Below are 144,179 nucleotides of genomic sequence, written 5' to 3'. Positions count from 1 at the left end.
AAAACTGGAACAGACTTAATAAGCTAAAACAGGACGAACTACCCATCCAAAATGGAGATATATGGGTAAACCATTTTTCTAGCCTCTTTGGCCCAATCGAGAAGAACAAAGAACAAAAACAAATAAAAGATAAACTACAAAACCTAGAGTCAGCCATAAAAGACTACCAGAATCCACTAGATAACCAAATCAACCTAAAAGAACTACAAGACAAAATAAAAACACTTAAAACAAAGAAGGCCTGTGGGGCAGACGGAATTCTAAATGAAATGATAAAATTCACCGACCTCAAATTCCAACTGGCCATATTAAAACTCCTAAATATCGTGCTCAGCTCTGGGATTTTCCCCAGCACATGGAATCAAGGGCTGATAACGCCACTCCACAAAAGTGGAGACAAATATGACCCAAATAACTACCGCGGGATTTGTGTAAACAGCAACCTCGGAAAGATACTCTGCATGATCCTCAACCACAGAATTCTAAATTTCCTGACAGAAAGCAATGTCCTGAGCAAATCACAAATTGGCTTTCTACCAAAATATCGCACAACAGACCACATTTACACTCTCAACACCCTAATTGACAACCAAATAAACAAAAACAAAAGCAAATTATTCTCCTGCTTTGTCGACTTCAAAAAAGCATTCGATTCAATTTGGCATGAGGGTCTGATGTACAAACTGTTGGAAAGTGGCATTGGGGGGAAAACCTATGACATCATAAAATCAATGTACACTAACAACAAATGCGCAGTCAAAATAGGCGAAAAGCACACAGACTTTTTCCCCCAAAGCCGTGGAGTTAGACAGGGATGCAGCCTGAGTCCAACACTCTTCAACATATATATCAACGAATTAGCAAAAACGCTAGAACAATCTACAGCTCCAGGCATCCTCTTGGCAAACACAGAAATCAAATGCTTACTTTACGCAGATGACCTGCTGCTGCTGTCCCCAACCAAGGAAGGACTACAGCAGCAACTCGATCTCCTAGACAAATTCTCCCAGACATGGGCCCTGACAGTGAACCTAACCAAGACTAAAATCATGATATTTCAAAAAAGGCCCAGCCGCCAAAACCACCAATTTTTCCTAAATACAATCCCACTAGAACAAACTAAAAACTATACCTACCTTGGCCTAAACATCAGCAGCACAGGGAACTACAACCAAGCTGTAAAGGACCTGAGAGACAAGGCAAGAAGGGCATTCTATGCCATCAAAAGAAACATCAAAATAGACATCCCAATTAAAACATGGCTTAAAATACTGGACTCTGTGATAGAACCAATTTCCCTCTATGGTTGCGAGATCTGGGGACCATTAGCAAACCATGACCTTGAAAAATGGGATAAACACCAAACCGAGACCCTACACACAGAATTCTGCAAATCCATTCTCCGTACCCAGCGAAAAACACCAAATAATGCATGCAGGGCAGAATTAGGACGATACCCACTCATAATCAAAATAAAAAAGAGAGCACTTAAGTTCTACAACCACCTAAAAGAAAGTGACCTAGATGCACTCCATAACAAGGCACTCACACACAGTGAAACTCTAGAGAGATGCCCCCTCAGCCAGCTGGCCCTGGAACTCCGGGCACAAACACAAACAGAGCCACGAGATAGAAAACCCATTGGACTAAACCAAATTATAAAACAGCAAAAGGAAAACTATCTGACACACTGGAAAGTGGCAACACAAAAGCAGAGTAAACTAGAATGCTATCTGGCCCTAAACAGAGAATACACAGTGGCAGAATACCTGAGCACTGTGACCGACCCAAAACAAAGAAAAATCTTAACTAGGTACAGACTCAGTGAGCACAGTCTCGCGATCGAGAAAGGCCGTCATAGGCAGACCTGTATCCCGAGAGAAGACAGACTATGCACCCACTGCACACTAAATGAAGTGGAAACCGAGCTACACTTCCTAACCATCTGTCCATTGTACCAAGACATCAGAGACACATACTTCCCACAGATTACAACCACACACGGAGATTTTGAAAACATGACCAATGACAAAAAACTCCCATATCTGCTGGGCGAAGTACAACAATGTGCAAACACAGCAGCAAGATTTGTGAGTTGCTGTGATAGGAGAAGGATATCAAATGGAACACAACCACCGTAAAGACTAATCATTGTGTATATGCCTGCACTATACCTGCATCGAGTGATCTTGAACATAGAAGTTGATCTATTGAAGAATCTGACAAAGTACATAATTTTTGTTTTTGTTTTGATTGTATTGCTGTATTGTTGTACTGTTCTTTCTGCTTTGGCAATGTAAACGTATGTTTTCTCATGCCAATAAAGCCCTTTGAATTGAATTGAATTGAATTGGTTGAAAACCCCTTGTATAGAGCCTTGAGGAATCCATTGACCAATCACCATCATGCACCTTTCACTTCCTGACAGGATGGAGTCTCAACTGCTGATTGGCCTGAAGAAGGAGAGGGCGGAGCTCAGACAGGAAGTGTCCCGCCTACAGGACGAGCTGGCTGAGAGCCAATCAGAGAGACAGGAGGCGGAGTCACGAGCCCAGGCTCTGTCTGATAGGGTGAGACGCCGGTCTGTCTGTCCCAGTGTAGTAAGTGTACCCAAATAGTAGTGTCAACAGGTGGCAAGATGCCGCTTTAAGAGCACAGGTCTCTTCCTGGTGGATGGAAATGACGCTCGCGCGTGGCTGCAACTTGACGTGTCTGCAAAGTGTTTCCTTTCGGCAACAAGGGCACTCCTCTAACCCTTACAGTACGTTTTAACAGCGGGCGACAGCCAGCCAGACGAATTTTCCGGAAGTGCATTATTTGTCAATGGGACCCGGTGACTACTGGCGATAGAGGCGATAGCAGGCGAACAGGTGTAAAGTGGGCGGATGGAACGTTGGCCGAAAAGATAAAAATAATTCATCTTTTGGGGGCGACGTCGCCCGGCTTTAGTGGGCGATTGGGTGAGAGCCAACGACGCTCGCCGTTGGTCTCTAAGGTCTCCAGCTGTTAAAACGTACTGTTACGCCATCGCTGCCCCTACAATACATCAGATGATGTGACCTTTGACCCTATAGCCTAGAGGAAGCCTTTATCCCCACATGGTCAATAAATACCAACCACTTCTACATCTACATCTCAGAGCTGGGCTAATAATATGTGACAGCCTCTAGGGCATTATACACACAGACCCACTTTCCACCAGTTGGTACCCAATGGGAACCAGTTCAGTTCTTTTTGGTTTATAGTCCATGAGCCAGAGCTCCAAAATTGGTGGGAAAAACTAGACCTATATTAAATTGTTTATAGGATCAATACAAGTAAATTAATACATGATAACCCTTTCACAGTAGTAGGTTTTTCATATTTTCGATTATTTTGCATATTTTCCTACATTATGCCTCATTTGCATATTAAAACATGTAACATTTGTAATACAATAAATCATTGTCTTCGTGTAAGTACTCAATTGGGGAAGTTTAATGGTGATAACAATCTAATATAGGTATGGTTTTGGAATTAACCTTCCAATTTTGGAGCTCTGGCTCATGGTTTAAGAACCAAAAAGAACTGAACCGGTTCCCATTGGGAACCAACCGGTGGAAAAGGGGCCACAGACTGGTTGTATAGGGTTCCAAGTTCCAACATCTTGGGATCCCCAGAAAGGAGGCAAAAAGGTGTGCGTGTGTGCATGCTTGCATATTATGACTTGGTAATTTACAGTCGTTAAAGTATTAACCTGCGTGTGTGTGCGTGTGCGTTTATCAGTTACAGCAGACTCTAGATCCAGTCTCTTCTCTTCGGGTAGAGAGTGAACAACATGCATGGAGGAGGAAGGTGAGAGAGGGGCGAGAGAGAGAGGCTCGACAAGCCCTGCTCGTCCACAAGCTGCAGAACAAGGTGTGTGTGTGTGTGTGTGTGTGTGTGTGTGTGTGTGTGTGTGTGTGTGTGTGTGTGTGTGTGTGTGTGTGTGTGTGTGTGTGTGTGTGTGTGACTGTGTGTGTGTGTGTGTGTGTGTCACTGATAGAATTGTAAAACGCAGCCGTTTCATTGATATAATTGTAAAACGCAGCCGTTTCATTAATATAATTGTAAAACGCAGCTGTTTACTTGATATAATTGTAAAACGCAGCTGTTTAATTGATATAATTGTAAAACGCAGCCGTTTAATTGATATAATTGTAAAACTAGGCCTTTCTACTGATAGAATTGTAAAACTAGGCCTTTCTACTGATAGAATTGTAAAACTAGGCCGTACGACTGATAGAATTGTAAACCGAAACCGTTTAACTATCTGTCACGCACATATTCTTTCCAGTGCATACGGCAGGCCTTGTTGACGGATTTATAAGAGATCTGGTTCCAAAAATGAACCAGTATTTAATGTGTAAAAATCCATGATATTTACATTGGAATGAATGAGCCCGGCTGGAAAGTGTCCAAGTGGGAGTGTCTAAGTGGGAGTACAGAGATCAGTGTCAGTCTGTTGTTAATATTAATATTATTTACACCCTGAGCGGCATAAACGGAGGTCTATCAAATAGTTACGCTCAGCGCTCAGGACGGAGATTAATCACAGGACGGAACATTAATGATATCATTACAGAGCACATCACTGAGTCCACAGGCTGGGAGCGCCTGTTGGGCAACATTCAATGTAATTTCCGGTTGGGACGTCATCCAAAATCCCCCCCCCCCTCCCATTTTAGCGGATGAAAACCTTGAAACGTGAATAATCTCAGTCCCGTCACTAGTCGCGTTAGAAGTCATCATAACTCCCGGTCTCCCGTTGTTGTCGATCGCCTCGGGGGTGTTTTGGCTACATCTACAACTAGCTACTTCAGCTACATCCGAGATGGCGCCTGGTGCAGCTTGAAATGTGCTCCGTAGTTGCAAATCGCTGGGCGTCCTGCTTTAATGGTCCTAAAAGCCCCCGGGCGTTTGCGGTGTTAATACTACTACTACTACTACTACTACTACTAGTACTAATAATATTATTATTCTTGTTGTGTTGTTGTCATCAGCTGTTGGAGTACAGAGATCAGTGTCAGGCTCTAGAGCGCCATCTTCAGGCCCAGGAGAGAGAGGTGAGTTTGATTGATTGAATACTTTATTATTCATAGTATGTAAAAACAGCAACAAAAACAGAGTACAGTGAGACACTTGGTCTAAAAGGATAGCACAGGAAAAAGTCCTTGTGGTCTTGTTTCCATGCGGTCCTGTCTGTGCATTCACTTCATAAACATGACATTTAAAATAACAACATTCAATATCATCAACTTTTATATACTGTTTTGAAAATGGTTCAATGGTTCAAATATCCAATCTACAAGCTCACAACGTGTCGATGTAGATCGGGACGATCGGCTAGTTGAACAATCTTAAAAAAAAGAAGAAAAAAGTCAAAAAAAAAAGAGAATCACAGTCGTGTGAAGTGAGGGGTGCTAACCACACCAAATGCAACTCCTTGGGTCCAAACGGTTGCAAGGAGTTAACGCTAAAACCGTATAGACCCTTTGGTGTGGTTTGGGCCATTGGATTCAATGCGTTGAATCACTAGGGTCAACGTGGGTCAACGTAGGTCAACGTGCAACAAGACATCCCTGCATCACACCGCAGGGACAACGCTAAAACCGCCTTGACCCTTTGGTGTGGTTATCTATATTAACAAGGGAGAAGTTGTACCCAACACATGGCAAGAAACCCAAAGCCACAACAGCTACGTCGCTATTGCAACACCCACAACACCATCTTACACACTACACTCACACACACTCACACGGGCAGTGACGTCACACAGTTACCCTTCGCAGTGTTGCAACGCTATCTCCTCCTATCGCGCCCATCGACCACACTCAACACCACCCGCCAAAAATTTTTCATTGCAGTGCCATGCCTCCCATCCACACTCACGGCGGCAATGCATTTGTTTACTACAAACATTATCGCCCCAAGCACCCACACCCCCGGAACACTGTTGCCCTTTCACCACGCTAAATTCGCCAGGTCTATGCAAGTGAGCACAAATTACATGTGAGAAAATTCATTCACAAGCCCACAAATGCCATTCAAATGCCATTCAACACACACTACGACTCGCTTACAATTCGCGAACCTGGCAACTACTAATCCGTCTTTTAATTGGCTACTAGCTCTCAGCCTGTGCTGCTCTGATCTCCGAGCCTATACACGGCGGCAGCGAGACAGGACGTTATAATCTTGAGTTTCATTAAATAACTGTCTTTCTCCGCACGAGCACGTGCGCACACAACATTATTCAAGTGAAATGCGTAACGCTAATATTGGGCTAATATAGGCTACCAATATGTGGGTAGCCTACAGGGATTTACCCACGGAATGAATATATATATATATATAATCATCTATACCAGGGCTGCCCACACTTTTTTTTACTTCAGAGCTACTTTCAAAACGACCAGCTCATATACCCAGCAAATAAAACTATCATCCCATTGCTGAAAATAGTTACAAAATGTAATTGAGGAGCCTTTCATAGGCTACATACAGTGGTGTCCCGTTCGTCTGTACCAGGCTGACTTCTATAGGTTTTGAAAGGTACCTTTCATTTTTTTATTCTTTATTTACCCAGGGAAGTAGCTGAGCACAAGTGCTCATTTTCAGCAACGCCCTGCACATCGAAACACACACACACACACACACACACGTGTTTCTTTCACCCACTGTGTAATACAATAAATGGACGGTAGGTCACAGGTGGCAGTAGTACAGAGGCCAGAGAACTATAAGACAAACGCACATGGAATGGGAAATAGAGGGGGGGAAATGGAAATGGTAGGGTTTTTATTTTTGGTATTTGACTTTGCTACTGATGATTGTACGGAACAACAAGTATTGCATTGTGTGATTGAGCTGACAGGCCCTTTTTGATGTCAATCAATCAAGTCATCTCAGGTCATCTCAAGCGGCAGATGCAAAAATCGTTTTTTATAATAAAATGATATACTGCAAAGCCTTTGTGATCTATACTGGTAGATCCTGATCTACCTTTTGGGCACCGCTTAACGTCAGATCAGCGGTTTTGTCGGCCAGCGCCAAAAATGCTCCCCGACAGCATAATCGGAGGAAATACCGGGCAGTGTGTATGAGCCATAACGTGTTGACTACACTACACTAATAAGGACACATAATAATAACTAATAACCCATCCGTTACTACATGTGGAGTCAACTCCTGCAATTTCCTTCTTCCCATAGTGCGCGGCAACGTAACTCTGGGATAAGCGGCCGCAAAATTCTAGTGGCTTTATAATCATACATCACATTTCATGCTCAGCCAATCAAATCATCACAAACGACATTCGGCCAATGACTTTTTGGTGTCTTCGCTTTTCTGCCCACACTTTTTTTTATCCTCAATATTTACTTTGCTCAGACAATCAAAGCATCGCTATGGGGTGATCAGCCAATCGCATAATAGCCTACACAAACATAACGTGCATGTTTTGACGTGTTGTTTTGCAGCGACTCATCAGAGATGAGCACAGCAACGCCCTGGAGAGCGCCCTCATCAGGCTGGAGGAGGAACAACAACGGTGAGTAGAAAAAAGGAGTTTTGTGTTGCCACAAATCTACGTCATAGTATCTCCCTTCATTGTCAGTGGTAAATATGAGACGTGTGGGGACAAGATTTACATCATATTTGGTGGACATTTGACCTATTTTCTCTCATTGTCAATGGCACATAATGAAGACGTTTGGGGACAATATTTACGTCATATTTTCATTGTCAGTGGGGTTGCCTATAGAGCGCCGAAGTCCTGACGTCACTTACACGTCCCCTCGACTTCCCCCGGAAGTAATTTCTCTATGGAGAACAACATGGGGTCATATTATCGTTTACGACAGTCATATATGTGACCAGTGCCAGTAGTTTGATATACAAGGGGGCCATGGTCATTTTTCAGTTCTTTACATATTATGAAACTGCACACTGTAACCTTTCATATGATGCATTGCTCATTGAAATTGGGGGGGAAATGAAGAAGATATGACCATTTGAAACTTGTTGAACCAGAAATGTCAAATTGGAGAATTCCCCCTTCAAAGATATCAGCAGTGATCTGTCACTTTAGGGGGCGCTGTTTTCCCTTCATTCCTCCATTAGCCAACCAGCAGTGTTGCCATGTCTGCTTATTATAATTAGTTGGCCATGTTTCTAAAGAAAAAGAATGCATAGGCCTACTGTACCAATAAGTCTTCACAATTAGAGAATGTTGTTATAATTGATAGTTTGCCTATTATCTCTCCTTTTTTAAATAGGCTACTGCATTTATTTGCCATTTTGTACTTCCACAAGTTAGGCAAAAATTAGGCTTATGTAAATGGTCCAGATGAGTACAAATAAGATAGCTATATTAGCCTGTTATTATTATTATTTGTCTGCAGAACCCCCATCTGAAAATAATGTATGCCAGGGACAAGATTGGTTTTGTTATATGCTTGTAGATCGGCTATTTTTGCTTATTTTGGGCTTGTTTTCATATACGGGTTGCTTGTTTCTCTCGCAGAACCTGGCAACCCTGCAAAAAATAGCCGTTAGCTACATTTAGCATTATATATTGATATCAATCGTCAATCCTGTAGCTAAAACAAGTACATTATCGCGTTATATTACATATCGATGTGATCTGCATTATTATGACCTTAATTTTCATGGCAGGTACATTCCAAAGTAACTAATAAGAACCACGTTATGGTGACATAATGTTACAATGTTTACAATACATGCTAGTCTTCTTCTTCTTCTTCTTCTCTGCTATTGGAAATAAGAAGCCATGTTCCATTGTTGTGATGACCAGTGCCCCTAGCTAAAACATTCGCATGAATTAGCTTTAGGAGGACCGAAAATAAGCACACTTTTTACAAAATACGACTGTTAATACTTCTTTCTCTGCTATTTCTGTTAGCCAGTTAGTGAAAGACTAGTATTATCTTCAAAAACGATTGTGTACAAAAAGCGGAATTTTAGCGGAATTTGCATACTTTGAAGGTAAAGCTGATTTTCTGATTAGCATTGGTTAGCATTGCTAACTCAATGGTTTAAACATTAAACATAGTGACTTGTTTACGCAATTACAATGACTTAATGACACTTAAATTACTTTCTGATGGAATAAAAACATTCTTTAACATCCCAACTGTTTTTATGTGGCTAAAAACGAAAACCACCAAAAAAAAATAAAGAATCTAATTTTAGATTCTATTGCTATATGCTATTGCCGAGTTGTGGTTTAAATCTCTGGCACTGGTCACATATGATACAGTCTGTTTCTAGCGAAAATGTAACTAATTCAGTAACGGTAACATTAGCGTTTTCTCACAGTCAGTTGATTCTTCATATCCACATGAGTGAAACGGCCGGGATGACATGTTTATTTTTCAAACACAGTTCTTATGAGGCGGTCTAAATTCCCCCTATGGGGATTACAATGCAAATAAAAAGTACATGAACCCGTGGATTTGCTCCCTCTACCGATATTGACGTCAGACTTCGGTGCTCTATAGCCCGGCTTTGTATTATTATTTTCTGTCTCTTCTCTCACAGGGCGAGCGAGTTGGCTGAGATGAACGCCCTCCTCCGAGAGCAGCTCAGCCAATCAGGGCAGGCCAACCAGGCCCTGGGGGAGGACCTACACAAATTGACAGATGATTGGACCAGAGCTGTGGAGGAGACGGTGCAGAAAGAGGCCGATTGGCAGAGAGAGAAGGAGGTGGTCCAAAACTGTTTCAGTTCATTCAAATAAAATAAATTGCCATTTGTAGCAGATTGTTCAGGATAACTCATGTAGGATAAACTATTCTTATTGTACCATTTAGTTTGGTGATGAATTGGATCTGCTTTTAGGTAATCTGATAAAGAGCATCTGCCAACCATAGGGACAGTAGTCACAGTAGAATATTCATCTCCACTATACGATCACACAGCAGATGGTTGGGTAATGAGAGTTCGCTGTGTGTTCTCCATGGTTGCAATCACACCATTTGCACTGCGCAAAAAGCATGGAATTCGGATGTGTATATTACAGGAAACTCCCGTTAAACTTTCCTACAAACTCCGGTAAACTCCCGAATTGTACAGTACCATCACACCTGTATATTACCGTATATTAACTGTATATGCCTGCTAAACTTGAGGTTTACAGGCAAAATACTGTGCCCATAATTGCCCGTCAACTCCTCTTTAAACGCTGTGTTGACCATCGTGTGTGTGTGTGTGTGTGTGTGTGTGTGTGTGTGTGTGTGTGTGTGTGTGTGTGTGTGTGTGTGTGTGTGTGTGTGTGTGTGTGTGTGTGTGTGTGTGTGTGTGTGTGTGTGTGTGTGTGTGTGTGTGTGTGTGTGTGTGTGTGTGTGTGTGTGTGTGTGTGTGTGTGTGTGTGCGTGCGTGCGTGCGTGCTTCCAGTGTCTGTCAGGTCATGTGACTCAGGAACAGAGCAGGTTGTTGGTGTTGTGGAGAAGTGTGGTGACTCTGAGACGAGACTGTCACTCTGTGAAGACTGCCACCGACAGGTCAGTGTGTGTATTACATCCATCCATCATCCATCCCATCCATCTGCAACTGCTTATCCGTAGCCGGGTTACGGGGCCAACAGCTCCACCAGAGAGCTCCAGACGTTAGTGACTTCCTCCTGGGGGATCCCTAGACGTTCCAAGGCTGCTGCTGCTGTCTAGGTTTTAAATAGCAGTGGTCAGTGGTCCCTCATTGCCCGGTGGAGTACACCGACATACACAGTCATATACCCAGCCGATACATAACCCCCTATTGACCTTTGAAACATACTTTAGTTACGTCATCGAGAACAGTGGTTTCTCATTGGCTGGTGGAATGTACCGACATACATACCCAGCCACTCGCTGTTCTTGGTCCCTGATTGGCCAAGCAACGCCACCAATACATACTTTGTCCCTGATTGGCCGAGCGACGCCACCGCCATACTCAGCCGATTACAGTACTCAATCACCACTGGTATAACCAGTCCATGGCATTTTTTGCTTATTTTAGCTGCAATACCACAATGTCCTGAGGTGGTGGGGGTGCTGATATGCAACTTATTTCATATTTGAGTCATTATAATTCTGATGCTGGATAAACACAGGCTTGTTTCCATTCCATGCCAGCTTGGAAAATCTAAAAACACCAACAACAAATTTAAAGTTGAATTTTATGTTGTTATGGTCCTTTAAAACATTAACACACATGCCATGTGTTCTATGCATTCCAGGGACCTGTGGGAGCTCAGAGCACACTTCTCCCGCCTGTCCAACTCTCTCCTCTCCACCTGCACCTCCTCCCTGCTGCTCCTCTGTCCTCCCCCTGTCTCCTTCTCCACCTCCTCCTCTACGCTGGCTCCCCCTTCCTCCATCCTGGGGCCCTCCTCCACACTGGGGCCCTCCTGCACTCTGGGGCCCTCCTCCACCCTGGGGTCCTCCTCCACCCTGGGGCCCTCCTGCACCCTGGGGACCTTCTGCCTGAGTGAGATGGAGGAGCAGGAGATGGAGGTCAAGGATGTTATTGGGTAGGCCTTACATTTATTTTGGATAATTCTGGTCCCGGCCTGATGACTACAACATGATGCAAGTTATTTCCACTCCCGACTGGATCAGGAACCCAAACATGGTATTGTTCCCAAGCTGTCTGTCTGTCTCTGTCTGTGTCTGTGTCTGTGTATGTGTCTGTGTCTCTCTCTCTCTCTCTCTCTCTCTCTCTCTCTCTCTCTCTCTCTCAGCATTGCACAGCTGTCGCTCTCTCTGCAGGCCCAGGAGAACGAGAGAGAGAGGCAAATGGAGGAGGAGAGAGAGCGACAGGGGGAGACGGACAGACGGATACAGGAGGAGAGAGACAGACAGGCAGAGAGAGATAGACGGGTACAGGAGGAGAGAGACAGACAGGCAGAGAGAGACAGAAGGGTGCAGGAGGAGAGAGAGAGACAGGTACAGGCGGAGAGACAGAGGGATGCAGACAGACGGCTGGAGGTGGTGAGACAGGCTGTGGTCAAACTGGTGAGTTGTATGTTTCAGTACCGCGGTGTGGCACGCACGCATGCATGCACGCATGCACACAAACACTCACGCACGCACGCACGCAGGGCCAGTAGGTAGTGACCAATCTGCGAAACAACTGTTTAGCCCAAGGAGTGGACACTTAAAGCATAATGACATTTTTAAAAGTCTGCCTTATATAGGTTGTTAACACTCCGATTGCCTGGCGTTATTTAATCCAGTAAATCAGAGCGCCCAAGCGATGGAGCACTTTTACCGACGGACCGGAAGTTATACCGGATGTGGCTGAAGCAGCTAAATGTAGCCAAAACACTCGAAACGGCAATCAACAACAATGGGAGGCATGATTAAATCTAACGCGACTAGCGTCTGGACAGCGGGAGGCCGTCTAACACATGATCTTTTCTTAGAATTGGACGGGATGATTTAGATCGCGAGTTATTAAAGTTTTAAGATTTTCGTTGTCGTCGGCTAAACAGGGGGGGAACATTTTCGATGACGTCTCACAACATCGAGGATTGCGCAACAGGAGCTGTAGTAGAGTGATGCGATTGGTTTTCTTTTTTTTCTTTTTTTTTTATCCCACGATTTTGTAACTCAGTTTTCTTTTCACCCAGTGCCAATTATCTAATGTAATCCTGGGCGCTACACTTCCTCTGCCAACCTGGGGGGGCAGCGGACTGACCTCATGCCTCCTTCTGTGCATGAGGAGTCCAAGCTGCTTCTTTTCACCTGACGGAGGGGAATTTCCCCGGCCGGACGTAGCGCGTGGAAGGGACACGTTATTCCGACCAGTTCCTTTCCCCTCCATCAGGCGCCCCGGCTGGCCAGGGGGAGGTAGTTTTAGAGACCAGGATTACGGCATGTTTTTGTGAGGGTATCTACCCTAGGGGACACGGGGAGAACATGCAAACTCCACACAGAAAGGCCCTATCGCCAACCCCCGCCTCGGGTATGGGCACTGATGACACGGAGGAGGGAACACGCCGCCAGTGCCCACAGCGTCCCCAGCGGGAATCGAACCCAGGACCTTCTAGCTGTGAGGCGACAGCACTACCAACTGTGCCACCGTGCCCCCGGCGATTGGTTTTCATATCAATAAACTTCGTCTTTTGGATAAAACTTCGTCCTGGGCGCTGGGTGTTACTAATTGAAAGGACGGTGAATAATAAGGGAGTGGTGCAACCACTCCTACAACCAGCCTACCTACAACCTCCTACAATGTCCGTGTACATACACCTATGTGGCAGTGGCAGTGGTCATGAGCACGAGTATATGACTTATTAGTACCAGTAGGGGGCGCCAGAAACAGAGAGGGATAGTGCTGTGCCTGCTGCCTGCTAATGAGAGAGAGAGAGAGGGGGGGGGGGGAGCTGCACCACTCAGTTCACACGGGTGTGATTTCTTTTTGCAGATTGGTCACACATTTGGCTAACTAGCCCTAACGCCAGGGCTCCACTGGGCGCGTCTGCGTCGCGTCTCCGTCGCGTCTCCGTCAGCGTCGGGAATGTGCCCTTTTAATCAATGGAGGGTGGCTCCACTGCCCGCGTTGCGTCGCGTCTCCGTCACCATAAAATTTAACCGGTTCGTTTTTTGACGCATGCACGGCTTGCACGCGTGACGCAACGCGCCCAAACGCGCCCAGTGGAGCCCTGGCGTTAGTAACTGTTGGTCTGTTTTCTGTTCCAGTCCATAATGGTGTCGTCCACCACTGCTTCTAGTCCCTCGTCCAGCACAAGGTTAGTAAAAAAACGTTTAGCATTTGTTTTTAGCATTAATGTTTTACTTTTCATTCACTTTTTGACTTGATGTCCATCAATGTCAGTTTAATTTCCATTAGTTTGTTGTGGCTACTTATTTATTTAGTGAAAAGGGCTTTCATTGTACTTTACTTTTAATTTAGGCTTATTATTATTATTTATTTTTTTATCATCTTGCAGAGCTGATCAATGTGAGCCCTACAGTACTACAGCGATGTAGTGGCGAAGTCTTCCTGATTGGCTGGCCTCTAAGCCAATGGGAGACTAGCCCCATAGGTCCAATGCTTAGACAGTATATATTAACATGGACTGGTCATATCAGAGTGGTGATTGAGGCTCAACCAATTAGAAATAGGTTTGAGGGACATAAACAATATGATAAATATTAAAAACAAATTTAAAATACATGTTATAGTAAGTAAGTAAGTAAAGTTTATTTATAGAGCACCTTTCACAGACAATTACACACAAAGTCACAAAGTGCTTTAACAACAATACAATTAAAACAAGTCAATAGTCAATAAAACAAGTCAAGAACTATAAATCACTAATAATGGCCATGGAGGGCTCGGTGTGTAATGACTAGAATCTTAACCCATTCTGACCTGAGATCAGATTATAACGCACAGAAGAATGGTGGTTCTTTAATGCATTTTGACCTGAGATCAGATTCTAACGCACAGAAGAATGGTGGTTCTTTAACGCATTTTGACCTGAGATCAGATTCTAACGCACAGAAGAATGGTGGTTCTTTAACGCATTTTGACCTGAGATCAGATTCTAACGCACAGAAGAATGGTGGTTCTTTAAAATGTATTCCGTAATTAACTGGGAGCCAGTGTAGGGAGGCAAGGACGGGTGTTATAGGACAGGATCTCCTGGACCTGCTCAGCAACCTACACTATAGCAGCTGTATTGTGAACCAGTTGCAGGCGATCTTATAAGTTTCTTTATCTATAAACTCATCTCCGTCTGTCCATCCGTCCAGTCTGTCTGTCCCACAGGAAGACGACGTGTCCTCCCTGCTTTCCGTCCTGTCCCAGGCTGAGAGCGCCCTCCAGTGGAGACAGCAGGAACTGCAGGTCGGCGTCATTCCAGTCGTCTAATCGCAATTCTATTGGAGATAATGGCAATTGTTTTTCCATGATCGTCAATTCTTTCCATGTTTCGGATTGTCCGTACAATTTGCCCTTCGCTAAACCCCACCCCAAATGCCATTGTCCAATGCCAATCCTTAGCAACCGTTGCTAAGGATGACAAGCTCATAGCTGTCGGTGTTATTTTGCATGTCTGTGCTGTTGAACACATACAGTACATAGCCCAACGTCGATAAAGTTACACAACTGACCCACCCAGGTGATGGCAATAATAATAATGACCGTAGTCTGACCGTGCAACATGAAAACTCCTGTCGGATGGTCGTTAAAAGTTGATTTCTCTCTCTGTCATTTCATCGTATTTCTAGTTTATTTAATTAATGTCATGCACATTTATCCAGTGCATAACCTATACTGCAGGCCTGGCTGACTAGATTTAGAAGACATTTTGAAGGTTTTGCTACCGAAATGATAGATTATTTATATGGAGAAAACCTGTCATTTAAAGGACCACTTCACTACTTTTCAACCTATCTTCATATAATAGGTCCTCACTAATAATCATTAAAGAATGGTGCAATTTTTTTCTACTCGGTCTGTGTCTCATATGGAGGGCTGTGGGCAGTTCAGAAACCGTCTTCCAGTGACATCATCGATGGGGAATACAAGTACTGCAGGCTTTCTAGTCCTGAAAAGTTGCAATGCGAAAATGGAAGCCATTGTTCTCACGATAATGAAAATCTAAACATTTTTGTAAAGATTAAAAAATAATCTGCCGCCCAGGCCGTAGCGTAACGGTCTGGGCACCAGACTGGTAATCCAGTCGCAGTGTGCCGCGGGTTCGACTCCCGGACCCGACACGGCCTTTACTGCATGTCATCCCCCCATCTCTCTCCCGTTTCCTGTCAGCCTACTGTCTGTCCCTTCAAAAAAATCAATAAAAGGCGTAAGCCGCAAAAAAATATCTTAAAAAAAAATAATAATAATAATAATCTGCCTAATGATGATGTCACTGGAAGACGGTTTCTAAACTGCCCACAGCCCAACTGCCCAGAGCCCTCCTATGAGACTGCTTTGGCAAGCCCTTTGAATGGAATTGAATTGAGACACAGACTGAGTAGAAAAAAATCGTGCCATTTTATCATGATTATTAGTGAGGACCTATTATATGAAGATAGGTTGAAAAGTGGTGAAGTGGTCCTTTAACATGCATCTCTATGGGAGAGAAGGACGCTGCTAACATGCCTATTGGACAAGGACAGGTTGGGGAGGGACTTAGCGAAGGGCTAATTTCAGGCATTTTCGTCGGCAATAGTTGATCAACTACATTTTTTACACGTATAGTATAGTATAAGTGTAAAATTATTAAATGTGTCAGTGATTTCTCTGTATATTTAAGTCATTTGTCATATCTGCAATGTGTGATCACGAAGCCTAGACAGGCAGCGACTGTCCCAATGACGTTTATTTTAGAAGTCGAGGGGCGATTATTTACGCAAGCGTATTTTCACGGGCGCGGTCCCGTGAACACAACTTAAACTTTAATCACAATTATTTGTGTGAAAATTAATCGTCAGCTAATTAATTAGGAGGTATTAATGGGTTAATGTGTAAATTAATTATGTTAATTAGGAGCTCCAGACATCGTTAAGGAGGATGGAACAGGAGAAGACGGACATGGAGGAACACACACAACAACTGCACACGCACAACATGCACACTCAGCGAGAGCTCACACGCACACAGGAGATACTGGCACAGTGAGTATACACGCACGTTCACACACACACACACACACACACACACACACACACACACACACACACAATTTAATTTACTGTGTGTGTGTGGTGTCTGTGTGTGAGCGTGCGTGCATACATGTGCGTGTGTGTGCGTGCATGCATGTGTGTGCGTACGTAATGTGTGTGTGTGTACTTGTCAGGGAGAGACAGACAGCTGTCTCTCTGCGCCTCCTCACTGAGGAGGTGCAGAGGAGAGAGGAGGAGGTGAGACAGGATGTGGTGAGACTGAGGAGAGAGAGAGAGACAGACGAGGAGAGCAGGAGACAGCTGGAGGCAGACAGACAGGCTCAGTGAGTACACACACACACACACACACACACACACACACACACACACACACACACTGCCAGACAACTATTCCACAATGTCTGAATGCTGTATATAGTCTGGAACTACACCTACCGAAATCTGAGTAAGGAAGCTGCCATTTCAGTTCACAAAAATATATTTTAGAATAGCTGTAGAGCTAATTTTATTTCCATTTCTGCTAAGCAGCAAGTTGTATATTATGATACAATTGTGCGACTGTAAAGATGAAACGGACGTGGGGATGAGGCTCCACTTCCGCTTTATATTTTACTCATGATCAGAGCGTCTGCCTGCCTGCCTGTCTGCCTGTCGGTTTAACGTCTCATCTTGTTGTTTCCAGTGTGCAGAGAGACCTCCTGGAGCGTGTCTCACTCTCAGAGAGAGAGACAGGCTGTCGCCTGGAGCTGCAACACCTGAAGGTAAACGCCTTGCTCTGATTGGACAACAAGGTTTAAACACCTTCCTCTGGTTGGTCAACAAGGTTTATTATTAGATTAAATAAAAAACACACAATGGAACATAACGCGTCTCTCAGAAACGTCAGAACCGGCACACGGAATGTATTGCCAGAAAGAAAGTAGCTCATAAAAAATGTTATGAAACCAACACTTTGTAGTTTGAAAGAGGATAATTCAAGCTTTCCGTGAAGTTGCAATGTTGATGAGTTTAACGTTGTTTAACCCTTTCCGGGCACAGGGCGAGATCGGACGAGATTATTTTTTGATTTTATGCCGCCTAGGACGAGGTTGGACGAGACTTGTTTTTATATTTGCAGCCGCTATAAGACACTCTCACCCACCCTGTGACAAAGTTTGGTAGCGCTGCGATAAAAGACAGGCCCTAAAGTATTCAATCACACCATGACAACACAGGCTGAGCCAAAAAATGTTCCCATGAGCCACAAAATCCTCCACTCCAGTCTGACCCAGAGTCGTCGGGACACACTGTCACTGACCCACAGCACATAGCAAGACAAAAGCAGATCAAAGACACCAGCGATCGATCAGGGCTAAAATGCCCCCCCCAAAAAAACCTGGCCGGACCCCCAAACGAGCCAGCGAGACGCTCATGCCAGGCTACGAGCGAGCCAGCGGGCAGCCTGTTGGTCGCCGCCGTGGAGCCGTGGAAGTCCCCGCTGAAGTGCGCGCTGGACCCAGCCGAGGACGAGGCAGAAACGGGCAGCGTGTCGGCCGTGGTCAAGCTCGTCCACAGTCCAACACGCAAGGAAAATAAAAAATAAAACGAAAACAGTACTGTGACTGTCCGATGATACACTGTCTGCATCGGAGGATGCAACAGTGTCCGCGCCGCGGTCACCGGATCAGCTGGGAGCGGGACATCCGGCGGGGGCGGGACATCCGGCGGGGGACGAAGGTGATTGGCTTCCCATGAGACCGAAACGAAAATGTGTTCAAAGGATAATGAGTAGGCTAGTAAGTGCAATTTTATTTAGTTTTATTTAGTTTCGGACGGGGGTGATCTCGTTGCGACCGGGCCGCCGGATGGAGTAAATGGAGTTACTGTTTGAGTCTCATTCATGGGGTGAAAATAAGATTTATTCAACAAAAACACTTTTTTATACTTTTTTTAACTTTAACTGCTTGAAGACAAATACTGTACATATATCAGATAAGTCACTATAGAAAAAGAAAAAAGTTCAAGTGAGTATTCTGCTTGAGAGAGTGTCTTTCACAAAAGTGCTGTTTTCTCAGAAATTATTTCAGAGGGCTGATTTTGATGAAACCATGACCTATTCAACTGCCTATAACTAAAGAACGGAACATGCTACAAACATAATTCTTTTTTTGGGGGAAAGATGAGACTTATCACTTTCATATGAGTTATTTCATGACATTGGGACATATTCACATAATATTATATATGGGCTTTGACAGATTGGTCAAATGTCCACATTGCCTGGAGGAGAAGGGGAATATAATGAAAACAAACATGGCCTGGAAAGAGTTAATACAAGCACAGGACTTTTCTGTTTGATGTACTGTATGGGCTGTCAATCAGATGGTACTTTTCTGTTTGGATGTATGGGGCTGTCAATCAGATATGACTTTTCTGTTTGGATGTATGGGCTGTCAATCAGATAGGACTTTTCTGTTTGGATGTATGGGCTGTCAATCAGATAGGACTTTTCTGTTTGGATGTATGGGGCTGTCAATCAGATAGGACTTTTCTGTTTGGATGTATGTGGCTGTCAATCAGATAGGACTTTTCTGTTTGGATGTATTGGGCTGTCAATCAGATAGGACTTTTCTGTTTGGATGTATGGGGCTGTCAATCAGATAGGACTTTTCTGTTTGGATGTATGTCAATCAAGGCCAGAAAGTAGTTTGTTGCCACTCAGTAGATGTTCCCATATAACGGGCTGCTAATTAATGACGGCTGCTAATAATGACGTCGATGAAACTTTCGGAGGCATCGTTATGTAATACTAGATAGTTTTGTATCAAAGTGCTAGATTGTTCACGCGCCAAAAAGGCGCGTGAACAATCTAGCACTAAAAAAACTCAGCTTCCCATCAGGCACCTGTCAACTTCTGCATACTCCCTTTAGGGGGAGCTAGAGAGAGAGCAGCTGGACCGACACAGACTGGAGGAAGAGGCTGCTGATTGTAGACACGCCCTGCACAAGGTACGTGCATGCACACGCATGCAGGCACACACACACACACACGCACACACATGCGCACGTAAAATAAGAAATCGTAAATGAGAAATGAGAAATAATGAGAAATGAGAAATGAGAAATAATAAGAAATGAGAAATAATAAGAAATGAGAAATGATGAGAAATGAGAAATAATAAGAAATGAGAAATAATAAGATAATAATATAGGGAAAAATAGGGGGAAAAAAGAAAAATAGGAGAAATAATAGAAATAGAAAAAAAAAAAAAGATTTGTTCGATTTGAGATTTGTTCGATTTGAGATTTTGTTCGATTTGAATTTGTGAGATTTGAGATTTGTTCGATTTGAATTTGTGAGATTTGAGATTTGTTCGATTTGAGATTTTGTTCGATTTGAGATTTGTTCGATTTGAGATTTTGTTAGATTCGAGATTTGTTCGATTTGAATTTGTGAGATTTGTGAGATTTGTCACACACGTTCGACGTTCGATTTGAGATTTGAAAAAACACAAAAACTTGCGCTAGAAAAATAGGAAGAAAAAAAAAAAAAAAAAAAAAACTTGTGCTAGAAAAATTGGAAAAAAATGAATGAGAAATCGTAAAATGAGAAATCGTAAATGAGAAATGAGAAATCGTAAAATGAGAAATCGTAAAATGAGAAATCGTAAAATGAGAAATCGTAAATGAGAAATGAGAAATGAGAAATCGTAAAATGAGAAATCGTAAAATGAGAAATCGTAAATGAGAAATCGTAAAATGAGAAATCGAAAAATGAGAAATCTAGCGAGAAAGCGAGAAAGCGATAAGCGAGAAAGCGATAAGGGAACCCCTTTTGGTGTAGGCAATTATGTTACACTTTAGTTATTGACAAATAGCAGATCTACAAGGCAAGCTCATAGCGCGGCAGCTTGTAGGTCTGCTATTTTTGAAAAATCTTGAAAATGTGGTGCAGATCTTTGAATGTATATTCTTTCAGAGCGAGCGTTTTTAACCCAATTCAAGAAACGACTGGTTACGTTTTAAGCACTATAACCCCCTGTGCCAGGACGTAATTTTGCGTCTTTTACAATAGAGACGCTGGCACCTGGTCTGAATTTCTATTGTGTTGTACTGGCATGGATTGTGTTAACTCAAATCTTTGCTTCTGGGTGGTCCCTGGAACTACATATTTTCAGATGGGGGTCGGCGGCCAATTATGTATAATCTTGGGGGTCCTTGAGATGAAAGGACTGACAGAAACAGGTTTTTCAGAAAACGGTCAGTTATTTAGAAGGCATTTGTAGAATCGTCCTCGGGTCTAAAAGGGTTAATCATGCGTTTCGTTTGGAATATTAACGCTAAAGAGACTCGGTAGTATTGGAACATTCTACCTCCCTGTTTTGAGGGGAAATGGACGGTGGGGCTTTTCAGAGTAAAATCTGCCTCATCTGCTGGGCACTCTAGCGCCTTTAATTTGTAAAATTCCGAGTTGTGCTCTCCTCCAATCACATCATTGTGTTGCGTGTGTGTGTGTGTGTGTGTGTGTGTGTGTGGATGTGTGTTTTAGGTCAGAGAGGCGGAGCTGCTGCTCTCCTCCAATCAGATCACGCTGAAGAGGGAAGTGTCGGAGAAGACGGACGCTCTGGACAAAATGGCCGCCATGAACGAGGCTCTGGCGGCGGACAAGAGAGAGCTGAACGAACAACTGCAGCAGGTAGAATATATATATATATATACTAGAATTTCGCGGCCGCTTTGCGGCCGCTCATCCCAGAGTTACGTTGCCGCACACTATGGGAAGAAGGAAATTGCGGGAGTTGACTCCACATGTAGTAACGGATGGGTTATTAGTTATTATTATGTGGCCTTATTAGTGTAGTGTAGTGTAGTCAACACGTTATGGCTCATACACACTGCCCGGTATTTGCTCCGATTATGCTGTCGGGGAGCATTTTTGGCGCTGGCCGACAAAACCCCTGATCTGACGTTAAGCGGTGCCCAAAATTTATAGATCACAAAGGCATTTGTGGGCTTGTGAATGAATTTTCTCACATGTAATTTGTGCTCACTTGCATAGACCTGGCGAATTTAGCGTGGTGAAAGGGCAACAGTGTTCCGGGGGTGTGGGTGCTTGGGGCGATAATGTTTGTAGTAAACAAATGCATTGCCGCCGTGAGTGTGGACGGGAGGCATCTTTGGTGGCACTGCAATGAACATTTTTTGGCGGGTGGTGTCGAGTGTTGGCGTTGGGCGCGATAGGAGGAGATAGGTCCCGGACACTGCGAAGGTAAGTGTGTGACGTCACTGCCGTGTGAGTGTGTGTGGGTGTAGTGTGTAAGATGGTGTTGCAATAGCGACGTAGCTGTTGTGGCTTTGGGTTTCTTGCCATGTGTTGGGTACCAGTGGTCCTTGAGGCGGTTCCAGGTGGTCCCCATGGAGAGTTGGTAACCAAATTGACCCTTATAGATATTTAACTCTTGAGAGTGTGTACAATGAAACCAAATGGACCCGTACGGGTCCATTTGGTTTCATTTTACGCTCTATATGAAACCAAACCATCATCAAACCCTGTACACTCAAGACCCACTCCATGTATGGCCAGTACAGAATCCATTCCATATGTTGATCTGACCCCCTGCCAGTGCTCGCCCAGCAGTCTGCCGTCACCAAGGCGGATGCGTGCACACAACCTCGCTTCGCGCCCTCAGGGCGTCTTACATTTTATAACGTATTTTAGGGATGCACCGAAAATTCGGCCACCGAAAATATTCGGCCGAAAATGGCTAAAAATGTATTTTCGGCCTATTCGGTTTCGGCTCAAATAGGCCGAAAATATATCACCGAATAGTCAAAACACCGGGTCGGTATAAACACAACACGCGATTGTCTTGAACGTAACCAGAGCTCTCCGCATCTACCTCTCTCTCTCTCCCAACTTCAGTCTCCCCCACACACACACACACACACACACACACACAGCGTCAAGTTGCTCTGTGCTGTGGCTGCGATGCGCTCCGCGAAATCTGCGAGCTTATCATCAGGTCCCAAAACATGGTATTTGTGAGCACCGCCACTGTCTATTCTTTTGTCGTATGACAAAAAATGCTCCCCAATGTCTGAATCTGTGAGTTTGCATGCAGGCTACGACGAACACTAGCAGTAGCTTGCTCGTTAGCTCCTCAAAATTTTCCACCTGTGTGTAATCTCAGCAGCGCATTGAAGTGGGCACAGGCAGGGCAAAAGCAGAAGCAGAACGTCCGTGAACGTTTTGCTTAACAATGATCAGTTGTTCAGTGCTGTTTAACTTTGGCAATATGTGATACTAGAGCCTAGAGAACATGCTAATATGGCTGCTAAATAAGAACGTTTTCCCCTATCAGCTAGCATGCTATTGTGTGTGTGTGTGTGTGTGTGTGTGTGTGTGTGTGTGTGTGTGTGTGTGTGTGTGTGTGTGTGTGTGTTTGTGCGTGCGTGTGCGTGCCCACACACTGTGTAGGACAGTGGTTCTCATAGTGGGAGTTCCAGCTAAATTATAGATAGTTAGGAAGTAAACCAAGTGGGGCCGGTCTGTAACAGAGTGCAAAAATGGAACCAAATACACTCTCAAAATTTACATTGATTTTTACAATAGAAATAAAAATAAATTGGGGTCCCAGAGATAGAAATGGGAAGAAAGACAGTCAGCTATACACAGTCAACATTACAGATTACAGTATCATTACAAGTACAAGGAATGGCAATGAAATCAAATTGTATTAAAAAGGGGGTAAAATATTAATTTTGAAGGAGTATTCATTTTTATTGTCTTTATTGTTAGTTACAACATGCCTACAATAACTTGAAGCTTTTTTTTTAAAGGTAATTGCAAAAAAGGTGCCATAATCCGATTAATCGTTTAAATAATCGCCCGATGAATCGATTATGAAAATCCATAATCATGTCTTTTGCCATAATCAGGTAGCTTTACAACAAAGCTGTATTCGGCTATTCGGTATTCGGTTTTCGGCCAACTGTTTCCTATATTCGGTATTCGGTTTCGGCCAAGAATTTCCCTTTCGGTGCATCCCTAACGTATTTACTACTTGTGTGTGTGTGTGTGTGTGTGTGTGTGTGTGTGTGTGTGTGTGTGTGTGTGCATGCATGCGTGCTTGCAGGTAGAGTTGGAGTTGTCCCAGTGTCAATACCAGCTCCAGACAGCAGAGGGTGATGTTTCATCTTTACGCAGAGAACTCAAAGCTCTCAACCTGGAGTACAGTCAACTCATGTCAGTATTATCTTTATTTATTGTCTCGTTTGGATATTATTAATTATTATACAGTATTATAATTGTATTATAATTATATATATATATATTTAGGCTTCGATTAGTGATTATGTCTCATTGCTGCACGGTCAAATCGCGGTGCATTGCAGAATGGATTATTTTTGACACCACTAGTATTAGAGTGGAGTAAGTGTTGTGTGCACATAGCACTTGTCCTAGCCTCGACGACCTTACAGGTGTATGCCAGTGTTGTTTTTTGCACCAAATTTTCATTTAGTTTTAGTCACATTTTTGTCACCTTGAATGTTTTAGTGTTAGTCTAGTTTTAGTCGACTAAATATCATACGATTTTAGTCCACTAAATCTACAGTGGATTTAGTCGACTAAAATGTATTTTGGCAGGCCTTGATGCCGTTGTAATGACTGATTTTACACTTGCTGAAAATAGCCGATCTACAAGCTCAACGCGTCGCGCTGTGACGCGTTGTGAGCTTGTAGATCGGCTATTTTTACAAACACTCTATGCATAGTTTCATTATATAGTATAGTATTGTATAACAATGGTGTGTTTTGTCATGGTGTGTCAGAGAGGGACAGACAGACAGACATTAAAGGACATGTTTAACATGTATAACATATTGTCTCCAGGTCTCAGAGACAGACAGAGGGACATTAACCCATTCTGACCGGGCACCCATTTTGGTGTCAGCTTCATGTTATGCTTTAGCTATTTAACACAAAAAATGCTGGAAACGTATCCATACGCTTTATTAATATCGAACGCCGTACGCGCGAAGCGTATGTATACGTTTTATACGTTTTTTTATTGCTTACTGTACATCAACGTCCTATGCTCCAGGACACCGAGGAAAATAACAGCGATCGTCTCCAGGAAGCTCCAATATGTGATCCGGGAGTAAAAAGCCCCTCCCTCCTGAAAAGAGGTCTGTCTGTGGCGAAGACGCTCCCTCCTCCAATGCCTCCATTACACGTATGGGTCTGCACGGCAACGGCATAGACCAACGCAGATGTCAGGGCATCTAAAATGGAGTTACCCATCTAGTAGTAGTCTAGTGTCTGTGAATACACTCGATTCCCCCTCCCCTCCTGTTTCTACATGGTTTCTCCCGAGGAATCTTTGTGGGGGGAGTCTGAGTCTCTTCTGCCCGGATCGCATTGCAGTTTGAGTTCCCTGGCCCCAGGCCACACTGCGCCTTGTAATCGCCTTGCACCGCGCTCTCATTCTCGGAAAAAGATATAACGCAGTCGTGTCGATTTGCCCTCTGCCAGTATATAAACCAAGAATAATCTTCAACGATCGCCATTTCATAACGTTTTCAACACGCACACGGCACACGCCATGATCAACTAACTGCCTGGCTACGTCTTCAGTCTTCACCAGCCATCGCTATCCGTTGTGTGGATCGCCATCGCGTCTTCACTTTGTTTGTTTGGGCAAGAAGCACGATCAGCGATGGAAAAGAGCTTTATATCCACGGCAGATAAGTAATGACGTATTATCGAAGGACCGCCATGATCAACTTACTGCCTACGTCTTCGTCAGCCAATGCAGCCATCATCGCTATCCGTTGTGTGATTGTGGATGTAGGCTATATCCACGGTATCGAGAGAGACGCCCGGCTGTGATATAGGTCTTATCACTGCAATTATAATGAATAAAAAGGCTACAATCACACAACGGATAGCGATGGCTGCATTGGCTGGTGACAACGTAGCCTCGGTCCCAGGCAGTTAGTTGATCATGGCGGTCCCTCGATAATACGTCATTACTTATCTGCCGTGGATAAAACTCTTTTCCATCGCTGATCTCTGCTTCTTTGCCCAAACAAAGTGAAGATAGCGTTGTCCAACAAAGCAGCCAGTTATTTGATCATCTCTCTCTCCTGTGCTTCTTTCCTCAAACATGTCCAGACATGTCAACCTCAACCACTAAACTCACCGATCCAGTAACGCATCTCACCGTTATACTATCGTTCTGAAGGCAGATATAAAAATAAACATAAATAAATTATTGTCATATACATACTACACACTGAATGAAAGCCCTAATTGTCTACTTTTAGGAGGAAAACAAATACATAATATTGATCCCATGTACAGTTTGTCAGTAGGATATTGAATGCAGTTGTTCAGGTCCAACTATTATTCACAAAATAAGGCCTATAGCGACATGTACATATTATATACCGTATGAAACAGAAGACCCTCTGCTTTCATAAGAAAAAAACTAATACTGTAATAATAATAAAAATCACACCCCTGTGAAGTGAGCATTTCCTCATGAAGTTATCATAGCGAGTTATAAAGGTTTAAAGTCACAGAGATTGACAGGCAGATATAAACATAAATAAATTATTATCATATACATACTACACACTGAATGAAAGCCCTGAATGTCTACTTTTAGGAGGAAAACAAATATACAAATATATACAAATATAGTTTGTCAGTAATTGGCTATTGAATGCAGCTTGCGCCCACCAGAGAGGATTTCAGAAAATGCATGGACCAGAAGAACTATTATTCACAAAATAAGGCCTATAGCGAAATGTACATACTATATACCGTATGAAACAGAAGACTCTCTGCTTTCATAAGAAAAATACTTCTAGTGCAATGTTGCGCAACATTGCACTGCTCACTTCACAGGGGTGTGATTTTCATTATTATTACAGTAGAAGTATTTTTCTTATGAAAGCAGAGAGTCTTCTGTTTCATACGGTATATAGTATGTACATTTCGCTATAGGCCTTATTTTGTGAATAATAGTTCTTCTGGTCCATGCATTTTCTGAAATCCTCTCTGGTGGGCGCAAGCTGCATTCAATAGCCAATTACTGACAAACTATACATGGGACCATGTGTATTTGTTTTCCTCCTAAAAGTAGACATTCAGGGCTTTCATTCAGTGTGTAGTATGTATATGATATTATTTGTGTTCATTTTTATATCTGTCTGTCAATGTCTGTCAACTTCAACCTTCCATATCTCTGCTGTTTTTTCAAGCGAGCAGCGTGCCTTCAAAAGCAGGTTTTAGAAAAAGGTCAATATCTCCAGAATGGAAGATGGTAGAATCATAATTTTTTTTTTTAATTGAAGTGGACATGTTTGGCCTACTTTTTATTTATGCGATGTGATTCTCGCTATAAGAGGCCCCTCGCTGTGGGCCCCTAAAAAGTTCAAAAGTCCAATGTTAATCGCTTAGCACCAGCAAGCCTGAGCAAATAGAAAACTCTAGCATACAATGTGTTAAAAATAGCAGATCTACAAGCTCATATCGCGCCACCGAGTGGCGCGATACGAGCTTGTAGGTCTGCTATTTTTGAAAAATCGAAGAGCGACTGACATTTCTAGAATCTGATCTCAGGTCAGAATGGGTTCATCAGACCAGTGTGTGTCCGGCGGAAACCTCGTATGAATCTGATCTCAGGTCAGAATGGGTTAAAGGACATGTTTAACATGTATAACATATTGTCTCCAGGTCTCAGAGACAGACAGAGGGACATTAGATAGGACATGTTTAACATGTATAACATATTGTCTCCAGGTCTCAGAGACAGACGGACAGAAGGACATTCGAGGACATGCGGGACAGAGCCACAGAGATGGAGAGAACGGCGGAGGAGAGCGAGAGACAGCTGGACACACTGACCGAGGAGAGAGAGAGGGGCGCGCGAGAGCTGGAGGAGGTGAGGCGTCTGGCTGATCAATCGGCTGGACATTTTCGATCACGTCTCACTGTTGCGCAACATCGAGTATTGTGCAACAGGCGCACCTAGGCTGTGGAGCCATGCGTCCGGTTTTGATATCATTAATGCGTTTTTTTATCATTCCGTCTCGGGCATCAGACCGTACTAAGTACCCGGACGGACATCTCTGTCCTGGGCCCTAATAATGTTACCAAGATTCTTTTTTTTTCTTCACTTTTGCACGAATCGGAGCCTATCTGTCATTGGGACAATGCAAAAACGCTGCTTTTCTTCATGCCTTTGAGCTGCGTTTCATGTCATGAAAGGTGCTATTCAAATACAAGTTGTGTTATTATTATATTTACATATTAAGAGAGATTTTTAACATTCCATATGTTGATCTGACCTCATCAAACCCTGTACACTCAAGACACGCTCTATACATACATGGTCAGTACAGAGTGCGTGTGTGTGTGTGTGTGTGTGGATATGTTGTGGAAATTATACTAACACAAGATCACTTAAACTAAAAGATAAGGTGAGGACAAGATGATATGAGGCATTCAGTTCAATTTAATAGAGATCTCGAGATTCTCTAGAGCACAACCATCTTCCAGCATGTCGGATGACTGAACTCCAGAACAATACATGTGTGTCAATTTTATACAGTCTTACTCAAAGGAGGAGGAGTAACTGTTGGTCACATGACCAGACAGGTAGCCTCCACATCAGACAATGGGACAAATCTAATTAGAATGACAAGTGGTCTAAATCTAGTAACCTTGGATGGGTATGAATAAACTGTGATGAATAAACATGACCATACAAAAACAGAGGCTGGGCTGGTGTTGCTAGACAGCTGGAGATCCAGGAACCGTCTCACCGATACTTTGGTCATAACAAAAGCCTATTGATGTGCGTAAATGGTTGATTAAGTCGAGAGAGGCCTAGTACTCAGTGTAGACCACACCCAGTTAGGCTAGACAATCAGGATATGCAGTTTTTACAATTAGTGGTGTGAATGCACAATTTCATATTTCCCATTACAGTGTGTGTGTGTGTGTGTGTGCGTGTGCGTGTGCGTGTGCGTGTGCGCGTACTGTGTAGCTGTGTGCGCAGCACAGTGCAGTGTGTGAGGAGCTGAGAGGAGTTCAGGAGGAGCAGAGGAGAGCAGAGCAGGAGAAACAGCGCCTCCTCTTGGACACACAGAGACTGCAGGTATAGAAGCTCTGTCACCATGACGACATAGTATAGTTTTCATTTGGTTTCCATTTAGTTTTCATCAGTGAAAAAAGTGACAACAACATCAACACTGTGCAATTAGGCGATGAAGCAACGATTGTGACAACTTCTGTCTGTCTGTCTGTCTGTCTGTCTGTCTGACTGCAGGAGGTGCACGACTCCCTGGAGAAGCACACAGTCACCCTGGAGGAGGACCTGAAGGAGACCAGGTACTCATACTGAAGGACACCCTTTTTTTAGGAGACCGGAAGCATTAATTTCAAGGGAAAGGCTCAGAAGATACGTAGAAAGAAAGATGAGATCATCTCTGTAGTAGTCTTAGGACGAAAAAAATCTGTACTGGAAATACCTGTGTTGCTCAACCTTTTTCATGTCAAGGACCCCCAGAATTATCTGTATTTGGCCCGTGGACCCCAATCTGAAAATATGTTGTTCCAGGGACCCCCCCAGAAGCAAATATTTGAGTTAAAAACGTTCGCTCTGAAAGAATATATATTCAAAGATTTGCGCCACATTTTCGCGATGTTTTTCAAAAATAGCAGACCTACAAGCTCGTAGCGCGGCACTCGGTGCCGCGCTACGTAGATCTGCTATTTTTCACTTGCCCAATATTTTTCAATAGCCCAGGATGTGTCCAGTGTCCACGCATCTTAGGGTCATTTTTAACGCTTCCAAAGAGAGATCAGACTTGTTAGCGCGAGGTGGTACTCAGTAACTTCTCTCCTCGTTCTCCAGGGCATTGTCGGTGTCTCTCGGCCAGCAGCTCTCTCTCTCTCAGCAGCGGGCGTCCGACCTTGATGTCCAGATATGTCACCTTCAGACACACACGCACACCCTGACGCAGGCTAAAGACACACTGCACGGTGAGCACGCACACACACACACACACACACATACACCCTGACGCAGGCTAAAGACACACTGCACGGTGAGCACGCACACACACACACACACACACATACACCCTGACGCAGGCTAAAGACACACTGCACGGTGAGCACACACACACACACACACACATTTCGAGTCCACATTTATAAAATACATTATCAAGGGCACAAATATTTTCAGTTGCTTCTGATATACTACGCACTTGAAACATCACGTGTCTCAGTGCTCGAGTCCAAACAAGCCCTAAATGTACAGAATATAGGCAACACATGAACTTATTCACAGCAAACATTGGTCATTTCAGTCTGTCATATTACCAACACCGAAAGTAAATCATGGGTACAAAAAGCACCTTCTCCTCCAAATAGACCGACTGCCTATAATGGAGGAGATTGAACAGTATGTTGCAAGCTGCTTCGCCTTACACTTGGACAACCCTATAATCCTCAAGCCTCTGACCACTAGCCTGTGGACATGGCCCAGGCTGCCAAATATAAAAACAATGAGCTGACACGTATAGCCCAGTTGTATAATGGCCTGTACTAATGGTTGATATTTTACTTGTTTAGTAAGGAAAGCTCCATCTAAACTTGAATCAAAAGCACAGCCAACTTCCAATAGAAAAACCTCTTTGCTGTTCTCGTCAATTATAATGCCGTCTGGTGTATTTGCAGTTATATTTGCAAACACGGTTGGGTCATTGCATTGAAACATTTCTGGTTTCACACAGGAATTTTTGTGAAACACAACGGAGGAATGAAACATAGGTGACACATCTTTGGCAATAATGCACACACACACACACACACACACACACACACACACACACACACACACACACACACACACACACACACACACACATTACATTTTACATTTTAGGCATTTAGCAGACGCTCTTAATCCAGAGCGATTTACATTAAGCAAGAACAAAAAGCATGGGAATACATCACAAAAAAGCATTTATCATGAAACATGCGTAAGCTAAGAAAGTAACAGGAATATCTATATTATGAGACTATACATATAAACTATATATATATACTACTATGCTATACATATGTACTATGGCATACTATGACTATATACAATGCAATTATAGTGCTGTCTACATAACATGCTATAAGTCTGTATCAAATGCTATCTAAGTCTACAGAAATGCTATCTAAGGGGGTAGGGTAAGTGCTATGGGCCATGATGGAGTCTGAAAAGGTGGGTTTTCAGACTACGGCGGAATATTGGGAGTGATGCTGCAGTTCTGACTGCAATGGGAAGTGCATTCCACAGTTTTGGAGCCAGAAGGGAGAAGAGTTTGGGACGTGTGGAGCGTTGTCCCGGCGTTTTTAGTGAGGGTACTTCCAGCTTCCCTGCGTTGGCTGATCTGAGTGCGCGGGAGGGTTTGTAGGGTTCAATCATACTTGCAAGATATGGGGGAGCCATACCTTTGGTTGCTTTGAATGCCAGCATCAGAGTTTTGTATTCTGTGCGGGCAGCGACCGGGAGCCAGTTGAGGGAGCGGAGCAGGGGGGAGACATGTGAGAATTTTGGCTGGTTGAAGACCAAGCGAGCTGTGGCATTTTGGATCAGCTGGAGAGGCTTAAGTGCACATGCTGGTAGGCTAGTAAGGAGGGAGTTACAATACACACACACACACACACACACACACACACACACACACACACCCTGACACAGGCTAAAGACACTTGACTGAGTCCATTTGGTTCCATCTCTGAGGTATGGACACATACGGCTCCACTTGGTGCCAAACTATCATTTAGCTGCAGGGGACCCCCTGGAACTCCCTCAAGGCCCCTGGGGGTCCGCAAAGTGTATATTTTATGGACAACCATAAGCAAGCAAGTAAACGTGTGTGTGTGTGTGTGTGTGTGTGTGTGTGTGTGTGTGTGTGTGTGTGTGTGTGTGTGTGTGTGTGTGTGTGTGTGTGTGTGTGTGTGTGTGTGTGTGTGTGTGTGTGTGTGTGTGTGTGTGTGTGTGTGTGTGTGTGTGTGTGTGTGTGTGTGTGTGTGTGTGTGTGTGTGTGTGTGTGTGTGTGTGTGTGTGTGTGCGTGCGTGCGTGTGCGCGTGTAGGAGAGATGCAGTGCGTCCGTGCCGAGCTGGTCAGGGAGAGCAGACTCCGCCAGGAGCAGAAGGAGAGAGAGGAGGAGGAGAGAGAGAGGAGAGGCGCGGAGAGGCGGAGCCTCCTGCAGGAGGCGCAGGCCCTGAGGAGCAACACTGAGACCCTGGAGGAGGAGGCGGAGGCGCTGCAGAGCAGGAGGCGCCAGGAGCAGGAGCAGGGGAGCCGGGAGAGAGAGGAGTGGCAGGGAGAGAGGGAGGCGCTGAGCACCCAGCTGGGGAGGAGCGACGGGGAGGTGGCCGCCCTGAGGAGCAAGGCGGAGGCCCTGGAGGAGGAGGTGCTGAGGCTGACGGAGCAGGAGGAGAGGTGGAGGGAGAGAGCAGAGGAGGCGCTGCAGCGGGAGAAGGAGAGGTCGTCGCTCAAGCTGGACGAGGAGGAGGCGCGAGGGAAGGCGCAACGTGCCGCCATGGAGGAGGAGACGCAGACTCTCTGCCTCCGGATAGAGGGACTTGAGGAGGAGAAAGAGGAGGCGCATAAAGTACGACGTCGCAAAGACCAGGAGGTGTTTGATCTGAAGGAGAACCTGACCTCCATGCAGGAGGAGACGCAGACACTGAGCCTCCGCATAGAGGGGCTGGAGAAGGAGAGAGAGGAGGGGCAGAGAGACATGGAGGCACAGCGCTGTCGCTCCTCTGCCCTGGAGAAGGAGAAAGAGGAGGCGCAGCGCCAACTGCGGAGCAGCGAAGAGAAAAGGAGAGACACCAAGGAGGAGTCGGAGAGATGGAGGGAGAGAACACAGGAGGTGCAGAGGGAGAAGGAGAGGTTGTCACTCAGGCTGGACGAGGAGGAGGCACGAGGGAAGGAGCAACGAGCCTCCAGGGAGGAGGAGACCCAGGCTCTCTGCGTCAGGATAGAGGGACTGCAGGAGGAGAAAGAGGAGGTGCAGAGAGACATGGAGGTGCAGCGCTGTCGCTCCTCAGCCCTGGAGGAGGAGAAAGAGGAGGCGCATGAAGTACGACGTCACAAAGAGCAGGAGGTGTTTGATCTGAAGGAGAACCTGACCTCCATGCAGGAGGAGACGCAGACACTGCGCCTCCGGATAGAGGGGCTGGAGAAGGACAGAGAGGAGGCGCAGCGTCAACTGAGGAGCAGCGAGCAGAGGAGGAGAGACACCAAGGAGGAGTCAGAGAGATGGAGGGAGAGAGCAGAGGAGGCGCACAGGCAGAAGGAGAGGACGGAGCAGCAGCTCCGAACGACACAATCCCAACTCCACAGGAGAGAAGAGGAGGCGCACACACTGAGCCAACAGATACACCTCCTGGAAGAGGAGTCAGTGAGGAGGGAGGAGGAGGCCCAGGAGTGGAAGGAGAGACTGTCTTCCCTGCTGGAGGAGACGCAGACTCTCTGCGTCAGGATAGAGGGACTGGAGAAGGAGAAAGAGGACGTGCAGAATGGCATGGAGGCGCAGCGCCGTCTCTTCTCAGCCCTGGAGAAGGAGAAAGAGGAGGTGCAGAAACGACTCAGGAGCAGCGAAGAGAAAAGGAGAGCCACCAAGGAGGAGTCAGAGAGATGGAGGGAGAGAGCAGAGGAGGCACAGAGGGAGAAGGAGAGGTTGTCACTCAGGCTGGACGAGGAGGAGGCACGAGGGAAGGAGCAACGAGCCTCCATGGAGGAGCAGGCGCAGGCTCTCTGCGTCAGGATAGAGGGACTGGAGGAGGAGAAAGAGGAGGCGCAGAGAGACATGGAGGTGCAGCGCTGTCGCTCCTCAGCCCTGGAGGAGGAGAAAGAGGAGGCGCATGAAGTACGACGTCACAAAGAGCAGGAGGTGTTTGATCTGAAGGAGAACCTGACCTCCATGCAGGAGGAGACGCAGACACTGCGCCTCCGGATAGAGGGGCTGGAGAAGGACAGAGAGGAGGCGCAGCGTCAACTGAGGAGCAGCGAGCAGAGGAGGAGAGACACCAAGGAGGAGTCAGAGAGATGGAGGGAGAGAGCAGAGGAGGCGCACAGGCAGAAGGAGAGGACGGAGCAGCAGCTCCGAACGACACAATCCCAACTCCACAGGAGAGAAGAGGAGGCGCACACACTGAGCCAACAGATACACCTCCTGGAAGAGGAGTCAGTGAGGAGGGAGGAGGAGGCCCAGGAGTGGAAGGAGAGACTGTCTTCCCTGCTGGAGGAGACGCAGACTCTCTGCGTCAGGATAGAGGGACTGGAGAAGGAGAAAGAGGACGTGCAGAATGGCATGGAGGCGCAGCGCCGTCTCTTCTCAGCCCTGGAGAAGGAGAAAGAGGAGGTGCAGAAACGACTCAGGAGCAGCGAAGAGAAAAGGAGAGCCACCAAGGAGGAGTCAGAGAGATGGAGGGAGAGAGCAGAGGAGGCACAGAGGGAGAAGGAGAGGTTGTCACTCAGGCTGGACGAGGAGGAGGCACGAGGGAAGGAGCAACGAGCCTCCATGGAGGAGCAGGCGCAGGCTCTCTGCGTCAGGATAGAGGGACTGGAGGAGGAGAAAGAGGAGGCGCAGAGAGACATGGAGGTGCAGCGCTGTCGCTCCTCAGCCCTGGAGGAGGAGAAAGAGGAGGCGCATGAAGTACGACGTCACAAAGAGCAGGAGGTGTTTGATCTGAAGGAGAACCTGACCTCCATGCAGGAGGAGACGCAGACACTGCGCCTCCGGATAGAGGGGCTGGAGAAGGACAGAGAGGAGGCGCAGAGTCAACTGAGGAGCAGCGAGCAGAGGAGGAGAGACACCAAGGAGGAGTCGGAGAGATGGAGGGAGAGAGCAGAGGAGGCGCACAGGCAGAAGGAGAGGACGGAGCAACAGCTCCGAACGACACAATCCCAACTCCACAGGAGAGAAGAGGAGGCGCGCACACTGAGCCAACAGATACACCTCCTGGAAGAGGAGTCAGTGAGGAGGGAGGAGGAGGCCCAGGAGCGGAAGGAGAGACTGTCTTCCATGCTGGAGGAGACGCAGGCTCTCTGCGTCAGGATAGATGAGCTGGAGAAGGAGAAAGAGGAGGCACAGAGAGACATGGAGACGCAGCGCTGTCGCTCCTCAGCCCTGGAGAAGGAGAAAGAGGAGGCGCAGCGCCAACTGCAGAGCAGCGAGCAAAGAAGCAGAGACACCAAGGAGGAGTCAGAGAGATGGAGGGAGAGAGGCGAGGAGGCGCAGTCACTCTGTCTTAGGATAGAGGGGATGGAGAAGGAGAAAGAGGAGGCACAGAGAGACATGGAGGCGCAGCGCCGTCGCTTCTCAGCCCTGGAGAGGGAGAAAGAGGAGGTGCAGAAACGACTGAGGAGTAGCGAGGAGAAAAGGAGAGCCACCAAGGAGGAGTCGGAGAGATGGAGGGAGAGAGCAGAGGAGGCAGAGAAGGAGAAGGAGAGGACGGAGGAGCAGCTCCGAACGACACAATCACAACTCCACAGGAGAGAAGAGGAGGCGCACACACTGAGCCAACAGATACACCTCCTGGAAGAGGAGTCAGTGAGGAGGGAGGAGGAGGCGCAAGGGGGGAAGGAGAGACTGTCTTCCATGCTGGAGGAGACGCAGGCTCTCTGCCTCCGGATAGAGGAGCTCGAGAAGGAGAAAGATGAGGTTCAGAGTGGCATGGAGGCGCAGCGCCGTCGCTCCTCAGCCCTGGAGGAGGAGAAAGAGGAGGCGCATAAAGTACGACGTCACAAAGAGCAGGAGGTGTTTGATCTGGAGGAGAACCTTACCTCCATGCAGGAGGAGACGCAGACTCTGCACCTCCGCATAGAGGGGCTGGAGAAGGAGAAAGAGGAGGCACAGAGAGACATGGAGGTGCAGTGCCGACGCTCCTCTGCCCTGGAGAAGGAGAGAGAGGAGGCGCAGCGCCAACTGCGGAGTAGCGAGCAAAGAAGCAGAGACACCAAGGAGGAGTCAGAGAGATGGAGGGAGAGAGCAGAGGAGGCGCACAGGCAGAAAGAGAGATGGAGGGAGAGAGGCAAGGAGGCGCAGGCACTCTGTCTCAGGATAGAGGGGCTGGAGAAGGAGAAAGAGATGGCACAGAGAGACATGGAGGCGCAGCGCCGTCGCTCCTCAGCCCTGGAGAAGGAGAAAGAGGAGGCCCTTAAAGTACGACGTCACAAAGAGCAGGAGATGTTTGATCTGAAGGAGAACCTGACCTCCATGCAGGAGGAGACGCAGACACTCTCCGTCAGGATAGAGGGGCTGGAGAAGGAGAGAGAGGAGGCGCAGAGAGACATGGAGGAGGCGCAGCGCCGACGCTCCTCTGCCCTGGAGAAAGAGGAGGCGCAGCGCCAACTGAGGAGCAGTGAGCAGAGGAGGAGAGACACCAGGGAGGAGTCGGAGAGATGGAGGGAGAGAGCAGAGGAGGCGCAGCGGGAGAAGGAGAGGTTGTCACTCAGGCTGGACGAGGAGGAGGCGCGAGGGAAGGAGCAACGAGCCTCCATGGAGGAGCAGGCGCAGGCTCTCTGCGTCAGGATAGAGGGACTGGAGAAGGAGAAAGAGGAGGCGCATAAAGTACGACGTCACAAAGACCAGGAGGTGTTTGATCTGAAGGAGAGACTCCAGCGGGCGGAGGGAGAGAGGGAGCTCCTGGAGGAGAACCTGACCTCCATGCAGGAGGAGACGCAGACACTGCGCCTCCGCATAGAGGGGCTGGAGAAGGAGAGAGAGGAGGCGCAGCGCCAACTGCAGAGCAGCGAAGATAAAAGGAGAGACACCAAGGAGGAGTCAGAGAGATGGAGGGAGAGAGCAGAGGAGGCGCACAGGCAGAAGGAGAGATGGCGGGAGAGAGGCGAGGAGGCGCAGGCACTCTGTCTCAGGATAGAGGGGCTGGAGAAAGAGAAAGAGGAGGCGCAAAGAGACATGGAGGTGCAGCGCCGTCGCTCCTTGGCCCTGGGGAAGGAGAATGCTCGGCTGAGAGTGCGGTGCTCGGAGGAGGAGAGGAGCGCGAGGAGCAGAGAGGAGGAGGTGCTGCGGGGGAGGCTGCAGGAGGCGAGCAGAGAGGAGGAGGTGCTGCGGGGGAGGCTGCAGGAGGCGAGCAGAGAGGAGGAGGTGCTGCGGGGGAGGCTGCAGGAGGCGCAGGGTCAGGTGGAGGAGCTGCGAGCCAGGGCTGCGGTCGCCGAGGAGCAGGAGCAGGAGGCCAGGTAATCCGGGAAAGTTAGCGAAAATGTTGTCATTACGTACTATGTTTTTTGTGGCAAGTATTTCATACAACTTAAGTAAAAAAAATCTGAACTATCCCTTTAACGTTCCCTAAACTAAGGAGGGAGGTGCTGAGGAGAGACGGCAGCCTGGAGAGACAGACGAGCTCCGCCCGGCAGAGCGAGGAGGAGGCGCAGGCACTGCGGCGCCTCCTGCTGGCGGCGGAGGAGGAGGCGCGGGCCGCGGCCCGGGCGGGGGAGGAGCGCGCCGACCTCCTCCGGGTGGCGCTGAAGGAGGCGCAGCGACAGGTGGCGCGGCTCTCCTCGCTGCTGAGGACGCGGGAGGCGCAGGAGGAGCGCTCGCGGGAGGCACAGCGGGAGCTGGACATCAGGTGATCAATGGTTGCCTTTCTAATTGTTTTTATTTTCTTTTCTGTTTTTTTTGTTTTGTTTTTCTAGTTTTTTTTCCTAAAATGTATCTAGAACCAACTAATGAACTCTTTATTAAATATAATGCACTGAAATGAGCTAGTTGCTCAGAAAACAGCTTTGATGGCCTTCAAAGTGCAACATGAATTGCTTCCAAGCTGCATTCAGAAACTGTTCCAAATGAAAGAAAACCATTATGAGCGTACACTGATTGAAATCGTAACAGCAAGAACCAACATTAAAAATATGTGTCCATTGGTAATTTACAATTTATAATTTAGGCATTTAGCAGACGCTCTTGATCCAGAGTGACACATTTGAGCAAAAACAAGAGCATGGCATACATCACATATATAAAAAGTAGTTATCGTGAATCATGTATAAACTAAGAACGTAACAGTGGACTTACGTTCTTGGGGCTAGGCTAGGGCAGCACAAATATGGAATAGTTGTGACAATGACCAAAATTCAATCAATGTTTACGAATAATACAGTTGATAAATATAAAACATTACTATAAACCTCATATTTCCGTATCTCCGCCATGTGATTTGCCCAAATGTTATTGTTTGTTTTGTTATTATTTGTATTAGTATAAAACAAGTTTAAAAGGATAGGCTACACCTTTTATATTATAATAGTAAAATGGTAGGCACTATAAGCTACGGCTTCAGGATACACCTTTTCGGTCCAAATATTCACTGTACTCTGTACATGATTTACGACTGAAATAAACCATTCATTCATTCATTCATACTATTGTATGTCATGTAGCACCCCCAATAGTAACAGAATCCATTGAGAAATATCTTCGGTCAATTATGTTATGTTTATTGTGACCGATTGATTGGATCACCTCTAATTAAAGTGTTGCACCTCCTCATACAGAGCCAGGGAGGTGCAGCAGGTTTTAAACCACTGTGTTAAAGTGTTGCACCTCCTCATACAGAGCCAGGGAGATGCAGGAGGTTTAAACCACTGTGTTAACGTGTTGCACCTCCTCATACAGAGCCAGGGAGGTGCAGCAGGTTTTAAACCACTGTGTTAACGTGTTGCACCTCCTCATACAGAGCCAGGGAGGTGCAGGAGGTTTAAACCACTGTGTTAACGTGTTGCACATCCTCATACAGAGCCAGGGAGATGCAGCAGGTTTTAAACCACTGTGTTAACGTGTTGCACCTCCTCATACAGAGCCAGGGAGGTGCAGGAGGTTTAAACCACTGTGTTAACGTGTTGCACCTCCTCATACAGAGCCAGGGAGGTGCAGCAGGTTTTAAACCACTGTGTTAACGTGTTGCACCTCCTCACACAGAGCCAGGGAGGTGCAGCAGGTTTTAAACCACTGTGTTAACGTGTTGCACCTCCTCATACAGAGCCAGGGAGGTGCAGGAGGCGCTCGCCCAGCGCCAGGCGGCCCTGCAGGAGGCGCTGCAGCAGCAGGAGGAGGCGGGCCGCGTGCTGTGCGAGGAGGCGCGGGAGTGCCGGGAGAGAGAGGAGCAGCGGGCGAACGAGGCCGCCGCACTCGCCTGGCACCTGAAGGAGAGAGAGGAGGAGGCGCAGGATCTGCGGCGCGCCCTGGAGGAGACGGAGGAGGAGGCGCAGGGGAGCCTGAGGAGAGCCGGGGAGGAGGTGAATGCTGTTACGAATTCCCCACCAAAACAAATGTAGCCTGAATCATCCTATAATCCTGTCTCAACATACATGTACCCTGAATCAACCTATAATCCTGTCCCAACAACATACATGTACCCTGAATCAACCTATAATCCTGTCCCAACAACATACATGTACCCTAAATCAACCTATAATCCTGTCCCAACAACATACATGTACCCTGAATCAACCTATAATCCTTTCCCAACAACATACATGTACCCTGAATCATCCTATAATGCTGTCCCAACAACATACATGTACCCTGAATGCGCCAGGAGGACTTTGGTGGCAACCAAAGTGTAGTGTCCTGGTAAATAGTAAATGGTGCATTTATATAGCTCCTTTATCCAAGTCGCTGGTACTCACACATGCACCATTTGTCACCCTCGAGCTGCTGTTCATACAGAACCCAGGCCCGTTGAGAACTCTTGAATACTTGGGGGACATTTGCATTGTCCTTTTGGCCACCAGGCGAGGAGACTAGGAGAGGAGCTGAGGACAGCCGAGGAGGAGAGGACGGCGCTGAGAGGAGCGCAGCAGGAAGCGCAGCAGGAAGCGCAGGGCAGACAGCGCCTCCTACAGGAGGAGAGAGATGTCCTCTCCGCTGAGCTGAGGAGGAAGGAGGAGGAGGTGACGGCTCTGAAGCAGGAGGTGACGTTTGTTAGGGGGAGTGTGATGTTGACATTGTGGACGATAATGCTATCTCAGTAGAGATTAAAAACTGATGCTATCTCAGTAGAGATTAAAAACTGATTCTATCCGAGTAGAAATTAAAAACTGATGCTATCTGAGTAGAGATTAAAAATCACACCCCCCCCCCCTCATCTCCTCTCTCTCTCTCTCTCTCTCTCTCTCTCTCTCTCTCTCTCATTAGCAGGCAACAGTGCAGCACTTATACTATCTCTCTCTCTCTCTCTCTCTCTCTCTCTCTCTCTCTCTCTGTGTTTCTGGCACAACAGCGCCCCTACTGGTAGTACTCATAGTCATATACTGGTGCTCATGGCCACATAGGTGAACACATACTGTAGGTGAACACGGACATTCAATTGCTGTTCCTTGGAGTGGTTGCACCACTCAAAAACTGATGGTATCTGAGTAGAGATTAAAAACTGATGGTATCTGAGTAGAGATTAAAAACTGATGCTATCTGAGTAGAGATTAAAAACTGATTCTGAGTAGAGATTAAAAACTGATGCTATCTGAGTAGAGATTAAAAACTGATTCTGAGTAGATTAAAAACTGATGGTATCTGAGTAGAGATTAAAAACTGATGCTATCTGAGTAGAGATTAAAAACTGATGCTATCTGTGTAGAGATTAAAAACTGATGCTATCTGAGTAGAGATTAAAAACTGATTCTGAGTAGAGATTAAAAACTGATGCTATCTGAGTAGAGATTAAAAACTGATTCTATCCAAGTACAGATTAAAAACGAATGCTATCTGAGTAGAGATAAAAAAACTGAGTGTGCCGCGTTTTCACGATTTTCAAAAATACCATCTGTTCCACCACTAGGGGTACCTCGAGGGTTACTTCACCCTCCTGGTCAGTGACCAGCCATGTGTGTCTGTGTACCAGCAGGTGTCAGCGTTGAGCAGCAGCAGGGAGCGCGCTGCTCAGGACGGCCAGCAGAGGGAGACCGAGAACATGAAGATGAGAGCAGGTCTCAGAGACGCCACGAAGGAGATGGACTCTCTGAAACGCCTCCTACAGGTAGAGTAGGGTACTGCACCTCTGAAACGCCTCCTACAGGTAGAGTAGGGTACTGCACCTCTACCGAACGGTAGAGTAGGGTACTGCACCTCTGAAACACCTCCTGCATGTAGAGTAGGGTACTGCACCTCTGAAACACCTCCTACACGTAGAGTAGGGTACTGCTCTACAAAATGTGCCTGAAATCTTTGAATATATATTGTTTTTAACTCAAATCTTAGCTTCTTGGGGGGTCCCTGGAAAAACATATTTTCACATGAAAATTCTTTCAAAAAAAAAAAGTATAATACTGGGGGTCCTTGACATGAAAACGTTTGAGAACCACTGACATAGAAACATAGGGTTTTTTCTGAAAAGTGTCAGGATTTAGAAGACATTTTGTAGAATCGTCCTCAGGTCTAAATGGGTTAACCCATTTTGGGCGGGAACCCCTTTTGGTGTTAGCATTATGTACAACTTTAGCTATTTAAAAATAGCAGATCTAGGTCTGCTATTTTTTTTTTTATTGAAGAACGACTGACTTTGAAACATAGCTTTTTCAGAAAACTGTCAGGATGTAGAAGACATTTATAGAATGGTTCCCATGTCAGAATGGGTTAAATGGAAGATGAAAACGCTGTGCGGTGCGGTGTGTGGTCCGACGATGTGTGAGTCACACCTCCTTGTGGAACCACCTGGCCCCGCAGGAGAGCCACTCAGAGGGGGAGCGGCTGAGCAGAACCCTGAGGGAGAGGAGGCAGGAGGTGCAGAGGAGAGGAGGAGACACCACGCAGGAGGGGCCGAGGAGAGGAGGAGACACCACAGAGGAGGTGCCGAGAGGGCCAAGGAGGAGCAACGCCCTGGAGAGCAGGACAAGAGAGCTCCTCCTGCAGGAGAAAGAGGAGGAGGTGCTGTTATTATATGGTTGATTAACTGAAATTAATTATATATACGAAAGTGAGATAAAAAAATCCAATTTTCTACCATTTTAGTTTATAAACACATTACATTTTTCTATGTAAAGGGTTATTTTCATTTGTATTTAAGATTGTATTTGTATTACAATTCTAGTTTGCTAATTAACGACTTGGTGATGTTTTTGATTATTGTGACAAAACACTCCAGGTGAGGAGGAGGAGGGAGGTGGAGAGGGAGAAACACACTCTGGAGGAGACGCTCAGGAAGGAGATCCACCAGCTCCAGGAGAGAGAGCAGGAGGCGCAGGAGATGTTGAAGGAGAAAGAGGAGAAGGAGAGAGAGATCTGCTCTCTGAGGGTGAGAGAGCAGGTGCTGCTCCAGGAGAGAGAGCAGGAGGCGCAGGAGATGTTGAAGGAGAAAGAGGAGAAGGAGAGAGAGATCTCCTCTCTGAGGGTGAGAGAGCAGCTGCTGCTCCAGGAGAGAGAGCAGGAGGCGCAAGAGACCTTGAAGGATAAAGAGGAGAAGGAGAGAGAGATCTCCTCTCTGAGGGTGAGAGAGCAGGTGCTGCTCCAGGAGAGAGAGGAGAGTGGGCTTGTCCTCAGCCAGAGAGAGATGGAGGTATGTTTTTTTTTATTCATCAAGTTAATTAATTATGCATTACAATAGTTGTAGTCTGTATTAGAAGTAGTTAATTATTGATTATAGTAGTTGTATCTGTATTTGTAGTAACAGTAGGAGGGAGTTTTGGTATGACTGAGGTATGGATGAGGAGCTGGGCTGACTCCTGGTTACCAAAAACATTTGGAAACAAGTGCCATGGCTTTTGGCCAAACGAGGCATGAGTTATGCCTGTTCAAAGGTTTCATTTTCAAAAGATTGCTATAGTGCCCCCTTTTGGCCAATTGGGGTAAGACTGGTTTCAGTGCTATTTTGCATGACCCTCTGTAAATACTTTAAAGTTTCATACACATGTGACGCTGCATGGATGTAGTAGGGGCCGTGTTGATTTTGACCGCAAATTCTGATTTTAGTTTTCTTGAATAGTTTTCATTTATTTTTAGTCACATTTTAGTCACCTGGAATGTTTTAGTGTTAGTCTAGTTTCGATATTTAGTCGATATTCGACTAAATATAAGATTGTAGTTTCCATTTAGTTTTCGTCAGTGAAAGCAGGTGGTTGACCAACATTTCTCGTCATAGTATTAGTCGACAAAATCAACAGGGATTGGGGGCATAAAACTGCAATTTCCATTGGCTCATAAAAGGACATGTGCATTTCCAGTCTCCAGCAGCGGATGGCGCTGTTCAGCAGCGCGTGGCCGGACTGCAGAGAGCTGTGGCTGAACTGGAGGTGGAGAAGAAGAGATGGGATACCCGGAACATCCGACTGAAAACCCAGAGGAACCAACTGAGGGAGACACTGGGCCAGGTACACTAAAATACTGCTTAAAATACTACTGAAAACACAGAGGAATGACTTGAGGGAGTCACTGGGACAGGTACTAATCCACCTTAAAATACTCCTTAAAATACACTTTAAAACACTCGTTAAAACCCAGAGAAACCGACTGAGAGAGACACTGTTACATGTACATTAATACTCCTTAACTCTTTATTTGCTACTACCTGGTAGCATAAATGTAGTTAACCTGTGCCACCGCCTGCGTCCACTTAATAGTCTCGGTTTCCTCCCACCTGTAGCCCCCTGCATACACTCACTGTAACCATTGGCTATCATTAGCATTAGCGCACACTGTTTACCTGTCGCCAGAAACGTTTACATGTCTGGAGCGTTGCAGTACAAAGTCACAAATGACATCCAAAACATTGGATAGCTGGTGATGGAGGTTTGAAAACCGAGGCAAATGGAGAGGAGTTATAATGAATTGCATTTTTATAGCGCTTTTCCAAGTGCTCAAAGCGCTTTACAATGGTTCATTCATTCATACATTGGGAGGTGAAGCGGCGAACAGTCGACGCCAGCGTCCTCACTTCCCACATTCACACACCAATGGTGGCAAGCTCACACCGACCGACTCATTGGAGGCAATGTAGGGTTCAGTGTCTTGCCCAAGGACACTTCGACATGTGTACAGGAGGAGCCGGGATTCGAACCGCCGACCCAGGGATCATTGGACGACCTGCTCTACCTCCTGAGCCACAGCCGCCCATAACGTCCCATAGCTGGTGGTGACGGAGGCGTTGCATAGCAACCGGATCAATGTATACGGGGGGTACATAAATATATACGTACCTAGCAAATAACGTCCCATAGCTGGGGGGTACGTATATAGGTAATTCTGCCCATCAATCTTGTTCTTTGGTTAAAGGTATATTCAGTGATTTCACTGCATTAAACAAACTGCCCCGCCGATAGGAGGGTTTCTGTACACAGTGGGGAACTCATGTTTTTGTATTTTTGTCTTAGTGTAATGTTTTTCTGTACTATGTGCTGCTTTTGTTGTTGGTGTTGAACAGACCTGTGAAGATGAATATCCTTCGGGACAATAAAGATTATTATTATTATTAGAGAGTCAAAAACGAAACCTAAGGTTTTTTGACCCCCAGGGGTTAACTGGGGACAGGGAGGAACTCCTTATATGGTCAGCACACTCTATAGTAGAGAGGATTATCACAACAAAACAAAAGAATAAGTGATATTTGAATTAAGTGAAATCACTGAATATACCTTAAACTTATTTGATTCCACGTGTTGCCATGCTTTCACCTGTCAGTTTGTTGTCAAGAATACGGCCCAGATAATCTCTTCTTTGCTGGAGATTAGATTACTATGTCGTCAACACGACACGACATGCCTTGACATCCAGCACCTAGTGGCCTAAATACAGGCAAGAGATGTGCACACAATCCTCTCTGTGGACAGTCTCTAGTTTGCACATACTGTAGGTTGGGTTTGCTCACTGCACTGTTGTAAACATTAAATACTTTATTCCCCTCCTGGATTAGAACGTGGATCGGTGACGTGATAGTCAATCTCTGATATGTGACTTAAGCCTTATCGGGGCCCGATGCCAATATAATATTGAATCGGATGCATCTCTACACTGTAGCAGTTGTCAGAGTAGTAGAAGGTCAGTCTATGACGTCAGTCATCTACGACACACCAACTTGGCCTACATGTACATGACATCATGTCTACGTCACATGTAGGCCCACTAACCTATATTAATGCTGACCCACAAAGTAGGACTGCATTCCTTCAAGTTATCCATTGAAGCTATCCAGGGCTCCATTCTTTCACAGGGAGAAACCTATAAATTGTGTGAAATGCTTCGTTGGACGGTGCACCTAAAAGGGCTTCCAGAGACACCGTAGGATGCTGCTGTAGCAGTGGACCACAACGTGTACTGCTTTAAAGCAGACTTTATCGAGTCCGAGCGTTGGACTGAAGTGCATCTCTTCAACACAATGTCTTTATGCTGGACCAAGTTGCCCCCCAGAGACACTTGGAAGAGGACAACGCCCCCTAGAGGTTCACCCCATGGACAGCAGCCGCACAGCTGTGCTGATCGACCCTTTCATCTACATCTGGGGGGGAGTTACTGACACAATGAACTACAACACGGTTCTTTATGCATTTGATGTTGATAACCACAGAATGCTCACACCCAAGGTTTCTGGAACTGTTCCAGGGCAGGTACGGCCACTCAGCCTGTGTCTTTGGGAAGGTAATGTTTATCTATGGAGGACACAACCATCTGACTGGATACTCTAATGAGATGTACAAGTTGGACACCACCACAATGGGCTGGACTTTAATTCAGTTCAGAGGAACCTCACCGTCTGCCTCAGTATGGCACTCTTCCACAATCATTGGTTTGATACAGAGACCAACACTTTTCGGAAGTCTCCATCTGCAGAGCTTCTTCCAGAAGGACGTTCTGGTCATTCAGCCTTTTCCTACAATGGAGAGCTGTACATATTTCGTGGCAGGAAAAAAAAAAAGCCTTAAATGATTTGTGGATATTCAGTCCAGCAACCTTCACCTGGAAGAAGGTTGAGTCCAAAGGGAATGTTCCATGTTTGCATGTTTCCATGCATACAAAAAATGGGTGCATGGTATGCTGTTGCATTGTGGGCGATCGTATCATCCTCTTTGGAAGAAAAGGATCATCACCCCGTCCTAGTCTGAAGACCTTATGCAAGCTGGCAGTTATTCAGTACGGTCTGGATCAGTCTGAACTCCCACACAACATCAGGTGGGATCTGGGGGCCATGACAGCCAATAATAAAAGTAAAAATAAAGCAGATAGCAGCAACACTGCTCTATAACAACGTTGTTAAAGTAATCTTTGGCAGTGACTGAGTTTTAACACATTGTCTGCTGCTGTTACTCCTCAGGTAGAGCTTATGAATTATTCATGTTTCTCCTCAGGTAGAGCTTATGAATTATTCATGTTTCTCCTCAGGTAGAGGAGGAGAGGAGGACACTGAAACATCACGTCTGTGTGTCTGCATCCGGCCGCTCATCTCTGGTCAGTACAGACAGTATGTCCTTATCAGCCCTACAGGGTGATAACTGTTATCAACCCTACAGGGCTGATATCTGTTATCAGTTATATCAACCCTGTAGGTGAGCTCCATCCTGATACAGCTCTACAGGGCATAGCAGTGGGTGTGGTTTCCTGGAAAAATCGGCCATTCATTTTTTTTCCCCACAGAGATTTACAAAAATCTATTATTATTGTAATGGTCTGACACTATTCTTTGTATTGCAAGCGCATGCGGCAGCGTTTTCCTGATGTGATACCTGACAGAAGCAGCTTTTGTTGTGTTCGCTTATGTGCTAAAAGAGTGACTTTGAGAGCTGTTTCCGTTACAATGAAAGTCAATGAGAGCCTATTTCTAAGATTTACTTTTAAACTGCACAACGGAGCGAAATAATTAATGGAATTGACTAGTTTTCTCATAACAAGGTAAGAAAACAAATAAACCCTCTTTCTGAGGTCCACACATGCTACAGCAAATATATTTATTGACACTGCTTAACCATTTTGACCCGCATTGAAAGCTTGACCAGGATCCTTACTTAGTAACCGTTGCTAAGAACAGGCCAAGAACGGGCTGGGGTGGGACTTAGCGAAGGGCTAATTGTAACCAAATAATGTCCCGGTGCAGGCCGGTGTAAAAGAATAATAATTAAAAGCCTACTGCAATAGTAGAAGCATTTTAAACGCCCAGGGTTCATAACGATGTAGCGTATGATTAAATGCCTTGACAGCTATTTGTAAATATACGGTAATAAAAGATCAGACAAGATTTGTTCTTGGTTTAACTTTTTATGTGTTGTTGTTGATGTGTGTCTGCAGGCTGTTGGTTCATCAGTAGAGATGCTTCCATGTGTTCATCGTGTGTGTGTGTGTGTGTGTGTGTGTGTGTGTGTGTGTGTGTGTGTGTGTGTGTGTGCGTGTGCGTGTGCGCACGCTTTTCTGCAGGCTGTTGGTTCAGAAGAACTGCAACGACTCACATCCAGAAACCAAGAACTGGAAGAACTGGTAGGAGGGGGGGATGGATGGAGGGAGGGAGGGAGGGAGGGGTGAGTGAATGAATGAGTGTGAAAACCCACCTTCAGACTGCATCTTAGCCCGTAGCACTTGCTCTAGCCTCGACGATCTTACAGGCCTATGCAAAGGCTCAACTAATGTAACTTAGATAACATTTTATGTAGACAGCACTCTATCCTGTATATACGCATAGTTTCTTTTTTTTCTCTTTTTTGCTTTCGCCTTTATTTTATATTTTTTATGGAGGGACAGACAGTTAGGATGACAGGAAATGGGGAGAGAGATGGTGGGTGACATGCAGTAAAGGCCGTAGGGATCGGGAGTCGAACCCGCGGCACACTGCCAGACTGGATTACCAGCCAAGGTGCCTGGACCGCTGAGCCACGGCACAGGCCACGTAGGCCTATATGATTCTTGATGACTATTTCTATGTATTTGATGTATCATCATGTGGTGTTCTTGCTTACTGTAAATCACTCTGGATTAAGAGCGTCTGCTAATGCCTACATTGTAAATTGTGACTCTTCTTCTTCGGTGGTTTTTCAGGTGGCTCGTCTGCGTCTCTCGAGATCTCTGGACGAGCGGGAGAAGGCGGAGTTCATCAGGCGCTCCTCCCATAACAGCCAATGGCTGCTCTCGCTGCGCAATGACCTCAACCAATCGCTGGCTCTGGTCTCCCAGCAGCCAATCATCCCCTCCATGCTGGAGTCCGAGACGCAGCGATTGGACAAGAGCCTGAGGGAGGAGGAGTTCAGGTTGTCTTTGAGCCAATGAAAAGCTCACAGATTGTACCTCCTGTGAGGGTAAAAATGGGTGACACACAATATTTTGATAATATTTGGAATTTACTATTGTCACTTATACAATTATATTATATCAGTTTAAATGGAAACCGGGTGGTTCTTTGCTAAGGACAAGTATACTCGTCCTATGGAATAAAACCACCTGATGCTTTGAACGAGTATACTATTACTCGTCTTAAGGTGTTTTATATCATTTTTAGAATCTGCCTGGTTGCTCGGGCCGGTTGCTAAGGCCCCGCCCGCCATGTTTGCTTCTTCAAGGACTTCATTGATGATACCAAAGACTTTATGGTCAGTTTTCCAAAGAGTTTTTATTGTTTATTTCATGTTATGTGTTTAATGTTACCCAGAGTGTTATGTTATGATATGTTGCACTTCCTTCTCAGGAGTAGAAATGTACTGTTACTAGGGATGGAGCTCGTTAAGTTCTATTGATTACGAGCACCTTATCGATCACGCTTATCCAGCCAGGTTCTTATCGTGCCCACTATCGACCAGTATAGTGAGCCTATAGGGCCTTCAAATACAGTACTTTTCTAACAGACGGAAGGCAATTGACCTGTTAAAGGAGAATTCCATACTAAAAGGCGTTCTTACCTTTCTTTGTAGTTATGTCCCCATCAAATTGTTATTTTGTGCAAAAGCTCCTTATTGGCTATTTCCCCTACCATAAGTCCTAAATTAATTGCATTGAATTGAAAGGGGCCATGGGGTGTTGTGCTAATTCGCTTATTTCCATCACTCAAAATTGTATTTTTTTAAAAATATATCCTCTCTTCATAATGTAAATATTAACCCAAGTGGCACACTTTACTACTTATTTCGATGGAAATAAGCGAATTAGCAAAACACCCCATAGCCCCATTCAATTCCCATTCCATTCAATTCAATGCAATTAATTGAGGGTTTATGGTAGGGGAAATAGCCAATAAGGAGTTTTTGCACAAAAAAACACCTGGACCTCTTTGGTGGGGACGTAACGACTACAAAGAAAGGTAAGAAAGCCTTCTAGCATGGAATTATCCTTTAACTGGTAAATATACCGTCACTTTAATGGCGTAATTTTGTTTACCCGGACAGCGCTGGTTGGCATGGTATCAATACACCTTTAGACAGCGTGGATGATTACATTTATTTCTTGATCCCCTCTTGTTTTGATTGTTTAAACATGACTTCATGGGCCGATATGCTCGTTAACAGGCTTGATAAGCCCAAAGCTTATTGATAACGAGTACTCGATAAGCCCAACGCTTATTGATAATGGGTACTCAATAAGACAACCGCTTATTGAGGTAAGCTTGTTATCGCGTTTTTCCGGGTATCTGTATCGAGCTCCATCCCTAATTGTTACATGCATGCAGTGTTGGAAACTAACTAAAGTAACTTATTACTTAAAGTAGGCTAATAGTATTACCTTTTTCCAGTAACTAGTAATATAATGAATTGCTTTACATTTTGAGAAATAATAATAGTAATATGTTACTATTTTTCCAAAAGTAACTAGTTGCTATTTTCAGCAGTATGGTGGTACTGTGGGGCTTGATTGTTTATTTATAATGGTAGACTGGGTTGGGATGGAGTTGCTTTGCAGGCTGCTGATACCGTCTAGATCTAGGGGCCGATTCACGATGCAGTTTACAAATAACAAATTATCCAAACTTCCCCACGTAACCACGTTAGTAGTCTGATTCAGTATTATTTTTGTCTGTGTATTTTCTCCAGTCTGCTCGGATGCAGACTTACATGATGGGAGAAAAGCTTGCTGTATGTCATTAGAATGCCTTGTTCTAGACTACTAAACCGCCCGGGGGGAAAAACTGAGTAGAGTTACACTTTTGGGGACAAAAGATGGAACTTACTAGTGGCGAAAAAGCAAAAATTAAGTAATACGTAGCCTAACTAGTTGGCAGGGAGAAATAGTATTACACATTTTTAACACATTCAGGCCTGACGTCGGAAAAAAAAAAAGCTTTCTAAATCGTGACAATTTTCGGAAAGATTTGAGGCACATTTTAACGATTTTTCAAAAATAGCAGACCTACAAGCTCATAGCGCGCCACTGAGTGGCGCGCTATGAGCTTGTAGATCTGCTATTTTTCAATAGCTAAATTATAACAATGTATGTAACCACCAAAAGGGGTTCCCGCTCAAAATGTGTTAACTAGTAAGTAACTACTAGTAATATGTAATATAGTTTTTGAGTAACTTTTCCAACACTGCATGATTCAAGTTAGTAACAACTAGTCGAATGCTCTTTGAAAGAGACATATTTATTATACACTTTTATTTTATTTATTATACACTATACATTATACACTTCATTGTATATGTTTATTAAGAGTTTTAAATGTTGTCGTTCCATCGTTTAAGGGGAGTGGCAGGTGGTGAACAGGTGTCTTTAATTAGAAGTTAGAAAGTTGTGAAAACTAGCACAGGGTTTGACACTATAGCGGTCAAAAGTAGCAGATTTACAAGCTCGAAACTTTGTGTCACGTTCGCGTCACTTTTCGAGCTTGTTGTAGATTTGATGCTTTTCAAATTGAATCGTGAAAAGTAACAGTTTTGGACGTTCAACAGAGATGTTTTTTTGTTTTTTTTAGGCCTAAGGTTTAATAAAACTAACGTTACATTTAGTTTTGTATTTATACTGTATAAAGTATCCTATGTTTCTAACCAAATGCTTGTTTTGAAAATCAGGTGTTTTTGTATAAAGTTGAATAAATGTTTTTTTACAGCTCCGCTTTAACGCACGTCGATGCAGGATGTCACCTCGGTGTCCATTTGTTTCTCTTCCAGCTGTCAATCTATTGTAGTACATCTATTTAAAAAGCTATAACGCCTTTTATGACATAAATGTACATATAGTATACTATACACTACAGTATAATCCAACAACGCTTATGACATTTTTATAATAATATTAATAATACATTTTATTTATAACGCACTTTACATTTGAAACAAATCTCAAAGTGCTACAGGCAGACAAATAAGAATAAAACGGTTAAAAACAGCACACAGGGCAGCTTAAAAGTCCGACTGGGCAAATGCCTTACTAAAGAGGAAGGTCTTTAGTCCCTTTTTAAAAGCGTCCACGGACTGTGGTGCTCTCAGGTGGTCGGGGAGGGCGTTCCACAGCCGAGGGGCAGCTGAGCAGAAGGCCCGGTCCCCCATGGTGCGGAGTTTGGTTCTTGTGCATTTGAGTGTGTTTGATGTACCGGAGCGGGTGGAGGCTGGGGGTTCAAGGAGTTCCTTTAAGTAGGGGGGGGGGGGGGGGGGGGCGTTGCTGTGGATGCATTGATGGGTGAGGAGGCAGACCTTGTATTCAATCCTGGAGGAGACGGGAAGCCAGTGAAGGGAGTGGAGTATGGGTGTGATGTGGTCGTATTTTCGCACTCTCACCAGGATCCTAGCAGCACTGTTCTGAATGTACTGGAGCCTCTGGATGCTCTTGCTAGGGATCCCGGTGAGAAGTGCGTTACAGTAGTCGAGCCTTGAGGAGACAAAGGCGTGGACGAGTTTTTCTGCATCAGGGAGGGTGAGTGTGGGGCGGAGTCTGGCTATGTTTCGGAGGTGGAAGGAGGATTTGCAGAGGTGTTTAATATGGGGGTCGAAGGTCAGGTGGGGGTCCATTTTTTTATATATAGTATATAATCTAATTTATGACATGTCATTTATATATAGTATTTTACAAAACGGACATGTACAGTAATGGGTATTTTATACCAGGGTGGGGAATGCATTCCCCATTTCCGTTACCAACTTACATCGTTCCCAAGTAGGCTGGTGATGATTTATGAAGACATCTAACTTACGTCGTTCCCAAGTAGGCCGGTGATGAAGACATCTAACTTACATCGTTCCCAAGTAGGCCGGTGATGAAGACATCTAACTTACATCGTTCCCAAGTAGGCCAGTGATGAAGACATCTAACTTACATCGTTCCCAAGTAGACCAGTGATGAAGACATCTAACTTACATCGTTCCCAAGTAGGTCGGTGATGAAGACTTCTAACTTACATCGTTCCCAAGTAGGCCGGTGATGAAGACATCTAACTTACATCGTTCCCAAGTAGGCCGGTGATGAAGACATCTAACTTACATCGTTCCCAAGTAGGCCGGTGATGAAGACATCTAACTTACATCGTTCCCAAGTAGGCCGGTGATGAAGACATCTAACTTACATCGTTCCCAAGTAGGCCGGTGATGAAGACTCCTAACTTACATCGTTCCCAAGTAGGCCGGTGATGAAGACATCTAACTTACATCGTTCCCAAGTAGGCCGGTGATGAAGACTCCTAACTTACATCGTTCCCAAGTAGGCCGATGATGAAGACATCTAACTTACAGATGCAAAGTTGCAAAGCTACAACTAGCTCACGGTTGATGACACCAACGACCATGTGAGTAACAGATATACAGTACAAAGTGACAAATATGCTGTCATCTTTGCATATCCCTTGTGTGAACTCAACATTAGGAATGTAGAATGTTTAGGGTCAGCCTCAGGTCTCAAATAATTGCCAATGAACAGCTATGTGTGTCGCTAAAGTTTATAGGAAACAACATTTCTGGGTTTAACATGGGCATAGATAGGACATAGGTCAATTCAGAAGTCGTTCCACGTCTAAAAACAAACTTCATGGCAGGCTATGTAGAAACACTGTAGAAAGTTTCATGCTTTAATCATAAAATGCACAATACCTTCCATAATATGAGCTTAACCGTCCCACTACTATTTTCAATTGGCCGGAATGTATAGGGCTGAAGTGGTTAACGTATGTTTTCTAATCAAATTAATTGTAAAGTAAAAAATAAAATGTTTTGCTCCTCTGAGATGTACAGTAGTGGAGTAGAAGTAAAAGTATTGGAAATTGTACAAAATACCTCAAGTGTACTTAACGGAAGGCTGGGACTACTTCTGTTACAATCATTTATAATTGCCTTTGTCACTGGATTTCTCAGTTGAGGTCAATTGCATGAAATAATTGGCAGCTCTGCGAGAGACCGAACGTAACGTTTACACAACAGTAAGAAACATTTAAAAACCATAAACATCACCTCACCTGAATTTATATATAACCCCCTATAGCTGCCAGATTCATATTTAGATATTTAGTTAAAAAACTGCAATGGCATATCATATCGTGTTGATGTTCCCCCATTGGGATGTAGAAAGCCCTGCAACAGGTTCAATGGAATGTCCACACACATGAATGTCCACGCATCGTCTTTATCTTGGTTCTATTTTTGCATGCGCCTTTCCAACTCCTCCAAACATACACAAAGACACTGTGAAAACTACACGAAGAAACAACATTTTCTTCAGTTGTTGAATATACTCATTGTGAAACAGTCCTGAAATTGGCAAGTCCACACCGGTGCATTCAAACATACAAAGAAGTCTCTCACACAAACGTTTCAGTTGCACATCGCAGCAATTCCTCACTTTTGTCATCAATGTTTGTGTTTACACTGGACTAATATGAACAAACACTTAAAACTAGTCATAGGAAGCTGTAGCAAAACAATGTTTGTGTTTACACATACCCTCAAAAGTTCTAAAGTTCTGCCCAAACCGGACCCTACACCCTTTCATTCTCAAACCCACTGGGCAAGTTTGTCCCTTGGTGTGAATATGCAGGTGCACTTTCAGGTCACGTAACTCAGAGCAACACTCTTTACAGATGAAAGATTAAAGACGATTCCTCCGGTGTGGACAAGCTGCATGGTGTCTGTGCAGGTGTTCCGACTGTCTAATACTCTTGCCAAAGTGATTATACTGGGAATGTTTTTCTCCAGTGTGGGCAAGCTGGTGTCTGTTCCGGTCACTTGACCGACTGAAACTCTTGTCACAGTGATTACGAAGGTTTTTCTCCAGTGTGGACAAGCTGGTGTCTGTTCAGGGAGCTTGCCAGACGAAAACTCTTGTCACATTGAGTACACTGGAAAGGTTTTTCTCCGGTGTGGATGCGCTGGTGTGAATTCAGATTTTGTGACTGATTGAAACTCTTGTCACAATGTTTACATCTAAAAGGTTTTTCTCCAGTGTGGATAAGCTGGTGTCGCTTCAGGTGACCTGACGAAATGAAACCCTGGTCACAGTGAGTACACTGTTTGGAGGTGTGGACAAGCTTGTGTTTGTTCAGGTCATTTAATAGACTAAATTTCTTGTCACAGTGACTACACTGGAATGTTTTTTCTCCAGTGTGGACAAGCTGGTGTCTTCTCAGGGAGTCTACCATTTTAAATCTCTTTCCACAGTAAGTACACTGGAAAGGTTGTTCTGCAGTGTGGACAATACGGTGTCTGTTCAGGCCGCCTAACAGACTAAATGTCTTGCCACAGTGAGTACACTTGAAAGGTTTTTCTCCAGTGTGGACAAGCTGGTGTGCCTCCAGGTGACTTGGCCGATCGAAACACTTGTCACAGTGACTACACTGGAAAAGTTTTTTTCCAGTGTGGACAAACTGGTGTTTCTTCAGGTTTTGTGACTGATTGAAACTCTGGTCACAGCGAGTACACTGGAAAGGTTTTTCTCCAGTGTGGACAAGCTGGTGTCTTTTCAGGGAGCTTGACAGATTAAATCTCTTTCCACAGTAAGTACACTGGAAAGGTTGTTCTGCAGTGTGGACAAGCCGGTGTCTGTTCAGGCCGCCTAACAGACTAAATGTCTTGTCACAGTGAGTACACTTGAAAGGTTTTTCTCCAGTGTGGACCAACTGGTGTTTCTTCAGGTTTTGTGACTGATTGAAACTCTGGTCACAGCGAGTACACTTGAAAGGTTTTTCTCCAGTGTGGACAAGCTGGTGTGCCTCCAGGTGACTTGGCCGATTGAAACACTTGTCACATTGACTACACTGGAAAGGTTTTTCTCCGGTGTGGGAGAATCGCTGGTGTTGTTTCAGGTACTGTGGCCGACTGAAACACTTGTCACATTCACTACACTGGAAAGGTTCTTCTCCAGTGGGGACAAGCTGGTGGTCTGTGCCTCCTGGTTTCTGCCTGGTTACAGAGCCATTGGTTGGCTGACAGGCTGCTGCTGAAGTGGTGTGGTCACTCCTCAGTGTTTGGCAATAGATGTCGTTGTGGCTCCTCTTGAAGTGTTTATTGAGGTAGCCCTGAGACGTGAAGGAATATGGACACGCGGAACAGGTGAAGAGCTCAGTCTGGGGAGAGCGGCGCAACACTCCTGTGAGAGAGAGAGAGAGAGAGAGGAGATAAAATCAGTCAAAACTAGGGCTGACCCAAATAAATCGATTAATCGACGTTCAATCGATACGCACGGGAATCGATTTTGAAATTTTGAATCGAATAGTCATTAAAACAAAAGCGGCCCCTTTTGGTCCGCGAGACGGCCCATTTTGGTCCGCGAGCCATGCTCGCGCCTCGCAGAGCCTCCTCCGTCCTCACGTCACGTGTTAACAAGGAAGTCAAGCAGCTACCAGCAGTTTCTTTTCGCAGATAAGTAAGCCTGGGACCGAGGCCAAGCAGCTACAGTCATGCCATCTAGCTTCTATCCATCCCTTATTCCCTGCCACTACACAACACACTACAACCCCTTCGGAGCGCATCTTCTCCAAAGCGGGATTTATTGTCTCTTCTCTGCACTAATATAAGTAGACTACGGTAACTAACTATAATATTGCACTCTCAGAGACAGAGCCGCTTTTTTGGTTGTGCGAACGTGCCTGCGAGACTTTGAAATGGAACGGCTTTTACGCCTCTCTCTCTCTCTCTCTCTCTAAGCAATAGCAATTGTCTCTCTCTCTCTCTCTCAACGCATTTCTTTCTCTCTCTCTCTCTCTCTCTCTCTCTCTCAACTACCGGTATTTAATTACATATTTTCATTTTGCACCAATATTATAGGCCTACTGCCATGTCTTAATACAGTGTTCCTTTTTACAAATAAAATATGCACATTAAGAAGGTTGATCACAAAGTTAGTGTGGTATAGGCTATAGGCTACTTTGATGGGAATGAGATTAAGAACACCTGCCTGCATGGGTGCTGTGCGAACAGTGAATAATTATATAGTTTCTTACCTTCTTAACACTATGTCATATTATTAAAGTAAGTAAAGAAGAGTCATTGTGCTGCAGAGTGAGAAGCTGCTCCGCTCTGATAATTGATCTGACCTATATATATATTTGCGCAACTGACTGGCATGAGGTAGCCTAGTAATTATACTTATTTGGCAGCACCTGCAATTCAGTAACATATACACATTTCAAAAGGCTTTCATATGCTATTAATATGTTTTCTAATAAGGTTTGTCCTTATAGAAAGAAATGTGATGATTTTTGTATAGTTTTGGATATTAACAAATTAATTATTAAAGCACAGGGCCTCGCATTTCTCCCAGGCAGCTATGATTGCGAGCCATGCGTGCGCCTCGCATGCAAGCACTCGTCTCGCTGCTGTCATGAAGCCTCGATTAAATGACGCTTTATTTCAGTTAATGTTACGGCAAGAGGAGAAGAAAAGAAAATCCGTTAGTTACTTCGTTTACACTTGACATCGTGTGTTGTTTTGAATGGTAGCCAAACCAAACTGTTACTTTTATTAAGTCTTTTTTTGTTTTTTGTTCCATAGAGAGCCTAGAGGGTTTGATTGATTTAAGAGTTATGATCGGGTGGTGTTTTTTTGGTGTTTTCACATCTTCAGTTTCAATCTGAAGAGAAGCAAAATGCCTTTCGTTTACAATGTCTGGATTATATATTTTTTTTATTTGAGAGGTAATGCCTGTGTCAGGCAGTTTTATTTAATGTTGACTTGTTACGGTCGGATGTTTTATTGTAAGCCTAATTATTTGTGCGTCACTGCTTTCATGAAGGCTGCTACAATTGGGCGAAAGCAACAGTTGTTGCTTATCGTTTAAAATAAATTAGACCAATCCAAGCATGCGTTTCTCTCTGCTATATCGTTGTTTAAGCCAAATTCATTGTGAGTCACTGCTGGCCTCACATCGCGCATCGCACCTCGCATCGCATAATATTCCATTATTACGTCACGCTGTCATAGCTGAAGTCTCTCTAGAAGCGTTAATATTCCAAACGAGATGCTTCCTCAAATCAGAAATGAAGACAGAACATTGCCCTTTTGGTCAAAGTTACACTTTAGTCGGCCCGTAAACAAGGAAGTGAATGGCTGTGTGCATGCGTGAAACACAAGGAGATCGCTGAAGGATTAAAAAAAATAAAGAATTACAGCGATCTCGTTTGATATCATTAAAGAAGACCTAAAGATGTGTATACACGTCCAAGGCCCCCCACGAGGGATTTAGAAAAGCAGAATTCGGTGCCGTGCTACGAGCTTGTAGATCTGCTATTTTTCACTAGCTAAAGTATAACATAATGCTTGAAAACACCAAAAGGGGTTCCCGCCCAGAATGGGTTTTTAACAGACAGATGGGACGGGTATAGCCCACCTTTAGCAGTGCTCTTGTTGTTCCACAGCTCGTCAAAGACTATTCCCAGTTCCTTGGCGTACTCGTCCCCGTACCAGACCAGCAGTTCCTCTCCCCTGGCCACGGGACGGAAGCAACAATACCAGACACCTCCTCCATGCTGGAACGCTATCAGGTTCTGTTCCTTTTCATGACGAGCACAGTTCACGTACCTGACACGCACGCGCACACGCACAACTTATAGTTAGTATAGATAGTATTCTAGGATATTACTGATATTTGACAAGTCTGTGTGCAGGAACTAGGGACGTTCCCGATTCGATCCCGATGCCACAATTTCTGTGTTACCCGATACCGATACAGAATACCGATACCAGAGAATAATATAAAAGAAAATTACTTATTTTATCTTGTGATGCTAATAGCAGACTCCTCACTCATATGTGCACTTGCAGTTAGGGCAACTCGAAAGCAAACTCCATATGCCCCAACATTTTATTCACCTGCCATAGTGTCAACCCCTTACCCCTGTGTCGGATCTGTGGTTAGACTGGCATATTTGCCGATACCGATATGACCCGATATGACCAAAAAGGGCCGATACCGTTACTTTTCAGATACCGATACAGTATCTGGACACCTCTAGCAGGAACCTGTTGTTCCTGAGTGGAGGCAGTAGGTCTGTCTTTCTGTGGCTGGTACAAGCTCTACAAATATGTGTAAAGTACAATCTAGAGGTCTGCACACTGCATTTACATAATTGTATAGATGTAAACAAATAGTTTGTGGGAGAGAGAGCAGTGATCTACAAGAGTTTGCAACCAGATATTTATGTCCTATACCTCATCCAGTTGGACCAAGTCTCGTCCTTGGCATCAATGTAGTCGTAGTGGTCTTTCTCCCTGCGGATCTAAAGAAAAAGAAACACAGGATTTATGTTTAAGTAGCCTATACTGACATACACATAGGCTCCTGACCTATGGCCACTTAAGTATACGTTATGCTGACCAGTACCACATGGCTCTAATACTAGCCATGTTTTGTATGGAGTATAGGTTGCTGCCTTAAGGAAGGAGATATGGTGTTCCAGCAGACAATAACGTCAGACTGAAGAAGTATTTTGTCCATCAGTCGACTTTGAGGCTTAATCAGGTTTTTGGCCAGGACTAGACTGAGCTGTGGACATTGCTCTGTGCCCTTATGTATGTGTACAGTATGTAACTGTATTTTTATTTCTGTTTCTGTGTTAACTGTTATGTCAAATGTGTGTATATGTGATGCATACAAGGCTGCTGGGCCGCAAGACAAATTTCAGTGCGAACTGACAATAAAGTACTACCGGTATATCATATATCATGTCTAACCAGTCCACCCCCTACCAACACCTCCATGATTATCGCTCCACTGCCTTGAAAACGGGCGGAGGTTTGCCAACCATGAATTGCATTGTTTGTTTAACTCCTGTTGGTGGTAGTGGCCGGTCCAATCGAGCAATAATCATGGAGGTGTTGGTGGTGAAAGAGTGCCTTTGAGAACACAGTCAAGAATAAAATGGAGATGGCTTGGGAAGTTGGGACCAATTGAAACACCACCCCAAAGTGTTTGCATTGGCACGCCTGTATGGCTAACTTTTGTGCGAGTAACAAATCCTCTCAAATCTCTGATTGGCAAACATGATATGATATGATATAGTACTTTATTGTCAGTTCACACTGAAATTTGTCTTGTGACCCAGCAGCCAAGTATGCAGAATATATATAAGTAACTGAAAGTAACTTGTAGTTACTTTTTAAATGGAGTAATCGGGATTACGTTACTGACTACATTTTTTAGCAAGTAACTTGTAACTGTAGGGGATTCCTTTTTAAAAGTAACCCTCCCAACCCTGCGCGCGCGCGCGCACACACACACACACACACACACACACACACACACACACACACACACACACACACACACACACACACACACACACACACACACACACACACACACACACACACACACACACACACACACACACACACACACACACACACACACACACACACACACACACACACACACACACACACACACACACACACACACACACACACTCACCACCCAGGAGTATCCACTTTTTTCAGCTTCCTCTTTGACAGTCTTCACTCCCTCATACGGACCAAAGTGAGTTCCGGCAGGAAGCTTAGATTGTCCACAGTAAAATACTCCTAGACCTGCACTGCGAATGCGTGACTTTCTTATCTGAAAACGTACACACACACACACACACACACACACACACACACACACACAGATTTTAAGATATTGTGCGTTAGACTGTATATAGTTCATTGTTTCTAGTGAATGTACACTATACAGTATACCTCAAATCCAGGAGGCAGAGTCTTCCTGGCTCGGTCAGCCTCTCCTTTTTCTACACCTGGGTGGTCGTCGATGAATATGGGAGCTCCGTGTACCTCACATTCCTCTAAAAAGTACTCCTCAGGCTCAGACTGGTCAGAGACTGGACACACACACACATGCACACAAGCACTATTTAGTAAGTAACATTTGTATGATTGAAAGCGTAATCGGTAGAAACTAGAAGCTAAAAGCTTTACTTTTTGAATTATATTACGGGATAACATGAACTTTTGCAGAATGTACTATTTGTTTTGAGAAGGAGCAGTATATCATTGTAATCTGTTGTGTCAAACAAACCATTCACCATATCACACTCCCTTTGCTGACGACACGTTGCCAGGCCAAATTAGCCCAGTGGAAAATACTTCAGCACTTGTGCAGGAGACAACAGGACAGTCACAGAGGAGCACCTGTTTAACTATATAGCTGTAAATAAAACGGTACATACCTATCCTGTACAACTTCACTACGGGTTGCAGCGTTGCATCAAACAGTCCATGTCCCTGGCCCATCCCCCGCTGTTCCTCTGACTGTGCTAAATATGTCATGGAGGCCATCTCTCCTGACGGCGTGAGATCATCTCCTCCTGTGGTGCTCTGTGGATATCACCAACAGAAAATAATGTTTCGTTATCGTTCAGCAACCTGGATGATAGCAGCTTTCTGACATGCTGTGATGTGTCCATCATCACCATCGGAAATAGATGCTTTACACACACACACACACACACACACACACACACACACTGTTCAGTGTTTCTAGTGAATGTACGCCATACATACAGTGTACCTCAAATCCAGGAGGCAGGGTCTCCTTGGCCCCGTCAGTCTCTCCTTTTTCTACAGCTGGGTGGTCGTCGATGAATGTAGGAGCACCGTGTACCTCACATTCCTCTAAAAAGTACTCCTCAGGCTCAGACTGATCAGAGACTGGACACACACACACACACACACACACAATACTATTTAGTAAGTCACATTTGTATGTTCAAAAGCTTATTTAATAGAAGTGAAATTAATGCTATACAGGAAAAGGAAATATTACTGTATGCAATACTGGACACTGAGCTGGTATAAATGCAGTGGTATAGCTTCAACATCAACATACATGGTCTACTCTACAGTGACCAAACCTCTGTTGTATCAAATAAGTCATTTGTCATATCACACGCCGCCACATCCCCTTTGCTGACGACACGTTGCCATGCAGGCCATATTATCTCCGTGGGAAAATACTTCAGCACTTGTGCAGGAGAACCGGGTTTGAATCCAAGGTACAACAGGACAGTTACAGAGGAGCACCTGTTTAACTATATAGCTGTAAATAAAACGGCACATATACCTATCCTGTACAACTTCACTACGGGTTGCAGCGTTGCATCAAACAGTCCAAGTCTCTGGTCCATCCCCCGCTGTTGTTCCTCTGACCGTGCTAAATATCTTTTGGAGGCCATCTCTCCTGACGGCGTGAGATCTCCTCCTGTGGTGCTCTGTGGAAATAGAAAAGATCATTTAGTTATTAAACACCATCCTGATTATGCTGTGATGTGTCAAAACTGTCCATCTGACATAGACATGACACATGCACGCGCGCACACACACACGCGCCCCGATTCATCAAGCAATTTACGCTTGCTACCGTATGCATGGAATTATTTCGGGGGAGGGGGTGGGGGTTTGTGACTTTGTGCGTATTTTACGACCATTCTCAAGTCAAGTGACAGGCTGACTTATCAGGGTCGGGATCAGAGCGTAAATGCATTTACGCACTTTATTTACACCTGGGTGTAAATGTCCTTTGTTAATCTGGCCCGTTGTGTGGTAGACTGCATATTATATAGGCCTACATTGTTTCTAGTGAATGTACGCCATAGGTATACCTTAAATACAGGAGGCAGGGTCTTCCGCGTTCGGTCAGTCTCTCCTTTTTCTACACCTGGGTGGTCAGTCTCTCCTTTATGTGTGTGTAGGCCATAGCTATACCTGAAATACAGGAGGCAGGGTCTTCCAGGCTCGGTCAGTCTCGGTCAGTCTCTCCTTTTCTACACCTGGGTGGTCCTCGATGAACTTAGAAGCTCCATGTACCCCACATTCCTCTAAAAAGTACAGCAGACTGGTCATAGACTGGACACACACACACACACACACACATCATACTATTTAGTAAGTCACATGTGTATGTTTGCAAGCTTATTTAATAGAACTTAAGTTAAAGGAAAAAGGAACTATTACTTTATGCAATACTGGACACTGAGAAGGTATAAATGCAGTGGTATAGCTTCGACAACAACATCATACATGGTCTGCAGTGACCAAACCTACTGCCCAATCACTGTATTATTGTAATCTGTTGTATCAAATATGCCATTTACCATATAACACGCCAAAGCCCCTACGTATCCTGTGCAACTTTACTACGGGTTGCAGCGTTGCATCAAACAGTCCGTGTCCCTGGTCCATCTCCCACTGTGCCCCTGACCGTGTGAAATATCTTTTGGAGGCCATCTCTCCTGATGGCGTGAGATCTGTGGAAATCACCAACAGAAGAGAATGTTTACTTATCATTCAGCAACCTGGATGATAGCAGCATCCTGACATGCTGTCTCCAACATCATGACCATCGGACATAGATGCTTCACGCACGCCACGCACACGGGCGGGGGTGTACAGTAAAGCCTGTGTAAAAAGCTCATCAATACCAGGTCCCGACCTACTGTTTCGTTTTAAAACTGTTTATTGTGCATCGAGGAGCGATGTGTGTATGTCGCCTCTGCTAAAAACAAAGTGAAGCCTGCCTGACTTATTATATGCTTTGTCACGGTGGGGCGGCGGTGGCTCAGGGGTAGAGTGGCTGGAAACCGCAAGGTTGCCAGTTCGAACCCGGGCTCCCCCAGAGTTAGCGTCGATGTGTCCTTGAGCAAGACACTGAACCCCTAATTGCTCCTGATGTGCCGGTTGGTGCCTTGCATGGTTTCCGCCGCCATCAGTGGATGAATGTGTGTGTGAATGGGTGAATGTAATGCACAATCCATGCGAAGCACCTTGGATAAAGGCGCTATATAAATGCACCATTTACCATTCATGGTCATATGACGTGTTGCATGCTGAAAATAGCTGATCGGCAAGATAGAAGCAAAGTGGAAAAAGATTACTAATTCGGTGGCATTTCACATTGCAAAAGGGTGCAGGAAGAGTGGGCACCTAAACATTGTGGGCACCTCAGTGTTAAATTAAAAAAATCACACCCGTGTGAAGTGAGTGGTGCAACTCCGTGTGGGGGTCTCCGGGGGGTCCCCGGAACATCCAGACCACAATGAACGTTCCCAGGGGGCTGGCCCGGTTCCGGCGAGCTGCCCCGCGTCCGAAACGGTCAATAAATGACAGAGTTACCGTGTGGGGTCCCCGGGGGTCCCTGGGGGGTCCCTGGAACATCCAGACCCCCAGGAATGTGCCGAGGGGGCCGGACCGGGCCCGGGCCGTTTCTAGCAAGCCGCCCCGCGTCCGAAACGGTTGAGAAATTGTGAAAACCAACCAATCTATTTTCTTGCTCGGACAGACAGACCCGCAGGGACAGACATAGCTGTGTAATGAGTGGTTTCACGGTTTTCACCACTCAAAATGGACTTAATTTGGATCATGTCAATGGTCATATTGTAAAAGTTTTCATCTATTTAATCCCAAAGGGGATTCATCTTTTTTCCCCAAATAGGAATTTTTTTTGATTTTTTTTAGATCCCCCCCCCCCCCCCCCCCCATTATTCCAATGCACATGTATGTTGAAATTAGTCACTAATTTGTGCAGGACGTCATGTTCATCTTATCTTAATGCTGCATATGCCTACAGTGTTTATTTTCTTCTTTCTAATAAAAACACATAGGCCTATACATTGAATCAATGTCATTGATTATACTTGTATGTTCTCTTCATTGACGTTTTTCAGTTTTGAAGTGTTGTTGGGTTCTTTGTGCACCCAGGGGTGGTCCGCGGACCCGCGAGGGTTTTTTTGACTGCCTATTGATGTAATTCCTGCATAAGCCACTGATTAGCCAATTCCTGCATACGCCACTGGTTAGCGTGTTATTAACGTGATGTTTTAGTCTACTATACATTAGTATACTTACTTTAGCAGAGAAACAGCAGCGATCGATGGACGTTGGACGTAGTTTAGCAGAGAGCTATCACAACGAACCAGTGTAATATGATCACCAATAGCAGCAGGGTGAGGGTTCTCTCTGCAGATGTGCTGGCCCTGTGCAGATAGATATCATTAGGGCAGTAGCTAGCAGATATACGACTTCCGGTTGACGATCTCTTCAAAATAAGAGTAACCTAAACTGAATCCATTGAAAAACTATTAATTTGCTAATTAAAACTATACATTATATTAAGCATGCTGCAAGAATACACTGTATGTTTCTTTGTAAAAACATAATAACAAAACTGATCATTTAGGTATCCATTTACATATAGTTGTAATATTATTATTATTATTATTATTCATTATTAACAAAGAAACATAGTGTGTGTTGTAGAGCATTGTTTAATTGCTTAATAGTTTTAATGTGCAAATGAATAAGGATTCAGGCTACTCTAGAGCTTTCTCTTATTTTGAAGTTGTCGTCCATCGGAAGTCTTGTAATTGCTAGCTTGTATTTGCTGACGGAACAGTGAACACTGTCATCCACCACCGTCCGTCGATCCGTCCGAGAGCCAAACAAACTCAGTGCAGAGAGTGAACTGAGATTGTCTTCGCACGACAGTCTGCGTAACAGGACTAGCAGACTGGCTCGTTGTGATAACGGGAGGACCGTGTACTAGCTCTAGCTGTACACAGAGTTCAAAGACGGGTTGTTTTGTATGCTACCGCTAATGCTAGGCTATTTTAAAGTAGGCCTACAGTCTGTCGAGACTATAGAATCCTTACCCACTTTGGAGGTATTAAAGTGTGTTTTCTACCAGAAGAAATGATCGGGGAAGGTATGTTTTTGTTTTGTTTATATACAATAAGAATGTAACTTGGACTGTTATCGTTATAAACATAATATGTTGGCCTGGAAGAAAAGGGGAATTCATATTGAACCTAGCCCCTTTCGGGACCCTACGTAAAACTTTTTTGATATTTTGTTTAGTTTTACGTTGGGTCCCTGCTCGCTAGTGTATTTTCGTATGGAAATTCCTAAATGCGGATGTGGAGATTCTCTCTAAAATAGGACCCGCGGCATGTGACGCCATTATTTTCCTTGAGTTATTCTGAATTCGGTAACTTTAAGTAGCTATACATCCCGGTGCGAATATCTCCTGTGGCGCGGAAGCCGTTAAGTATTTTTAATCTTTGTTTGACCGATTTGGTCGCTTTATTTCTTCTTGTTTGTTTACCGTTTATTGTACCGCCTCCCGGTGTGCGGTTGGCTTGTGAGGCTACGTCCCTGCCTCTGATCTGCTGTGTCATAGCTATAGCGCCACTAGCTAGCCAGATAGGCGGTACAATGAGGTGTCAATAAACAAGAAGAATCCAAGCTTCCAAATCGGGCAAACATATATTAAAAATACTTAACGGCTTCCGCGCCACAGGAGATATTCGCACCGGGATGTATAGCTACTTAAAGTTACCGAATTCAGAATAACTCAAGGAAAATAATGGCGTCACATGCCGCGGGGAGGCGTTTTAACATGTAAACATGAGCCAGTAAATGTTTTAATCAGGTGGCATGGACGACGAGGAACAGGACCCAATGCACTGGGTCGAACAAATGTCAGAAACTTCAGTAGCATTTGGGTTCTGCTTGGAGGGCTAATTGAACCTGAACAGAACATAATTTATCTTGTGCACAAATCATGACTAAATCATTTAAATGTATATTTTCTAAAAATAAATTATGCTTTAGGCCTACCTTTTAAAGATAATCTTCTATCACAGAGATAATTTAGTTAAGATAGCAATTATATTTCCCACATCATATTAAAAGACAAGATTGTGTGTGTGTGTGTGTGTGTGTGTGTGTGTGTGTGTGTGTGTGCAGAGCCGGAGTGTTTTCATCATCCTCATGGGGGCTCCCCGCAGCCCCCCCCCAGTCCCCCCCCCGCTGTTTTAGCTGGTACTTTTATTTACAGATTGGTAATAAACACAGCGGTACGATTTCAGAACACATGATTCACTCATCTTGTTTCAGCATGCAATGTTCAACAGTAAAGATTTTCAATGATCAATAGTAATTAGATATATTGGATATAATATTCGAAGAAACTATAGCATAGGAACCACTGGAAAGAATGCGCAACTTGGATCTCTCCAAAGGCCCAGAATTAATTGACAAAAAACAAAAAAGAAAGCAGCTTCTATAGGCCAATGTCCAAGGTGAGGACTAATACTATATTATTATTATTATTATTATGAGAGAGAGAGAGAGGGAGAGAGAGAGAGGGAGGGAGGGAGGGAGGGAGAGAGGGGGAGGGAGAGTAGCCTGGTTAATAAACCAGACTAATATCGCACGGATCCGCGGGATATTAGTCTGGGGAGGCTCAGCTTGGTTTTCATTTCCAGGGAAACATTTTCTCTTTGACGCAATTGGTCAGAGCTACTGTCAGTCAAATGTCTCAAGCATTGAACGTCACTGTACCAAAGCCCGCCCATATTGCATACCGTGTCCCTATTGGGCGCACACGTTTTCGTGTGTAGAAAATGGGCGTACAATTGAGCCTCTCCAGACCGAAATCCGCCGGTAGGCAATTTCTTTTTGCCAACGGCTGATTCGGTCTGGTTTATTAACCAGGCTAGAGGGAGAGGGGGAGAGAGAGATAGCCGGTCACTCAGGGGAGAGAGAGAAGCTGAATCACTTTTTGTGCACGCAAATCTGTGAGAAATGCCACAATTGCACTGTAGTGTAGTTGGAAACAGTAGTTGCTCTCAACGAGGCTGCTCTCACGGTCCAACGCGTGGGGCACAGCGGTTTTAAAGACGGGGCATTTTCATCCTGGTGCTCCTTGAACCAGGCGAGTCTCTTTGGTGAATTCTTGATCAGTGTTATGTCACGACTCAAGAACAACTACCATGAAATTCTGACACGCTTTGATGTTGTGGACATCTGGCTAGGTGAAAACAAAAGAAACCCGATTAGCATTTGAGTACTTGGGTGGCTGCACCCAACACTTTTAACACCTCTTGGACGCCGGACGGCCGGTGGAGTAGTCTCTCAAGACAGACTGTTGCCTCGCAACAGTTGAGAAACAACAGGGGAGGCGCTGTTTTCCCGAATATTTGACGATGGGATTCTCAGATTGCCGGCGGAGAGGTCCAAAATGTTCGGAAAATCTGTAATGTAAATGTAAAATGTCTTCATGGGGGCCTAAAGGGGCCTTGGGAGTCTTCATGGGGGCTGCAGCCCCGTGGCCCCCACAGACTCTACGTGGTTGTGTGTGTGTGTGTGTGTGTGTGTGTGTGTGTGTGTGTGTGTGTGTGTGTGTGTGTGTGTGTGTGTGTGTGTGTGTGTGTGTGTGTGTGTGTGTGATCCACTCGATGTTTGTGTGATGTGTGTGTAATCCACTTGAGAACCGTTCATCCCACTGATTTCAAATTTGACACAGGCGTTCCACACCCCCATAGGGAGTGCAGTGCCCAGTGTCGAGTCGGTTGGACCCACGGTTGTCCATAGCCTCAGGGCCCCTGCCCAGTGTCCATATATGGAGCTGTTCTGAGTCTCTGACATCACAACACTCATGGCATGCCTGACACAGAACTCCATATATAGGAATAAAGGGACAGAGAGACAAATCTCCATATAAAAGGGACACAGACATGGGTGGAACGGGTACAACAGGTAGGCCTATTGTATAGCTGGGTGGGGCAAGGATCTTATCTAGCGCCACCAGGAGGCCGACTTTTGTACCTTTTAAAAAAAAAATTATATTACTCCTCCATATTGTCCAAAGATCCCGCTAATCTTTTCACAGTATCACAACCTGACCTGCCCTGGTGGAGACCTGTGCCTCGAGGGGCACTTTTTCTAGTTAGGCCTAAAAAAAAAAAAACTTTGGTTTCCGATTGGCTGTCATTTTTGGGCTGAGTAGGTAGGGAATTTATTTTATTTTATTTTTTTATTTTATTTTTCGTGGGAAAGTTGGGTAGCAAGGAATTTATTTTATTTATTTATTTTTTTTCGTGGGAAGGATGGGTAGAGAGGATTTTTTTTAAACTTTTTTTTTTTCCTACGGCAATGATGGATAGGCTTCTTTTTTAATAACTTCAATATTTGCCTGAAATACCATATTTTAAATAATGAATGGTTCAAGTACACATAACACTACGTCTACATGCCTACAGCTAAACATTTGAAAACTTTGAATAGAATGTCCACACACTGGTTGAATACTTAATACGCATGTTTCATGATAAATTATTTTTATGTGATGTATTCCCATGCTTTTTGTTCTTGCTTAATGTAAATCGCTCTGGATTAAGAGCGTCTGATAAATGCCTAAATTGTAAATTGTACTGTCTTACAGTAACTAGAAGGCTCTGACAGTAATGAAATGCACAGTCACGTCAAACTGCTGCCCCTCCTCCTGCCTGCAACTCAGTTCATTTGAACTGTGGAATCATGGCAGGTCTAAGACTACATTTGCAAGCCCCCTATTTTATTTAGTTGCGCCTGTGTTTTGGGGTGGCATGAATCTTTCATGCTTGTAAACATTGTGAAATCACGTGTACTTCATTTATTGGCCATCCAGTTTTAGGTAACGGTGGTGTCAGCAACAACCCACCTAACGTAAAACAACCTCTGCTTTCCAGCTCATGTTTTGACATAAAAAGTTAGAACGTGTTGCTGGCATCAACATAGCTATAGTGCTAGTTATTAAAAGACAAAAACATAGCTAACGTTAGCCCCATATATGATATGTGCCCTCTCCTCTCCCTACGCCCATTCATGTTTTGACATAAAAAGTTAGAACGTGTTGCTGGCATCAACATAGCTATAGTGCTAGTTATTAAAAGACAAAAACATAGCTAACGTTAGCCCCATATGTGCCCTCTCCTCTCCCTACGCTCATTCTGTAGCTCCGAGCACATATATGGGGCTAAGCTAACGTTAGCTAACGTTCTGACGGGGTAGAAGCATGAGCCGAATGGGTTTCCTCCTCCTCGCATCTCAGGGCTATAGATACCGAAAGTCAAACATGCCCAGCACGCACCCAGCCTGGGCGCCTAGAGGCTCCAGGGTGGGGGGGGAGAGTATGTCGGCTGAGATGATAGTCCATTTATCCGCTCGGTCGTGTCTCCCTTCTGCGGACTTAAACCGACACCGGCACGGTTTCACCTCCTTAATTATGTCTTCAAATGTTTTTGTACTCAATCGTATGATCTGTGGCGGTGCTTTGCACGGGCAGTGGACAGTCACAGACACCGTGCACAGGTCCATGCTGTATGTTGTCACTGTTGTGTTGTGCGTCTCCTCGCGATGACGCATTCCAAAACATTTGCGCACGTGATATTTTAGACGAAAGAAAACTTTATTTTGACTTTGCGCGTCCCAATGGTCTCATCAAAGATAATTTTAATTTTAATAAAGACCTTTTGGGTCTTACTCGGTCGCATTCTGAGCTTCTTTTTTTTTTTTTTTTTTTTTCACCAAATGCCAATAAAATAATATGAGTCGCGCATATTTAATAGTCGGTCGGCAACCGGAAACCAAAGTTTTTTTTTATTAGGCCTTAGTTAGTCTGTTATTCTTGAAGTTAAGTGTCTCTTTTAAAGTCTTTATTAATCTTCAAATTTAACTTTGTTTCTTTCCAGACAGCAGGTGCAGATGAACTATCCAGACTCAGTCAGACCCGTTTCACTGAAACAGGAGGAACCTGAAGACCAGCCAGACCTCAGTAAGTCTCTCTCCTTTTCAGCTTCAAGGTGTTCACTGTCACATAGGGTTGTGGATAAATACATAAGTGTCTCTTTTAAAGTCTTTATTAATCTTCAAATTTAACTTTGTTTCTTTCCAGACAGCAGGTGCAGATGAACTATCCAGACTCAGTCAGACCCGTTTCACTGAAACAGGAGGAACCTGAAGACCAGCCAGACCTCAGTAAGTCTCTCTCCTTTTCAGCTTCAAGGTGTTCACTGTCACATAGGGTTGTGGATAAATACATTTGCGACCAGGTGTAAATGAGTGTATATTCCGTACACTTAAATCTCACGTATCATTCACCAAAGATGGCGTAATGGCTTAATTTGTGCATATCGCAGGTGTAACTCGTTTCACCTCTTTCCCAAGCGACTTCGCCTGGTGTCGCCAGGTGTAATAGAACATCCATGCTCATTTCACACCATATAAGACAACAGACAACAAGCTGGCTTAAAACGTAGACTTGCAAACACGCCGATGCCATTCATTGTATATAATGAACCCTAGTGACTGTCAGTCTCTCTGTCAGACCGTCATGTTAGTGAACCATAGCGATAATCTTAGTTTTAAGGGTAACTGTTTTATAGTTGTAATATTACACACGAGGGATGTTCTTTATCGTCATTAATTAATGTACGCCTGCGGTGCCACAGGTGCGAGTTCCAAAAGGCATCGCATAAAGACCACCCTCTTGTGTAATATTACTTAATTTAATCGCTTCATTTCAGACCAGTGTGTGGAGTCCAGACTGCAGGTGAAGATGAACTCTCCAGACTCGGTGAAGGACATCTCCATTAAACAGGAGGAACCTGAAGACATCTCCATTAAACAGGAGGAACCTGAAGACATCTCTATTGAACAGGAGGAACCTGAACTCATATCTATTAAAGAGGAGGAACCTGAACTCATATCTATTAAAGAGGAGGAACCTGAAGACATTTCTATTGAACAAGAGGAACCTGAAGACCTCTCTATTAACCAGGAGGAACCTGAAGACATCTCTATTGAAGAAGAGGTACCTGAAGACCCCTCTATTAACCAGGAGGAACCTGAAGACATCTCTATTGAAGAAGAGGTACCTGAAGACCCCTCTATTAACCAGGAGGAACCTGAAGACATCTCTATTGAAGAAGAGGTACCTGAAGACCACCCAGACCTTGGTATGTATTTTCACTATACGATAATTATTGGCAGAAATAGCATGACAATCTAACACAGTGGTTCCCAAAGGACCATGTCAAGGACCCCCAAATTGACACTAATGTGTCTGCCGACCCCCATTTGAAAAATATATGCCAGGGAGGGACCTCCATTATAGAATATTTTGACTGCTCTAGCAGTGATTCTCAGCCCGTTTAATTTGCATATTAGTCTACAGACCCCATTGAATTGCATTTCTATCTCTGGGACCCCCAATTTATATTGTTAAATCAATGTTGGGGTTAATTTGGTTCCATTTGTACACTCTCAGAGTTACAGACGCAGAAGGGTCCATTTGGTTCCTAACTATCATTTAGCTGGGTACCTCCTGGAACTCCCTCAAGGACCCCTGGGGGTCCCCGGACTCCACTTTGGAAACCACTGATCTAAGAAACAAGTCCCCAGGACTTTGTTGTGTAATCATATTGGCCTAAATGTTTTAGTGTACCTTACCCTAATCCCTTGATACTGAGTGCCAAGCGGGGAGACATTGGATCCTACTATTATAGTCTTTGGTAAGACCCGGCCGGGGGATTGAACCCAGACCTCCCGATATCGGGGCGGAAACTCCAAAATGTTAACATATTATATTAAGCACTTGTCAAGTAGTCTTTCAAACGGCTATGATTTATTAGCATTGTTGGGCAATAACAATTTACTAGTAATATATTACTGTAATATAATTACCCAGTAACAAGTAGTGAAAGGTATTACTCTGCCAAAACGTTAATACCAGTAAGACGCCCTAAGGGCGAGAAGCGACCTCCCCCTAAAGGGGGAGCTCGCGTGCACGCATCCGCCTGGGTGACGTCAGACTGCTGGGCTGGCGCTTTGTCATGGGGAATGAATTCTGTACTGGACATAGAATGTCAGAACAGGTCAGCGCCATATATGGAGATCTAAGGGTGGCAGCGGGGGCAGTGTCTTGTGTGTACAGGGTTTGATGAGAAAATGGCACAAATGACATATTACGCATTTTTGTTTGCCTACCGTTTGAAAGCATTTACTGTAGTTTAAAAGGTTATGATATATTTTTTCTTTATTTTGTAAACTTTTTGGCTGATTGGTGACTCTTATTATATTATTTAAAACAATTGAATTCAGTTCTAAAAGAAGCTGACTAAACATATTGTGTTATGGAGCGATATGCGGCCGTATCGCTCCGGTTGTCTGATTTGGATCGGAGTGCATCGTCTCTGCCCGAGATAGACCAGACTCCCTTCTGGCAGAATTAAAATGTTGGCCAGCAGGGGGAGTGGTTACACCACCAGGCTAAGAGGGCAGTGCTAGGGCCGATTCATACTCCTATTTTAGAGCTGAATAAAAGTCGGTTCGGCTCTGTAGAGCCTAAAATGTGACGTCATTTGAGGTTCGGGGGGGTGCCTACCGTCCTAAAGTCGTCTCTTCGGTGCTACTGAAAATTTCTGACGAGCTGAAATCATTTCGGCACTACAGCGGTAAAATAGGAGTATGAATCGCCCCCTACTCTGTTGAATCTAAACAAAGAGGATGGCTGAATGTCGCATTAATTATTTTATCAAAAAGTACATAAAATGTTTCCAAAACAAATTGAGGTGAGAAATGACCAATGCAGTGACATACACCTGACTCAGCAATGTGAGGAGTTTAGATCGCATCATTTAAATTACGTTTGGACGCTGTGAGACTGTTGGAAATCTCAGCTGTGGTTGGCTCAGAGCCACCCAGCTCTGGTTTCACTGGGAATTACGTTTAACGAGGCTCGAACCTCCATTAATTTGATATTTCTCAAGATTGTTGGTGTTTTTATGTTCCCCGGTGTATTTTTACACCCCAAAAAGTTGTTTTTCAAACAGGAAGACATTCATTGAGAAAAATGTGATGTTCTGTGTGTCTGAATGGGCCCTCTCAGATTCTTCCCATATATGATCCGGAGACCAATTTTAATAGTCCTTCCCCAAGTTCCCCCTTTAACTTTGCCTCCACCCACCCTTTAACCCATTCTGGGCGCGAACCCCTTTTGCTGTTTCTAGCATTATGTCATACTTTAGCTATTGAAAAATAGCAGATCTACAAGCTCATAGCAAGCTTGTAGATTTTTGTAAAATTAATAAGGTGAGGAGGACAGGGGCGTGGACATTTTTGGTATTGCAGCTGAAATGGATGACCTGAGAGGATGAAAATGAATGATCTGAGTGGTTGTTTAGTGGGTATAAAGAGGCAACATTTATATAATGCATTTAATTTTAAATTAATGGTGGAGCCCCTTTAAGATATGGTTGCAAAAAGCCATTTCAGCTGGTGGTTAACAACATTGCAATAAGTGTATCGTCTTCTAACATAGATTTCAGTGTTCACTTGAAAGCTTAGTCTGTGATTAATATGTACAAACTTTAATAATGACCATGACATTGAAGTACATTAATTATTTCTCTGCAAAGTACGAATAAGTTCGTACCCCCAGCTATGGGACGTTATCTGCTACCGTTTGCTCCATATATGAAGCGGTTGAGCCCAAAACCAATTTTTAACATTGGTCCGGTTGCTATTCAACGCCTCCGTCACCACCAGCTATGGGATCTTTGCATCCACTCTCCATTTACCTGCCTCGGTTAAAAGCAGGATTTTCAAAGCCCCGTAACTCTGCTTCTACATTCGCTGTCCATGGTAATCCTGATTCATCTGATGTTCGGATGTCATTTGTGACTTTGTCTCGCATCGCTCTCACCATGTTTATGGCAAAAGGGAAACGGCGTGAGCTAATTATAGCCGATGGTTACAATGGTGCCTAGAGATGCAACCAATCCGATATTATATCGGGATCGGCCTCTGATCCAGCTTAATGTATCTGAGATCGGATTTGACGCCACCGATACACGCTCCGATACAGGAGGGGGACACGTGTTTAATGTTTACTACAGTCTGTCCTGCACAGACAGTGCAGTGAGCGAATCCAACCTCCAGTATGTACAGACTTCAAACAGTTTATAGAAAAAAGCCCCACTAAGGTGCAATATGCAAGAGAATGGAATCACTTACAGACTTAAAGTATTACTTAAAGTACTTACAGTATTAAAAGTATAAAGTTTACCCGTCGTCGCACGGATCAGTCAAGTCACTGCATGCGCAGTTCAGTTGTGTGGAGCTGAGTTCTGACATTGTTGTTGATGAGATTGCTCTTGTAATCCATTCTTCTGCTATATATATTAACTGCACACACATGCTGTTTAGCGTGTGATTAAATATTTGTAACTTTATTATTGCCATTGAAAAGAAATGCTGCTGTGACGATGATGATGATGAATAAGCGCGCGTCTTCGTCGCAGTTAAATCCGTCTTTATATAATTGGCTCAGTTATCAAACCATGACATTGTTGTCAGAAGCTCAAATATTGATTCAGATTGTAAGTTTAGTGCAATTCTTAAGACAAAGACAGAGTTTGCAAACTAAAGTAGCAACACAACACCAGCACCATAACAAACGTCCTGACTCCTGAGGTATTTTCTTTCTCCCCGAGTTCTGTCGGTAAGGCTCAAGGCTTTTGTCACATGATAGCGCAACTGATTCCAGGCATCACATTAGGGGTAAAAAGGTACCACGTGTATATAGCAATAATAATAATTACTATTATTATTATTAATAAACCATAGTATTAATTAACAGGTTACATGCAGGCATCACTTTAGGGGTAAAAATGTACCTTTGCACATAATAATAATAAACCATAGTATTAATTAACAGGTTGCCATTTCCTTTAAGTTTACAGGTTAAACACTTCTTATTCTTATTTTTACAGGTTAACACTTAACCATAAACATCCCCTCTTTGAATTTAAATGTAAGGCATTTGTACAATTAATAAATGGCTTATTGAAAGTTAATGCATTTTTTGTATTTATTTGTTTTGCTATGTAGCCTACAGCAAATATCGGATTGGCAAATATCGGATATCGGGAAATTTCAAAATTAATATATCGGATCGGAATTGAAAAATCAGTATCGTTGCATCTCTAATGGTGCCTGCTCAACAGGCTGTGAACATGTGGAAAATCACTCGATCGGCTGGCAAAGGTTAGTTACACTTTTCTGCCACCTAGCTGGCAATACAAGAGTTAAGTACTTGCTTGGCGTACTGCAGCGTGCACGGGGGAACGTCCAGTTAGACCGACTTTTCTGGCCGGTTAAGACACTTCCGCTTCCGCGTGCAGTTATGGTTAGTTAGATGTAGGGTTTGTAATGGTCATTCCAGAATGAGAGGACATTGGGCTTCAGACTGTTTGAAAACAATACTGTATCTTTTACCATTTTCCGTTATGTAGTTATGTACACATCAAAACTATCTAATGCTTGGAATTTATTTTATTTGTTTGCTATACTTGGCGCAAGACTGTTACCAACACCCAGGAACCTGAAAATGTACCATAATTTAAATAAATGTATATACATCCTTTATCATTAGGTGAAGAAAGTAATATTCTCTCTAAATACTATTTGATTTCAGATGAGTTTATTTAAATTAGTTTAAGCAGCTTTTTCAAAATGTATTGTAATAATTAACTTTTCAATAATGCCATGTTACACTTTACAAACTTCAATATTCATTTGCAAATATTTGCTCTAAAACTTCATGCACATCATTACTTAAGGACAATAGGTCAAACACTTGTGAGCTGAGAACCATGTATGATTATGTTTGATTAAAATCATATGGTAACTGGGTTGTAATTAGAGTAACAGGGTTGTAATTAAGTTGAATAGCTACATTACTTTTTCATTATTATTAAGTGCTGAATGTTCCCACCTGCTCACATTTGTTTTTCAAAGTAATCCTTTATTCAGCGGCCCACTGAAGTAGGAGACACATTTAGTAGCATTGTAACGGCTGCTGTGTGAATGTGAATGTGCTTCCTTGTGGTGTAGAAAGTATCAATTATTTAAATCTGGTGATGCTTTTTAGCAGTAAAGCTAAGATTTGTTTCATGTGTCACTGTCACACCCCTGCCTTGGGTAAGGGTAGGGTGCCAACCTCTTAGCACAACCCGACTCAATTCAAATGATGGCAAAGCACGCCGTTGGCAGATTTCAGCATAGTTTATTCAGCTCACAGATTGGCTATTTTCAGCATGCAACAAAGTGTAAAATGACTTATACTGGATCTCTTGTCCACTAGTCCCTTCCTAACATTTTAGTCTAGTTTTTATTTGTTGACGGAATTGTCAATATATTTAGTCTTAGTTTTAGTCATCACAACTTAGTTTTCATTTAGTTTTCGTCAGTGAAAAAAGGTAGTCGACGGACATTTTTCGTCTTAGTTTTAAAGTCGACGTAATCAACACTGCTGGACACGATAGAGACGGCAGCAAATGTGGACTTGGTTAAATTGGAGGATTGCAGTGCTGGTGGAATTGTGCAAAGTTTGCCGTCTGCATTTAGAAAAGTAAAATTTCAATGAGGTATTCCTGACCAAGTGCCTTGTTGGTGCGACATGTGATGGCGCATCGGTCATGTTTGGGCGCAAAAGTGGGGTCGTGGCACGGCAGAATTATTTCCCAACATCATAGGATGGCATTGCTGCGCACACCGACTAGAGCTCACTGTTAATGATGTCTTCAAAGAGATGGGAGCGATTTAATCATTTCTTGACGGCCTCTATGCACTGTACAGCACATCAGGAACAAAATCGAATGGAATTGAAAGAATGTGCAGACGCTCTTGATGTCCAGCTGTGTAGAATTGGTCGTATTCTAGATACGCGGTGGGGGGCCTCCAGCTTTCGAACCGTTGATGTAGTCTGGAAAAGCCTATCCTGCTTTCTATCAGCACTTCACCTCTGCAGCTGCAAGTGATAAAAGAGACGGCGCATCCCGCCAGACGTATGCAGGACTAGCCTTGCGTTTGTCCTCCCATGCTTTTGTCAATAACCTTGGTCTGATGTGGGACGCTTTGCAAGAACTAAGAGAATTATCACTTGAACTACAAAAGCGGGACATCAGGCTATTTTCAAGGAGGTTAAAGTGTTAGCGGCAATAGCAGAACCGGCTGGCACTGGGAGTCACACAAAGCTGTTCCAAGGAGTCAAATTACATGCTGGAAAACGAACCTACAGGAAGCTCTTTTAGCGAGAAACTTGGAAAGTCGCTTGTTGTCACCTGGAGGGCGTAAATCAGCTTCAAATCCGGAAAGAGAAGATTACACCCAGTTGATTGAAGAATTGAAAGTGCTTCACACAGAGTATTGACCTGATGAACCAGATATATTATATGGCCAAACAGAAGTGCAGTATCTCTGTACACGCTTTGGCATTAACTTTTATTGTATCCTAACTAGGCATGCTACGGTATGAGATTTTACAGTATGGTACAGTGCAGGTATTGATAACCTATACCTCGGTATTTATAAAAAAAGAAAAACAATTCCCCCCCATGTCTAGTGACTACCCCCACCTCCTTATAAGCCCTTCTTTGATCCCCAACCTCTACGTTTAACTTTTTTTTTTACCTTTATGAATTGTGTTGTTATTCGTCATGTCATGAATATGAATTGATTACCCAGGACCTGAATGGAAACAAGACTACAAGGACTTTTTTCAGTGATCCCTTTGGACATGTACCCTGACTGTACCCTGTACTGAATACATTTCTGTATTCAATCAAATAATCAATAGCTATTCCCCACTGTATTACACGAGCTACCACTCGAACGAGAGGCCTGATTAATATAATGTTATCAATTAACTATTGACATAATTATTTTAATTATCCAGACCTCCCGTTGATGTTATTGACGTAATTAGTTTTTGTCGTTTTTAATTTGGCTGTGCCGATTTGTCAAAGTTTATTTTTGCTGTGATCAAAAATGAGCTCAGAATCGATTGTTCGACCACTACAGAACAGAAAGGCATAAGACTTACCCAAAATATAGATAGATTACTTTCCTGCAACCACACAGAGAAATGCCAGTTCTGAAGAATATCCAAAAGCACGCACCATGACGGTGATTATAAACAGGCAGCTTTTCTCTGTCCCCCTCCCTCTGCCCCCCCAACTACACACATTTGCAAGTATTTCTCAAACACTGTATTTCTCTCAGGGTCAAAGATGGCCATTCTTTCCTCAAACTAAATGTGCAATCAATTGCTTACAAATAGTAGAGTACAGGCAGAATTCCGATGGAATTGTGCACTTTAGGATAAATGTATGAAATTTGGGAACACAGTTAGAGCATGCCATAAGTAACATTTTTGGCTATAGGGCCATCGCAGATTTGTCCCGTGGTGACCATGGCTGCCAAATGGCCGTTATTCTACAAGTGCAGGTTCTAGACCACCTACGATCTTGATTCTGGTGGCTAATCATACATTTTCAAGGATGTGGAATACACTGGTACTATTTAGATTTGTCCTGTGACCATTTTTGCAGCCATTTTCTTTGCAGCCATTTTTCAAAATGGCCAGTAACCTGCTGTTATTTTACCAATAACTTAAGTTCAGGGGCAGAGCTGGTTGGCGAGCTGGAAGGGGGTCTGGGTAAGAGTACACAGTACACAGACTGGTGTTCCGACCTCACTGGGTACTGGTGACTCAGGAGCAGTTGATTTCGCGAGCTGGAAGAGGGGGTCTGATGAGGAGTACATGGAATACGCCAGATTATGTCCTGGGCTCACTTGACTCTCACATGTCAGTTTGAAAACATGTACAGTACTACATCGATATTACACTTTTCTTTTTACTATTATCTAACATGTTGTAAATAGTACCACTGTATTCGTTATCCGTGAAAATGTATGATTAGTCACCAGAATAAAGAACCTAAATTGTCTAGAACTTGACTTATTGGTAAAATAACAGCAGGTTGGCAGCCATTTTGAAAAACAGCTGCAATGGTCACAGGACGAATCAAAATAATACCAGTGTATTCCTCATGCTTGAAAATGAGGGATTAGACACCAGAATCAAGATCCTAGATGGTCTAGAACCTGCATTTGTAGAATAACGGCCATTTGGCGGACATTTTCCAAATGACATGGTCACCACGGGACAAATCTGCGATTTAGCCAAACATTTTCCTCATGGCATGCTCTGTGTGCCAAATTTCATACATTTATCATTAAGTGCACGTTTTTTGCCTGTAGGGCCTCCACTATATCACAGAGATACAGTAAAACATTAGGCTGGAAGGATAACACAAAAACACATTTTAGCCGGAATGCTTGGAATGTTAAGCCCCCTCTCTCTCTCTCTCTCTCTCAATCTCTCTCAGGAGGGTTGCCCCGGTCTCCCCAGACTGAGCTCTTCTCCTGTTCCGCGTGTCCATCTTCCTTCACATCTCAGGGCTACCTCAATAAACACTTCAAGAGGAGACACAACGACGTCTATTGCCAAACACTGAGGAGTAAACACATCACCTCAGCAGCAGCCTGTCAGTCAACCAATGGCTCTGTGACCAGGCAGAAATCAGGAGGCACAGGCCACCAGCTTGTCCCCACTGGAGAAAAACCTTTCCAGTGTAGTGAATGTGACAAGTGTTTCAGTCGGCCACACTACCTGAAACAACACCAGCGATTCTCCCACACCGGAGAAAAACCTTTCCAGTGTAGTCAATGTGACAAGTGTTTCAATCGGCCAAGTCACCTGGAGTCACACCAGCTTGTCCACACTGGAGAAAAACCTTTCAAGTGTACTCACTGTGACCAGAGTTTCAATCAGTCACAAAACCTGAAGAAACACCAGTTGGTCCACACAGGATATAAACCTTTCAAGTGTACTCACTGTGGCAAGACATTTAGTCTGTTAGGCGGCCTGAACAGACACCGGCTTGTCCACACTGCACAACAACCTTTCCAGTGTACTTACTGTGGAAAGAGATTTAATCTGTCAAGCTCCCTGAGAAGACACCAGCTTGTCCACACTGGAGAAAAAACATTCCAGTGTACTCACTGTGGCAAGAAATTTAGTCAGTTAAATGACCTGAACAAACACAAGCTTGGCCACGCTGCAGACAAACCTTTCCAGTGTACTCACTGTGACCAGGGTTTCATTTCGTCATGTCACCTGAAGCGACACCAGCTTGTCCACACTGGAGAAAAACCTTTTAGATGTAAACATTGTGACAAGAGTTTCAATCAGTCACAAAATCTGAATTCACACCAGCTTATCCACACCGGCGAAAAACCTTTCCAGTGTACTCAATGTGACAAGACTTTTCGTCTGGCAAGCACCCTGCACAGACACCAGCTTGTCCACAACAACATTGTAATAGTTGACTAAAACTAACAAAAAAAACGAAAATAATTTAAAAAACATTTCAGTTAACTAAAACTAAAGAACTAAAATATATAGAAAAACGATAACTAAACTAAAACTGTATTGTGTTTTATTATTATTATTATTTATTTACATTTTTATCCCATACATTGTGTATGCCAACCTGGGGAGAGCAACGGATTGACCTCATGCTTCCTTCCAAGCTGCTTTTCCCATGACGCAGGACGTGGAAGGACGTTATTCCAACAAGTTCCTGTCCCCTCCATCAAGTGGCCAGTGGGAGACTAGTTTAGAGACCAGGATTATTGCATGTTTTGTTTTTTACAAGGGTATCAACCCTACGGGACATGGGTAGAACATGCAAACACAGAAAGATCCTTTTGCCAACCCCACCTAGGGTATGGGCACTGACGGGAGGAGTAAACACGTCCACAGCGGGAATCAAACCCAGGACCTTCTAGCTGTGAGGCAACAGCGCTACCGACTGCGCCACCGTGCCCAATAGATTTACACATAGATTAACATTTCTAGGAACGCAGTGTTGACAATGATGTTGTTTTTCTGTTCATAGACATCCTGCACATGGTGGTGTGTAAGGAGGTTTGTCCTGAACAGGAGAGGAGTCCCAGTCTGCTCCAGGAGGAACCAGAGCCTCCACACATTAAACATGAACAAGATGAGCTACTTCAAAGACCAGTGGAGCCTGTTGGGTCAATGTTGACATTACCAGCAGTGAAAGACATCTCTCCACACTACTCTGAAGTTAAAGTTGAACTTGAATCTGACACTGAAGTCACTGAAGACAGTGGTGACTGGGTGGAGACAAGTGCAGGTGTCCACACTGGAGAAAAAACATTCCAGTGTAAACTGTGTACCAGGAGTTTCAGCCGTTCAAGTTGTCTCAAGAGACACCAGATTGTCCACACTGGAGAAAAACTTTTCTGCTGTAAACATTGTGACACGAGTTTCAGTAGGACGTATGACCTTAAGATACATCGGCGTAGTCACACTGGAGTAAAACCTTTCCAGTGTAAACATTGTGACAAGAGTTTTAGCAGGTCACATGACCTGAAGAGACATCAGCGTTGCCACACTGGAGAAACTGGAGAAAAGTCGTTCCACTGTAAACATTGTGACAAGAGTTTTGATCATTCGTCTCACCTGAAGGCACACGAACGTGTCCACACTGGGGAAAAACCTTTCCACTGTAAACATTGTGACAAGAGTTTCAGTCGGTCAAATGACCTGAAGAGACACCGACATGCCCACACTGGAGAAAAACCTTTCCACTGTAAACATTGTGGCAAGAGTTTCGCTAGGTCAACTATTCTGACAAGACACCAGTGTAGAAAAACGTTACCATTGTAAACAGTGCAGCGGCCGGGACTGAGAAAAAAACGGATGTAAGAGAGGGGGGACCGGTCCGCTGCCGTGAGCCCGCTGATCTTTCTCTACACTTCGCTCACTCACGCTATTATGTCCATATAGTTTAGATTAGATAATCTAGAGTCTAGCTAATCCAACCGATGGATTGAGAGGACGTGTACACACGAAAACTAGGAAATATGACTATATTATACTAGTCCTAAAATCCTACTGGTAGCCTACCAGTATCCCAGAGAATTTAATTTTAAATTGTGTTACTTGTCTATAAATCTGTTTGTGGCTCTGGGCCCAGCTACATCTCAGACATGCTGAAGCCATATGAACCATCTAGAACCCTTAGGTCATCTGGGACTGGCCTACTAATTGTTCACCCCATAGTTGGAACAAAACATGGGGACGTAACATTTCACTATTATGCACCACAAACCTGGAATAATATGCCAGGTTACATTAGGAAATCCCCAACCAAGCTAATTTTCTAATTTAAAAACGTATTTATTTAACATTGCCTATCCTAATGATTTTCAATAACGGGTCTTGCCTAGGCTTTTAATCAAAGGTGGGAGTATTTGTTCTAATTTATATGCTCCTTTATCGTACAGTATTTAATTGTGTATTGTAATTTGTTCATTTTTGAAGTGAACTGTAGCCTATTTGTTTTTATTCTGTGAAGCACTTAGTTTGAATTGTGTATGAAAGGTGCTATATAAATAAAATTGCCGCATTTTCATTGATATCAAACAAACTAAATCAAATATTTTTTGGGGGTTTGGCCTATCCTAAGGTACCTCCTTGCTGTTTGCGCATGCACGCTGCCGTTCACTTCCCTGTTTACCACTCAGAAAGAAAGGCTCGTATCTCCTAGAGCTCTCCGTGGTTTTGACCAGATGGATATACTAAGCTCTTCATTTCTGACTTCAACATGCCTCTCATTTAAAATATGAATGCGAGGGATTATCGAGCGACTTTATCATAATCATAGCGAGGTAAGAAAGCAAAATTATTTATCCGTTTTTTTGTACGGAACGGGGGGGCGTTCAGAGTAAAAGATACCATATCTGCGCGGCACTCCCAGCTACTTGCCTGGTATTCCTTGCATGCCAGCAACTAAAACCTGTGTAGCCGCTGCATTTCATCAAATGCACCTGCAATCAATTTAATAAACGAGTCGACCAATTTATGCTCCGATGTGCAGTGTTGGGTCTGGAATATGTATATAGGCTATTTAATGGCATATGGGCAAACTCCGTCTTTTAAAGTGTGAACGAGTATGCTGGCACTGGGAACTGGGGTTTATGCTAACAGCTAGCGGTATAGATGGAGTTAAGTGTCACTTTTTTCTCGGAATAGTGTAGTCCTATATACATTATTGATATTTTTATTTAATAATTAAATTGTATGTTCATAATGTCGTTCAAATAAAAGGTTTTAAACAAAATCACTTCTATTGAAAATATGAAGTATCTACATATAAATGCATTTTTGTGGGCACTCTTTCTTTTCTTTTCTTTTTCGATAGGAATTCCGTGGAAAAGGTCGGCAAATTGCCTGCATTTAAAATGAGCCAATTCCTGGAAAATGTTTAAACCCTACTACCGACCATACTAGTCACACAAACATCACTCTTCAAACCATACACATGCATGTATGAGAAGGCGAAAAAACACGTATATATTTCTTAAATGATAGGAAATACAGCATAAACGTTAGCTCGTAGGCTAATTGCGAATGCAAGAAGCTGGAGGCTACAGTAGCTAGCATATACTCACCGGGGATTTTGAAGGCTGCAGAGATTTCGCTCCACAACTCTACCATTTTATCCTCCTTTGCTACTGTCCAGCCAGGGAGTCTCTTTGTGGTTTTCTTCTTTCTCTTCTGCGGCTACATGCTTGCGCCAGTCCTTGTTGCTTCGTGCGTGTCTGTGTGTACTGTATCCGGCTGAGTTTGTTACTTCCTGTTTATGTTCGGGGGAGAGGGCCTCTATTGGTTGACAATAAAGCACCGAAGTCTGGTACCCTAGTCAAAATATGGCCCTTGAGGAAAATTAATTGGGGAACCCTGCCATAGGGGGATTTTAGATTGCCTCATAAGAACTGTTTGAAAAATAAACAAATCATCCAGGCCGTATAGATATGAAGAATCAACTGACTGAGAGAAAACGCCAGTGTTACTCCTGCTGAATTTGTTACATTTTCGCTAGGAACAGACTGCATGAGTGACTGACTGTCACAAACGATACAGAGACACCTCCCTGACAATAACGCTGAGACAGCTTGTTTATTTTTGGACCACAATGCTTATAGTAGGTGCCACCTAGTGGTCACCAGTTTAGGCTCTGAGTGCCAGACCTCCCATTATAAAAAAAAGAGGGCGTTTTTTTATTATTATTTTATATACGTCTATACGGGCATGGCATCCAGTGCATAGCGTATTTAGATACGGGATGACGTCCCTGGCACTTAAACAGTTCACCCCATGTTATTCTCCATAGAGAAATTAAACCAGGGGAATCGAGAGGATGAGCGAGTGAAGACAGGACTTCGGCGCTCTAGCCTGTATTTCATAGGCCTACTCATTCAGACTAGAGTTCTCAGCGGGCCCGAAAATTAAGGCCCGGCCCTAACTGGGCCCTAACTGATCAGGCCCTAGGCCCGGCCCGGCCCGACTAATTAGCATAGATTTTAGTCCCGACCCGGCCCTAAAACGTTGTGTTGGGTCGGGCCTGGTCGGGTTTGTGCAGAATTTGAGAACTCTACACAGAGTAAAAGTGAAACGCCAGTCAGCACCATCTTCATAATAGATAAATACGCAAACAGACAGAACAGAACTATTATTTTTATTATTCTAAACAAATTCAATATATATATATTTTTTCATGGAGCCCTAGGCCCGGCCCGGCCCTACTGATTAGCATACATTTTAGGCCCGGCCCGGCCCTAAAATGTCGGGTCGGGCCTGGTCGGGTTCGAGTTTGAGAACTCTAATTCAGACTCTGCCCCGACTTGCTTTTATTGTGACTATGAAATTGTTAGAAAAGTCAGCAGGTGTAAGCCCTGCTTAGGTAATTCCCAAATTAGAGCTCACATATTGATTGATTTGATTGATTGGAGGTGCAGTATACCATTAAATAGGATATCACAAAAAAACACTTTAATTTGATTCTTTAGTCAGTCTTAGTAGGTACGTAGCTATGCACATGGAAGATGGGACACTACAAAATAGTTTACATTTAAGGAACCTAGTGTTGACTATCATGTTATGTTTCTGCTCCTAGCTATCCTGCACATGGTTGTGTGTAAAGAGGAGGTTTCTCCTGAACAGGAGAGAAGTCCCAGTCTTCTCCAGGAGGAACCAGAGCCTCCACACATTAAAGAGGAAGACGAGGAGCAATTTCAAACGTCAGAGGAGCTTGGTGGGTCAAAGTTGACATTATTAGCAATTCAAACTGAAGTTGATGAAGACATCTCTCAACACTGCTCTGAAGTTGAAGTTGAACTTGAATCTGACACTGAAGTCACTGAAGATGATGGGGAGACAAGTGCAGGTGTCCACACTGGAGAAAAAACATTCCAGTGTAAACATTGTGAAAAGAGTTTCATTCGGTCGGATCACCTGAAATCACATCAGCTTGTCCACACTGGAGAAAAACCTTTCCACTGTAAACATTGTGACAAGAGTTTCAGACAGTCGGGTTACCTAAGGACACACCAGCGTATGCACACCGGAGAAAAGCCCTTCCACTGTAAACTGTGTAACAAGAGTTTCAGTCAGTCGGGTCAGCTGCAGACACACCTTCGTGTCCACACAGGAGAAAAACCTTTCCATTGTAAACATTGCGACAAGAGCTTCAATCAGTCAAGTCTTCTGAAGACACACAACCGTATCCACACTGGAGAAAAACCTTTCCACTGTCAACATTGTGAAAGGAGTTTCAGTCAGTCAGGTTCTCTAAAGGCACACCAGCGTATCCACACTGGAGAAAAACCTTTCCACTGTGAACTGTGTGACAAGAGTTTCAGTGAGTCAAGGTCTCTGAAAATACACCAGTGCATTCACACCAAGGGAAAACACAATTGAGGTGAATAGAAAAGCAGAACTATTATGGCTATTCATATTGATCCTTTCAACTCTGTCTCATTTAGCAAGGACTTGTCTTTTGAAGACATTTTTCTTGTTCTTTCCTCAATTAGTTTTTAAGTGTTAACGACAACCATTTACGTGTATTTATATCTATTTATTTTTTAGGGTCCAGCTTTAAGGGTTTCTGTAAACGCAAACATTGAAGACAAAGTGTGTAAACACAAACATTTATGACAAGTGTGGACCCAAATTGTGATTGGCCAGAATGAGATGTATGATGACATATGATGATAAGAGTGCCCCTCACTTCACACGGGTGTGATTTCTTTTTATATCCAGGGTCAGAAATAAGGATTGCCCGCTTGTCCGGGGCATGTTAGAAAAACTCTGCTTATTCTCATAGCTTTAGATTGCCACCAAAATTAGTGTGCAAGTTAGCATTCCACTGATTGAATTTGTGCAAGTTCACGGTTATTAATGAGCCCCTAACATCGACATTCTGATCACTTCAATCTGAGCCTCAATTTCCGAGGGCAATGCGGCCAATGATCGTGCTTATAATGGTAGTGGACGGTGGGGAAACATTTCATTGACGGACCACAGCAGAAGTGAGCGTTGCCTAGCATCGGCGAAGCTACTAGACGGTAGATATAAGAGAGGCTATACTGAATCAATAAAAGCCCCAAAAGAGTGCCAGGATTTCTTTCTAAATAGAAGCTTGTGGTGCCGGGACAATATGGCCGCTTTTACTCTGTAAGCCCCCCCCCCCCTTCCGTTCCAGACAAAAACCGGGAGACATATTTTTGCATGCTTACCTCGCTAAGATTAAATAAAGTCGCTGATGATCGCTCACTTCATATTTTGAACAAGAGGCCTGTTGAAGTCAGAAATGAAGAGCTTAGTTACTGTACTATTAATAATGGATTGCATTTTTATAGCGCTTTTCTATGTGGTTACTCAAAGCGCTTTACAATAGTCCATTCATTCATACATTGGGAGGTGAAGCGGCGAACAGTCGACACCAGTGTCACTTCCCACACGCACTTCCCACTGTGGACGCACTCAGGCCCCCACCACCCGTACACAAAGATGTTTCCTTCTGGTGAAAAAAACATTTTGTACATTTACTGTCTTGTATTGTACTAGCCCTTACCCCTCTCTCTCTCTCTCTCTCATTAGCAGGCAACAGTGCAGCACTATCTCTCTCTCTGTTTCTGGCACAACATTTTGTACATTTACTGTCTTGTATTGTACTAGCCCTTACCCGTTGTGAGATATTGCCCCCCCTGTGGCCGCTGTGGATACTGCGCCCTGGGTATGTTTTTGCATTTTTAATTCACTAATAAATTCATTATTAATTTATAATTTGTTAAATTGGAAAAAGGGCTTAGTTATGACCTCCATATTATTATGGTCAATGCCTGAGTGAAAGTAGGAGCGATTGGTGCAGGCAGTGAGGAGCTACGGCAGTTACAGTGACACACATTCATATATATATATATATATATATATATGATATGATGATTATAGTATGATGATGATATAGTATGATTTATGTGTGGTGTCTTTGTGTCCAAGACAAATGTCTCCCCTGGGTGACAAAATAAAGTAACCTTGAACAGACTCATTAACTAACTTTTTTTGTTTATTTTCAAGAAACTCATGTTTTCTAGTGAGTTACACTACTATGGATTTGATAAGTAGACTACCGTACATTGTGAGAGAAATGCATATGCTGCACCGCTGGCAACAGTACCCAGTCTAGACAGAGCAATTTGGATGGGGAAAGTAGACTAGAGAAGTTATTATAATGTGTCTTAATATCAGACCCTGCAGTCATACATGTATACATACTTGGAATCCATGTTCGAGTACTGCTTCGTCTATTTTTCGCTCAAATTTTTTCATGTTGGAAACAGCAGTATCAAGCGGGGCGCAGCAGGTGCTCAGAGGGTTTGATTAACAGACCACTGAATTCAGCTATTAAGTACCATCAGAATCAAGCATTCAACCAAGCCATGTAATAAGTAAGTAAATAATATCTGGGTAGGTAGTCATTGTCGGGAGGTAATTCATCGACAGGGAGTTTAGCCACCGAGGCCTAACATAAATTAATACATTGACCAAAAACACAACAAAAAAGTATTCCATAAATTTGCGCTGGCAACAAGGAAGTGAGTTGATGAAATGGAATCAATTTTCGGGTACTGCTTTGTCTATTTCTCGCTCAAAAACAAACATTTTTGAGAGCAATGTTTAGAATAGATGTAAATGGCATTGTGTGTGTGTGTGTGTGTGTGTGTGTGTGTGTGTGTGTGTGTGTGTGTGTGTGTGTTTACATGGCTGTCATGTTGGAAACGGCAGTAAATCGAGTGGGGCGCAGGTGGTGCTCAGAGGGTTTGATTAAGGCTCATACATAGTCTTGATTTTCGGTGGTGAGGTGACCACCGAACTACAACATGAAGTCACGAGCCGTGGTGAAGAGCAAACCACCGCCACCACCCCAGCCCTTCTCTCTGTTTTTACTCGGCACCGCCCATGTTATTTCAGCTCCGGTGGTCACCTCACCACCGGAGCGGTGGTCACTGGTCACCCCTCCACCGAAAATCTAGACTAAAAAAATCTAGCCTTTAGGCAGCGGTCTGTTATAGAGTGGAGCGGTCATTATCAAGAAATAACTCAATTAATCACTAATCATTAATTAGTGGTTAATTAATCCTGGTCACTAAACTGCCTCCCCCTGGCTAGCCGGGGCGCCTGATGGAGGGGAAAGGAACTGGTTGGAATAACGTGTTCCTACGTCCAACCAGGGAAACTCCCCCCTGCCAGGTGTAAAGGAGCAACTTGGACACTCAGGCATGAAGGAAGCATGAGTTCAAGTCCGTTGCTCTCCCCTTGTCCCATGGGGACTAGGTTGGTGGAGGGTGTGTAGAGCCCAGGATCACATTAGATTATTGACACAGGGGTGAAAAATGGGTTACAAAATCGTGGGATAAAAAATATATAGAAAAAAAAAGAAGAAATAACTCACTGCTGAATTCAACGATTGACCAATCAGAACCGAGCATTCTACCAAGCCATGTAATAAATTGGTATAATGTATGTTGTATACCCTGTGTATCTATGAGACGTGATCAGACGTGTGCAGCATCAGAGTACTTTTATTATTAATTAAATAATTTAGGAGCAGTTTTCTTTTCTCATGTTTTTTATTTCTCAAGTTGATTAACAACATTATATCAGCCCCATTACACCAGTGTTGTGCCTTGTGAAAATAGCAGATCTACAAGCTCAAAAATGCAACACACTGATTTGTTGTGAGCTTGTAGATCTGCTATTTTCAATATTTTTGGATAAAATATTTTGGGGGAAGATTTTGCCTATCTTGACATTTCGAAACTAGGTATTGATTTATCAATCGGTTAATTTATCAATTTACTGATTTAACCTTTCATATAATTTTAATTGATAGTTTGATTAACTGTAGATGGTTGTTCTCTTCTTTACAGGTTGGGAGTTAGTTGGTTAGTACCCGAGACCAACAGTCTTGACTAATCTCTCAAGAACAAATCCACATATAAGCTTGTAGATCTGCTATTTTTCATCAGCTAAGGTAAAAGCATAATGGGTACCCGACCTGAACAGGTTAAACATCCCCCAGTCAGTCTGGTTAGGTAGAAGCAGGATTGTAGCGTCTGTGCCCTCAGACCATTTTCGGACTTCTCAGCCGGTAGCAGCTGGACGGAATAGTGGTCAGAGCTTCTGGCTGGCGGAGAGCTTTGTAGCAGTGGTCAAGAATATTGTCATTCTTGACACCACTGACTAGGTCTCCAGTTAATAAAGTTGTTATTCAATTGCTTCGTTTCAGACCAGCTGTGTGTGGAGTCCAGACCTGAAGACATCTCTATTAAACAGGAAGAACCTGAAGACATTTATCTTAAACAGGAACCACAACTCAGTAAGTTTAATGTGCTTTCTCTCTTCCTCTATTTTTTCTGTTCTGTTATACGCCTGTCAGAATGTCGTATTAGTGTCTTGGTGTCTGGTTGCCCAGACTATTGTAATTGTAACACTTTATTATTATTCTTTAAGGAGTAACCTTTTTTTTATTCGCTGCTACTCCCACAGTTTTGACGGTATGCACTTGAGCCATAGGCCTATGTCAAATATCTCAAAGAGAAATGTTGTATAGTTAATTGATATTAATTTATTTGTGCATTATATTACCCCAGTGACATGAATGGGAAAATGCAAATGCAAAAGTTACAAAACTTGGAGGGGATGTTCATAATAGTTACTAAAAATTAATTAACTTATGATTATATCGGTCGGCCTCATGGTGGCGCTATATCAGCCCACTTTACCTTTTGGCTTATAACTCTTGAACCTTATGTCGTAAAATCTAAATATATTTTTCCCAAGTGATTTCCCCCATATAGGCCACGCCCATTTCCATCAGGATAGATTTTCCACCATTTATAATTTTCTTCAAAACACACTTTTTTTTCTAAACCTACAGATTTTGTCAGAATCTCACAGAAATCGGTACACATGATCTCTGGACCTATCCGACTGCGTTTACATATTTTTCTCATAATTGTCTCCTTGGAGGAAAGTTTGAAACTCTGAAGCCTGGTTTTGAGTTTCTAGAACCACCTGTGACAACATGTACTTGTTTACTTGGTCAGTCTTAGTAGGTGATAACTATGTGAATGAACGATGGACAAATATACGTGTATACATATATATATATATATATATATATATATATATTATTTTTTTAAGGAACCCAGTGTGTGTCCTGTTATTTTTCTTCTCCTAGACATCCTGCACATGGTTGTGTGTAAAGAGGAGGTTTCTCCTGAACAGGAGAGAAGTCTCAGTCTGCTCCAGGAGGAACCAGAGCCTCCACAGGAAGACGAGGAGCAACTTCACACATCAGAGGAGCCTGGTGGGTCAATGTTGACATTACTAGCAGTGAAACAGGAAGTTGATAAATGCATCTCTCCACACTGCTCTGAAGTTGAAGTTGGACTTGAATCTGACACAGAAGTCACTGAAGACAGTGGTGATTGGGGGGAGGTAAGTGCAGGTGTCCACACTGGAGAAAAAACATTCCAGTGTAAGCTGTGTAACAAGCGTTTCAACCATTCAGATCGTCTCAAGGCACACCAGCGTATCCACACTGGAGGAAAACCTTTCCACTGTAAACATTGGGACGAGAGTTTCGATCAGTCAGGTTTTGTAAAGGCACAGCAGCGTATCCACACAGGAGAAAGACCTTTCCACTGTAAACATTGTGACTGGAGTTTCGGTCGGTCAAGTCACCTTAAGAGACACCAGCGTATCCACACTAGAGAAAAACCAGCTTTCCAATGTAAACATTGTGACAAGAGTTTCACTAATTCAAGTCAGCTGCAAACACACCAGCATGTCCACACCAGAGAAAAACCTTTCCACTGTGAATATTGTGACAATAGTTTCATTCAATTAGGTCACCTGCATACACACCAGCGCATCCACACTAGAGAAAAACCTTTCCAATGTAAACATTGTGACAAGAGTTTCACTAATTCAAGTCAGCTGCAGACGCACCAGCATGTCCACACCAGAGAAAAACCTTTCCACTGTGAATATAGAGGGTATGCGCATGCATAAAGTGAATGGCAGATCGAGTGACAAAGTGAATGTAATGTTGTTTAAAGTCATTTAATGCAATCAAATAGGACTTTTCTGTTTGGATGTTTTTTTTGCCACTCAGTAGGCATTCCCACATAACTTCCGGGTATGATGACGATGTCACGCGCATACCCTCTATTGTGACAATAGTGGAATCGAGCAGCATCGCAAGCGAGGTTTAGTTTAATTTAATTTATTCGTTTTTTTTTCTTAGTTCAAGTTTTTTTTTCTTAGTCTGGGAGCCCAAGCTTATTAAGTCTACCCTTTTATTAAAGCTGTTATAAGCAATAATATGTCAACATTTTAATGACTTTTGTTTCGTTTTTTTTGGTATTCATACAGCCAGCAATGGAACGCTCCCCCAAGAAATTGTCTCTGTGACACATCTAGGGGCCACAATCTGCATTCAAAGATCTTCCTATAGAAGCTTTGTCATTGGTCGATTTGCCTGTCTGCTTCCCGATTGGTTAGTCATTGCGACCAGGTATTGTTTTTGACCAATGACAAAGCTTCTAGGAACATCTTTACATGCAGATTGCGGCCCCTAGATGGCCCCCGCGTTGTGAGCCTGTAGATCAGCTATTTTCAGCATGCAACCTTATTGTAAAACGACTTATACTGGATTTCTTGTCCACTAGTCCCTTCTTCTAGTTTTTATTTGTTGACGAAATTGTCAGTATATTTAGTCTTAGTTTTAGTCACCATAGCTTAGTTTTAATTTAGTTTCCATTCAGTTTAATTCAGTGAAAAAAAGTAGTCGTCGAACATTTTTCGTCTTAGTTTTAGTCGACAAAATCAACACTGCACACCAGGAAATGTTTATTTCACAGTATGTAGAATGGGTACGTTTCAAACGAAAGCACAAGTCAATACAAAAACTGGTACTTTGTGGACGAAACCAGGGTCCTCCATTTTCAATTCATCAGAACATTTAAAGACGTGCAAATATGCACTTCTATGAATGAACAGGAAAAACATGTACAGTATGTGGCCGGTTTCTAATTGCAGCCGTCCGTAGTTGAGAGCGATTTTGGGGATTTGCATTTCTTAATGGGTTCCACATTTTAGTGACCTAGAACCGGAATTAATTTAATCCCTTGTTTTATCCTAATATGGGTTGCACATGGTTTGTTGAACTCCCTCTGGTGTTCTTTGTTGACAATATGATTGGAACCAGGAGAGGGCAGTGTCAGTGATTCCAAGGGTAGATTTGAGGCATGAGTATGGAGTGGTGAATGTTATCAAAGGCTGCACTGAGGTCGATGAGGATGTTTAGTGAGCCGGCGTCAGAGGATAACAGGAGGTCGTTTGTGAGACTGGCCAATCACAACTCGTCTTTTTCGGGACTTGGCAAAACACATAACAGCCTAATATCTGTTTAGCATATAGATGTCTGATAGATGTTAGTCGGTGGCTCAGAGTTAGAGTGGCTGGTTGCCAGTTCGAACCCGTGCTCCCCCAGAGTTAGTGTTGAAGTGTCCTTGAGCAAGACACTGAACCCCTAATTGCTCCTGATGTGCTGGTTGGTGCCTGCATGGTTTCCGCCGCCATCGGTGTGTGAATGTAATGCACAAGCTATGTAAAGCGCCTTGGATAAAGGTGCTATACGTATAAATGCACCATTTACCATTTTACCATTTCATATGATCATTTATCATAACATCTGTTTAGCAGACCACGGTGGCTGGCGCGGGACATCAGAGGAGGAGGGAGGGTGTTTATTTAGGACACAACACGTTCACACATCCAGCGGTAAGTGGTAGAGGTGGTAGAACCTAGTATGGTGGCTGGCATGGGACATGGTTTAGGTCACCACTCATTCACACATCCAGCAGTAGGTAGATGGTAGGGATGGTAGAACCCAGTATGGTGGCGGGTGGTTGTGGGGCATGGTTTGTGACAGGTAGAGGTGGTGGTAGAGGGTTTATTTAGGACACAACTCGTTCACAGATGAAGCGGTAAGTCGTAGAACACACCACGACGCCCCATTCTCCTGAACCTCCGTAATAAAAGTAAACACAGTCCTTGGTTCCTTCTCTGTCGTTAGGCTGTCCAGCACCCCAGAACCTGTATAAATAAATAACATCATTAGACTAACCAGAACCTGAATAAAGAACATTCCTCTGTCATTCGAAATCCTATATACAGCTTGTGCAAGGACGCGCTGCGATTGGCCAGTAGCCACTTTGAGTGTCACTCGGTGGGGGGAAACAACTTCACTATTCGCGGTGGTGCTTCACGTGGCTCACGTTCGCTTGAGACGGCGGGCTTTATCTGCCCAGAAACTACGGATTTGTATTGTTATTAGTTATTAAATATTAGTAGTAGTGAGTAGTTACGTTGGTGAGGTCAGTGGAGTTCCATCGTTAATTTTTTACCCCTCTATCACACGGAACTATGTTTTTTGTGTCCAAAAAATAGTTCAAAGTTGTACGAAAGTTGTGCTAATATTTTAGAAATAGGTCAACGATACGACGTTAGTTTTGTGAATTAATTTACTTTTACTGCGTGGCCCCAGTGCCCCCCACAAAATGACCGGAACTACTTAATATTGACCAAAACCAGAGCAGAACTCCCACCACGGGACTCAGGCAATCAATCAATGCAGTTGCAACCACTCAATTAATGCAGTTGCTGTATTTCATACAGCTTAAGTTCAAAAAATCTGAACTATACCTTTAACCCATTCTTGGCGGGAACCCCTATTGGTGTTTTAAGCATTATGTTATACTTTAGCTATTGAAAAATAGCAGATCTACAAGCTCATAGCGCCGCGCCGAGTGCCGCACTATGAACTTCTGCTATTTTTGAAAAATCGTGAAAATGTGCCTCAAATCTTTGAATATATACTATTCTGAAGGGGATCGTTGGCCAATTAAATATAATTTGTGGGGTCCTTGACATGAAATATTGAGAACCACTGACTGTCAGGATTTAGAACATTTTTTTTTAAATTTGGACGTCAGGCCTAAATGGGTTAAAGGATCCTTCTTCTAGTAAGTACTAGTAGCAGTAGTAGTAGGCAGTAGCAGCAGCAGTAGCAGCAGCAGTAGTAGTAGCAGTAGTAGTAGTAGTGTATTATTAATATTATTAGTAGTATAGTTACATTGGTGAGGTCAGTGGAGTTCCATCGACCCACTTAAAGGATTCTTCCTCTTCTCTGTCACTCAGACCAATCCACACAGCCCAGCCTCTGGTCACAACTCTATCCATAAGATCCTGGACACAGAGAGAGAGAGAGAGAGGGAGAGAGAAGCCTCTAGTACTTCAGTGTTATACACCGTGTATAACACTTAAAATGCTGTAAATGGTGACTTTATCCAAGGCGCTTTAAATTCATCCATTCACACACCCATTCATACAGCTTTTGATTGTGCATTATGTTCATCCATTCACACACATTCATACAGCCACACACACGCGCGCACACACACACACACACACACACACACACACACACACCTGTTTTCCTCTGCTGTCTATGATGATCAGGTCAGATTGTTTGTCTCGACAGTATTGTCTGCTCTCAGCCCAGGATTTCCTCTCAGTAGATTTGGAGTAGTAATAACACACAGAGCCATCTAGTGTGAATCCTTCTGTCACTACAAACACAAAGAATATAACATTAGTTTATAGGCCTAAGAATAAAGTTAGATTATACTAAAAACACAAATGAATAATACTTTTCTCAGGGCGGCCTCCAGAGTATAAATGCCAAACCCTGCCATTCATGCCTCCACTCCCCTGCTGCTCCATGCCTTTTGTGTTTATGATTTGAGCTATTCTTTCCATCGCACACACACACACACACACACACACACTTACATCACTGATTACTGACTCCACACCCCATAGGATCCTTATTGACGTATGTTATGTTGCTTTCAGTTCTCCAGTTTATTTCTTGGTTCTGGTCATTAGGCCTAATTTATAATAAATCCATTTTTTGTTACACTTTTACTTTGTCTCCTGCCTCCAATCTTTGCCATAGCCTGAGCCAGCTATTACAAGGACAACGAACTAAAAAACACCTACCACACAGTCTCCTCTGCATATCGGTGATGTCGTTACATCTGGACTGTAACTGGTTCAAACCGGATTGAAGGTTGTTATTGGTCCTCTGTAGCTGCTCCAAACTGGACTGGATCTGGTTGTATCTGGACTGGAGCTGCTCTTTCTGTTCCGTCAGGTTTTTGAAGCTGGACTGAAGCCAGCCCAGGTCTTTGACCAGATCATCTTTCTCTTTCTTCAAATCAGAATCTGTGAGAAGAGGAGAATGAATCATAAACCATCCTGCAACTGGAATTACGAAGTCCATTGGCACTTTTATTGTTAACGATTTATGTTCATATTCGGTCGTGGAGAACGACCGATTCCGGGCCATGTTACTTTGGAGCCATCGTCCCAACTCGGAGACATTTCACAGATGGTCGATGGTGTGAGTTTTATCGAGTTCCCGTGTCCCCTCAACCTCATACAATCCGGAGTAAAACAATCCTTTTACTCCGGTAACGTTATGTAAAACAAATATATATATGTATAATCAATGTTTGACATTTGTGAATTGATGAATAATCGCGATTAATATTAATAATCAATTTTGTTTTTGCAGCACTAGTTTCTGTTTAAGACAAGAGGACCGCTCTATATTAAAACAAAATCATCAACTAACAAAAGACAATAGAAATGTTTCTTCTACTTCTGGTAAAGCTTGTACGCTCTCGGACGGAGCGACATCTGGTGGCTTTCCATGGGACTCACAGGTTGTGTGACTGTCCTCCCGTTTCTTAGAGTGTAGTGAATGTACTGTAACTACCATTTTCTGTGCGATAAAGTAATGCAGGGCTTATGTGGTTGAAAGTAATGTTGCTCTCCTTACCTGCATTGTTGTTCACCGTTACACTGCAGTCATGCTGGTCGATGCTGAGCTCAAAGTGAAGACTTGTTTCAGCCTCAAACACCAAGAGCAAAACCAGAACGACAGAACTAACCCACGCAGCTGAACCAAACCTAACGCCAACCTGAACCCTAGTAGCACGTCCGCAAGCCTTCATCCTGAAACTGACTGGTGACGCAACACAAGACTAACTTCACAGACTAGTGACCCAACACAAACCTGACTTCACTGACTACTAGTGACCCAGCACAAACCTGACTTCACTGACTACTAGTGACCCAACACAAACCTAAATTCACTGACTACTAGTGACCCAACAGTAACACAAACCTGACTTCACTGACAGTGTCCCCGGCCACTGCAGTGTCTTATATACCCACCAGCTCCCTTTCAAAGAGCTGCTCGTTCACATGACATGCAACACAATATCCTTGAATAACGACGGCCTCCCGTGGAAACCTAATAAGGTCAAAAACATAATTTATTTTACTATGATTTAAAACAATAATATAATGTAGTGAAAATAGGAGATGGGCTTGTAGATCATGTAGCCTACTGTAGATCAGGGTCAAACTAAATCTAATGCCTCAACTCTTGCTTGTCAGTTCAAATGTAATTATATTGGGGTTCCCCAGTTCAAATATGAATATATTGACGGTACCCAGTGCAAATATGATCATTAATTTCTTTTTGGTCTTAAAAGTTGCAGAAAGCTGTCCTGTCCATTCAGCTGACTGGGTCAGTGAAATGGGAGCCAAACAGGTCAGAACACAATGCTATTGTCTGTTAACCAATAAGAATGGACCTTGATTGTCTGTTACCCAATAAGGATGGACCTGCTAATAATGACGGCCCTGCTTCCCAGAGTCCTTGTGTGTCCCTGAAAGAACGCACACACTGAGCTTTGTTCACAGTTAGCACAGCCACTGTAAACTGTAGGTCAAGATAGCATCGCTACAAATAATAATGCTCCACCTGGGCAACGGTGGTGCTGCAGGCTCCGCTTGTGGCTTGAATGGCCCTCCTACTGTATAGAGGCCTCACCGGGTACCGTCTACATTCCGGCTGTCACCCGTCTCTCCGGTGGTCACACTATTCCTGGTTGTCACATTAGATATCGGTCCAACATTTGTGTGTAGAAGGTTTTGTGCTGATTGATCAGACAGAAGTTTGAGTTTAACAGTTTTTCATAATAATTCAAAATGTTGGGAGAATAAAAGGTCACAGGTCATAGGTCAAATTGACACATTTGTTCCTCATGAGGAGACACATAGCCTACTGTATGTGTATTGGAGTTTCATGGATAGTAGTAGTAGTAGTAGATGGTAGATCAAACGGTTCATGAGCTATGCCTGTTCAATGTTTGCAGTTTTCAGTTCATAGCTATAGTGGCACCCTTTGGCCAATGGTTATGATTTCCGTGTCTTCGCCTGTTTGGCATAGCTCTCTACCATATTGCAGTTTAGTAAAAATCACGCCCGTGTGAAGTGAGGGGCGCTCTTATCATCGTACATCATCATGCATCATCTCATACTGGCCAATCAGAATACCTGTTGCCTGGTACCACAAAATGTACATCTGTGCGTCTTTAAATGTTCTGATCAATTGAAAATGGAGGACGCTGATGTAAACAAGTCCTTTTTTCTGGTTGTATCCTTTTTATCCTGTTTGCATTAACGTGTACTTTCATTTGGACTGTACCCATTTCTACTACAGTAACTGTGGATACAATGTTCAATCAATCACTCCTGAATCCATTTGTAGGCAATGGCTAAAAAAAGACCACTAGGTGTCAGTGTTGGACCATTTATCATTACACCTTGCAGCTTTGTGCAGAATGCTTCCTAGCAACCATACAGTAGACAGAGTAGAGACTAGGCTAGTCATTGTCAATCTACAAATTAAATTGCAATAGTAATCGTTCAAGGTTTTTTGTATGATCCTTAGGGTCATCCAAATAACATAAAAAATTGTTGTATTGAAAATATAGAATAAATTGCAACCATTCGTTTTGCACTCCGGCTAAAAACGGTCTTCACATTTGGGCAAGTGGCTAATATGACTACATGTGATTTCATGAACTTAAGCCAAATATTTGACCTAAAAAAAATGTTTATTGTACATAATATATTTGCTGAATTTGTAATACAATTATGAAATGTGTCTGTTTGAATGATATTGCATTATCTAACTGAAAAAGCAGCAGGTTTGGTTATATGGTTAAATGACAACTTTATTTTAGACAGACAGAAATAAGAAGCACATATCTTTGAAGACATATTATCTTTATTTGGTAGTACATCAGTTAAATATTCATCTTCATAGAACAAAGTGTTTAATCTCCTCTCAGAGAGGCTCAGTATCAAAACAAATACTAATATGTGTGCGGTCACCTCGTAATAATTATGTTTTCATGCTTCTTTAATCAATCAAAGCTACAGTTTGTACACATATCGTTGCTGCGGGGAGGAAACCACCTAACTCCATTTTTGAGGTTGTATATTTTTTTCTTTTTTGCATACATCAGTGCTATTCAACACCATTTACGTCTGTGTGTTGGTTAAAACATATTGAACCAATGGAAAGTACAAAAAAGCGCTTCAGACAAAACCTCTCATCTCCATTGGACCCTCAAACTGTCTGCTAAAGCAGTTAACTCCACCACCTCTCCCCCTCTCATGCAAGACAATCACAATATATGAAGTCACACCGCCGACTTTGATGAGGCAGTATTGCTTTGTTTTTCAAATATATAAGGTTTTCTTCATTTCCTGAAAAAAAAATGTTTTTCATTTTCTGAAAAATGAACATTTTGGAGTTATGAGGTTTCTTCCCGACAGCAGAGATATAATTTGAGTGTGGTCACTTAATAAAACATAATGTTTTCATGCTTCTTCAATCAATCGAAGCTACAGTTTTGTACATATTAATAATACTACATTCTCTGTTTATAAAATGTCAAAGTTCATATATGACAATAGCACCTATTTTAACACTTTAAATCTTCTCTTCTAGGAATCCCAGCTGGCACAAAACAAAACCTTATCCGATGGGCTCTGTGGCCAAATATACATATGGATTTAGGGGTCTGTGACATGAAAAAGTGTGAGAACCACATAAAGTCCCTATGCGTCACATTGTGAGCTAGTAGGCTATAGACCGTGGGTGATTTCACTTTTTCGAAACTTTTCACCTGTAATGTCATGCCCACCGATCAATTATGAATTACTTATTTGATCAAGGTATCAATTATAGATTTTTGAGGGGCGCTAGCCCCTCCTATAAACAGCTATAGTGTAGATTATGGCACATATCATTGCCATTGACAATGAATTGAGCATGAATTTACAATCAAATCATCGCTATGGGGCACACACAAACACAAAGCGTGTGACTTAGAAGTAAGAAATAGGAAGGCCCTCTAAAACAGCAGGCTACATGATCCAATACAGTATTAAACAGTAACTATATAGTGCAGGTAAAAGGTAGGTGATTATGATGATACACAGCTAGTAGTACAGAGTACAGATACACAGCTACTGTGGTACAGAGTAGATTTTCTCTTTTATCCTCTTTTCACTGTAAGGAAACAGCAGAGAGAGAGAGACAGTAGCCTATATTCAATGAGATGTTATGTTAATGCGCACATGCACGCCACGCATGCACGCGCGCGCACACACACACACACACAGATACAACATACAAAGAAGAACAAAAACATGTCTCGTTGTACTCACTCAACACAGCGCATCAGGCGAAGAACCCAGTCCTTGGAAGGGTCAGCACACTCGAAACCTGTGTGAGTGTGGAATCTGCACAAGACAGGATAAGATATGCATCTGTGTGTTAATGAGTGAGTGGAGAAACAAACAGTACAGCCTATATGAGTATGCATGCACATGCAGAAAGTGAGTGGCAAAGTCAGTTTAATGTTGTTTAACGTTGTTTAATGCAATCAGATATAGCCTACTACGGATAGCACTTTTCTGTTTGGATGCACATGGGCTGTCATTCAGACAGGATTTTTTTCTGTTTGGATGTATGTGGTCTAGCTGTGACTGTCAATCAAATATGACTTTTCTGTTTGGATGTGTGGGCTGTTAAAGAGACAGACAGCCATCACTCCAAGTCTATTAACGGTACAATGGGTACATTTATTGCATATTGTTACGTGTTGTGACTGTCCGTGCTGCACAATATGCAATAAATGTACTGTTAATGGACTTTGGAGTGCTGGCTATCTCTCTCTTTAGTTTAACAGTGATACTTTGTGAGCCGCCCGTGGCGTGCACCTGGTAATCTGCATTGTTGTATTGAGAGTGCTCGTTTTTTCCCCTTTGATGTATGGGCTGTCAATCAGACAGGACTTTTCTTGTTTGGATGTATGGGCTGTCAATCAGATAGGACTTTTCTTGTTTGGATGTATGAGCGGTCAATCAGATAGGACTTTTCTTGTTTGGATGTATGAGCGGTCAATCAGATAGGACTTTTCTTGTTGTTGGCTGTCAAGGCCAGAAAGTCGTTTTTTGCCATGCACTCAGTAGGCGTTCCCGCATAACTTCCGGGTATGATGATGATGTCATGCACGTACTGAATGTGTACAGATTGATGAATCACTAGATTAGAGTTCTATAGTCATGTCAACTAATGAATAAAAACTGTTAATTAACAACAAATGTAAATAAATCATGACAATAATAATAATAATAATGTTCCAAACACAGGAAAACAGCAAACAGCAAACAACAGCAAAATATATTAAAAAAAAAAAAAATCACAGCAAACTATAGGATACATGCTCTGAAGCTCACTTTAAGGCTCATTCATAGTCTGGATTTTCGGTGGTGAGGTGACCACCGCTCCGGTGGTAAGGTGACCACTGCTCCGGTGGTGAGGTGACCACCGCTCCGGTGGTGAGGTGACCACCGCTCCGGTGGTGAGGTGACCACCGCTCCGGTGGTGAGGTGACCACCGCTCCGGTGGTGAGGTGACGGAGCTGAAATAACGTTGAGCGGTGTTGAGTAAAAACAGAGAGAAGGGATGGAGCGGTGGTGGTGGTTTTCTCTTCACCGCGGCTCAGTGACGTCATGTTGTAGTCCGGTGGTCACATAACCACCGAAAATCTATGAAGACTATGAATGAGCCTTCAGTCTACTCCTGAAACATGACCACGGCCAATCAGTAGCAAGCAGCATTACACAGGGCCCTTCCGCCAATTATGATCGAGCGGGGGCGGGGCCTTGGTGTGTGTGGTGTTGGCCTGCCGCGTGTCGCCCCCACTGTAGTGCGTGCATGTGCACATCTTGTTACCGGGGCGGACCGGGGTTTTTTCCAAATCACCCAAATCACTGAATGCTCCTTTAAATTAATTCCGCTCCTATGCCACAAATATGTGGAACGCCCTACCAACAGCCATTAAGAAATGTGGATCCCAAAAGTGACAGCAAAGAAATTGATAACGATGCAATGTGACATAGCTGTTTACAAAATGCAACTGTATAAATACTTTCCCCATTTTCAACTGTTTTTTATTATATTGTGACACTTGGCATTTGGCAATGTAATAAACGTATGTTTTCTCATGCCAATAAAGCTCCTTTGAATTGAAATTTAAATTGTGTGAACTGAGGAGGTACAGTATACTCACATGATAGCAGTGATGTCACAGGACTTGTTGATGGTCTGCAGGGTGTAAGCGGAGAGCCGCCTGCAGTGCAGCGGCTTCCGCCGGTACCGCACGCAGCAGCTGGCTGCAGAACACACACAAAGTACTCACCATTTAATTTAAATGGCTGAAATTTATATAGTGCTGAAGTGGTCAACATTCATTGTATGTTTTATTGTTTTGTAATAATAATGAAAATCTTCAAAGTAACTAAAGTTGCCACATAATTGTAGTGGAATAAAAGTACAATATTTGCCTCTGATATGTAGTGGTGGAATAGAAGTAAAAGTACTGGAAATTTGAAGAATGTCTTCTAAATCAGTGGTTCTCAGTTCTCACACATTTCAAGATTTTTTTCCAAAAATAGCAGATGTACAAGTTTGCAGCCAGAGCGGCAGGAAGTGTGAGCTTGTATATCTTCTAGATTTGAATAGACAACGCAAAACATTTTAAGCACACGTATCGTATATGCTTTTCACAGGTTTAATGGGTTAACATTCCATACATGAAAATAGGCTACATTTCAATTACATTTAAGAAAGAAACAAGCAATAATAATTCAGATTAAAAACACACTATTACTTGGGCCACGGACCATGACAAGAAATGTACTATTAATGAAGGGGTTCCTTGGTTTGGAAACATGTGGGAAGCACTTTACTGCCCGTAGCACTTGCCCTATCCCCGACGACCTTACAGGCATCCGTCGTTCAACTTACGCACATATAGCATTTTATGTAGACATAGCACTCTATAGTATAATATATGCATGGTTTAATTATATAGATATTCCACTATTATGTTCTTAGCTATGATTGATAATAACTCGTTTTTATGTATGTATCGTCATGTTTTTGTTCTTGCTTAATGTAAATCGCTCTGGATTAAGAACGTCTGCTAAATGCCTAAATTGTAAATTGTAGAATAGCCATGTGATATCAAATGAGTGTAGCATGTAAGTATTAGTAATACTTAGTTACAATGGTCACACACATTTCCCATTGACTATATATAAAGCAAAAGTAAACAATAATATAATATTAATAATTAATAATAACTGAGAGTTTGTGCACAACACTCACCTGACTGTGTGCCGGTGATGAGGCTGGAGAGGATGAGGAGGATGCTCAGAGCTGCCAGGAGTCTAGTCCCGGCTCCACAATGATTGGTCGGCTTGCCCATGTCTCTGTGCTGGTCTGTCTGTGGCTGTGCAGGTGTGTGTCTGACTGCCAGGTGTCTCTGTGTGAGGGTCTGTCTGTGCAGGTGTGTGTCTGACTGTCAGGTGTCTCTGTGTGAGGGTCTGTCTGTGCAGGTGTGTGACCGACTGTCGGGTGTCTCTGTGTGAGGTGTCTGGTCTGTGCAGGTGTGCGACTGTCAGCTTCCTCTTACAAAGCTTCCAGGGCCCAAAGTGTGTAGTGTGTCTAGTCTGTCCCTGCGGGTGTGCTGAGAGACAGCCTCTACCAGTTCCTTAAGTAGGTTGTAGCTGGGGCTTTCCATGCCAGGACAGGATTGTGTGTGTGTGAGTGTGTGTGTGTGTGAGAGAGAGAGAGAGAGAGAGAGAGGGGGGGGGGGGGGGGGGGGGGGGGACACTACATTTTGTTTAAAGACGTCATGGACAGACTGGGAAACCGACCTTTAGAGAGAGAGAGAGGTTTGTGTGCATATTAAGTGCATAGGAATGCATTATGGAATAAGGGTGTGTGTGTGTGTGTGTGTGTGTGTGTGTGTGTGTGTGTGTGTGTGTGTGTGTGTGTGTGTGTGTGTGTGTGTGTGTGTGTGTGTGTGTGTGTGTGTGTGTGTGTGTGTGTGTGTGTGTGTGTAAACATGTTCAGTAACAGGTTTGTGGGGGAGTGATGTAATTGTGCTGTTGCGCCATGTGGCCAGCTTTTTGGCCATGTGTACTGTGTATAGGTGTGCATCATAACTTATCAAGTTAGCATGTGCAATGCACAGATTAATAATTTAACTATTAATGTGTATGTATATATATATATATATATATATATATATATATATATATATACATACACTGCATATGCCTACTGTTCCACTGTGGGGAAGTCCAGAATTTGTTTTAAGAAACACGTTTATCTTTAACTTTGGTTAGAGTGTAACAGGTTTATGGAAGGTCAACAGAACTTAATTTATAATAGAAGAAACAGTCATAATGCCTCTCTCTTACACATGGAGTACTTCATGACACATGTATTGACCAGTCTATACGTGCCCAATAAACATCTGTTTGTTTCTGCTGAGTGAGTTTGACTCAACAATATAACTTCAATAACTGCTCATCTAGGAAAACGATGCCGTGACTTCCACTGACACTGAGCTAAAGAGCATGCTGTTGATGGTTGTACGCAAGTTATTTTATAGCATGCTGGCCCTTGGCTAAAAATATCACCAACGTTGATGTGCTAAAAATAGATGGAGATTCCCAACGGGGAGGGGCTGTGCTACAGGCACGTGTGGAGTGCATGTTCGTGTGTGTGTGTGTGTGTGTGTGTGTGTGTGTGTGTACGTGTGCATGTTCATGTGTGTGTGCTTCCTTGTGTGACGACAAGTGACGACACAGGCTGATACGACTATTTCCATGATGATGCAAGAGTGGTGCAGTGTTGTTTTCGTCGACTAAAACCAAGACGAAAAATGTTCATCGACGCGTTGTGGGCTTGTAGATCGTCTATTTTCAGCAAGTGAAAAGATCAGTCATTACATTTACGACGGCATCAATGCCCGACAAAATAAATGTTGTTCGACTAAATCAACTGTAGATTTAGTTGCCTAAAACTAGACTAACACTACAACATTCCAGGTGACTAAAATGTGACTAAAACTAAATGAAAACTATTCAAGAGACTATGGCTAAAACTAAAATCAACATTTACTGCCAAAAACGACACTGCAGTGGTGGAAGAAGAGCTCACTTTCTTTACTTAAAAGCCTCACTATTATATATATATATATATATATATATATACAATCGTCTGTCTGTCTGTCTGTCTGTCTGTCTCCCCGTAGGCACACTGGATGCGGCGTCATCCAGTGTGCCTACGGGGTCAACGCTCAAAAAAGTACCGTTTCCAGACCCAGAATGGACACTGGACAAAAGACGGCTCCGCGAGGCAACTATCTGGACATACCCACGCGTTCAGGGAGATGGCCTCTACCACACCCCACTCTCCGCTAAGCGGGAGAGGTGTAAAATTCACAGCAGCAGACCTTCTACTGGGGTCAACGCTCAAAAAAGTACCGTTTCCAGACCCAGAATGGACACTGGACAAAAGACGGCTCCGCGAGGCAACTATCTACAAACTCAATTATGCGTGTTTATCCACCACTAGCAATCATGAACCATTGACACAGGGGATTTTATATACTGAAAAGAATAGCAGTGTTCATGTGCAGCCTATAAAGCCAGTTGTGCACCATGGAGAGGAGGAAGACAGCGCTAGTGTAGATGAATCACATTTAAATCAAACTAGCAGTGTTCATGAGCAGCCTATAAAATCACTCGCTACTGTAGAAATAGATCACTCATATGCATTTAATGAGAGCACTGTACATAATCAGTCTGTACAGACTCAGAGTCTAGATGATGGTACTGTTCAGAGTGTCATGGGACTAGCTAGTGCTACATTAGGACCCTTCAAACACAGTGCCATTGAACCTACTACCTTTACTTTGAAGTCTTCAGAATGGGACACTGTAAAAGGTTGTAAAAGGATTCATTCAAGTTATTAAAGTTAGTCCCCTTAAGGTTATATGTTTTAGTGAAGCAGGAGTGAAACTGTGGCACAATGCGACAGCACAATGTGCTGCATCATGGGATGCCACAGGGGGGATCATTAAGACTAAACTAACAGAGAAAATGATTTTGTATTATGAAATTATAGTAAGTTCATTTAATTCATCAACTCCTGTTGCATTCATGATCTCTGAAGAACATACTCAATCGGCTATAGAGGAACTAGGCTACTCACACAATTGAGATGCAAAGAGAAGGAGATATTTGGTACAAACACCGATTCAGATAAATAGTGACAGGTCCATAGTGCTTTAAAAAGCCAGTATGCGTATCTTCAATCAAGATAGCATGAGTATGTACTTGTTACGCTGCTGGAGAATAGTGGTAGGAAAGGCAGATAACAAAGATTTAGATTTCTGCACCATAAGGGCATGTAAGAATCATTTGATGAAACAGGCAAGTCACATTAGCAAACAACAGTACATACACAGAGATAAGAGGTATAATTTTGCTATGTACATCTTCAGCACTTTAGTTAATGCAACACTACAACAAACAAGTACAATGGTACAAGCTGCTTGTATTTAGTGGAGGATATTAATGACACGATCGTTCACTTTATGGTACAAGCACCAAATTTGGTACACAAGTGCTTCAGAACCTACTCTCTCAGAAAAGTACGTTGTCCACTTGAAAAAACTAAATGGCCACCATTTTTCAAGATGGCCGCCAAATGAAAAGGGCCTTTTGTGGCGGTTCTGGACAACCGTGGGTCCGACCGACTCGAGACCGGGCACTGCACTCCCTGTGGGTGTGTGGAACGTGTGTGTCGAATTTGAAGTCGGTGGGGCGAACGGTTCTCGGGTTATGTGGATTACAGATGTACAGACACACACACACAGACTTGAATATATGTCAATGGGCAATGCCCATTGGGGTTTCTTTTAGATGATGGGTAAGAAGAGAGAGATGTGATGTCAGGTGGTGTGGGCTAAGAAGTGGTCAGGGCTATTTGAGATGTACAGTAAGTGCAAAGAGAGATGGTGAGGGAGGGAGAAAATTATTTGTACCAATTGACCTGCAGACAGTAGACAGTAGTGTAACAGGTTAAGGTGGGTATAGAGATGGAAATGTTCTAGCAAGAGAAGCCAATGTATTGAGAATATGGGACATAGTATGGGTCAGGAAATATTTGTGACAGAAGGCTACCAGTGAGAGGGAAGATGTATACGATGGTAGTGAGACCATCCGTACGGTTGGAAACGGTGGCACTGATGAAAAGGAGGCACAGCTGGAGGTGGCAGAATTAAGGATGCTATGGTTCTCATTAGGAGTGAAAAGGAAGGACATTATCAGAAATTACTGAATTAGAGGATCAGCCCAGGTTAGAAGGTTTGGGGATAAAGCAAGAGAGGTGAGGTTGAGATGGTTTAGACATGTGAAAAGGAGGGATGAGGGTACATTGGGAGAAGGATGCTGAAGATGTAGCTGCCAGGTAAGAGGATGGCCAAAGACGAGGTTTAAGGATGCTGTGAGAGAGGCCCAGGCCGTAGCGTAACGGTCTGGGCACCGGACTGGTGATCCAGTCGCGGTGTGCCGCGGGTTCGACTCCCGGACCCGACACGGCCTTTACCGCATGTCATCCCCCCCATCTCTCTCCCGTTTCCTGTCAGCCTACTTTCTATCCCTTAAAAAAAATCAATAAAGGCGTAAGCCGCAAAAAAAATATCTTAAAAAAAAAAAAAAAGGATGCTGTGAGAGATGACATGAAGGTGGCAGGTCACAGAGGAAGATGCAGAAAACAAAACCAAATGGGGTCCATGTGTGGTCCAGCCCTATGGAATGTAAAATTCAAGCATGTGCTAATGAAAAGTATTTAAAATATATAGTTTTGATGCTCATCCTAGATCCTACTACTATAGGGGATGCAAAGCAATATGTCCGTTTATCCGTCCGACTTCTCCTACCAAATCACTCCGTTAGCACACATCTCTCTATGCACAAAAAATGATGCATGCCACAGAAATCCATCTGCACTACATTGCATCCATGTCATATTTACTGTACAAATATTGCTTTTGTATGACATACTGTTATTGCACAACATTTCACTGTGACACAAATTACATTACAATTTCCACATTAACCGACCCCTTCCCTTTTCCCTGCACGTGCACACACACACACACACACACACACACACACACACACGGTACTGTACAGTACACTATAGTATGTTACAGTACAGTATGGTAAAGTACAGTACGGTACAGTAACGTGCGGTGCGGCATGGTACAGTATGATACCATAAAGTATGGTACAGTACAGTACAGTACAGTACAGTACGGTACGGTACGGTACGGTACAGTACAGTAAAGTACAGTATGGTACAGTATGGTACCATGCGGTACGGTACAGTACAGTACAGTACAGTACAGTACGGTACAGTATGATACCATACAGTAAGGTACAGTATGGTACCATGCAGTATGGTACAGTACGGTACAGTATGGTACAGTATGATACCATACAGTAAGGTACGGTACAGTATGGTACAGTACGGTACTGTACGGTATGGTACTGTACAGTACAGTATGGTACAGTATGATGCCCTACAGTGCCGTACAGTATTATACAGTAGTATGGTACAGTACATCACAAAGGTATAGCCAAATATATGCTGAAATGCAAAACCAGTCTAATTTTGGTGGCCATCTTGAAATATCACCGCCATATTGGATTTTTGGATGGCTCGGTTTAAAAAGTTAAAGAGTTGACCAAAGGAATGTTCACGGCAAATGTCACGCTTGTATCACCAAGCGAACAACCGTTCCAATGATCTGCTAATTGCACAAATTCTGTGTGTGTGTGTACGTCTGTAATCCATGTAACTCGAGAACCGTTCGCCCCACCGACTTCAAATTCGACACACACGTTCCACACACCCACAGGGAGTGCAGTGCCCGGTCTCGAGTCGGTCGGACCCACGGTTGTCCAGAAACGCCACAAAAGGCCTTTTTCATTTGGCGGCCATCTTGAAAAATGGTGTCCATTTTGTTTTTTCAAGTGGACAACGTACTTTTCTGAGAGAGAAGGTTCCGAAGCACTCATGTGCCAATTTTGGTGCTTGTACCATAAAGTGAACGATTCTCATGAAATATTGACTTAATATCCTCCACTAATTGTACTTGGTAGTAAAAGGAACTCCAGCTTGGTGCAAGCCAGTCTTGACACCATCATGTCTGAGACACAGAATCTATAGCGCCACAGAAAGAAAATGTTGATACAAAGCATGATCGACAAGACAGTCCATATGACACTGTGATTGATCATGACTTCTTTGGTGATTTTGAGGATGTCAGTGAAAGTACATCTCCCTTCAAAGAACATTTTGAAACAGTAAGGACTGAAGCCAATAAAGCAATGAAAACCACCAATGACACAGGTGAAAATACCTACCATGGGGAACTGATTTTAAACAAGCTGTTCAAGATGCTCTCAACTATTCCAGTATGGTCAGATCTCCTCTCAGGTGATTTGCAGAGATTCTCTGGAGCCTATGCTGCACAAATAAACCTGTGTAAGAAAAGCACAGCTATTTCTGAGGCCACATTCAAAAACACAAAAGTGTTGCTTTTACGAAATGAGAAACACAGACTTGACGAATGTGTAGCCTACAGCACATGCGCTTATTTTACAACCAGTCAACCATAGATTTCTGTGACAAAGCAGCATACAGAACAACACAGGTAGAGTGCGTAAACCCAGCACCTGTAGAAAAAGTATAAAGTCCATGCACTCCAGTGAATAGCATTGATCCATTTAGATAACTTTATTATTATTATTATTATTATTATTATTATTATTATTATTATTATTATTATTTAATTACTTATTTTTACACAGAAACATAATGTGTGTCTTATAGCATCATATAGCATCATTTAAATGCTTAATTTGTAGTTTTAATGTGCAAATGAAACTTTTTTTCAATACTCTAGAGGGTACTCTTATTTTGAAGAGATCGTCCACCGGAAGTCTTAAATCTGTTAATTAGATCTGCTCACTAGACGCTGCCATTATCCGTGTTCACTAGACACAGCTCTCCCAAACAAACCTGAACGTGATACAGAATGTCTGTGTGATGATGATAATACATTTTGCAGTACAACCCTTTGTGCAACTTGTGTCTGAGATTCTCCTTGCACGACAGTCTAAAGAGTGACTGGCTAGTTGTGAAAACGGGAGGAATTTGCACATTATAGGTTCGGTTCAAAGACTGTTTGTTTTGTATGCTAACGCTAATGCTAAGATATCTTCAAGTACAGTGGAGAGACTCTCGAGAGTCGAGACTAGAACAGTTCCCCCACTTTGGATGTGTTAAAGTGTGTTTTCTACCAGAATACGCTATCCGGGAAGGTATGTTTTTGTTTTATTTACAATAATAATAATGGAAATTACAGTGTTGGCCTGAAAGAAAAGGGGCATTTCAGTGTACCTGAACAGTGTTTAACCTAGCGATAGAAAACAGTAGATCAGTTCCACGCTTTCGCTCCGGTATTTTTTTTTAATATAATAGATTTGTGAATTTGATGAATTATCGTCCATGACGGCATCGCGATTAATTGAATAATCGATTTTATTTTGCACCACTATAGTGCCCACCACTGCCTGTGTTTGTACAACGGCAGTATATGGTATAACGCATGCAGGGAGTGAACACAACACACGTAAACTTCAATGTCAACGTCCTTATTCTGTTCCTTCATTCCAGAGACCCCAGGCCGGTCTATGGAATCCAGCCTGCAGGTGAATATGAGTTCTCCAGAAGCAGCCAGAATAATTTCTCCAGAGCTCCCAGCAGGACGACGGGGGAAGAGACAGAGACAATTACCGCAGCACTTCCACGACTTTGACTTCGGTGAGTGGGTTTTAACTAGGGGACGCTGGATCCCCTCATGGGGGGACAGAGTGTCATTCCGCCATTTAGACTATACGTAGCTTCCGCCTGCAGTTATGGACACGGTGAGTAATGGTGCGAGTCGGAATGGCGACACGGCAGAATAACAGGCATCGGAATGCTGATGTGTAATCGCATCATGGTTGGGCTGTGTAGCGTCATATTCAGTCAGTTGGCAAAAAAAGCATTTAGTCCCATAGACACTCCAAAGGAAAGCACAGCTCTTTGATAGTGCTATACAGATAGTGATACCTGTACGTTTGTATATTATAACATTAAGTAATCATGGATGCATATTATTATATTCTTTAATGAGTCTCCCAGAGGTAGTTTCAGTGCATAAGTACGCACATGGGAGCTCTGCCTCATGAACACTGTTGGAAATGTATTTTGCTTAAATCGTACTAATTAACTATTTGTTTTAATCAGAAGTCTACTTCGTAACTGGTAATAGCTAATGTTGTACATGGAAAGGACAGAAAATGGACTCCAGTGTTGATGACTATCATGTTGTTTTTCTGCTCCTAGACGTCCAAGAGGAGTTTTCTCCTAAACGGGAGAGGAGCCCCAGTCTGCTTCAGGAGGAACCAGAGCCTCCAGGGATTAAAGAAGAACAGGAGGAGCTACTTCAAAGACCAGAGGAGCCTGATGGGTCAACGTTGACATTACTAGTAGTGAAAAGAGAAGATGAGGATGAAGACATTTCTTCGCACGTTGAAGTTGAATCTGACACTGAAGACACTGATGAGTCCAGTGAATCTGACACTGAAGACAGTGATTATCGGGAGGAGCATGGTGGAGGTCAGTCAGTGTTAAACACAGGGACACAAACTACATTTTTTGGGAAAACAGAGTTGGTACAGTTACTAAATTAGGAGAACAAAAGCAAAATTTGAAAAAAGCATTAACCTGCCTATTCAACTCTTTTCTCTCTCTCTCTCTCTCTCTCTCTCTCTCTCTCTCTCTCGCGCGCTCTCTCTCTGTCTCTGTCTCTGTCTCTGTCTCTCTCTCTCTCTCTCTCTCTCTCTCTCTCTCTCTCTCTCTCTCTCTCTCTCTCTCTCTCTCTCTCAGGAGTGAGTTCCCGGTCTTCAGAGGCTCACATCTGTACACATTGTGAAAAGGGTTTCATTACGGAAATGGGCTTTAAGACACACGTGTGTGACGCACATGTAGAAGAAAAACCTTTCCAATGTAAACATTGTGAAAAGAGTTACAGCCGGATAGGTTTTCTGATTAGGCACCAGAGTATCCACACTGGAGAAAAACCTTTCCAATGTAAACATTGTGACAAGAGTTACCTTCATCCAACTGACCTGAAGAGACACCAATATATCCACACTGGAGAAAAACCATTCCAATGTAAACATTGCAACAGGAAATTCACCCGTGCAAATACCCTGAAGAAGCACCAGAGTATTCACAGTTACAGAGAAAAATCTTTCCAGTGTGAACATTGTGGCAAGAGTTTCACTGCGTTAAACCTACTGAAGTCACACCAGGTTACCCACACAGGAGAAAAACCTTTCCAGTGTAAACAATGTGACAAGAGTTTTAGTACATCAAGTTATCTGCGGGTACATGAGAGTTACCACTCTAAAGAAAGACCTTTCCACTGTACATATTGTGACAAATGTTTCAAACAGAAAAGGGAGCTGAAGACACACCAGCGTATCCACACTGGAGAAAAACCTTTCCAATGTAAACTTTGTGACAAGAGTTTCTGTCAGTTAACTTCTCTAAACTATCACCAGCGTTGCCACACTGCAGACAATCCTTTGAAAAAGAGTTTCAGTCATTTAACTTCTCTGAACTCCAAAGGGAAAAATATAGCTGCAAGCAGCGATAAGGCGGGACCAAGCAGGAAGGCAATAAGCAATAAGAACAATATGCACAACAATAAGCCATAGAAAAAATGAAGACTGAATTTTAGAAAAAGAAGACCATGTAATTGTTAGGTTTTAGTTGTGCGGGAGCAGGGTTATTGAAGACTCATACGCTGAGTTGGCGGTGCCTGGATTTGAACCCACAAATTGTGGTCCAAAGGCGAGAGCTCTACCCACTGAGCTATACGGACACAATCAGTTTTATTGTAAACGCAAAATCATTCAGTTTGTTTGATAACAATTACGTGTGTGGTTTTGGACATGTCATTATCCATTTCTACAATGTGTTTGCTGTTCATGTTTTTACTTACAAACTTAATCAAAAGTCCAGGCAGAAAATCAGGAATAAGCGTTTTTCAAAATGCTCAAAATGGCGGAAATCTGAGGGCGGAGCTTGCTGGTCAAAGTGACAGATGTGTTCCCAATGAGTCAAGGAACATGTGGAAACATGTGCCATGTCATTTGGCCAAATGAGGCATGAGTTATGCCTGTTCAAAGGTTTCATAAAAATAATTGCTATAGCGCCCCCCTTTGGCCAATTGGAGTAAGACTGGTTTCAGTGCTATTTGGCATGACCCTCTACTGTACTGTAAAGTTTCATAAGCATGTATACTATATACAGGGCTGTACATAATTATTTTGGGCTAGTTCTCAAAGGAGCACTGTACATGCAAGTTGGTGCACAAAGGTTTTTCGGCATGATGAGACGCATATGTGTATTGATTGAAGCTCCACCAGAGAGCTCCAAACTTCCCTCTCCAGGGCAACATTAGTGACTTCCTCCAGGGGGATCCCGAGACGATCCAAGGCCAGTGAGTCGATGCGTTTCCTCCAACTGCGCCTTGGTCTGCCGCGGGGTCTCCTCCTAGTGGGACGTGCCTTGAGGACCTCCCTAGAGAGACGCCCGATGCCAGCCACCCGTCGAAGAAAACTCATTTCGGCCGCTTGTATTTGCGACCTTATTCTTTCGGTCATGACCCACACTTCATGAACATATCATCAACTTTTATTTTTTTGTTTACCTTTTTATATAGGCTACCTCAAGTCAAAATGAACTAAAATGGTTTTCTTCATATGAAAGCTTTATGAAGGACCAAATGATCCGTTTATCAAACGTGTTGATCTCTACAGACATTAAGAACATGTTGGTTCTCGGCACATACTTTCAAATTGGGAAATAATTATTCAATTAGTGTGCAGAATCTTGCATTAAAAGCCATTTAAGCATGAAAGTATTGAATAAGTAAAATAACTATTCCAATCAATTACCCATACTTGAATTATGCAGAAAGGTGTGCTCATAGGTCTCTACACAATAATGGCTCAAAAGTTGATCATATATTTGTTGTAACAATGTGTGTGGTAATATAGGCGTCCACATATGCAATGCATGATAACGACCACTAAGCTACATGTCTGCAATGGTTACCATGACAAACTGTGAAGTAGAGATGCACAGCAAGTTGAAAACAATCGCACCAGCTTTGCCCACCCATTTGATTCTATAGCTCGATTTTAGGGCCCTGGCTCGTGTTATCACACTATAATAGTGTTTCTGATTGTATCTCTAGAGTTACAAAACTTACAAACACATGTTACCACTCATATTAAAGCTTAGAATGGTGAGCAGTTTTCTATAGCCATTAGGAACATGTTGGTTCTCAGCACACACTTACAAAATGGGGATATTTACAAGCCTTATTTTAAATGCCTTGTGTGTGTGCAAAATACTGCATTAAATGGCCATTTAAGCCTATATGGAAGTTTTGTGGAAGTAAAATAACCAATCCAATCAATTCCCCATATTTGAATTATGCAGAAGTGGTTTCATTGGTCTCTGCACAAAGTAAGGCTCAAAAGTTGATCATATTTTTGTTGTCACAATTTGCGTGTGACTTTATAGGGGTGCATGTATTCGATGCATGATAACTACCACTAAGCTGCTAGTCTGCGATTTTTATCATACAAAAATGTGAAGTAGAGATGTAGGCCTACAGCTAGTCAAAAATTCAAACAAGAATTTGTCCACCAATTTCGTAATTAACGCGCAAATTAGGGGGGTCTGGCTCATGGACTAATATTGATGTAGTTGATTAATATCTATATATCTATCTGAATGTAGTCTATTGATGGAATATGACAACTGGACACCTTGTTGCAGCATGTGCACAAAATGTTATCTCACCCACACCAAACGCTGTGCACACAGCCAAACACACACTGTGGAAGGAGTTGCCTAACCAAAAGACAAATGGGACAACCGAGTCACCTATACTCTCACTTCGGACATCAAATCTGAAAATGGACCTTTGTGGTTCTCAGGAAATTTCTACTCTATTCTTAGTATTCTAAGAACGGAGATGAAACTCCCTCATTGCTTCACGCAACTTCACAGAACTAAAAAAATATCGCTAGGATGCAACTGGGACGTATCCCAAGGTAATCGGGTCTTCCAACATCATACCCCTCACTCGGGTGACCCAGCCGGGTGATCAAGTCCCGACTTACATCCCAGTAGCTACCCTCGATCAGTCCCAATCGGGAAAAACCAGGAACACACAATCCGCTGCTCCAGAACTACTCTGCCGGTACTGGGCGGGCCATCCGGCGCTTGGAGGGACTAGGCACTGTGGGTTGACTCGTGGCCGGGCACCTCCTACGCCTCACCAGGTCCTCTCCTGCGCTCACCAGGTGGATTCATAGATTCATAGATAGATAGATTCTATAATCTATAAATCTATCTATTTGCGTGCGTTTGGATGAGAGGGGTCTTAATATGCCTCTCGCCCTATGCAGACATCTCTGGCGCTGTACGGTAAGTCCTCACTACATGTAGGTCAATGTTATTTAATTCACCCAAAACATAGCCTACATTTGTTTGTACAGATGACACGAAGAACCGTCTTCTGTCCAGCGTCCTATTTGTAATAAGGCCTAAATGCACTCCAGGGAACAGCATGTATCGATAATCGATACATGCTTGCCACCTTTGAGATATTGAAATATGAGACACTCTTTACGCCTGCCGCGGCCTTGCGGCGCAGGCGTGTGTGGCAAGGCCGGCAATAAATTGAAGCAATACGTTGAAGCAATAAGTTGAATTTTCCCTTCAACTTATTGTTTATGGTATGCTATCCACAACTTTTGAAGTAGAATTTTGTTTTCCAAATGAGCATAACAACATCAGCAGCCCATTATAAAATATATGCCAGCGACCCCCATAAGAGAAGATTTTTACACTGATTCTCAACCCATTTCATTTCAAGTACCAGTTTGACATGCATTGACCCCCATTTAATGGCATTCTATCTCTGGGACCCCCAATTCATATTGTAAAATCAATGTTAATTTAACTCTGATGGTCCATTTGGTTCCATTTGTACACTCTCAGAGTTACAGACCCATAGGCCTAAGGGTCCATTTGGTTCCAAACTATAATTTAGCTGGGGACCCCCTGGAACTCCCTCAAGGACCCCTGGGGGTCCCCGGACCTCACTTTGGGAACCACTGGTTTAGGCTACTTTAGGTAGTGTGTGCCTCCCGCTAGAACAATTGGGCTGACTTTAATATTTCCTGTGTTTTGTTTTGTTTTGTTCATTATTGTTAAATTCAGTGTTGACGTGTAGGGGCTATTTAGGAAAATAAGGAACAAACTGCGTTCCTAATTGGTTCAATAAGGGACGCATCATTTAATTCTCAAATAAGGGACGATTCTGTATTTTAAGGGACGGGTGGCAACCCTTGTTAATGTTAATAAAAATACAAAGACATAATTTCATTAATTTGTGTTATATATTTTCGTTTAAATACTTAATTTGTTTTAATGTGCAAAATAATAAGGTTACTTTTATTCTGAAGAGCTCGGTCTTAGTCTTATCCGTGCTCCCTTAAGTTATCCGTGATAACTAGACACTGGTGAACAACGCGGCTGACGAACAAACAGAGCAGCGACAACGCACGTGATACAGAATGTCTGTGTGATACAGTTTGCAATGCAACCCTTTGTGCAACTTGTGTCTGTGATTCTCGTTGCACGACAGTCTGTAAAGAGTGACAGACTGGTTAGTTGTGAAATCGGGAGGAATTTGCACATAGGATCAAAGACGGTTTGTTTTGTAGGCTAACGCTAATGCTAAGATAGCTTCAAGTAGACTACAGTCGAGAGACTCTGGACTAGAACAAGTACCCCACTTTGGATGTGTTAAAGTGTGTTTTCTACCAGAATACGTCATCCGGGAAGGTATGTTTTTGTTTTAATCATTTACAATAATAATGCAAATTAGTGTGTTGACCTGAAAGAGGTCTCAGACACTCGTCCATCTCTATAGCTCCAATCATCACCCACATAATAAACCTCTCCATCAAACAGGGACAGCTGGGTCCCCCAAGATTTCAAACTGGCCAAAATAACCCCCCTGCACAAGAAATGGAGCAAATTAGACCCCCGCAACTACCGCTCTATTTCTATTCTTCATGGCTCCATCTCGTTCTATGAACAGGTTGAAAAGTAGCCTATCTTGCCACAAAAAAAATGAAAAGACCCTCGTTTACTTTTCTGAATTTGGACGGCGGGACCCTAGGGTCCCTCGTTGGTTATTCCACCCTCCATAGGACGTAGATTTACCTACTGTCTGTTCACGGAGACGCTGTCGCTTGAGTGTTGGTGAGATGTTTCAAAGATGTGTAAAACAGCTTTAGGAGACAATGGAAACGTGTGCGAAACAGGGCTAATCGGAGCGCTAATCGGAGTTGCCGTTTTAAAAGTTTTGCTTTGAAACATCTCACCAACACTCAAGCGACAGTGCAGGTCTCCGTGAACAGACAGTAGGTAAATCTGAGTGGAATAACCAACGAGGGTCCCTAGGCCTAGGGTTCCGCCGTCCAAATTCAGAAAAGGTAACCGAGGGTGCCGAAAGGGGCTAGGTGCCACAGCACCCTTAAAACAAGGCTCCAGTGTTTCTTATGTGTACAGGGTTTGATGAGGTCAGAATTCAGATCAACATATGGAATGTCAGAACAGGTCAGCTCAGCCTCATATATGGAGATCTAAGGGTTTAAGGTCAGATCTAGGTGGTACATATCTTCCATAACCTAAATGGCCATCTCCATATATGAAGATGACTTGTTTTGGTTGTTGTAAGCGAAAGAGTGTGCGAGCGCTGTGCGTCACTGTAAACGGTCCGGTACGGCGCCACAGAGCAGTTGCGCCCTTTGGATGCGGTAAAAAAAAGAATTATCATTAATAAATTATTTTTGACATTTGTGAATTGATTAATTATCATCCATGACTATCACGATCGGCATCACTGTTAATTGAATAATCACTTATTTTGCACCACTAGCGCCCACTGTTTGTACAACGGCAGTCTGTGATACAACGCATGGAGCGAATACAGCACGCGTTGTAAACTTTAATGTCAACGTCCTTATTCTGTTCCTTCATTCCAGAGACTCCAGACCGGTCTATGGAGTCCATCCAGCAGGTGAAGATGAGTTCTCCAGAAGCAGCCGGAACCATTTCTCCAGAGCCTCCAGCAGCAGGACGGGGGAAGAGACAGAGACGACTACCCCAGCACTTCCACGACTTTGACTTCGGTGAGTGGGTTTTAACTAGGGGACGCTGGATCCCCTCATGGGGGGACAGAGTGGCATTCCGACTATACGTAGCTTCCGCCTGCAGTTTTCGACACGGTTAGTAATGCGGCGAGTCGGAATGGCGTTCAGACATGCAAAAGTGTAGCTTTTCGGCGAAAATTGCCGTTTTTATTCCAAATTTGGCACCTGTGTGATTTATGCAAATGTTTTTTTGGGGAGGGGATCGGTGGTGTTGATCTGCCTGCCGGCGGTTCCGCGTTTCTGTTTCTGACTTGATTGGCGGGATATTGTTCTGTTTGTGTGGGACGCGGGACATTGTTCTGTTTTGTGGGACGCGGGACAAATTGTAGTAGCAACATTACCACCGCACATTACTGTCTGTGGACACAGCATCTGTTTCTCTCAGTGTGTGTGTATGTGTGTGTGTGTGAGAGTGCGTGCATGCATGTAGTAAATAAATAAAACGTTTGATACTAGAAAATTTGTAGGCCTACAAATAGGTACGAGTTAGAGGGATGAGGGTGAAAGAAAGGAGGAGAGTAGCAATGATCATCCGTTTGCAACGTGTTGTCTAACACTATCCCTTCACTTCTATCCATGTGGTTGTGTACATGGGAGCCGCCATCTTCCGACACACTACAGACCACCTCCCCACCTCCCTTCCCCTGAAACAGGAGGGGAGGAAGGACAAACGGGAGGGGAGGCAAGCTGATCCTGGGTCTTCATGCAGTGTGAAGTGTGATTCAGGCTGACTGGAGTTTTATGAGCATGGGCGCCGCCATACTCGCCGGGATACTCTAAACAGAAAGCGCCCCTCCCGCCCTGTTTAACACATTTAGTACAGGAAGTGCCTTCAAAATAAAGGCTATAGAGTGCCAGAGTTGTCTGATCGCTTTTACTTTGAAAGCCATGAAACAGGAAACACTTGCCTAAAAAAGTTGACTTTACAAAGGGACCTCACATCCCCGATCATCTTAATATATTGTTTTACGGTCCAAAAAACGTTCATATTTTGCGGGAGAGACGGATGAGGAGCAGAAATGAAGCGCCAGCATATCGATCCATTCATCACCGCGGAGAGCGCCTTGGATTAGGAGATACGAGTCATTCTTTCCGCCGCGCTAACATGGGAGTCAATGACAAGCTAATAGTTGCACTGAGCGTTAGCATACGGCAAGCGAAAAGCGAAATGCCAAAAAAAAAAAAAAGGAAAAATTCTGAATATTCTTATCTCGCCCCGCGTCGCTGGGACGTCGCTAGGACGTCCTCACACGTCAATAGTACTAATATTTCGGGGTCCTTATGACGTTCTCAGGCGTCCTATGTACAGAATCTGTTAAGGAGGGGAGGGGGAGAGGCTTTAAAAATATATATATAACGTGACCGGGGTGTCGGGGCTGCTTGATCTATTGTCCGGGTGGGTAGAAAGGTGATTGAAAGTAATCAATAAAAATGTTCGAAACGTACAGTAGTGTCACGTGTCCCGCACCGGACCGAGGGCTAATCAAGAACGTAAATGTACGGTTCCCGCATTCAATGTGTTAAGTGTGTAGTAGGCCTATAACCTTACAGTACGCTTTAACAGCGGGCAAAAGCCAGACGCATTATTTGTCTATGGGACTACCGGCGATGGCAGGCGAAGAGACGATGGTCGAAAACCGGGCGGAACAACGTCGCCTGAAAAGATACAAATAATTCATCTTTTCGGACGATACTGGGCGATTAGACAATGTGTCGGCCCATGCTCATCCGCTGTTAAAACAGACTGTGAGTCCCATAGACAATCCAAAGGAAAGCACAGCTCTTTGATAGTGCTATACAGATACCAGTATGTCCGTATATTATAACATTTATAATCATGTATGCAGATTATTATTTTCTTTGAGTCTCCCAGAGGTAGTTTTATGTGTGTCATGTGATCTCAGTGCACAAGTGAAGTACGCACATGGGAGCTCTGCCTCATGAACACCGTTTCTTTCAGAAGTTACTTTTCCAGAACCACTGATTAAAGAGAAAGAGGAGGAGCTACTTCAAAGACCAGAGGAGCCTGATGGGTCAATGTTGACAATACTAGCAGTGAAAAGTGAAGATGAGAATGAAGACATTTCTTCGCACATTGTACTTCAACTTGAATCTGACACTGAAGACCTTGATTATCGGGAGGAGTCCAGTGAACCTGAAACTGAAGACAGTGATTATCGGGAGGAGTCCAGTGAATCTCACACTGAAGACCGTGATTATCGGCAGGAGTCCAGTGAACCTGACACCGACGACAGTGATTATCGGGAGGAGTCCAGTGGAGGTCAGTCAGTAGGTGTGTTTCCATAAAGCCGTTTTTTGCGCATTAAGGCTCATGCGCAAAATCTCCTGGATGGAAACACCTCAAAATGCGAATAAGGGCCGATTCATACTCCTATTTTACCGCTGTTTCTGTGCTGTAGTGCCGAAATGATTTCGGCTCGTCAGAAATTTTCAGTAGCACCGAAGAGCCGACTTTAGGACGGTACCCGCCCTCCGACTTTTACTCGGCTCTAAAATAGGAGTATGAATTGGCCCTTAGTCTCAATTTTTCGCAAAAACACTTTTCGCTTGAAGGTGGCGGATTTAGGCTTTTTCGAAAAAAGGGAAATGCGCAAATAGTGTATGGAAACACTTTCGGAAACGGTTTTTAATTAGAAAGCATTGAACTCGCATTATATCGCTTTTGACCATAAAATAAAAAAACGATGGAGGCAGTGGAGTGAACTGTGGGAGGGTGGCTAGAGAGGGAGAGGGAGTGATGGTGTGGATACATATAAGGTCCCAATTTACTACTACCCGACCGATTAATAATTGTGTCGTCTGTTCGAAGATCCCATATGAAGTCTGAATCCTCCCGAGTTGATCGGGGCGCTCCGAACATTTTGATATCTGGATCGCTACTGTATGGATGCAAGACACACACACACACACGCGTGGACTACGAATAGTAGACTAAACTTTTATATAACCTAGCTGCCTGGGTCCCTGCAGGCTTTTCAATTTCGATCCATGCATATGCTTCATCTATTCTTATATTATATTTATATTCATTGTATAAGATAAGCGACCTTACCTAAACGTGTAGGCTAGGCTATAGCCGATGAAACAAGTTATTCACAACTGTTTGCAGCTGCAAACAATCAATCAATTTACAGTATAAACGACCAGTAGGCTATGCTCCAATCGAGTCCCGCGACATATACTGTAGGCTACATGTGCCCTGAATATATTAAGACAAGCATTACACAACAAATTGTTATTTGTAGCCTACGTTCTTTGACTGTAGGTGTCCTTTGAAAACAGCAGATGCCCGCTGGTGAGCTGCTGTAGACTGGCTGACGGTCAGCCGCTGACCAGGGATCAGATTACAGCGCAGTATATGGGGTCCCGTCCGTTAAACTGAGAGCACGCAGAAAGTGCATCAAATCAATGGTGTGAACATGGATTAGGGCATTATTAGGCCTACTTTACATGAGCCTCACTTTACTGGCAAAACAGTGCCACCTACTGCATATTTCATTAACTAATTTCATATGCGCATTTTATCAGTTTAATGGTTTTAATTAATTAATTTAATTAAATTCTTAATGAACAGACGCTTCATTTTTTTGCAAAGGCTTAATGGAATCACACCTAGTGTTAAACATAGGGACACAAACTACATTTGGGGGGAAACAGAGTTGGCACAGTTACTAAATACTAGGGCTGACCCAAAAAAATCGATTAATCGACATTCAATCGATACGCACGGGAATCGATTTTGAATCGAATAGTCATTAAAAAAAAGCGGCCGCTTTTGGTCCGCGAGCCATGCTTGCGCCTCGCAACGCCTCCTCTTTCCCCGTGTTTAAAACAAGGAAGCACACCACAGCTCAGTGGACATTAAATATAGGCTACCATGTTTTATAAGTCATATAAAAACATTACTTACACCCAAATGAAATATATAAACTTCACAGATTATAGATCACATGGAATTATAACAATCTTTTGAGTATTGCCTGAATAATGCCACTATAAAATCTCAACTTTTATCGACTCGCCATTGCGCTGAGAACCTTGTGGAGCCTGGCGGTGTAGGCTACATTATACTTGTGAGGACCTGCTTGGATTCACATGGTGAGTGCGCCCACCGAAAATTCAAAGATCTGCAATCTCATGCGCTGCGTTGTGCATATTGGCTGAGTATAATGGCACGAATGAAACTAGGCCTATAGATTTATTTTGGCGATGCAGAGAATTGATCTTGCCGTTGCCAGCGATATCTTTTTTTTTTTTCTTGTCTGAAGACTGACCTGTTCCATCACTGTGAACTCCCATGCAGCAGAGCAGCTCCTACAGACCCAGACCAAAACACCTTTTCTCTTTGGCATTTAATTGCACCTGATCGTATTATTGTAATTATGTAGCCTATTTGCCTGTGTTTTTTCTTTTAATTCTTTTTTTTGTGCGCCGATGGTGATGCTCCACTTGTTTCAGCCTGTAGGCCTACAGCACTTTGGTCAGCTTTTATTGTTTTAAATGTGCTATATAAATAAAGTTTGATTTAGGCCTATATTGGAGCAGGTGCTGGCAAATAACTAATTACTGTAATGCCATGCAGTGAAGTTGCGCAAATGTCAACTCAATTAGCAAGCGGAGCTGCTCTCATGCGCTCTGCACTGTCTGCAGCACAATGACTGCAGATCTCTTCTTAAAGTTTACTTATTATGGTTTACTTTCAACCATAAACCATAATATGATTGACAAACCTTGGATTATAATTCTTCATCGACCAACAGCGCATGCAGCATGACTATGAGGTAATTTAACTATGTGGGATTTCTCCATCGGCATCGCAAGTCGATAAAAATGGGTTTTCACTAGTGGCATTATTCAGGCAATACTCAACAGATTGTTATAATTCCAAGTGATCTATAATCTGTGAAGTTTATATATTTTTTCCCATACGCACACTCAGTCACATTAACTCTATGATCAATCAAATTAACCGTGGTTGATTTTATTTCTGACAAGTGTCAGGCTTGAAGAGTTCATTCATGTTACCGTTCGTTTACAATTGACAGAGGAGTTTGGATTATATATATTTTTATTTGATGGAGAGGTAATGCCTGTTTCAGGCGCTGTTTAATTGTTAAATAAAAGACCAATCCAATATGCGCTCCTCTCTATCTTCTGCGGCTATATCGCTGTTTTATTTTAAGCCTATAGTTCATTGGTCAGCCCTAAAGGCTTATCGTTTAAAATAAATGATACCAATCCAAGCATGCCTTTCTCTCCGCTATAGCGTTGTTTAAACCAAAGAGTCACTGCTCGCCTTGCGCGCCTCGCATCGCGCACCCCCCCCCCCCCCCCCCCGTTGGGTTTCGAAGCGTCGAAGATCGAAACAAATTTATATCGAAGCGTCGATCATCAAAAACGTAATCGAAGGTCAGCCCTACTAAATACAAAAGCAAAAGTTGAAAAACGTATTAACCATAGTGCTCCCAAACAAGGAATTTGTTTGATGATGGAAGCTTTTCAAGTTGTACCTGTACTCACTATTTTAACATGCCTATTCGTCTCTCTGTCTCTGTCTCTGTCTCTGTCTCTGTCTCTGTCTCTGTCTCTCTCTCTCTCTCTCTCTCTCTCTCTCTCAGGTGTGAGGTCCCGGTCTTCAGAGACCCACATCTGGCACATCTGTACACAATGTGAAAAGGGTTTCATTACTGCAAGTGGCCTTAAGACACACCTGTGTGTCACACATGTAGGAGAAAGACGTTTCCAATGTAATCATTGTGAAAAGCATTACAAAAATCAATTTGACCTGAAAACACACCAGCATATCCACACTGGAGTAAAACCTTTCCAATGTAAACGTTGCAACATGAGATTCACCCGGTCAAGTTCTCTAAAGAAGCACCAGATTATTCACAGTTACAGAGAAAAAACTTTCCAGTGTGAACATTGTGGCAAGAGTTACACTGCGTTAAACCTACTGAAGTCACACCAGGTTACCCACACGGCAGAAAAACCTTTCCAGTGTAAACAATGTAACAAGAGTTTTAGTAGATCAGCTTATCTGAAGATACATCAGAAATACCACGCTAAAGAAAGACCTTTGAAATGTACATATTGTGACAAACGTTTCATTCTGAAGGATCAGCTGAAGAGACACCAGCGTATCCACACTGGAGAAAAACCTTTCCAGTGTAAACTTTGTGACAAGAGTTTCTGTCAGTTAACTTCTCTAAAATACCACCAGCATTGCCACACTGGAGACAAACCTTTGAAAAAGAGTTTCAGTCAGGTAACTTTTCCGAAAACCAAAGGGAAAAAAAAGAAAAAATAGATAATGTAACTTTAAACTAGAAAAGCAGTTCCTGCAGTACAACCATAAATAAACTGCATAAAGCTGAACATGTTGATGTTTGATCTAACATTCTAGCATAATGTATGTGGAAGTACTAGCTAGGATGCTAAAATAAAATTGGCGGAATAAAGTACGGTAAGTAAAGTTATAACTGTCTACTAATGATTTATAATGCTTTACAAACAATGTATTCATGATGAATTAAGTATTCACTGAAGGGAAAAAAAAGCTAAATAGTGTATAGTTGAAACATATAACTATATAATCCGGACACGGAGGCACAGTCGGTAGTGCTGTCGCCTCACAGCTAGAAGGTCCTGGGTTCGATTCCTGCTGGGTACGCTGTGGGGGCTGGGGGCATGTCCTCTCCTCCGCGCCATCAGTGCCTATACCCGAGGCGGGGTTGGCGAAAAGGCCTTTCTGTGTGGACTAACTACCTCCCCCTGGCCAGCCGGGGCGCCTGATGGAGGGCTAAGGAACTAGTCGGAATAACGTGTTCCTTAAGTTCCACACGCTACGTCCGGCCGGTGAAACTCTCCCCTGAAATTGTAGGCAGGTTGGTTGGTTGGTTGGTTGGTAGTTGGAGTTCTTATTTTGCATGTTGGTAGAGCGACGGTGTGCCTCTGGTAGCCAGGGGCCCCTGGAGGCCACATGGGGCCCCTGGTGTTCTATTAGGATGGCAGGCCCCTGAACAGTGTTTGTGTCAAGTTGGGTGGCTCAGAGCGACGGTGCGCCTCTGGCAGCCAGGGGCCCCTGGGGGCCACATGGGTCACGGGTCAAGGCCAACAACAAGACTTTGCTTATCACTCGGCGGAGCGTTGAATAAAGTAACATTAGCTTTGCGGCTGAAGAATGACCTCTGGCCGTTGGCTGGACATCAGAAAGACCTTTATAGAGACATCACCATCGACTCAACATCAAAAGGTCTGTCATTTGATCACTTCTATCATGGCAACAGAACTGATGAAGTCACCCAATGTATCAGATGATCTAGATGTCTATGTAAAATCTTTGTCTTTAACTCTCTTTCTACTTTTCAATGACTTTGAGGAGCGTATTAATTAGTGCAATATCCGATTAATCATTTAAATAATCTTATCTGTGATGAAAGCATTACACCTGCATTAAAACATGGCTGTGTTTAAACTAAGAGAAATATTCGACTTTGGCTCAGGAGGCAGAGCAGGTCGTCCAATGATCCATGGGTCGGCGGTTCGAATCCCGGCTCCTCCTGTCTACATGTCGAAGTGTCCTTGGGCAAGACACTGAACCCCAAATTGCTCCCGATGTGCTGGTTGCATGGCTTCTGCCGCAATAGGTGTATGAATGGGTGAATGTAATGCACAATCTATGTAAAGCGCCTTGGATAAAGGTGCTATATAAATGCACCATTTACCATTTATTGAATATCCACTTGCAGTTATTTCATCCTGTCAAGTAGTTAATAAATGATTTCGGATTAGAAATATGTAACTCTTGTCTTGATTTATGCATTTATCTGAATGGAATCATGTTGACACTGCTTAACTCATTTACTGCCAACATCACCATCTTGTGAACTGAATTGTGTACTTTACTACTTGAGTATTCAGTATTTAAGTCTGACGTCATTTTGTAGTGCTACGTTACGTCCGGGTCCAAATGGCACCAGCTCCTGTCCGCATCTCATTGTAAATAGAATATCTAAACGCGTGAATCTTTTTACAATGACGTTCTTTTTCAGAAAGGAAGCCATTGAGGGTTAAAATGGGTCTTAATGCTTCTAATTCGAGTAGATTATTAATGTTTTGTACATGTGTCAATGACCAAGAAAATATATGATGTGGACACAATAAAGACTATTATCATTATTATTGAAGGTGGTAACAGTCCATCTGCTCAGTACAATATTTCGGGGGCATATTTAGAATGTGTGCAGGCTTGAGTTTGTTGCATCTAGTTTGCAATTAATGAGGATTTAGTTGACAATGGAAAAAAATGGAGATAGTATCCAATGTGGGGCAGACGGCCTGTCACAGCCAGATTTGGGAGAGCAGCAGCTTTGTTGTTTCGAGGAAAGCGGTAAAATGAGACTTTCATGGTTGTTTTCTTCTCAGATTTAGTCAGACAGAGCGTCACAGTACAACTCTATGGGGACACAAAAGCGAGTCAAGAGACACAAAAGTAGGACCCGGAAGTGTCTCTGGAGGGGGCGCTCATTTCACAGCTAAAATACTGAATAGGAAAAACATCGGCAGCAGTTCAGTGGAATGACTTGCCTTCCAGCCTCAAGTTGATCAGATGGTAGGCTGATAACATGACCTAAATTTTTTAATCCATGTAGGCCTACTGACTGGAAACAAGCCTAACGACTTTCCTGTGTATGTATCCTTTTGAATATATATATATTTTTAATATGTTTTCAATCAATCAATCTACTGCAGGACTGCCACTTTCAATGCAAAAACTTTTTAATTTAAGTTTCTCCCACAGAGTCAAGAAGTGAAAAACATTTATGTAACATTTCCCGCAAATTAGATTCGATTAAATTTATTGTCACTGCACATAGTATACAAATAAATAGTCTACTTTGACAATGAAATGAAGAGTGAGAAGTGCAATAGCCTACAGTAATGCAGTAAATGAGAATAAATACAGTCATTGGGGAGGGGCAGAGTTCAGCAGGGAGACAGGAAAGAAAGCTGTTCCTGAGAGCCACTATATAGTCCTGTGGTGCCTCCCAGAGGGGAGAAGGGTAAAGAGTCTGTGGTTTGGATGAGAGGGGTCTTTTAATATGCCTCTCGCCCTAAGCAGACATCTCTAGCGCTGTATAGGTCCTCACTACATGAAGTCAAGGTCAATGTTATTTAATTCACCGAAAACATACATTTGTTTGTAGGGGAGGATGGGGGAAGATGAACCGTCGGGTAAGTTGAACCACCCCCTGTATCTTTAAAACTACACACATGAGTTGTCATGTGACCTCAAAATCAGGACACACCCACCATTTCAACCTGACTGTGAAGATGAGAGACACATGGACAAAGTGGAAAGTACATTTATACACAAAAAAGTGTTTTTTGCTGGTCAAAGTAAAATAATAAACTTTTCTGGAATAATCATTTTTATATTAAAGCAAAAGCACCCAGGTCTAAACTTATATATCATGCATGTTGGTGATATACCAATGTATAAAACCCATGTGAATCATTTAGCTAAACATTAGCCTGGAGCATTAAGCTAGCCATGTTTTGTCAAAAAGTGGCCATGGGGCAAGTTGAACCAATTCCTTGGGGTAAATTGAGCCAATTTTCTTAATGTGAATCACCATTCATATTTTTGTATTAAGTATTAGCTACTCAAATTATACTGAATGACCTTTAATTTGGATGTTTGCAAATGTTTGCAAATTTGCTATATTGTATTAACAATATTGCAAATATTATAAGGTTCTGAATAACAAACTTTATTTAATTGTCTTTATATTGTTTAAATAATAAATAAACAGATAAATAATACGTGAATACATTATCTGTTCAAGTTTAAGCTCTTTACATTAAAATATCATGTGGTTCAATTTTGGATCAACTTACCCCTTACCTGGGGCAAATTGAGCCACTTTTTTTTTTTTTTTTTAAAGGTCATATTTTCATGGCCCTTTGTCATAGCTGCTTACTCATCATTTCAATTGATAGAGGACATCCTGAAATATGTGTAGATCATTAGATTTGACTGCCATCTCATTTTGCCTTGCTTCCAGGACAACTTAAAGGTATTATGACATGATTTATAACATAATTTTAACAACATTAAAAGTCTTGGCCATGGTCCTTCAAACGTGTCTAAAAAGTTTGAACACTCAACTCCACTCCAGTATTTCTTGACACGAGTTTTTGTGCATGTGTGAAGTTCATCCTGAGAAGCCATGGAAAAACACATTATTTTAGCCTGTAGATGTCGGTAATTCCCCCTTTCCTGTCAACCCAAGATGCGCTTCTTTGACAACGTGGTAGGAACGTCGTCAAAAATAAAAGAGTCATCTAGGCCAGTTGGTATCCAGTGTAAGTTGGTATCCACAGCCAACAACAGAGCAGATTATTTTTTCTCTAGAAGACATTATTAGTAAGTATTACAAAGAAACAAAGTCGCGGTTGACAATGAGGAAGCGGAGAAGAGAGGGTAGGCACTAGGCAGGGAGCAGAGTGGAGGGGGCGGAGGTTTAGCCGGGATCTACGTATATCCCTGCCGTCCAACCAGATGAGACATTTTTGCATAATTATTCACAAGAGTCCAGACAGCAGAGAATACACTGAATGTTCAAACTTCGTTTTTTTTTTGTGAAATTGATGTCAAGAAAAGCCAAAAAATCTACAAAAATTTGTTTTAAATGTCACAATCCCTTTAAGTAAAAAGTGGTTCATCTTCCCCCATCCTCCCCTACAGCTGACATGAAGAACCGTCTTCTGTCCAGCGTCCTATTTGTAAGGGTATATATGCACTCCAGGGAACAGCATGTATCCATTTAGATGGATTTAGCAAAATAATCGTTTTTGTTTACTTACTTTTTAGAGCTTGCTTTTATTCTGAAGAGCTCGGCCACCGGAAGTCTTATCCGCGCTCCCTTATCCGTGATAACTAGACACTGGTGAACACAAAGTGGCTGACGAACAAACAGAGCAGCAACAACGTGATAAAGAATATCTGTGTGATGATATACAGTTTGCAGTACAACCCTTTGTGCAACTTGCGTCTGAGATTCTCGTTGCACGACAGTCTGTAAAGAGTGACAGACTGTGAAATCGTGAAGAATTTGCACATTATAGGTTCAAAGACGGTTTGTTTTGTAGGCTATGCTAATGCTAAGATAGCTTCAAGTGCAGTCGAGAGACTCTGGACTAGCTAGAACAGTTCCCCCACTTTGGATGTGGTAAAGTGTGTTTTCTACCAGAATACGTAATCCGGGAAGGTATGTTTTTGTTTTATTCACTTACAATAATAATGCAAATTACAGTGTTGAGTGACCTGTCTCTTCTATATTGCTCCAATCATCACCCACATAATAAACCTCTCCCTCAAACAGGGACAGGTCCCCCAAGATTTAAAACTGGCCAAAATAACCCCCCTGCACAAGAAAGGGAGCAAATTAGACCCCGGCAACTACCGCTCTATTTCTATTCTTTGCTTCATCTAGAAAATGACGGAAAAAATATTCTATGAACAGGTTGAAAAGTATCTTGTACAGTGTGTCTTGAGTGTACAGGGTTTGATAAGGTCGACAGATCAACATGGAATGTCAGAGCAGGAAGGACGGGTGGGGAAGGATCAACATATGGAATGTCAGAGCAGGTCAGCTCAGCCTCATATATGGATATCTAAGGGTTTAAGGTCAGAGTCGCTGGCCGGCTCCATAATGTAATAACTCCATAGTGATACATGTCTTCCATAACGTAAATGGCCATCTCCATATATGAATGGTGACTTGTTTTGTTTTGGTTGTTGTAAGCGAAAGAGTGCGAGCGCTGTGTGTCCGGTACGGCGCCGCAGTCGCCGATCAGTTCCGACCTTTCGCTGCGGTAATTTTCTTTTATCATTAATAAATTATTTTTGACATTTGTGAATTGATTATCGTCCATGACCTTCACGATCGGCATAGCGATTAATTTAATAATCACTTATTTTGCACCACTAGTGCCCACCGTTTGTACAATGGCAGTCTGTGGTACAACGCAGGGAGCAAACACAGCACACATTGTAAACGTCAACGTCCTTATTCTGTTCCTTCATTCCAGACCGGTCTATGGAGTCCAGCCTGCAGGTGAAGATGAGTTCTCCAGAAGGAGCCGGAACCATTTCTCCAGAGCCTCCAGCAGCAGGACGGGGGAAGAGACAGAGACGACTACCCCCGCACTTCCACGACTTTGACTTCGGTGAGTGGGTTTTAACTAGGGGACGCTGGATCCCCTCATGGGGGGACAGAGTGGCATTCCAATGGCTATCAGACATGCAAAAGTGTAGCTTTTCGTCAAAAATCGCCGTTTTCATTCCAAATTTGGCAGTTGGCACCTGTGTGATTTATGCAAATCCGTTAAATGCTACTCATTGCTTTTACTCCCCGCCTCAACCATGAAGCACGGGCGTTAATAAAATATTACTTTTTTCTCGCTCATTCCGCCTCCTCTCGCCTCCTCTCTCTCTTTCTCGCTCGCTCCTTCTCTCTGCCTGCCTGACTGAGTGCCTGTCTGTCTGTATCGGTCTGCATACATGAGTCCAACAGCGGCGGTGCGCTCACTGATCAACCCTGGAAAAAACTAAACAAAGATTTCAGCATCAGTTGTACACATACGTTTCCTTGGAGCGCTCACTCGGCACGCATTTTACAACTGGGATGATGATGCTGTTGCTAAATCCACGGAGACAGCAGACATACAGAACATATGGGGGACTGCGCCTCGTCTCTGACCCCCAAACACGGTAAACTTGTTGTTGATTGATTCAACATAGAGTGCCGCCGAAAAATAGCTTCCAATAGCTTGTTATTTTGCTTCGAGTAGCGCTGTGTGCAGGCCGACTCGGCCAACAAAATACATCTCCCATGTGAAACCTGGTATATTCTTCGTCGTACGATGTGGTGTTCCATGCTGAAAATAGCAGATTTACAAGCTCACAACGCGTCACGTCCACCACGCATTGTGAGCTTGTAGATCAGCTATTTTCAGCACATGGAAATATGCAGGCTGAGACGTTCAGAAATCAGCTTTCACATGTTGGGGCTTCATTCCATATAAAGAAAAGACAGGGGCAAGGATTATGAATTCGTGGCATTTCACATTGCAAAAGGGTGCAGGAAGAGTGGGCACGTAAACATTGTGGGCACCTCAATGTTAAATAATACCTTATTGGCCATGTTTATGTTGAACATGCCCATGCAGAAGGTAAGGGGTGTGTCTCATTTCTGTTTCATATAGCCAAATGATAATAACGATATGGAAAAATGCACTATAGGTTAATTAATTATAATAATTAGTGTGTGTGTCTGCTATAATTATTGGCAGTCGCCAGAAGGCGATGCTTTCTGTACCCGTGATCTGTATCCTGAAGCACTTTTTCCAAGTTTGCACATCCACTATTGTTTGTGTTCAAGAATTTCTTGTTAAATGTGAATGCAAATAAAGATGTTAAGAGATATCACAGGTCTATATGCAAATATATATATACAGTATACTATAACAATACCACCTGTAGCTGTCCCAGTTATGGGTATGCTGTAATATTTAATTTTATGTTTCTGGAAATATGTATTTGGCTTAAATCATACTAATTAGCTTGTTTTTTACGTTTCCAGAACCAGGGATTAATGAAGAACAGGAGGAGCTACTTCAAAGACCAGAGAAGCCTGATGGGTCAATGTTGACAATACTAGTAGTGGAAAGTGAAGATGAGAATGAAGACATTTCTTCACACGTTGTACTTCAACTTGAATCTGACACTGAAGACCGTGATTATCGGGAGGAGTCCAGTGAACCTGAAACTGAAGACGGTGATTATCGGGAGGAGTCCAGTGAATCTCACACTGAAGACCGTGATTATCGGCAGGAGTCCAGTGACTCTGACACCGAAGACAGTGATTATCGGGAGGAGTCCGGTGGAGGTCAGTCAGTGTTAAACACAGGGACAAAAACTACATTTAGGGGGAAAACAGTGACTAAATACAAAAGCTAATTTTGAAAAACAAAGTATTAACCCGGGAAGCCTTAGTGCTCCCAAACAAGGAATTTGTTTGATGATGGAAGCTTTTCAAGTTGTACCTGTACTCATTATTTTTAACATGCCTATTCACCTCTCTCTCTCTATCAGGTGTGAGGTCCCGGTCCTGGTCTTCAGAAACTTACACCTGGCACATCTGTACACATTGTGAAAAGGGTTTCATTACTGAAATTGGCCTCAAGACACACCTGTGTGTCACACATGTAGGAGAAAGACGTTTCCAATGTAATCATTGTGAAAAGAGTTACAGACATAAAGGTGACCTAAAGAGACACCAGCATATCCACACTGGAGAAAAACCTTTCCAATGTAAACATTGCAACATGAGATTCCACCGGGCAGGTGCTCTGAAGAAGCACCAGGGTATTCACAGTTACAGAGAAAAACTTTTTCAGTGTGAACATTGTGGCAAGAGTTTCCATGCGTTAAACCTACTGAAGTCACACCAGGTTTCCCACACAGGAGAAAAACCTTTCCAGTGTAAACAATGTGAGAAGAGTTTTAGTACATCAGGTTATCTGAAGTTCCACTTGCGTTACCACGCTGGAGAAAGACCATTCCACTGTACATATTGTGACAAACGTTTCATTCACAAAAGGGAGCTGAAGACACACCAGCGTATCCACACTGGAGAAAAACCTTACAAGTGTAAAGTTTGTGACAAGAGTTTCTGTCAGTTAACTTCTCTAAAATACCACCAGCGTTGCCACACTGCAGACAATCCTTTGAAAAAGAGTCAGTTAACTACTCTGAAAACCAAAGGGAAAAATATAGCTGCAAGCTGCAATATAGCTGCAAGGCGGGGCCAAGCAGGAAGGCAATAAGAACAATATGCACAACAATAAGCCATAGAAAAAAGGAAGACTGAACTTGAGAAATAGAAGACTGAATGTCATTGTGACATTGTGACAAGTTAGGTTTTAGTTGTGAGGGGGAGCAGGATTATTGAAGACTCATATGTTGAGTTGGCGGTGCCCAGATTTGAACCCACAAACTTGTGGTCCAAAGGCGAGAGCTCTACCAACTGAGCTATCCAGACACATTCAGTTTTATTGTAAACGGCTAAATCGTTCAGTGTTTATGATGTGTGTCCTGGTTTTGGGCATGTCATTATCCATTTCTACAATGTGTTCGCTGTTCATGTTTTCACGTACAAACTTCTCTTCAACTGGGATTTCGGATAATGGTGCATAGATTGTGTGTCGAACGTTTAACGCAAATTGCATGGCAGAAAATCCAGGCAGAAAATCAGGTATAAGTTATGCCTGTTCAAAGGTTTTTAAATGCCCCCTTTGGCCAATTGGAGTAAGACTGGTTTCAGTGCTATTTGGCATGACCCTCTACCATACTGTAAAGTTTCATAAGCATGTGACGATGCTTGATTATGGGCAAAAGAAGAATTTTCACAAAATGGCAACCATTGGCTCATAAAACCTTAGTTTTTTCACTTAAATGTACTCCCGATGTAGTCCGTATAGGTCGAAATTCACGTGTAGCAAGTTTTGTGCATTTTGATCAAAACCTGGGAGAAGATGGATTTGAACTGTTTTTCATATAATTCAAAATGGCGACTGATCTAAAGGTCAGAGGTCAAAAGTCAAAACACAAAAGTTGTTCGGCATGAGGATATGTGTATCGAAGTTTTTTTGTATCCATCTATCTATCTGAATCTAGTCTATTGGTGGCCTTTCTCGGCCCCACCTCCCTGTGTTTTTGGATCCAAGATGGCCTCAGCACCAGGAGGGGGTGGGGCAGAGGTGAGCGGGCGGGTCGACATATGACCTTACTCGGCTGCATTCAAGACACTTGCCTGTGTCTGACACCTGACTTGTGTCTGAACACAGCTTTGATGGATGTGTTCTGCCCCCATCAAACAAAATGTTTGGTCAAACCATGTGGGGTTCCATTGGAAATGCATTGGAGTGGCCATTAAACACAGACAAGACAAACGCAAGACGGGTGTCTTGAATTTGTGAACGCAGCCCAGTAAGGCCACCCTGGTGCTGTGGACATCTTGGATCCTAAAACACAGGGAGAGAAAGGCCCTTATTTGCCCGAAATGTGATCTCACCCACACCAAACGCACATGCAGCGTAAACTCGACGTGCACACAACCAAACACAGTGGAAGGAGTCTGCCTAACCAAAACTAGTTAGACAAATGGGACAACCGAGTCACCTAGACTCTCACTTCGGACATCAACTCTGATTGAGAATGGAGATGAAACTCCCTCATTGCTTCACGCAACTTCACAAAGTCTTGGAACAGGTGGCTCACTTCAATGTAAACATGAAACAATGTGTGGAGTGTTAAAGTATATATCTGTGTGTTTGAATCATTTAACCATTTGTTACATTCCCCTTTGTATGTCTAGGAGAGGATGCAACACGGCTGACATAAGAGTTATTTATTCAACGTTAAAGTGAAAAGGTATAATAATAATAAAGAATACAACTGGAATACAACACAAATGTCAGGCTATATGGGGCAACTTAAATAAATCATCAAAACTATCTGTCCCTATTCTAGTATCACACAACACTCTTACCTAACTCTAACCAATAAATGAAATGAAATGTTACATGAATTCAATCTACCTAAACTGTCTACACTAACTACTGCCCTAACAAAGATTTACAAAAAGTACACACCCATACGCCGTATTTATCTATATTATATACTATATATCTCTATATATATATATATAACTATAATATCAGTTGTATCTTTAGCTCAGGAATACAGATCAAAATATATTATATTATATACTATATATATCTATATATATAATTATAATATCAGTTGTATCTTCATTAGCTCAGAATCACAGAATCAGCTCAGGGGCTCCACACAGATATAGCCCCTGGCCTACGCTTTTAAACAGTTCTGAAACTTTGAGCATTCCCTAGCTCCTCTGGACAGTGTGCTCTCAGTATGGGGAGACTGAGGTGCTATTTACACGAGGATGGTGTTCATAAAAAACGGCAAAATAAAGTACCGTTTAGCGCTGTCATTTAGACGAGAACGGTGTTCTCAGGAGGTGAAAACGCATCGAAGTGAAACTGCCTCCCAGAGTGGAAATCTTTGAGAACGCCGTATCCTATGGTCTCCATATAAACAGGCAAAACGGTGAATCCGCAAAACTTATGACATCATGGCTCACGTTGGCTCACAGCGCATATGTTTATTACATTGATGCAGAGCCATATCATTATGATATAATGGAGTTCCTGAACAAGCCTCCCTCCTCGCCTACAAAGTGCTGCTCATCAGTGATGTTGAATGTAAAACCATGATGTAAATAAAAAGCCTTGTGATAGACGGCAGCCGCGGCAGCAGCGTTTATGTAGCCTAATGTATTATACAATATATACCATCCCGTGGCGCGCCCAGAGCCGTGTTGCGCAGGCTTGCGTGAAGGTTTCTTCTTCTTGTACGTGGGTGACCTGTCTATTTGGCAGCCCGTTATCGCCACCTAGCGACAGTATAGCAAAATAGCACATCATATCATAACGTGTGCGTTCTCATGTAAAGGGTAAGAATAAATGAGAACGCAACGGGACTTTGACGTGTTATATGGAGATGGTCCCCGTCTAAAAGAGGCCTGAGAGACACTGCCAATGATTGCATGTCACAGGTGCTGCTAAGTAGTCTTCCCAGGCTGGTCCTCTGAGCGCGGATTGGCTCCTGGTGACGAGGGGGTGGGCAGTATGGGTATCAACAGTAGTGCGCGCAGTGATTGCAAATCAGTTGCTTTGCTTGCCGCGCACCACCTATCGAAAAGAGCCTCTTTTTCCAAAGCGAACTCGACAAGTTTGGCTAGCATTTTTAGAAAGCTGCCTAAACTTCTGACGATACGCCTCAGGCACTTTTTCATATGCACGCAGAATGGTTGCTTTTACAATGACATAATCCATACTATCCTGAACAGAGAGCGCGGCCATCACCTCCTGTGCTTTACCCATGAACTTACACTGGAGCAAAATGGACCAAACGTCCTTGGGCCAAGCGAGGGCAGTAGCCACACGCTCAAATGCATTAAAGTACGAATCCACCTCAGACTCACGAAAAATGGGGACCAGTCCAATGTGCCGTGTAATGTCAAAACTTGACGTACCTGGTGTGTCACCGAGACTGGGACCGGACCGTGGCTGGGGTGCCTGTTGCCCTGTAGATGCCGCCGTTAACCTGGCCTTTTTCTCCTCCCAGTCCAACTCCATCTGCCGTATGCGGATTTCCTTATCCGCGTTTATTCTGGTGACCTCCAACTGGAACTCTCTTTCCTGTTTGATGCGCGCTATGCGCACTTTCACTTGAGAACTTTGTAGGACAGACTTACTGTCAGACCCAACTGAACCCGAGGAGGATCCCGAACCCAGGCGTGGTCGTGGGGGGTCAGTAGATTCCTTAGGCCTCACCACCGGAGGTTGTACCACCGGCTGTGCCGCGCCCTCGTCCTCCACCTTACCCTCACTACCTCTCATGGCCCCGTCGGTCCCCCCTACAGATGCAGCTGTAAGCCCGTCTGCCCCTACTTCCCCTGCAGGCCACTGAGCCACCCTAAGCGGAGTCAGACTAAGCGGGACATCAGCAGGCACCTGAGGCAACATGCTCGGAACCTCAGCTATAACAGGAATTAACAGAACACCCATCTCCACCAGTCTCGTGAACACCAGGTCTTTGATCTTACTTGTAGCGTCCCCACTTTTCACCGTGACTCTATAATGGTCCGCCAGTTTTAACATGTCCTCTTTACGACATTTGTCAAACTCACCTATGGAGGGATCGGCCACGAACGCATTGAGGTCAAAGGATGCCATCTTCACCACCTTATCACAGTACCGCCAATAAAACACAACTCCAGCCAGCACTTTCCCAAACCGGCACCCTTCTGTGCTTTGGACGAGCCGCCAACTGTTACATTCCCCTTTGTATGTCTAGGGGTATATCAAGGAGAGGATGCAACACGGCTGACATAAGAGTTGTTATTTATTCAACGTTAAAGTGAAAAGGTATAATAATAATAAACAATAAAGAATACAACTGGAATACAACACAAAAGTCAGGCTATATGGGGCAACTTAAATAAATCATCAAAACTATCTGTCCCTATTCTATTCTAGTATCACACAACACTCTTACCTAACTCTAACCAATAAATGAAATGAAATGTTACATGAATTCAATCTACCTAAACTGTCTACACTAACTACTGCCCTAACAAAGATTTACAAAAAGTATGCACCCATACGCCGTATTTATCTATATTATATTATATACTATATATCTCTATATATAACTATAATATCAGTTGTATCTTCATTAGCTCAGAATCACAGAATCAGCTCAGGGGCTCCACACAGATATAGCCCCTGGCCTACGCTTTTAAACAGTTCTGAAACTTTGAGCATTCCCTAGCTCCTCTGGACAGTGTGCTCTCAGTATGGGGAGACTGAGAGACACTATACGATAAATATAAGAGAAATGTATGAAGAAGAAAATATATCCAATGTGCGATCAAGTGGGGGTGTTGGAATATGATCTTTATTGTATATATATTTTTTATTATTAACTCTTATTGTGAATTAACCCAGACCGGAAGTGTCTATCAACTATCTGTATATAACCGGTGGAAATAAATCTGTCAGGCGTGTGTCGTACTGATCCAGCAACACTACAGCTGATATGCCTCCTGGTGTGACTTTATTTACTCTTCAGTGTTATTCCTCCGTCAAGTATATTTCTTCACTTCTATATTTCTGGTACAACACGCTATTACAGCTGTGAAACTCAACACACGTCATTTGTGTTGTATACTTTCGTTTAAATACTTAATTTATTGTTTTAATGTGCAAATTAATCGTTTTTGTTTACTTACTTTTATTCTGAAGCGCTCGGCCACCGGAAGTCTTATCCGTGCTCCATTATCCGTGTTCAATGGACAGTCACAGCTCTCCCGAACAAACAGAGCAGAGCGTGAACGTGATACAGAGAATGTATGTGTGATTGTGATGATGATATAGTGTTTACAGTGTACAACTTTGTGCAACTTTTGTCTCTGAGACTCGCGTTTCACGACGGTGTGTAAAGAAAGCGGGAGGAATTTGCACATTATAGGCTCAAAGCATAGGTTCAAAGACGTTTTGTTTTAGGCTATGCTAAAATAGCTTCAAGTACTGTGGACTGAGTGGAGAGACTCAAGACTAGAATAGTACCCACTTTGGATGTGTTTTCTACCAGAATACGTCATCCGGGAAGGTATGTTTTTGTTTTATTTAAAGCCCATAATACATGTAAATTAGAGTGTAGAGGGCATTTCAGTGTTTTGATAGTGAACATGTGGTTCTGATTAATTGAAAATGGTGGACCCTGTTGTAAACAATTAAGTATCAGGGCTTAATCAGGGCTGCCATATTTCAGAAAATGTCAAGAGTGAGACTCTAGTTAGTACAGTGGGAGCAGGGGGGTATCATGCACCCCCCTGAAATATACTTCTAAACAGTGTTTTGTGGAAAAAATGTGCTGAAAATGATGAGCTATGATAAAAAGTTGTCAAAATGTCCCACCTACCTCAAAACCCCCTTTTTGGTATATGGCTCTGGCGAAATTGTGTAAAGGCAAATATTAATTCACTAAAATTACATAAATAGACATGGTAGTCTGAAATTGGTCATGGAGTATCTTGACACATGGGATAAGTAGCAGAACAGGATTTGGGGGGTTGCTACCATTATATTCTTAAATATGACCCACATCATCCATCCCCTGCTCCCACTAGAGTGTCTTAATGTGTTCAACGCCGTCCGAAGGGCGGTGGCGAAAGAAATTGGCTTTTTTTAATGTCAATTTGGCCCATTTTAACGTTGATATTTAACCTTAACAATATGTCTTCACCTCCATGCCAGCTGCTCTCCCTGCACTGACAGCCTCCTCATGCTTAAAGTATAAATGAAAAAGATATCTACCTATCTCTGCCCCTCGCCTCTGGAACAGCCTTCCCCCCGACATTCGAAACATGGACTCACTCCCCACCTTCAAATCCCACCTCAAAACTCACCTATTCAGACAAGCTTACTCCCACCTTGAGTAGAAGTCTGCTGCAGGCCTTTGTGTGTATTTTAAACTTGCTGTATTTTAAACTTGCTTTATTGTATTGTATTTCTTTTTCTGTTTTGTTAGGCGACCTTGAGTGACCTGAAAGGCGCCATATAAATAAAATGTATTATTATTATTATCTATCTATGCTCCTCAGACCCAGCCAGCCAGCCAGCAAGCCACACACATAGTACTCAGACCCAGCCAGCCAGCCAGCCAGCCACACACATAGTGCTCAGACCCAGCCAGCCAGCAATTCCACACACATAGTGCTCAGACCCAGCCAGCCAGCAAGCCACACACATAGTGCTCAGACCCAGCCAGCCACACACATAGCTCCGTAAGGGCACTTGCAACACTCAAAAAATCTTCAAAAAACTGAAGAGGCTACTGGAGATTGGAGAACCTGATTTGGACATGACCTGATGCAGGACAATGTCACTGACAGAAAGAGAAGATTCATTCATTCATTCATTCACCCCATAATCTCAGTGGAAATTGGGGAATATGTCAGAAAACTGGAATGTGGGAAAATTCCTTATTTTTACATTTTCTTAGTTCAAACACATCTGTGGGCTCTCTCTCTCTATGAACAGAAACAAGTCGCGATGCGGGCATGCGGCCCCTCCCCCTTCACTTCACACACACACACACACGACTTTGTCCCTATAATGTGCACGGGCTATGGCACCGTTCCACTTCCTCATATCACACAAGAGACGCCACACACCAGTATAGAAGAGAGATAGTCACAGGTCACTTACTCACTTGTAACTTGTGGGGGCTAGATTGTCTTCCATGAAAAATATTTCGAAGTGATGTTAAACTCTGCATGGCATTTACCCTCCTGCATATATCAGCGCTGAATGCAGATCGGCTATTTTACCGTTTGTGAGGACGCACACATGAGAGTGCGTTATTACGCGGCGGAGCCGCAGAGAAAATTGTTATTTATCATTATAATGCGTGTGAAATGGCATGTGTGGCGTGGTGCGTGGTAAAGGGTTAAATTGCGTGACTGTCACACTCAAAGAGTGAGACATGGCAGCTCTGGCTTAATCATGGTTCGTTCACTAAGTAGGCTACGGTTATTTTTTTAAATATTTTTTGCAACCCATTTATTTGTGTCAATTATCTAATATAATCCTGGGCGCTACACTTCCTCTGCCAACCATTTGTTGGTAAGTTAATCATGGTTCGTCCACCAAGTAACAGTTCTTCTATTGACCTAGGTGCTTTCGTTTGAAATGTAGCCATTCTGCATGCGCATAGGCTACTGTGAAAATAGAAAACACTTTATTGAGGGGCCAAGCCCGAAGCCAAGTTCTATTCCCTGATTGTGTTTGTAATGATTAGTGCTCACATTCTATTTCAATGGGATAGTTCCAATGTTTTGGAACTTATAGCACCCCGTTTTGCGGCGAGCTCATCAAAGCGTGTCGCCGACTCGCCACTCTCTTACTAGATTACTCTGCATGCACCCAGAGCCACAGAGTTACGACAACTCCGTTCACTTCATGCATAGACTTATATTGAAAAGGGACATTCGGAAGTTTACGGAATGCATTGGAGTCTATGTGCTCGCGTGGGTACATGATCCACGTGACCACGTGGGGCGGTGGTGGCTCAGGGGTAGAGTGCCTGGATGGTAACCGTAAGGTTGCCAGTTCGAACCCGGGCTCCCCCAGAGTTACTGTCGAAGTGTCCTTGAGCAAGACACTGAACCCCTAATTGCTCCCGATGTGCTAGTTGGTGCCTTGCATGGTTTCCGCTGCCATCGGTGTATGAATGTGTGTGTGAATGGGTGAATGTAATGCACAATCTCTGTAAAGCGCCTTGGATAAAGGCGCTATATAAATGCACCATTTACCATTTACCATGCTGTTTTCTGCCCCCTCAATGTCGTAACTCTGTCTTACTCTATGGCTCTGCGTGCGCTGTATCTCCAGCAGCGCTAGTGAGCATGTGCACAAACCTATGAGCGAGTGTCCGCCAGACTGTTGGCGCTTTAAGGAGGATGTTTGTTAGCAGCTTAACCACCTGAAAGAAACACAGCTACAGCTAGGTGAAAAGATTAACCGATTCATGTTGTGCTTTTCATCTATTTGTTTGTTATACATGTGATTATAAACGACCAGTAGTTACTAGCAGCAGTAATGCATTGTTTGGCTGCATTGTGTGGTTATACTTTAGGAATACCAGGCCGCGCAGTTCCACCGGCTGTACGCCCGGGCCAATAGTTGTTTTGGTATTCTATTAATTGTGTAACCATAACGTTGCTGGGTCTGGTTCACAAGATTCGATACACCACTAAGATACCCATGTACCTGTCTAAATACTTCCTTAATGTAAACGAAGTCCACACCCAGAACACCAGAGGGAGTGCAACAAACCATGTACAACCCAGATTCGGCACAAACAAGGGACTAAATTATTTTCGCTCCTATGCCACCAAAATGTGGAACGCCCTACCAACAGTCATTAAGACATGTGAATCCCTTGACAAAACCGCTCTCAAAGGGCACCTACAGATGGCTGCAATTCGAAACTGGTCTCTGTAAAATCTGATTCATCAATTTGATTTGATGATTTTCAATTTGATGAATTGAACAACGTGGACCCTGTTGTAAACAAGTGTAATGCTTAATTGGGTCGTCCACTCACAGTTAAGTCTTTGTATTGAGTGTGTGCTTGAAATGTACTGTAATTCTACAAACTGTACTAAATATTTCAATCAATCAATCAATGCTGTGCTTCTAAAACTTAATAAAGTAAAGGAAGGACCCCCAAATGTATATGCATTTGGCCGCGGACCCGCATCTGTAGTTGTGCCAGGGACACCCGGCCATCTCAAAAGGTTTTGTGTCAGGGATCGCCATGTCTGCTACATCTGAACATAGCCTATTGTGAGGGACCATCATCTGAAAAGGTTTTGTGCCAGCGACCCACATCTGAAAATATGCTTTGCCAGGGAACCCCCATCTGAACATTTGTTGTGCCAGGAGTGGACCCCCATCTGAAAATATGCTGTGCCAGGGACCCCCATCTGAAAATGTTGAATGCCAGGAACGCCCATCTGAAAATATGTTGTGCCAGGGACCCCCATCTGAAAATATGTTGTGCCAGGGACCCCCATCTAAAAATATGTTGTGCCAGGGACCCCCATCTGAAAATATGTTGTGCCAGGGACCCCCATCTGAAAATATGTTGTGCCAGGGACCCCCATCTAAAAATATGTTGTGCCAGGGACCCCCATCTGAAAAGGTTTAGTGCCAGGGACCCCCATCTGTAAAGGTTTATTACCAGGGACCCCCAGGAGAGATGATGTATGGGTTTATGGTTGCTTGTGTAATTGTGAGGGACCATCATCTGAAAAGGTTTTGTGCCAGCGACCCCCATCTGAAAATATGCTGTGCCAGGGACACCCCATCTGAACATTTGTTGTGCCAGGAGTGGCACAACATGGAGCATGTGGCGCATGCTTGTTGCTCCATAGGCTTTTCGCTCTGTATTGACAGTACACAAGTATTTAGACTTAATGGCATTATGGCCTTATGCGTACAGTATTAGTATTAGAGTATATAAATATGGCACCTCTAGTCGCCACTAAATGAGGAAAGCTAAGCAAGGAGAGTTTAATTGGAGAGCACATTTCATACACAGGCACAATTCAAAGTGCTTTACTGTAAATCCAGTAGATATTGAAGATATAATAATAATCTGTTAAGATGTTAAGTCTAATTTTTTTATTTGATCGTTTAATTTCATTTTTTTATTTCCTTTTCTGCTAAGCAAATAGATATCTACGCTTAGATGTTTTCTATTCATATTAGGATAAATTTGCGCGACTGTAAAAACGAAACGGAAGCCGGGAGGAGGCTCCACTTTTCCATTGCTCCAGACTGTACGACGGAATCATTTGGAAATTGCAAGAGGCAACAGTCTGGCAACTCAAGACTACACTGATGTAGACAAAGACTAATCTTACCCCTTATCCCTAAACGTATTTATCATTGTTGTACTATTTAAAAAAAAAAATCTCACTTAAAGGGATCACCCTTTTTGCAAAAAAAAAAAGATTTAGAACACTTTCCTGGGGGTCTTCTAAACGTGATACATATTTTTGCAAAAAGGGTGAAGTGTCCCTTTAACCGCCAGTATTTTTCAGTGAAACCCTTATTTTGAAGGTTCCACCATCCATCCATCCATCTTCAACCACTTATCCGTAGTCAGCTCGCGGGGTCAACAGCTCTTCCTCCTGGGGGATCCCGCTACATTCCAAGGCCAGTGAGTCGATTTGTTTCCTCCAACTGCGCCTTGGCCTGCCCCGGGGTCTCCTCCCAGTGGGACGAGGACCTTCCTAGGGAGACGCCCGAGAGGCATCCTAATCAGATGCCCGAACCACCGAAGCTGGCTCCTTTCCAGGCGAAGAAGCAGCAACTCTACTCAGAGTCTCTCTCTTGTGACTGAATTTCTCACCCTATCTCTAAGGGAGATGCCAGCCACCCATAGAAGAAAACTCTTTTTGGCAGCTTGTATTCGCAACTTTATTCTTTCGGTCATGACCCACAATTCATGACCATTCGTGAGAGTAGGAACAAAGATTCTCGGTAGACCGGTTCCACCAGAAACAGAAAAGCGAAACCGGGTGTAGTATTAACTTGTGACAGACCCCTGTATTTTCTTTCACACTCTGAGAAGACATTGCCTTACAGCAATTTAGACTTGACCTAGATCTACGTCATCTGCGGTGAATGTGTTAAATGATCTATGAAATACTGTATGTATGTAAGGTTACTGAATGAGTAGCCTGAGCTAACGTGTTAGGTTTCTGGTCTAGAGGGGCGGGTCGCGGCTCAGATTTGCGCACGCCCTGATTGGATCTCATCGATCTGTCCGTCACCCCCGGCCCCTCCTCTCCCCCCTAGTGCAGCGCTACGTCACATCATTTGGAGCGACGCCCACC

The 144,179-nt window shown here is 43.4% G+C and overlaps 5 protein-coding genes and 1 long non-coding RNA gene across 7 annotated transcripts; 4 read left to right on the top strand and 2 right to left on the bottom strand.

Annotated features, from left to right (window-relative positions):
- Window positions 1-53,248: 53,248 nt before the first annotated feature.
- LOC310867556 (uncharacterized protein) lies at window positions 53,249-62,857 on the bottom strand (the record flags this gene model as incomplete). The annotated part of the gene is made up of 11 exons (XM_083777671.1): window positions 53,249-55,149; window positions 57,388-57,578; window positions 58,209-58,276; window positions 59,470-59,613; window positions 59,736-59,875; window positions 60,224-60,371; window positions 60,565-60,704; window positions 61,117-61,264; window positions 61,758-61,870; window positions 62,171-62,299; window positions 62,851-62,857. The coding sequence occupies 11 exons, from the start codon at window positions 62,855-62,857 to the stop codon at window positions 53,819-53,821; spliced, it is 2,559 nt and encodes an 852-aa protein (XP_083633797.1). The 3' UTR covers window positions 53,249-53,818.
- Window positions 62,858-67,556: 4,699 nt separating this feature from the next.
- On the top strand, window positions 67,557-93,017 carry LOC310867555 (uncharacterized protein; the record flags this gene model as incomplete). Its single annotated transcript, XM_083777670.1, has 7 exons — window positions 67,557-67,589; window positions 69,563-69,645; window positions 70,397-70,828; window positions 84,770-84,907; window positions 89,444-89,533; window positions 90,425-90,526; window positions 92,926-93,017. The coding sequence occupies exons 2-7, from the start codon at window positions 69,576-69,578 to the stop codon at window positions 93,015-93,017; spliced, it is 924 nt and encodes a 307-aa protein (XP_083633796.1). The 5' UTR covers window positions 67,557-67,589; window positions 69,563-69,575.
- A 5,434-nt stretch (window positions 93,018-98,451) lies between these two features.
- LOC310867847 (C-C motif chemokine 20-like) lies at window positions 98,452-103,019 on the bottom strand. The gene is made up of 4 exons (XM_083777997.1): window positions 102,899-103,019; window positions 101,799-101,901; window positions 99,889-99,963; window positions 98,452-99,730 (listed from the first exon to the last, which is right to left on the bottom strand). Exons 1-4 carry the CDS (start codon window positions 102,996-102,998, stop codon window positions 99,688-99,690), a joined length of 321 nt encoding a protein of 106 aa, XP_083634123.1. The 5' UTR covers window positions 102,999-103,019; the 3' UTR covers window positions 98,452-99,687.
- Window positions 103,020-110,383: 7,364 nt separating this feature from the next.
- Window positions 110,384-112,438, top strand: LOC310867816. Its single transcript, XR_014570029.1, has 3 exons — window positions 110,384-110,485; window positions 111,053-111,325; window positions 111,596-112,438. It is a non-coding gene; the product is annotated as an uncharacterized lncRNA (long non-coding RNA).
- A 4,055-nt stretch (window positions 112,439-116,493) lies between these two features.
- LOC310867554 (uncharacterized protein) lies at window positions 116,494-129,134 on the top strand (the record flags this gene model as incomplete). The annotated part of the gene is made up of 5 exons (XM_083777669.1): window positions 116,494-116,647; window positions 117,856-118,002; window positions 119,984-120,304; window positions 128,798-128,835; window positions 128,994-129,134. The coding sequence occupies exons 2-5, from the start codon at window positions 117,873-117,875 to the stop codon at window positions 129,132-129,134; spliced, it is 630 nt and encodes a 209-aa protein (XP_083633795.1). The 5' UTR covers window positions 116,494-116,647; window positions 117,856-117,872.
- Window positions 129,135-130,150: 1,016 nt separating this feature from the next.
- Window positions 130,151-133,205, top strand: LOC310868304 (uncharacterized protein). Of its 2 annotated transcripts, none has more exons than XM_083778675.1 (3): window positions 130,151-130,281; window positions 131,697-132,002; window positions 132,209-133,205. In XM_083778675.1, exons 1-3 carry the CDS (start codon window positions 130,152-130,154, stop codon window positions 132,940-132,942), a joined length of 1,170 nt encoding a protein of 389 aa, XP_083634801.1. In that variant the 5' UTR covers window position 130,151; the 3' UTR covers window positions 132,943-133,205. The 2 variants fall into 2 exon arrangements, with proteins under 2 accessions (XP_083634801.1, XP_083634802.1); XM_083778676.1 differs by lacking the exon at window positions 130,151-130,281 and adding an exon at window positions 130,628-130,825.
- Window positions 133,206-144,179: the final 10,974 nt, after the last annotated feature.

Source organism: Protomyctophum parallelum, assembly GCF_964188405.1.
Source record: "Protomyctophum parallelum genome assembly, chromosome: 12".
Classification (NCBI taxonomy): domain Eukaryota; kingdom Metazoa; phylum Chordata; class Actinopteri; order Myctophiformes; family Myctophidae; genus Protomyctophum; species Protomyctophum parallelum.
The sequence above is the reverse complement of the archived record's forward strand: the minus strand, read 5'-3'. Positions and strand labels throughout refer to the sequence as shown.

Coding starts and splice junctions, on each gene's coding strand:
- LOC310868304 (XM_083778675.1), top strand. CDS start 130,152: ATGGAGTCCAGCCTGCAGGTGAAGATGAGTTCTCCAGAAGGAGCCGGA. Junction 130,282..131,696: donor CTTCCACGACTTTGACTTCG/GTGAGTGGGTTT, acceptor TTACGTTTCCAG/AACCAGGGATTAATGAAGAA. Junction 132,003..132,208: donor TCGGGAGGAGTCCGGTGGAG/GTCAGTCAGTGT, acceptor TCTCTCTATCAG/GTGTGAGGTCCCGGTCCTGG.
- LOC310867847 (XM_083777997.1), bottom strand. CDS start 102,998: ATGGGCAAGCCGACCAATCATTGTGGAGCCGGGACTAGACTCCTGGCA. Junction 101,902..102,898: donor CATCACCGGCACACAGTCAG/GTGAGTGTTGTG, acceptor TGTGTTCTGCAG/CCAGCTGCTGCGTGCGGTAC. Junction 99,731..99,888: donor CGCCTGATGCGCTGTGTTGA/GTGAGTACAACG, acceptor GTTTCCTTACAG/TGAAAAGAGGATAAAAGAGA.